Source organism: Phasianus colchicus, chromosome 8, assembly GCF_987193195.1.
Source record: "Phasianus colchicus chromosome 8, bPhaCol1.hap1.1, whole genome shotgun sequence".
In the NCBI taxonomy this organism is placed as follows: domain Eukaryota; kingdom Metazoa; phylum Chordata; class Aves; order Galliformes; family Phasianidae; genus Phasianus; species Phasianus colchicus.
The window spans coordinates 17,916,596-18,056,290 of NC_143443.1; the positions used below are offsets into that span (position 1 = coordinate 17,916,596).

At 43.2% G+C, this 139,695-nt stretch overlaps 8 protein-coding genes, 2 long non-coding RNA genes and 1 pseudogene across 17 annotated transcripts; 6 read left to right on the forward strand and 5 right to left on the reverse strand.

Annotated features, from left to right (window-relative positions):
• The first annotated feature begins 4,957 nt into the window (after positions 1–4,957).
• PKD2L1 (polycystin 2 like 1, transient receptor potential cation channel) lies at positions 4,958–24,594 on the forward strand. 2 transcript variants are annotated; one of them, XM_090145140.1, is made up of 16 exons: positions 4,958–5,565; positions 7,213–8,763; positions 10,908–11,021; positions 12,339–12,466; positions 13,564–13,820; positions 14,616–14,840; positions 15,172–15,400; positions 15,733–15,903; positions 16,552–16,733; positions 18,686–18,806; positions 19,200–19,298; positions 20,046–20,167; positions 20,492–20,609; positions 20,884–21,020; positions 21,727–21,874; positions 22,301–24,594. In XM_090145140.1, the coding sequence occupies exons 2-16, from the start codon at positions 8,466–8,468 to the stop codon at positions 22,499–22,501; spliced, it is 2,550 nt and encodes an 849-aa protein (XP_090001266.1). In that variant the 5' UTR covers positions 4,958–5,565; positions 7,213–8,465; the 3' UTR covers positions 22,502–24,594. The 2 variants fall into 2 exon arrangements, with proteins under 2 accessions (XP_090001266.1, XP_090001267.1); XM_090145141.1 differs by lacking the exon at positions 7,213–8,763 and having other exon boundaries at positions 4,959–5,565.
• Positions 24,595–31,347: 6,753 nt separating this feature from the next.
• On the forward strand, positions 31,348–49,743 carry ABCG2 (ATP binding cassette subfamily G member 2 (JR blood group)). 4 transcript variants are annotated; one of them, XM_031602074.2, is made up of 16 exons: positions 31,348–31,872; positions 35,233–35,519; positions 36,089–36,148; positions 37,367–37,481; positions 39,542–39,694; positions 40,387–40,544; positions 41,440–41,591; positions 41,878–41,994; positions 42,820–43,085; positions 43,622–43,704; positions 44,050–44,139; positions 45,494–45,618; positions 45,953–46,107; positions 46,448–46,537; positions 47,121–47,230; positions 48,156–49,743. In XM_031602074.2, exons 2-16 carry the CDS (start codon positions 35,236–35,238, stop codon positions 48,301–48,303), a joined length of 2,106 nt encoding a protein of 701 aa, XP_031457934.1. In that variant the 5' UTR covers positions 31,348–31,872; positions 35,233–35,235; the 3' UTR covers positions 48,304–49,743. The 4 variants fall into 4 exon arrangements, with proteins under 4 accessions (XP_031457934.1, XP_031457936.1, XP_031457933.1 ...); XM_031602076.2 differs by having other exon boundaries at positions 35,236–35,519; XM_031602073.2 differs by lacking the exon at positions 31,348–31,872 and adding an exon at positions 32,069–32,437.
• Positions 49,744–49,762: 19 nt separating this feature from the next.
• On the forward strand, positions 49,763–116,708 carry BLOC1S2 (biogenesis of lysosomal organelles complex 1 subunit 2). Of its 3 annotated transcripts, XR_016468789.1 has the most exons (8): positions 49,763–49,922; positions 50,649–50,765; positions 51,863–51,982; positions 52,832–52,936; positions 53,512–53,655; positions 57,270–57,342; positions 61,461–61,654; positions 116,251–116,708. XR_016468789.1 is itself a non-coding variant. In XM_090145145.1 (5 exons), exons 1-5 carry the CDS (start codon positions 49,871–49,873, stop codon positions 53,541–53,543), a joined length of 426 nt encoding a protein of 141 aa, XP_090001271.1. In that variant the 5' UTR covers positions 49,763–49,870; the 3' UTR covers positions 53,544–54,055. The 3 variants fall into 3 exon arrangements, 1 of the variants encoding a protein (XP_090001271.1); XR_016468790.1 differs by lacking the exons at positions 61,461–61,654; positions 116,251–116,708 and having other exon boundaries at positions 57,270–58,600; XM_090145145.1 differs by lacking the exons at positions 57,270–57,342; positions 61,461–61,654; positions 116,251–116,708 and having other exon boundaries at positions 53,512–54,055.
• LOC116234456 (cytochrome P450 2H2) lies at positions 61,691–69,453 on the reverse strand. Its single transcript, XM_090145144.1, has 9 exons — positions 69,222–69,453; positions 67,612–67,774; positions 66,667–66,816; positions 65,873–66,033; positions 65,277–65,453; positions 64,710–64,845; positions 64,264–64,451; positions 62,578–62,719; positions 61,691–62,081 (listed from the first exon to the last, which is right to left on the reverse strand). Exons 1-9 carry the CDS (start codon positions 69,396–69,398, stop codon positions 61,900–61,902), a joined length of 1,476 nt encoding a protein of 491 aa, XP_090001270.1. The 5' UTR covers positions 69,399–69,453; the 3' UTR covers positions 61,691–61,899.
• LOC149917044 (cytochrome P450 2H1) lies at positions 74,084–80,604 on the reverse strand. Its single transcript, XM_090145143.1, has 9 exons — positions 80,352–80,604; positions 79,534–79,696; positions 78,583–78,732; positions 77,633–77,793; positions 77,167–77,343; positions 76,600–76,735; positions 76,154–76,341; positions 75,471–75,612; positions 74,084–74,975 (listed from the first exon to the last, which is right to left on the reverse strand). Exons 1-9 carry the CDS (start codon positions 80,526–80,528, stop codon positions 74,794–74,796), a joined length of 1,476 nt encoding a protein of 491 aa, XP_090001269.1. The 5' UTR covers positions 80,529–80,604; the 3' UTR covers positions 74,084–74,793.
• On the reverse strand, positions 85,199–91,716 carry LOC149917045 (cytochrome P450 2H1). Its single transcript, XM_090145137.1, has 9 exons — positions 91,464–91,716; positions 90,648–90,810; positions 89,697–89,846; positions 88,747–88,907; positions 88,281–88,457; positions 87,714–87,849; positions 87,268–87,455; positions 86,585–86,726; positions 85,199–86,089 (listed from the first exon to the last, which is right to left on the reverse strand). The coding sequence occupies exons 1-9, from the start codon at positions 91,638–91,640 to the stop codon at positions 85,908–85,910; spliced, it is 1,476 nt and encodes a 491-aa protein (XP_090001263.1). The 5' UTR covers positions 91,641–91,716; the 3' UTR covers positions 85,199–85,907.
• On the reverse strand, positions 95,964–102,838 carry LOC149917046 (cytochrome P450 2H1). The gene is made up of 9 exons (XM_090145138.1): positions 102,586–102,838; positions 101,770–101,932; positions 100,819–100,968; positions 99,869–100,029; positions 99,403–99,579; positions 98,836–98,971; positions 98,390–98,577; positions 97,707–97,848; positions 95,964–97,208 (listed from the first exon to the last, which is right to left on the reverse strand). The coding sequence occupies exons 1-9, from the start codon at positions 102,760–102,762 to the stop codon at positions 97,027–97,029; spliced, it is 1,476 nt and encodes a 491-aa protein (XP_090001264.1). The 5' UTR covers positions 102,763–102,838; the 3' UTR covers positions 95,964–97,026.
• LOC149917047 (uncharacterized) lies at positions 106,058–107,145 on the forward strand. The gene is made up of 2 exons (XR_016468788.1): positions 106,058–106,175; positions 106,866–107,145. It is a non-coding gene; the product is annotated as an uncharacterized LOC149917047 (long non-coding RNA).
• LOC149917048 (cytochrome P450 2H1-like) lies at positions 107,087–113,356 on the reverse strand. Its single transcript, XM_090145139.1, has 9 exons — positions 113,099–113,356; positions 112,281–112,443; positions 111,944–112,093; positions 110,994–111,154; positions 110,525–110,701; positions 109,958–110,093; positions 109,512–109,699; positions 108,829–108,970; positions 107,087–108,330 (listed from the first exon to the last, which is right to left on the reverse strand). Exons 1-9 carry the CDS (start codon positions 113,273–113,275, stop codon positions 108,149–108,151), a joined length of 1,476 nt encoding a protein of 491 aa, XP_090001265.1. The 5' UTR covers positions 113,276–113,356; the 3' UTR covers positions 107,087–108,148.
• A 10,413-nt stretch (positions 116,709–127,121) lies between the features above and the next one.
• LOC116238173 (uncharacterized) lies at positions 127,122–135,216 on the forward strand. Of its 2 annotated transcripts, none has more exons than XR_016468791.1 (11): positions 127,122–127,194; positions 127,267–127,307; positions 127,635–127,779; positions 129,247–129,344; positions 130,644–130,757; positions 130,830–130,904; positions 131,013–131,175; positions 131,317–131,429; positions 131,516–131,614; positions 132,744–132,807; positions 133,796–135,216. It is a non-coding gene; the product is annotated as an uncharacterized LOC116238173 (long non-coding RNA). The 2 variants fall into 2 exon arrangements; XR_016468792.1 differs by having other exon boundaries at positions 127,737–127,779.
• On the forward strand, positions 129,479–130,615 carry LOC149917049 (uncharacterized; annotated as a pseudogene).
• Positions 135,217–139,695: the final 4,479 nt, after the last annotated feature.

A 139,695-nucleotide genomic window follows, 5' to 3' on the forward strand; every position in this document is an offset into this window, starting at 1 on the left:
TTCTCTGCTTCTCAACAGATTTGACTTCTGGGCACAGTTACATGTTGCAGAGAAATGAGCCCAACGGCCCTGGGCTACAGAATGAGTTGGGACAAGACTTAGCTTAGGCTGCAGCATGAACTCCTACCTGAAAGACAAGGTGGTGGCAGCTGCAGGTCTGCCAGGACCATCATTTCCAGGAACTCAGAACTAGGGATCAGATCCCAGCTCTGTGGGCCGCTACCCTCATTTAATGTGGCTTTCTCCCTGTGCATTCTCTTTTGGAATCATGCACTCTTCCTAAGCCAGGAGAGATGGCAAATGAGTTTCCTTTCTGACATGGAAAGCAAAGACTCTTGTGTATTTACCTGGCCTCAGCTTAGCTATATAGGATGGATATATAGCTTGGATTTTGGGGAATCTATCAATGTGTTTACCAGAAGTGAGATTTAAGTTTACAGGGACTGGCATTACCTTGCTTGCTTGCTTACTTCTTCTGAGGTTTACTGCTCCACAAATTCAGTGGATCCCACAGATCCCTGGAAATCCCCTGCCCCATCCTCTCCCTTAAGACATGGCTGCACTCAAGATATGTTACTTGGGCTCTTTAGCTAACAGCTACTCCTAGGGAGTTCCCAGAAGAGCAGCAGCGGCCACTGTCCCAGCTGCTTTTCCACAATAGCCTTGGGAAGGATTGGGGCTGAAAGAAGCTTCCTTTGCCACCCTCCTCTGACTCAGTGGGGGGTGTATGATTAGAAGGAGGGGACGAGATCTCAGAAATCACCAGCGTCTGATTGCCAGGGTCAGAAGGGAAAGCAGGTGTAATTCAGGTGACGGACCATGCCTCTGAGCCGTGAGCAGAATGGTTGAGTTCACTGCCACTGGCGCAGAAATCTTATCAGCACTGAGAATTAGGCTGAAAATAGCTGGTGATAGTGATAGGGTGCTTATCTCTGCACTTTGCCCCATCCCATCTCTTCCAACTCGCTTTAGCGCCAGACCCCCTGCCCATCCTCCCGTCCTCTTACCCCAAACAGGCTTTGCTCCCAGCCCTGGGGCTGCCAGCAGCAAGAACCCAGCCTGTATTGTCTAAACAGGGCTATACAATAGACAGCATTGTTGACACTGGATTTTTGCCCTCATTAAAGATGACCTCACAGCCCACCCCTTGGGCACTTCAGCCAGCCCCTTTGGACTGTGAGGCTGTCTTTTGAACTTGGGTAAATAAATTGGGAGGGGAGGGGAAGAAAGGGATGGAGAGCAGAGGAACACTGAAGTCATTGTGTTGCCACCCTCTCTTCAGCACTGGTGCTCTCTGGTGTCTTTCTACCCACACTGGACATGGCAGGCCAGGTGCCAAGGAGCCAGCATGCCTCACTATCCCAGCCTTCATTCACTGGGCAGGACCCTCTGTGGTCCTGCACCCTTCTTTCTGTGTTTCTGCACCCTCCTTTCTGCAAGTTGCAACTTGTCCTGGTCACTTCAGCCACCCTTTCTCCTCCAGTTCTCCTGTGCCTTTCCTGCCCACACCTCCTGCACCTTCTCTTTAGGCTGTGACCATCCTCAAGCATCTCCTGCTGCTGGCACTGTGAAAGTGTTTAGTGAGCACCTGGGGAAATTGCCACCTACAAGTGGCAGATCTTCTGACCCAGCTTAGGTGGCATGGGCTACACTATCTCCTGCTCCACAATCTTTCTGGAGATAGACTTGTGGTAGGGGAAGCGGACATACCTTTGTATGGTGAAACTGATGGGGCTGCCCTGAAAACACGTACATGATGCTGGTACAAAGAGAATCATAGAATCATAGAACCCTTAGAGTTGGAAAGGACCTTTTAAAAGTCATGAGTCCAGTTCCCCTGTAATGAATAGGGACATGCATAGCTAGATTTGGTTGCCTAGGGCCTGATCCAGCCTTGCCTTTAATGGATCCAGGAATATGGTATCAACCACATCTCTGGGCAACCTGTTCCAGTGCCTTACCACCCTCACTGCAAAAGTGAAAGAAGAAAGGATAGAGGGAGAATCTGCTGGATCCTCATCTCATCCTTTCCCACACTACACTTGCCAGTGGCACACAAAGGAAAACCCCGAAGATGGGGTGTGCCTCTCCCTGTCTGCCATCCCCAACTGTGCCTACATCTATGCTTCAGTCTCCTTTAAAGTGAATGCTTTCTTTCCTCCTGGGCAATGGGACTAGAGCAGAGAACTGCCTTTGTGTTCCTTCAGTGACAAGCCCTGATATTTCTCCTGTGTCTCTTCATTTATCCCAGTGAACCGCTATGTCTTGTGAGCAGGAATAGGAGAGAGTTACTGGCTTCACACAAACTCTTTGGAATGCTGCATTTTCTCAGTGAGTTTTATTACTTAGAGCTGCGTTCTCTGAGCTATTTACACACATACTGCATCCTGGCTAGAAGAGGAATAATGGTTTATTGCAGAAAATGTTCACTACCTCAGTTTAATACTTCTCCTTTCCCTATCCAGAGGATGAGGGCTAAAGTGTCCTTTAGTCCATTATAACACTGTAACTGGGCCACCAACCTTGGGTTAACCCAACACTAACAAGCCATGACGTGACCTCACAGGTATTGCCAGGATGAGGGAAGTGTATTGATTCATGTTACATTATCTTCGTCCAACTCTTGTTTGCTACCAACTCTTTGGTAAAGCAAGCCAGATAGGAGGCATCATTTCTCACAGACAAACAGCTGAGGACTGTTATTTCAAGTTACAAAGTCCTCAGCTGCTCCAGCATGTCAGCACCAACCAGACCTCGTGGCTGGGGTGCAACTGGCCTTAATAAGCCTCAGCTACTCCCTATACCAAAGCTTAATATTCTAAGCAAGGAGAGTACAGTTGGATCTGCCACAGCAACCCCAAAGTCACACTCAGTCAGCACGGGCAGGGGGCTTCTCTAATCTTTTTTCTTTTTGTTTTGATTTTTTTTTCTGTCTATAAGATGAGGGTGGTACTTGTGCTGTTTGTCCAAATTCATACACAACTAAAAATCCCTCACAATTCCCATCTGAGCAGAATGCCTCCCACCACCACCACCTGTGAGGGGCTGCAGCAGTGTGCAGCACTGGCCCAAGAAAGGGCATTTGTAGTTCTGAAGGAGAGAGATGCTACCAGCTGTTATTTTTCTGTTGGGAATGTTTTTAAGTTTGCTGCTGGGAATGAAGCCCTTACCTGCCCACCTGGTTTTGCTGCCTTTCCAGGTCTTTGAAGAACCTGTCTGCCCTGTCCTCCTTTATAGAAAGGAGCTGGAAACTCACTTGTCTCCTTCCACATCCATTTCCTCTCTTAAGGGAAGGACTGCAGACCTCTGGGATCGTGTTAGGTGGGTAAAATGACCTACGTTAACTGTGTATTTGTATTTTGAGTGTTAATAGGGGGAGAGATCTGTCTCAAGTGTAAATTAAATCCTTGACAACACTTCAGAGACTCTGCAGCCCACTGTCTACTCTCAGTTATTTCTGATGACCTTTATAAAGCTTGCTCATCATCTCTTAAACCTTGTGATGGTGTCAAGATAGAAGTCCTCTTCAATCTACAAAGGCTTCTTACAAAGCCTGAACCTCCAGGCACTGGAGAGCTGCAGTGGATGATTGCCCACCACGTGCATTCACACATTTGCACAGTGTGCATTTGGCACATTCTGAAAGGTATGCCTTTTACTTCCTTCATGCTGTGTTGGAGGTGGTCACGTTTCCAGAGAATTCAGTCATAATCTTCTAGAAGAACCCGTGTGGATCCAGAAATTAATTCAGCTTTCTCTGGCTGATGACAGGCCTTTTTATCCACGAGTAAGGTAAAGGAAAGTAGCAGAATTGCTATCTTCACTATTAATTTTGATGTAGTTACACAGCATTGCCATGGCTGTTCTTTCACTTCTAGCTTTACCTAGATAAGTATAGTTTGCAGAGGTTTTGGGAAAACATACTGACAGCACACAGTTGAAGGGCTGCTGGAATGGTGCTAGGATCCATACCAGTAGTAGGGCTGCTGTGGTAGGCTGATGATAAACATGATGGCAGAAAGATCAAGCTTCCTACTTCTGTGGTCTGTACTAAACCAGCAAGAGTCAGAAACATATTAGAAGTCATCCTGCTTAGGTACACAAGGATGTCCCAACTTCTGAAATATCCTTGGACCCCTCCACAGGGACCCCAGGATCCCAGCTAACTTGTCTGGGTACTGAGGTAGAGTGAGCCTGGAAAGTGCTGGAACACAGGTAATAAATAGGTGGCTGATGTGCAAACACACAATGTTGCCAGTGACTGGTAGGGCTCAGGCTCCTCTTTCACCACCTCTTTCTCAATCTGTCACGAGTGGGTTCAGCCAGGTGATTGGCTCCTCCCTGAATATTAAACACATGTAGCATCTAAGCCTAACACTGATGCTAACCTCTGGCTTATTTTAAAAGCCACTTGAGCCCGTCTTACCTTGTTTTTCTATCTATAAAATGGGATCCTTATGTATTGTTCGGAATGATACGATCAGGAATTAAGAGAAACACAAAGTCCTGTACAACATGGGACCATGCAGGTTGAGTTAATGCAATTGCTCTGTGCACAAATGATCTTAATCTAAAAAATGCTTTGGTTAGAGCAACTGCTTGGACAGAGGTAGAAAGGTGGTGAATCATTTCCAGCTCTTGAGAAATGTATTCTTCTGCTCTCTAGCCAGGACCTGGCCAGCCCTATCAGCCTGAGAATCATAGGAGCAAGCTTAGGATATGCTAGGAGGGGACTAAGTGGTTCTTTAGTGCCCAGAGTCCCTCCATCAGTTTCTGAAAGTGTCAAGACTCCTCATTCTGCATTTCTTCTCTGGAGATTGTTGCTGGATCTCAGGAGGTTCCCTGGCCTTGGGTGCAGGGATTCACCTTTTCCCCTCATGCTGCTGGAATTATTATAGCCATTTTTTCACCCTTGGGGACTGTCTGTCTCTCCTATTCAGCATGTAGGTGCTAATGTGAATTTCAGCTAGGGACTACGGGAAAAAAACAGCATGAAAATGTCAGTAGGTGGCATCTGAAAGAAGAAGGTGGATAATCTCTAGATAATCCTGAAGCAGTTGCAGAGATACTCAAGGTTTTGCACTGGAGATCCCTGATCTGAGTGCATCTTATCTCTAAAGCTTGCTCTGGGCATGACAGGAGCAGACAGAGATGGGTTACTCTAGCCAGGTGTGAGTTACATGATACCTAACTAGTGCTGAGGATGTTAATTTGAACTACTCATCCAATTTTACCCCTTGGTCCCATCCACCATATTGCAGCACACAGATGACATACAAGAATCAGTAACCTGCAAGAAAACCTTTCCCAGGTGGAACAAGTTGCAGTCATTTACAAATTGCACATCCCAAACACCTGCACTGATCTTCAGAGAGGATTGATAGCAGTCATTCGCTGGTTCTTACGCTGTTAGCAGGTGTTTCTGTAGCTCTGTCCAAGCAGCGACAGGACGGGTCTTTGTGGGGCTGTGCCGATTCTGCCTGTCTTTTCTTTATTAATCGAGGGGACCGAGTATGTGGCGATTGAACGGGTTTGGCAGAGGATAAAACTAAGCTGGCTGGGAAGGTGAGTGCTGGTGGGATTGACCTGATGTGAGCCGGTCTGGGAAGTCAATAGAAGAGGTGGCCTGCAGTCACTTGGAGTGCCACCTCAGCCCATAGCCTGGGACAGCGGGCACAAGGCAGCACCCCGAATGCCACGTTACCAAGCTGATGTTATGTTTTAGTCCTGCTCGCTCGTACAGCCTCGTGGGTTGGGGCGCATGGGGCTCCCTCCTGTGACGGAGCGCGGCTGCCCCCCTCTGGCTGCTTTTTCCCCTACTAAATTCTTACCGCAATATACTTCTAGAATACAGCGAAAATGAAATCAAACGTACCGCCTTGTTCCTTTTGGGTGTGTTTTACTGTGATTAACTCCTTCCCAGTGCACTGAATGTAACAAGGCGTTTAAGTGCAGAACGTTCCTGTCCGCTTTGCCTAATGAGAGCAATCAAATAAGGTTCCTCTTATTGATCAAAACCGTGTTGCAGTAGGGGACAACACTGAGAAGGAAGTGCCTCGGACCCCAGTGAGGCACAAAAGCCAGATTCCATTTCAGCCTTCACCCTCCAGCTTCACTCCCGAAAACAGGTGTGAAGCTCTTGCAGCTATAGAGATGCATAACACCTGTGCTGGTATTTAAATACTAGAAAACATTTTTATTTGAATAACTTGTTTACTATCTTGGATATTCACTACATAGCAGGTTTTGTTTTGTTTTGTTTCCTTTATGGAAAGGGCATGCCATAAAACTAAGGAACCATTTAATTGTGTTGTTATACATATTTCCAACTCTAAGGATTCTGTATTTAGTGCTCTTTTCTCTGCCTTTTGTTCAAATTGTTTGTAAAGGATTTTAATTTTGACACTGTACAGGAAATCAGATATTCCTTTCTGAGGCCCTTCTACCTGAGTTCACTCTCATGTATTTGCCACAGGATGTGATTACTACAAATAGATGACAGAATTAGCTGTGGCTTATACTTCTTTTATAAAGCAGTTAACATATCAATCATGACAGAAAATAACTTTAAGTGAGAACTGGAAGGAAACTACTGCCAGTTTTATTTAGTGCTTTCAGAAATTTATGTTAAACTGTAAAGCACTGTTGCTGCCCCCTGACAAGTTTCCAGAGTAGGAGAACTGGCTCTTAGAAACAAGCCAGCAGACATGCTTGATGCAGCAAGCCCGTGGATTGCAGGAATTGGCTGGCTTAGCCAAATTCTGTCACCTCTAGCAAGAAAAGCTGCTATGGGGCCTGGTGTGATGGTTCAGATGGAGCATGAGAGCCTTATGTCAGGCATCAGAAAGTAATGGCCCATCAGTGTTTCATACTATGCAAATAAATCAGAACATTTTCAAGTTCTCTTGAAGAAATGTTCTTCTTGCAGAAAGGTAAGAGGGAGGAGATTTCTCTGCAGTAAGTGCAATGATTCCATATTGATGTCTTTGGTTGCCTATTGCTGGTTGTGAGCTGTTCTGCTGACAGTCTACCTGCTTGGGGAACATCTGTGTGCAGTGAATGAGTGCTCAGTTCAGGAAGCAGTCTGACCTGCATTGTTTCATAAAGAATTTATTGACAGGAGAAGTTCTGGGGCTGATTTTTGTCTTACCATATCGTGCTGTATCCACTGTGATGGTGGTTTCTGGGTTTAGAAATAAACCTGCCTTCTAGAGTGTTTCTTCTAGGCCCACTGAAAAACTGACTTCATCACAGAAAAGGATTGGAGAAAAGAAATTCTGTTTGCTGGCTTTCACAAGAATGGATGGTTGGTGAATAAATGAATACATATGAGGTAAGGGCAGAAAGGTGCTATCAGAAAAATGCTGGATGCCATCATCTAGTAGGTGAGAAAAGGGGATGTCTGCATTCAGCTGGCCTGGCAATGTCACCTGCATGAATGTGACAGCCAAGGGAAAATATACCTGCTTGTACCTTTGAGCCCTGCGGCCCTACAGCTACAAACCTGGGTAGTCAGGAAAAGCACCTCCCCATGGAGAACTGCTTGCAAAAGTCTTGAGAAGGGACCAGACTATATGTTCCTTTACCATCTTACTGCAGCACCTGTGAGATGTGGGACTACTTATTGCTGCTACCTGGTGGGTAAACACCATCACCCCCTTGCTCTTGTGCTTTGCAGTTTTGTTGTGATTTGTGGTTTGCAGCAGAGCAAGCAGGCACTGCAGGGCTTGTGGGAGTTCTGCAAAAGTTGAAGAACTCAGCTCCTGGCTTGCAAAGCAAACACTGGAACTTTACTCTCACTTTCTGCTCCTGCCTGTAGTAATGACTTAGCAAGGAGGAAGCTGTGACCGGGATCGCTTTAAGGCCAAACCCAGCTTCTCGCTGAGAGCCCGGTTTCCAGAGCTGCTAACCCTCCGAGCCAGGGCTGCCGGCGCCACCTGGTGACAAGCTCTTTATTCTTCGACCCTTCCCTAGAAGTTCAGACCTTCCTCCGGAGCAGAGGGTCTGTCTGACTGTGCCCACCGTGTGTCCGCTCCGGTGGCCTTCTCTCGGGCACCCGCTGTGGTTCCCGGTCGGAGCCCGTCTGTGCTGCAGGTGGCCCGAGGGGTCCGATTGAATCCCAGCTACCCCCTCCTCCCTGCGGCTTTGGCACTGTCTCCTGGCAGCCTCCTGTTGCCACAGCCCCACTAGGGTCTGTCGCCTTGGTTAGGAGCAGGGCCGTGTCACTGTAGGGCTGACGGTGGTTCTTATGGTGGTTGGTGCCACCCTCCCATACGTGTCACCAGCTGAGCTGGTATAAAACAGAGGGTGCGTGCTCTCTGTGGGATGCTGGTCATGTACCCTCTCTGAGGCAGCCGTGCTGTTTGGCATTGACTGATTCCCTCTCTGCTAGCTCACAGCTCCAGCTGGGGCAGGCTACCTCCACAGCTCCAGCTGATAAGCACTTCTGCTGCCAGTGAATAGCCATGAGTTCTTCTCACCTAAGCAACAGAGCTGAGAGCCGCTTTCGATCCCCAGAGGAGCATGAACTGGAGGCTGTGGGGAAGAAAGCCTGGGATAATCCTGCCTACAGTGGCTCCCCCTCTACCTCCTTGAAGATTCGAGCCATCTACAACCCCAAATCAATTCTGGAGAATCCCTATGAGAGCTTTGAAGAGGCGAGGGATCCGGTGCCATACCAGGAGGAACAGAACAGAATTTCCCAGGAGGGGAAGACAAGTCCTTTCCTCAAGTGCTGCTTCTACATCTTCAGAGGCATCCGAGGTAAAGCTCTGACATCTCAGTAGTTCAGATCTACTAGCGCTTGGGAAAAGCAATGATACTTGGGAGGGAAGTGTGGGGTTGCAGAAGGTAGGAGCTGCATAATACCTGTATAGAGCAGGAATGTGCTCAGTATAGACTGGTTTTACTCCAGGCATCATCTTTAGTTGACCTGGAATGAGCATCCACATGTGAATGCCAGTTGTCCTTACATCTAGCATTGTTAATTGACAAAGAAGCCAGAGCAGAGGTGTATAGAGATCTCTGGTTTACCAAGGAGCAATGCTGGCTGGGATTGGTAGGTAAAGAAAAAGAAAAAATAAATCCATACTTCATCAGTAAAATCCAGTTTTTGAAACTGGGGAGTGCAAATGAAAATACAGATCAGGACACAACAGCATTCCCTTCTTTTATAGTAGTTGCAGCAGTGTTTCCCATCAGCAAGGGTGGTAAACAGTAGGGTTGTAGGATAGACCAGAGCTGGGCAGGTGAGGTCCAAAGGTCAGGACAGGAAGCAGAAAAGGCTCAACTGGTCTCACAGGGATATCTCTATTCTCAACACGTGGATACTAGGAGTTCCCTGCCTCATGTGGGGGGCTGTGGGGGAGAAGAAGAAAAAACCCTGAAATATTATGGTATAGTCATATCTAGAGATAAAGGGGGTAATTTAAGTGACCTGAACAGATTGTCCTTATCAACAAGCCCCTCACACTCAAAGTTCTTGCCCTCTAAATTCCTTTGGTTGCACTGCTCGCATCTTCTTGTCTTTCATTGTTTATTACACACAAAAAAAAAAAAAGAGAATAAGACTGAAATCATCAGGAGTCCAATGATTACAGTGACCTTTAGGTCAGCTACTCGAGAAGGGCACTTTCTTTATACTGTCTCAGTCTTATTGTTGTCGCTTTTGGTAATGTGTCTGCCCTGTTGTTTCCTGCAGTTTTGTTTTATTTTGTTTTTCTTTCTATTATGGAAGTTCTCATAGACCACATGCTACTCTCTTGCAGTAGAATAAATCCACACCTTCTGTAGGTGCTCATTTCTACTGCTCGGCTTGGTGTGGCTAGAGCAGTCTGTCCCAGAGTGAGCGCGGATGCTGGGACAGTCATTTTGACATCTGAAAGTACAAAAAAGTTCTCTACTTTGTTGAGATGCCAAAGAGCTATCAACAGGATGGAGGTGAATGTTCACAGGCCACTGCAGCACTTTTGCTTGCGCCAGAGCAAAGAGCCTGACTCCTTCCTTTGCCAGGGATGACTTCAGATGTGCTGCCTTTGATCCTGGCTTGCAGGAAGATGGTTGTTGTGCCCCACTGGGGATGAGTATCAGGGCTGAGCTCTCTAGGAGGTGCTGAAAACACAGAGTCTGTGGGTATTATTGACACAGATTCCATCACTAGGCTTTCAAGTGGAAGTTATTCTGCCTTTTAACTGGAAAGGAAAGTTTCTGAAATTACAATGTAAAGCCATTACAGCAAGAACAGCAAAGTCATTAATGGTGTTCGGCGGTTCATCAAAACCAAGATATTGAAGCTTCTTTAAAAGGAAGTGTTTCTGTCTTTTTGATCAATCCTAACGACATCTAATGAGTTCCTTTCACTGTGTGAAGAAATCAGAACATTAACTGGTATAAATTGGCATATTTTATTGAAGTCAGCAGAGTTCCATTGATGGACATCCTGAAGACAATTTAGCTCTATATTTTATGCTGAAAATATTGAGTTGGGCTATTTGATTGAGTCTTATAGCATACCAAATATCTGTGAGTTTGTGAGCAAGCAAGGGACAGATATTTTGAGCTTGGCAGTTCATTATACACTAAAAAGAGCTAATAACTGTAAAGCTAACGTCAGATGCAGTTCAGTATAGAAGTCCTTACTAGAAGGTAAGATGTTGGCACACGCGTGACTGGGATGAAATTACATCAGTCCTAGAGAACTTATGAGAAAGACTGAATTTCTGCAAAAAGTAAGCTGAAAAACAGGCAGGAAAAGATTGGTCCTTGCTGAATTCAGACAGGAAGCTGGAGGGATTTAGCAAAACAAAAAACAAACAGAAAAGGAAATGTCATTCTTTAGAAATAGAGCTCCTCACTTAGCCTTTGAGAATGGCCATCAAACTCTCCATTTCTTTCTTTACATCCCAAAGGTCTGTGGGGCACTACGCTAACTGAGAACACAGCTGAAAACAGAGAACTTTATGTGAAGACGACTCTGCGAGAGCTCCTAGTCTACATTGTGTTCTTGGTGGACATCTGTCTGCGTAAGTAACTACTGTATGTCACTGGGGTGCAACACATGGGGAAGAATGTGAGGCTTTATTAGTAGACTTCCTCATCCTGCTGTGCATGTTAAATTTATTGTACATACACTCACTGCAGCATGTGAGTGTGGCGTTAACCCACAGAATTGCTGCTGCACACACAAGTGAAAAAGCTGAAAATTGCTCTAAACTTGTTAAACCTGCTAGGCTTAAGTAGTGTTTCCAAAGCTGCGCTATCAGTTCCAGCTGTTGACATCACAGTCTGGGAAGAATAGGTGCAAAGTTTTTGTTTTACAGAAAACATTCAAGCATAAGACAGCAGCACCAGAAACTTCTTGGGATCAGAGACACAGGGTTCTGAGAGATATTCCTATCTGAGACTGGTAGGGTTGCTGAAGCGATAGTGCAGATGGCAGCTCATGTTCTTGGGTGGATTTAATGCAGCACTGTACTGAATGCTAATGGTCTTTGTGTGGTTAGAACAATGTCTGTCTGGTTTTTTGGGAAGCTTCATTCGTTATCGCAAATTAGCAGCTGAGGCATGGAGCAGTGGAAAGGATTATATTTCATGGACCCTATGGCAGGAGAGATAAACAGACAGTGCCAATCTGAGGTACTATCACACTGACCCAGGGAGATAGTGCTTCCTAAAGAACTAGGATGTGCACACAGACGTACATATGGTTGCACACTGATTCATCTAGAAGCGTTGGATGCTGAACGTCAGCTGCTTTATTTGTATGGCACCCTTTCAATAGTTGGACATGTTCTTAGTGATCATCATGATGAATGCTCTTCCACAGGGAGGAGTCCTGGAGAGTTGAAACAACGTGTTCAGGGACGTTTTGAGGTTTTTTAGTATGTGAAAACTTACATAGAGCTTTCCACTCAGGAACATGGATAGTTTCTATATACCTTCATAAATTTAGATCAAAACTGAGTGCATTCAAAGTACATCTCAAGAGCAATGTTCTGAGAAAGATTTCTCTGAGTTTTTCTTTGAGGGAGGAAAGATAATGTTATCCAGGAGAATAAGTTATATCATCCCATGGTCTTCTCTGGCCTTTAAAGACCTAAAATCTGTCAGTCTGATGGTTTAAATTCTAGAGCATGCAGCAAATGAAGCTGTAGATCCTTAAGCAAGAAGAAAGTTATGTGACTAGCGTTTCCAAGGTCTCATCACTTGCATCTTGCTCAGCTTACTTACAGTAGAATAAGCTGCACAGAAAGTGAACGTGTGTGTGTCTCTCTCTCTCTATTTATATGGCTCCAAGATTTAGGTGTAAGGGAGGGCCCTCCTCTTTTCTCTTCTTCTAGTGACATATGGTATGACAAGTTCCAATGCCTATTACTACACAAAAGTGATGTCTGAGCTATTCCTGCAGACCTCTTCAGACAACCGTGTCTCCTTCCAGTCCATTGGCAGCATGGCTGACTTCTGGGTGGTGAGTACACTCGTGGCCTGGCATGGTGAGCCAAGGAAATATGGGATATTCAGTTCCCCCCAAATGTGCTGCTTAATGCTTTCAGCAAAACATTTTAGTGCTTGCTAGCTGTTAATAATAGTTTGTCATATGCATGCAAAATATCCACAGGCTTAAAATATATTATACTCCTCTTAGCCAGAATATTGGCCAGTCTGAGTGTTACCTGTATCAATTAGAGTCCAGAACTTATCAGCTAAACAAGCAGGACATAACAAAAAGAAATTGCTATACTTGTTGTACAAGTGGGGAGTTCAGACCCAGACAGTCCAAGTGATTTATTCCAGGCTTTCTCATGTTGGAAGTGGCTTTGAATCCTACAGTCTAATGTCTTCATGTTTGTCTCTTAGCAATAATCTCATTTCCATTTTTATGAGTAACTGTGGGAACAGCATGCTTAACCTGCCTGTAATTTATGCCTGGGCTTGTCTGACCTGTAGATTTTTATGAAGAAGCTGGATTAAAACTTGCACTAACTTTTATGGAAGAAAATAAAGTTGGAAAAAAATGTTTGGAATCTAGTGTGTTTTTATCAAAGAACTGGAGAAGGAATAATATTGGGCCACCGTGAATGTTACTGAGATATTGCAACCACTTATCTCTGACAGTCAGCCAGAAATTCATTGTCAGCTATCATTGTCTTTCTCTGATGTATTAAAATAGGACAATGAACTGTGACACTGTTGCTTCCCCCCAGCATTTCCAGGGAGCTGGTCCACCCTGTCTTTGTAATTCACACCTTATGCCAAGGTAGTTCCTCAAAACTTGTGTTCACCGAAGAGGAAGAGACAAAAAGACTTGCAGAGCCCTTGTCTCTTCATTAGTACAAGGTGCAGAAAGCATGTTACAAACCTGTGAGGAGCTAACAAAGCACCCTGCTGCTCAGTGTCCCTCTTCTGTCCTGCAATTCCACCCAGCCCTGCACGTTGCTCCCTTCCTTAGCATATATCCAACATAAGTTCTACTACTTCCCACCTTGGGGAGTAGAGCGGCATGGGTCAGGTCTTATCATCTCAAGTCCAGGCTGAGAAAATTCCTCTCTTCTCCCTCTCATGCAGTATGCACAAGGTCCTCTTCTGGATAATCTTTACTGGACAAAGTGGTACAACAACGAGTCCCTAGCAGCGCACAGCTCTCAGTCATACATCTATTATGAGAATCTGTTACTGGGTGTCCCACGCATGCGACAGCTGAAGGTAAAGAACAATTCCTGTGTGGTTCATGATGACTTCAAACAGGAGATCTCGGGCTGCTATGATGTATACTCAGAAGACAAAGAGGAAAAAGTCTCCTTTGGACTCACCAATGGAACAGCGTGAGTACATCTTCTGTTCAGGATTAAAAAGTCTATGATTTCTATTTTTATTTTTTATTGACTCAAATTATTCCCTTCTGTTTAAAATAAGATCTGCTGAATGCTGGAGTTTCCCTTGCAGTTAAAGGCAAAGAATTAGGTAGACATTTTGTCTGTTTTTAAGAGAGTGTGCATCTTCCATCTTGAAAACGTTTTTTCCGATATTTTCTCAGCTTTTTTTTTTTTTAAGAGATATCCAAATCACTTTCTTAATATCCAGCCCTTCTAATTTCTACATTGAAATGGAAGGTAGCACATAAAACCACCCTTGCACTTAGTGTTTTTTTTTCCCTTACTGTGATTCATGCAGTTCAGTGTAGATTTTCCTCTGTATTGCTGTGGAGCAGCTGCAGTTTAATAACTCCTTACTCACAGCTTGAGAAGCTGTGAAAGAGAAACTATTGTTCATAAAGTTGTGGAAGCATGCTCTAAGCAGAGGGCTGTGTGCCACATGGTAGAAGGCAATATAGCAGATCCTGAGAGTAACCTCCTCCAAACAAATAAGGTAGCATAGTCAATGAACCTGCAGAAATATCACTCCATAGTATGATAAGTTGTGTTCTGTCACTACTGAAAGTCACTAGATCAGTAATCTATTGACAGTGAAGGACTGATGTAGGCTTAGCTCTGGAATAGGAGTTAAGTGCTAACTATTTGATTAACTGCTCTATATTTTGAAGAAATGGTTTCATTTCTCCTGGCTGCAAGGTTGTATCCCAGGCTGTGGGTGGTAAGGGATGTCTTTGTCTGTTGCAGGTGGAGGTACCATTCTGAGGAAGAGCTGGGTGGCTCATCTCACTGGGGAAGACTAACCAGTTACAGTGGGGGAGGATACTATATAGACCTCAAGTTGACCAGAGAAGAGAGTGCTGAAGCCCTGCAAGTCTTGAAGGAGAAATTATGGTTGGATCGGGGGACACGAGTTGTCTTCATTGATTTCTCGGTGTATAACGCAAATATCAATCTGTTCTGTGTTCTGAGGTAGGCTGAGTCCCACTGGAAATTCTACTGCCTCTTGCTTTTTTCTTGATGCTGTAGTGTCTTAAAATGCAAAAATAACCTTGCCCATGACTGGTTGTAGGACTGAATGGCATCAGTAGATGCTGTGTGGATTAGACTTGGTCTTCCTGACACTACTAGTCACCCTTCTTGGCCTTTCATTCTTTCCTATCACGAGTAGTGAAGCATCAGAAAAAAGAATGCATAAACACACACAACTCTTTCACACATGGTGTGGTGGATATCTCATTCTCAAGTTTGATGCCTCTATTTCCCCTTTTGTAATTATCAGTGTTTTCTTTTCCCCTTGAAGGTTAGTGGTGGAGTTTCCAGCCACTGGTGGTGCCATTCCCTCCTGGCAAATCCGGACAGTCAAGCTTATACGATATGTCAGTGCATGGGATTTTTTCATTGTTGCCTGTGAAATTGTTTTCTGTGTCTTCATCTTTTACTATGTGGTGGAGGAGATTTTGGAGCTGCGTATCCACAGGCTTCAGTACTTTACCAGCATATGGAACATCTTGGATGTGGTTGTCATTCTGGTGAGGATGCTTGCACGCTTTTTTTGTTTGGTGGAGGGGTACGAGAGACAGAACTAATGAAAAAAAGGAGAAACTCATCTAGACAAGAGCTGACATATATTTTGCTCTTATAGAAAAATGGACCAGCAAAATAGACAAATGTTCTTCTCTCAGGTATTAGAAGAAAATTCTTAATCATGCTCTATGGACTGTGAAGTAAGGGTGTAAGGTAATCCAGTGCATTAGAGTCTTGTTTACATCCTCACGAGTAGACTTCAGTTATGAATTGTGATACTAAGGAATTCTGTGGCGTGTTAACTTCTCTAGTTACTGTAGATCCTTCATTTTTACAGCTCTCCATTGTTGCTATTGGATTTCACATCTTTCGTACCATAGAGGTGAACAGACTGTTGGGGGAGCTGCTGAAACATCCTGAAACCTACGCGGACTTTGAGTTCCTAGCATTCTGGCAGACTCAGTACAATAATATGAATGCAGTCAACTTATTCTTTGCCTGGATCAAGGTATTGTAAGGGAACTGCCAGGGCTTCAGACTCAGTCCTCTTCCTCTAGATAGCTTGGGGATTAATTCTTCCATCTGAGTGAATGAGGCTAACAGTTATAATACAGGGAATTATTTCTCTAAGTGATAAAAGCTCAATTTCATAGTTAATCCAGACAGCTTTTCACCTTACGTTCTGAGTCCAGTTAGGTAGAGATAGCTTCCAAGCTCATTTCCCTGTTTGTGTAAAAGACTTTTTTTTTTAAATGCTGAATACAGTACAATCTTGTCCATCATGTACTGTTTACACTATCACTGCCCAACAACTGGAGGTGACTTGTCTGTTGATAGGCATCCCACATGTCAACTAAAGCATCTTGGGTGTGATGAAAGGCTATGCTGTACTTAGGGATCCTCACTATCATCAAGATGTTTATCCTTATAGCAGTTCCTCTTCATATTTTCATTTGCTGCAGGGAGGAAATTCCTATGTTTATGACCTCATAGGAAAGTGGTAGCATGTCTGGGGCAAACATCCTGAACTCTAGGCCACTATTCCCTCAGCCCTGGCTGTCTCCTTGGTGCTTTAGTAAGCCTATACATGAAGGAGAGAGACTGACTTTGCTGATGGTTTGACCTAACTTTGTCCCTATTTTTTTTTTTCTTGCAGATATTCAAGTATATTAGCTTTAATAAAACAATGACTCAGCTGTCCTCCACGTTGGCACGTTGTGCCAAGGACATCCTGGGCTTTGCCATTATGTTCTTTATTGTCTTCTTTGCTTATGCCCAGTTGGGTTACCTTCTTTTTGGGACACAAGTGGAAAACTTCAGTACCTTTGTTAAATGCATGTAAGTGTATTGGCCATAACTAAGTTTTCATTGTTGCGAGCTGTTGTCTAAAGAATCTTAACTGCTTTCCAACCTATTCCCAATTGCAAATTTGACTGTCAGTTGGACACCTGTTATCTCTCAGTACTAAAGCCACAATGTCTAAAAAGTGGCTCATAGTCCCACATTTGTAACGTCCTCGTGGACAAAGGAGCACAGTGAGAAAATTGAAGGTAGCAGATTTGATTGTCCTAGTGTTTATCAGCAGGGATGTGAGCAGCCCATGCTTTGAGACTCTTTGCAGCCTTTTGATTCAATAGAAATTCCAGCCTGACAGTTTAGTGAGCAGTTTTGTTTGTCTGTAATATAGACATCTTTCACTTGATAATGGTATTTTTAGGTGCAGCAACAGCACTTGGCATGCAGCGTTACTTACAGTAATTCTGCAGAAAAGCACCATAGCTCAGCTGATAGTGAACAGTGTAGTTACTGCTCTCCTCATAAATCTGTCATCTTCTGATCTCCTGTGGGGCCACTGAGGTAACAGAATGGTGCTGTCTGCTGCTGAGACCTTAACAGATTTCTGGTTTTATACAACAGCAGGTAGCTTTTGGTCTACTTATGTTCAACTTCTCTGTAATTTTGGTGGTAGGAACTAAATTCCTCAAAATAGGTGTTTTGAGGTAAGCCCAATGTTATTTCTCTAATAAAGAAGAGGTCCAGATAGAAGCTCTGGTGCTTTGAAATGTTGTGGCTTCCAAATAGAGCCACTGATCACATCATTTCAGAGTCTGCACAACAGCTGCTTGAGAACTTTCTCATTTTTCCTCAGATGGTGTGTTTTAATGTAAAGGAAGATTCGGTAAGAATATCATTTCTTGCTTCAGGGCTTCAGAAGGAAAGATTGGAAGTAATGCATTAGTCAGTATGATAGCTTTAAGCACTGAAACAGGAAAAAGTCAGAAACTACTCATGTTTAATAATTTGTTTGATATAAAACAATGTTAGAAATATTCTATTTATTAAATATGATAGAGTAACTGATATTTGGTAACTGTCTTTAAAATACATAATATTTTATGTAGTTTATATCTGATTTTAATATCATGGTATATCTGCTTCAAAATAACAGGTCTTTCTGAAAGTTGGTAGTCCTAATATGTTTATTTTAACACATTCAGTATAATGTTTCCTAAGTCAAATAGTAGTCTAAAGAAGATGAAGTAGACATTTTTCAAAGTAAAAGAAATAAAAAGATATTTATTACCAGAGGGAAACATTTCAACATTACTGAATGGGAACAAATTAAATCAAAGAAGAGGAAGCAATACTATATTCCTCTCTCTTAGACCTGAAAAACATTCCCAACTCTCTCAAATAGACCAAAAGAATCCAAAATGGAGCTTTGGACTCCTCAGACAGGCTGCAAGATCTCAGGATTCTTTTCCTTTCACACCACCTGTGTGTCTCTTTCTTTCTGCATTCCTCCCGGCTATGCCTCTCCCCCCCCCCCCCCCCCCCATTTTTTCTTCCTAATTGCAGTATGTCTGTCTGCATGTGTCTATTTACCAGGGTTGTTTCAGCAGTCAGTTTCCAGAGAAGCCTCATGGATTGTGTCAGGACATCTTAGATGGGGGATGAACAATGAGTAGATGAGCACCTGCAGAAGAGACTGTCAATGAAGCAGGTTAAGAATGCTGGTCTTGGACAATCCTTCAGCTCACGTGCACTCTAGGGCAATATGTGGGAGTTATATGGTTTAGCAGTGGTTTTCAGCCTATGCTCGTAGACCTCTGGCATCCAGGTTCCGTTTTCAGGGAGACTATAAGAAACGGTCCCCCTCTCAGGGTCTTGGACCCTGCTTTGGACCATCTTGGCTGCAGACAAGTTTAGAGTTCTTCTCAGGACTGTCTTTAGGAGGTAAGGTAAACGTATATGCTTATGTATGACCTTGTGTTCTTCCTCTCCTCCAGCTTCACCCAATTTCGGATCATTCTTGGTGACTTTGACTACAATTCCATTGACAATGCCAACAGGATCCTTGGGCCTGTTTATTTTGTCACCTACGTGTTCTTTGTTTTCTTTGTGCTCCTGGTAAGCAAGAAAGGCCTCCTTGCCTCTGTTTGACAGCAGTGTTTGAAGAGATCCCTCAATTCCCCCTCTCTGACTTCCTAAGTAATGGATGCAGAGGGATGTTCATTAAATTAAATACTATCAAGAATGTGAATGTAGCTTAAGATACTGTAGGAGAGACTACCAGAGATGGTGTCTGAGCTGAGAACAAATGTACCTTAGGCCACTGCTTTAGCTATCAGCTTTCCTTCCTAGTCCTTCGCTTTGTCTAAGCTATGCCCCATGTGAGAACAGCTACTTGTTTAATTGAGCTCTTCATAGTTACGTTGGTATCTTGCTGCCTCACCTGCTGGGGTGGGTGAAGTGTCTCAGGCTAATTCAACTCTTTTTTTTTTTTTTTTCCTATTTCTCTAGAACATGTTTCTGGCCATCATCAATGATACCTACTCAGAAGTCAAGGAGGAACTTTCAAGCCAGAAAGATGAGCTGCAGCTCTCGGACATCTTGAAGCAGGTGATAAATAGCAAAAACTGTGTTACTTTCTAGCCAAATCCTGAAACGTTTTCTTGGAGTTCCTGACTTGTGTTGAATTTACTATAGAAAAAAATGGTTGCCAGCTCCAGATCCATGTTACTGATATGCAGAACAACAACAGGAGTGATAGTTCCCTTCAAAGATAGATCAAGTTCCCAGATTCTTAGGCAATGGGAGGATGAGAAAGCGAGAGTACAACTTTTCTTCCCTAGACAAAATATATATATATATATATATATATATATACACACACAAAGCTCCTTCAGTCCTTTATACAGTGCTCTTTGATCAATAGCAAGTGAAATGACAAGTTTTACTTTGCTGATCTTAGCACTTTACAGTAGTGTGAATCTGGTGGGTTACATCTGGATTTCCCATGGACAAATTCCAGAAATGGTCCTGGAAGTTCTTTATTGTCTATGCTGTAGGACCAGTATTCTGCAAAGAATGATATTTGAGACAACGTCTTAAGCAGTTTATGACTGGGGCCTTAGGTAAAGTGAGGCTTGGGAGGAGAAAAGCAGATGGCAAGCTTTTTCATGGAGGTAGTGTGTTGGTGCTGCTTTAAAGTGATTACTCTAGTTTATAAATGAGTCTGTAGCATTGTATCTGTGCTTCTTTTAAAACTGAGAATCTTTTATTAATCAGCATCTGTTCACCCATATTGCATTGTACACCCTTTCTTATTTTTCACTGTTCTGAATTCATTTACACCTTTGTTAACAGAGCTACAACCGGACGCTTATGAGGTTGAAGCTGAAAAAGGAACGGATTTCTGATGTGCAGAAAGCACTGCAGAATGGAACAAAAGAACTGGGCTTTGAGGACTTCAAGAACAGCTTGAAGGAGTGAGTGAGTCAGCTTGTGGAATGTCTGTTTATCCCTTTCTCTCAGTCACACTTGTAATTTAAACTCTGTGATGTTCAAGGCCTGGAGAGCAATTAAGTCAGATTATGGCAATAAAAGATGCACAAAAAAGATTTATCACAGTTTCTCACATGTTTAATCTCATAACCTAAATGGAGTTGTGTTGCTGTCATCCTCAAAAGTGGAATATTTAAGTTCTTCGTTGGCAGGAGGCAGCAGTACATTCATTTCAAAAGGGGTGCTCCTGTGCTGTTAGGGCTCATGTGATCTGGTGCCTTGAGCTTTACCTTTTTGTTCTTCTACAGACTGGGCCATGCAGACCATGAGATCACAGCAGCCTTCTCCAGGTTTGACAAAGATGGCAACCACATCCTTGATGAAGAAGAACAACAGCAGATGAAGCATGACCTAGAGGCAAAAAGGGTAAACAACAACAACAACAACAACAACAAAAAACCAAACAAACCAAAACAGGCAAGGAATGAAGCTCTGCTCATCAGTAGAGATCACTCCAGAATGGCCTCAGGAGTCTTTGGATTTGTGATTAAAAAAAATAAGCAGGCAGAGGACAGCTCCAACTCTGTCTGAATAGCAGCTGAGTACATGACCTACTTGTGAATCTGTGTGTTATATTAACAGTGAATCTGACACAGAATTAATATCCAACTTCTCAACAGTTTCTTTATCTGTCTTCCAGGTTGCTCTGAATACAGAGATTGAAAATTTAGGGAAATCCTATGGTGGCAACAACTTGGATGAGAATCTGTCCTACATGGAAGCAAAGAATAACCATGCCAATAAGGCCAGCTGGGTCTCCAAAGAAGAGTTCCAAGTGTATGTTGGTGCTGGCAGTAGTTTAATCTCTCTATAAACAAAGGTCTGATTCCTGCTGTTTTTCTCCCTGATGTAACTGTTTGCACTGGTGTTGAGCAGTTGCAGTAAGATCTGGTCCCTTTTTCACACACGTGAATGAGCAGGTCAGGAAAGAATCAGGTCATTTCTTGTAATGTGTTTTGCTCATTTCTGTAAAAAAAAAAAAAAAAAAAAAAAAAAAAAAAAAAATCAGACTGAGAAATATTGCTTTCTGCCTCTTGAATAACCTCTGCAGGTATCAGATGGCCACAGGCAATACGCTGTCATGTTCTGTATCAGGAGTTAGCCTGGAAAACTTGGCTAGGGACAGTTGATACCTTTACAAGAGGTTCTGGGCAATAAATATCCTTGGTTTATAGCCTAACTGTCCGTCATCCTCCAGGTTTGAGAATAACACATGGCTGTTTCTTCCTTAAGAATAGTATGGGATACATACCGCAGAGAATCAGGAGGGCAATATTAAAAGAGAGACAGATGCAATATTAATAATGGGATTGCGTTGTGGCTCGACTATGGAGGGAATTCTGTGTTCATTGAGTATGAATCAACATCTCTGATGTGGAGTATTCATTCCTGTTTGAGATCTAGCCTATTGTCCTTGAGATAACTCTTGCAAATCCTAGTGTTCATAACAACAAAAAAGTTGCAAATGCCCTGTCTTCCTCAGACTCCTGCAACGTGTGCTGCATCTGGAACAGTCCATACACAGCATTGGCTCCAAGATTGATGCAGTGGTAAGCAAACTAGAAGTGCTGGAGAGAAACAAGCTGAAAACGAAGGATTTGATGGGCAAGCCACTGGATAACGGTAGGAAGGTTGGTAGCCCTCCAGCATACATTTGAACTAGCTTCAGGGTTGGTGACCTGCTGCGTGAATGGACCTATTAGCACCTTTTCTTCTCACATCCCCATTGATGCAAGACAAAAGTTGGTGGGGTCATTATCTTGCATGGTCTAATCATTTCTGTTCAAGAGCAGTGGCACAGGATTCCTGTCAACATTCTTGTAAAGGGCAGAAAGGGATGGTGCTCTTTTCATCTGTTCATTGCTTGAATCTATGTTCATCAAAGCATTGCAACAGTGTATTGGATCGTTAACAGATTGATGGACTTGTACTAGTTTCTAGAAGAATGTGGAAAATATTATTTAAACATCCCGGACACCTTGTCTCTCCCCTGAAGTGTTGCTTGACTTCTTGTTGTGTTTCTAACAATGCAGGTCACTCTTTATTCTGGTTAACAGGAGGAAGAACCCAGTCAGGAAGAACTGCTCTCCCAGAGCCTGGACCAGCTGGGGAAAGAAGCAGCAGAAGACTGGGGAGTGGAATATGTACAGGGAAATAACCCAAGTTGCATCTCTTCTCAGAATGGGATCTGCCCAATCTTGCTCAGATCAAGTGTACCAGGGTCTCAGGCACCCAAGAACATCCAGTCACAGTTGTGATGAGCGCTTCTAGCAAACAGTCCAGTGTTCCCAGTCTGGCTTCTACAGTACTATGTCACTGTCAGTTGTTTTTCCCACTGTTAGAATAGTCAGAACAGCTGAACGCAGGCACCACTGTTGCCAGAGACTGGTGATGTGAAAAACTGGTGCCGCTCATTTCCAGTGTAGTGATGCACAGACCTAGAACTTCTGGCCCCTGTGTCTCTGGACTAGTTAGAAATTTGGAACCAGGTATTGCATTAGGTTTCTGTCTCTGAACAAGACAACTCAGAGTGCTTCTACCTATATTTTCCCAAGATGTAAAGGCCTCAGAGCTCTGGAAGTACTTGGATCCAGAATGGGAAACTGCAAGTCGTTCCCCACAAGCACATGCCTGCTTTCTCAATTGTGAGGAAAAGTTGAGGTAATCATGTTAACAAAGCAGAATATAATCATTAGTGTGAGACAGAAAGGAGAAAATAGTTGCAGTTGCATCTACATGGTTACCACTAACTTTGTTCTGTTGTAATTTGCATCCAGAACATTTTGGTAACCCTCTTTGGTTACCAAAGATTCAGATGTTGGAAAAAATAGGGTATAAATGCCTCAGTCGAGATAATTAAAATGAGAGTTTACTCCCAGTGTATTAGGAGGAGATCTGAAACTGAAGAAGCAGCTGTTAGTGATATTCTGAGGTCTGAATGTCAGGGAACAGATTTCTTACACTGGATCAGCCCTGCCCTGGATAGGCCAGGCTCTAGAGTGGTCACAGCTATACGGTAGTGTTGACAAACTGAAGAAGAGGGTCATTCAGTTGCAAGATCCCAGCAGGAGCTGTGAGCCCCTGTCACGCAGCCCACAGGGAGCTTAGATTTCAGCTAGGATCTGCAGGTTCTTGCATCTTGGTTTCCCATCAGCTGCTTCTGCTGCTGGGGACAAGACTTCTCTGTGAGATACTGCCATGGTTCTTGACTCAAAGTTTTATTGAATTCAGAATTGAGCATAAGCTCTTTGCCTTCAGCTTTTCCAGCTGAACTCAGAACAATGATGTTGCTTATTTCCCTCTACTCACAGCACTGAAACCATTATCTTACGTAGGAGAAAATGGCTTATGTCAGGGACCTGGGAACTTAAATTAAAATTTTCATAAACAAAAAATCCACATGCTAAATTATAATCCAGAAAAGAAACTATGCACTTCTAGCAGACTTGAATTGCACGTGCACCCATTACCAGTGTGAGAACTGAAGCATGTTATGGACTGCAGGTGAAAATGTTTAATGCTCTGCATGTCAAGAAGTACATAAGCTCTTCTGTTAAATCACTTGGAAAGACCCTGTTTGAGATCCTGGCTCATTAGCAGACCGTTGTTACTGAGGCTTAGCTGCAAAAACAAAATTACAGACCTCTCTTTTGAAATCTGTGGAGGGAAGAGATGATGGAAAATGTGTTGCTGGCTGAGGCTCAGCTCCTGACAACAACTGCTGTGGGGTAAACAGGATCCTGACACAAGGTGCTGCCCAAAGCAGGAATGTAAGGCCTTGCTTTATAAAGCCTTAGATCTCACACAAGCAGAGCGCTACTTCATTCTGTCCAGTGGAAAAGGTGGCACAAGCTCTTTGTTGGCACTGTTCCAGTCCCCATCCTGTGCTTTGCCTGCTGCAGCAGGGATGCTTCAGGCACTGCAGAGCAGGACATAGCCCTGCTGTCACTGGCCAGACAGAGGCTAGCTCCTGGTGGGCATCCTTTCTGCACAGAGACACCCTGCATCTGGGAAGGCAGGAGGGGCAAAAGGACGGTGATGCAGCAGCTGGGCTCAGAACCACACAGTAGGAAAATCAGCCACAGGCAGGTCACAGGTAACACAGGCTGCTATTTAGGGCAGTAGGCTACTAGAGGAGCAAAGTGGTCACATTGCATGGCTGAGTTTGTTCATGCCAGAACCCTGGGAAGCCATCTTTCCCCTCTGAAGGGTAAGCATAGAGCCTCCACACTCTGAGTAGATCTTTTGCCCAGCTCTAGCTGGGAGCAGATAAGAAACACAGGCTGCAGTGGTTTCCTGGGTTTCAGCTAGTGCTCCTTCCCCTCTCACCTGGTGTTTTCTCAGAAAGACCACCCCCTATGCCACATGCTGTGATTTCAGTTGTGCCAGTATCACCAAGTGTGAAACAACTTCTGTCACCAGTAATGCCTATGCTGCATTGTCTTCTCTCTTGCTTGTACCTCTGCATGTAACTGCCTTGTCTGTGCTGTGACGTGCTATAAATACGTCATTGTAAACAATGTGGCCTAGAGTTAGCAAGGCAATTACTTGTCTCCAGCAATTGCTTGTGTGTAATACTCAATTGTGTGTTCAAGCTCGTTGAGAACATAAATACACTGAACAGTAAGTTTATGCAAGTGCTATTTTCAAATGGATGTTGTAAGGCCTCCTGGCAGCCACTGGTGTTATTTAGATAATTCGTGTCTCATGGGGGAAGTAAAGTGCTTTTTCCTCAACAGTGGGAGCAGAGCTGTACTTTGTTTGCTTAGGATACTGGCTGAAATGTCTGACAGGAAGCCCCTGACTTAAAGAAAATTGCTGCGTGCTGGGGTGGTTAAAGAGCTCACTGAGACAGCTGGGAGACAAAGCAGTGTCACAGCCATACTGCCAAAGTACTTGTGGGGTGTGGGGAGCCTCACGGCCTTGGAGGAGAGGCAGGGCACGGGTGTCTGAAACTGGTTGTGGGTCACCTGCCAGAGGCAGCCCAATCCAGCATGGGTTGTGAGCATGAAAATCTCCTGAAATGTCTTCTCAGTGTATCCCTCAGGATGCATTTGTCTCACCAGTGAACAGGTCTGACCTGCCACATTTAAATCCCCCAAACCTGACAAATACAGCCAAACTTTTGGAGACACTTTATGATGCGTGTTCAGTGTTCCAGCAGATGTCAGCTAGCACCTCTACCAGCCCCTCACACCTGAGAACTGTCCTTTGCTGTTCTCACAGGAGGTCGGTAGCAAGCACCTTTTATTTTACTAAGGACAAACTCAGAAAAAATACTTTTTCTATGGCAAAAAGAAGCAGAACACAAAGTTTCCGACACTCTATGATGCTAGATATTCTCACACACATATCTGTAACAAACTCTGCCCTTCTCAGGCTGGTTATGCTTGTTTATCCTCTCTACAACTTTTATACGGGATTAGCTTGGGCTTTGCTCCTTTTTTTAACAAGGATTTTTCACAAAGTAAGTTTTTCACAAATGAGAAGACTCTGAATAAGAGCTAGTGTCAGCCACACTGCTGATTTCTTGACCTTCTGCCTCTTCTACAAGCAGTTAGTAGTGGGAGTTGATAAATCAATAGTACTCAGTCATACGGTTTATTAGAAACTAGGGAAAAGGGAAGTGAGAAGCTGTCATTGTGTGATAAGCCAGCTGATAACAAACCCAGATAAACGCTGCCACATGTAAAAGCAAGAAGCCCTGTACTGGGAGAACGTTCCGCAGAGGAGGAATTTCAGTGGATTCAAAGGCTCAATCTCCCCAAGTTTGGACACAAAGGGGTTTGTTAAAAGAAACATGGCAGATTTTTCAGTGGACTTTTGCAGGACAAAGTGCCTGAGGAATTGACCAGGCTGGTGGCCTGGGTTCAGAGGTGGGAAATGCCAAGTGTACCACCGGCCAGGCATATGTACGCAGAGTGCAGCAGCAGGCAGCTGCAGGGTGCCAGCCCATGGGTGTGGTGAGAGCAGGCCGCACCCTGCTTTGCAAGAAGCAATGCCAATGTCACGCTGATAACACAATGTGGTGTCTGGTGACAAGCCTCTGACCTCAGCTCATGCTTCAGAGCCCAGCTTCATGAGGACACGCTGCAGCAAATCACCAGGAGAGCCTGAGTGCCTGGCATCATGACAGGGCCCTACAGTGCAGGACATCCCCCAGCAGCTCTGCCTGGCGCTGCATCCTGACCACTGCCATCCCCTAGGGACAGCAGTCCTACTCAGCTGACATGCGCACTTCTGCATGCCCAAGAGGCCCAGCAGCCTGAGAAACAGCTTGGCAGAGCAACCAGCAAGGCTGAGGAGCCTGAGGCCAACCGGGTTGTGCCCAGATGAGCTGTTAAATTCAGCCCCGAGGAAAGGGCTGAGAAACTATTCCAAATGATCGTTTCTGCTGGCTGTCATTATTTTCAGGCTCCCCTCTTGTGAACAGGCACCAGAAACAGCAGCAAATGTTTTCTTTCAGAGACAGAGAAACTACACATGTGTGTGAACATGTATTGCTCTAATGCGTCAAGCCAATTCAGCTGTTCAGACATGTCTAGAGTTCTTCAAACAAAGCAATATTTGGAATTGTACACAAAGATTTTTGGAGACAAAAGGGCAGAGCTTTTCCTTAGATACCTATGGAATAGACAATTGTTACATAAATGGGATTTGGCATTCTTTCTGAATCCTTGCAAGAATACAAAGGTTTTATCAAAAAGCCACAAAAGGAGATGTCCTGTACCCAGAAGAGGCCATTTCACCAGCCTATGTTCTCCATCATAGCAGGTCAGAGTGCCACAACACGAGAATGACATAAAACTATCAGAGAGCCCAAAGGAGGGCTATGAAGATGAGGAAGGGTCTGGAGGGCAAAGTATGTGGGGAGTGGCTGAAGTCCCTTGGTCTATTCAGCTCAGAGCAGAGGAGACTGAGGGGAGCCCTTGCGGTGGCTGCAGCTCCTCATGAAGGGGGCAGAGGGGATCTCTGATGACAGCAACAAGGCCTGAGGGGACATATGGAACTGGGTCAGGGGAGGGTCAGGTGGGTGTTATGAAAAGGTTCTTTACTGAGAGAATGCTTGGGCACTGGAACAGGTTCCCTAGGTCAGTGGTTATAACACTGAGCTTGCTAAAGTTCAAGCAGCATCTGGACACTGCTCTCAGTCATGTGCTCTGATTTTTGTGTGGTCCACTGTGGAGCCAGGAGTAGAACTCAATGATCCATATGGGTCCCTTCCAACTCTATTATATGATTCTATGTGAGTCACTAAAATTTACGGATTGTTATTTATCTCCCAGTTTGAGTGCCTGGAAAAGCCCTTATGTGTCTGGATGTCCTTGCTGAGCTGTTAAATTCAGCACCATAGACACCTATGACTCCTCCTCATGTTCCACACCGAAACTCTAATTTACTCTCTATTCAGACCAATCTTAGATTTCCTATTATGATTATTTACTTTCCCTGCCTCTCTCAAATTGCCATCTCCTGCCCTAGGGCACACAGCTGTCAGTGGTAGCTCTGGGCTCCCTCTGTCCCTTTTGCATTCATTAGTCAACCCTCTTACATAGCAATTTCCAAAGTAGGAAAGAAAATCAGGTCTGGAGATGAGAACGGCACTATCAAAAACACCATGAGATGTGCTGGCAAAGACAAATACCAGGCAGTGTCCCTTCTGAATGAAATAAGTATTGACGTTAATATGGGACATAGTAGGACATGACAGTCAGACCAGCTGTAATCTCTGAGTCTTTGCTCTCTGCCTTTTCTGCCATCTAATATGGTGCGATGTCCTGTGTCGGAAGGATGTGATGCAGTAGTTCTCTGTCATACACCATGCTTGGACATCTAGGAAAATGCAGAAGAAGGCAGAAGTTAGGAATCTACCAGAGCTAGTTTCTTCTCTCTCCTGCTCCAGCATACAGGCTGTTTACTATCACGTTGTTATCATAACCTGCTGTTTTGTAAGGTCCTCTGGGGACACTGTGCCTACGGGCGTACAGCACCTACTGAATCTGTTCAGTGTGGCGGCAGCAAATGCTAGTGTCTCAAACCCTGTGTATTTTTAAATATTAAGCAGTTTTTTTTGGGATGGGTAGTGGGGCAGCCTGGACTTTGCTCCTGAGGAAGGACTTGAAATGCCTATGTAACATTGTGTGTGTCAACATTAATGCAGGGACAAAGTTGACCTCTGGAAATCTGAGGTTGGACAGATAAAACACACTGTAGTCCTGTTAACCTCCTGTGGACTCTGAAGCACTCAAATGGGAAGCAGAACTACTGAGAGGCCACGCTTGACCTACAGGTGGCAATGAAACTGACTGCCCCAGGACTTATGCTGAATTTGAGAGAAGTGTGCACCTCTGCTTAGTGCCACTTTGCCTCCTGGTTGCAGGCTGCAGTCCCTGGCCTTGTCCTAAAAGTGTAAGAGCATGGGGCAGTCGTAACTGGCATCTCTCCATATTTGCATCGTTAGAGAGGACATGGGGCTTCCATCCTCAGCAGGGTCCCAAAGCTTACCAACCTAATAGCTGCTATACAGCTTATCTAAGAGGTATCCCTGGTCTAGGTTGCTATTTCTACCCTTCTCATGAGGCCTTACCATTTCTGCTCTCTCTACCTGTCTTATATCCCTCTCATCATTTTTCTAGAATGGAAGGGAAAAAAGGGCCTTTCCACATTTGCACTGTATATCTTATGCTTACCCTTTGTTCTCTGTAGCCTCGCTAACAGCAGCAAGTTGGAGCTGTAAATATCTGAGCACACCTATGATGTTAACTTTTTAACTTCTAAAGGAGTGGAATGGTTATTTAGATCCCCTAGATACTTGCAGACTTCAGATATTTTATCTCTGTCTATCTGCTTTACGCAGATAACACACACAGTTCTAGTGGTCCTATTGTTTAGCCAATCTTTCTGTCGATCATCATATATGAATGCAGCACACTAGTTAAGTATTAATTTCCTTTCCTCCTAGATTTGCTTGAATCTTCTCTTATCTTTAACCAGCTAAGATTTAGTGCTACTATGTATTCAGATAATGGACTAAATGATTAACAAAACTTGACAAAGTCAGATTTTTTCTATGCGATCTTCACGCCTTTCAAAAGCCAACTTCTCAAGGTGAGCAGCACTTTAACTAATTAGGGGAGGCCAGTCAGCACCAGCTTTGACACAATTTGCTCTCAGGGTGGAAAAGACAAGCTGAAAAGTTTTTCTGTGCCTAAGGTGACGGAATTGAAGATGCAGCCAATTCAGCACATCTGTATGCATCTGTACAGAGTGTTTTTTAAAATGGTTTATTGGCATCTCCTTTTGGAAAAGAAAAGCTAGGAAGTGCTCCTCACTCACATGCACAATGACTAATGTTGCCGTCTCTATTGTTTTCAAAGCTGCTTTTGCATGGTGAGCTTCAGGATCTGCTTCTTGCTTAATTCAGTAGAGAACAAAATAATAATGAGCATGCAGTTCCTCCTGCACGTGTTTCTCATCCACTCTCGTTGGCTCAAGTCCCTGAAATGTTTTATGAGCTTTATGAAATTTGACATTAGGCAGGATTAAAACAACCTGGATCCTCGGGGCAAGGAAAACAGCATCCTAAGGAAAGTAATGGAGAAACAGAGCTGAAAAAATTCTGACTGGTGATTCAGCTAGACAAAGCCATGTCTGTGTTGACTGGGTGGTGGCAAGACCTGACCCAAGTGGAAAGCTGGACTCCAGGGAACCCCCAGCACCCCCTGCAAACTGATGTTTTTGCAATCCTGTGACTCAGGTTGCAAAAAGGAGAGAAGAGGCCAGAACCTTCAGAAGATAGAGGAACTCATGGTACTTAGTAACTTCTCCACTTTGTGTGCTTGGGATATGCAAGATGTCTAGCATGTCCAGATTCTGTAAGAAAGGAGTAGTATTCAAATTAGCCTTAACTGAGAATGATTTGGAGCTGTTGGAATGAGTCCAGAGAAGGGCCACAAAGATGATCAGAGGGCTGGAGCACCTCTCATGAAGAAAGGTTGAGGGACTTGTTTAGCTTGGAGAAGGCTCTGGGGAGATCTCGTTGTGGCCTTCCAGTAGCTGAGGGGAGCTTACAAACAGGAGGAGGATCGACTTTTTACATGGTTTAATAGTGATAGGACAAGGGGAATGGCTTTTAACTAGAAGAGGGGAGATTTAGATTAGATGTTAGGAAGAAATTCTTTATTCAGAGGATGTTGAGGCCCTAGTACTGGTATGACAGAAAAATGTAGTGTTTGACATGGGGCTCTCCTTAGGCGTGCTGTGAGTGTCTCATGCCACAGCCCTGGCCATTGGTTTTTGCTCCTGTACAGGCAGAAATCTGCCTCAGCAACAGTATGATTTAAATCAACTATGTCAGTAAAATGATACGTTGGAAAACACTTCCTTCCTATTTCTTTGCTGCTGCTAACTTCATTTGCAATTTTCCTTATGTGGTCAGAAGTAAGAGGGCAGCGGTGGCACATCATGTGCCCAGAGCAAGAAAGAGCACTTGCCCTTCTTCCCAGACTTACCAGCTGGGAAGGAGATGAATTCTGAAGATCAAAAGCCCAGAAGCCCAGAGGAAGTCCAAAAGATTGTTGCTTCAGGAATGGGATGGGGAAAGGCCAGGGCCTCCATCTGGATGTTTAAGTTGTCAGATCTGGTTCCTTCCCATCCCTTGGGTCTCCATTTCTATTCTGTCAGGGTGTGTACAGGCACCAAGTGGAGAAGCAAGTTCCTGATCAGAGCAACTCATTTCTGCTTCCAAGCACACTGTTTTTTCATTGTCCCAGGCACATGATGAGGGGCTGCCACTGCAGCACAGTGTAGGCTCCATGGTGTTTAGGACTGAAATACACTTGGACATAGAGAAATGTGCATGCCTGGTGAAGAAATAGGGCAAAAGTTTTCCACGTAGGCAAATTTTCCTCGAAGGAGGAACTTAAAATGCAAAGAAAACAAACTCAAGTCCACTTCTGCCCCACAGTGTGGCTGAAAATAACATCCTTATTTAGCATGCCTGCATTGTGAGCGTACCCATGGCCCTTGTCACACCTCTTTCAGTACCCTTTGCCACACCTGTTTCAGTATCCTCACAAACCTTCCTGGCTCTTGACTCCTGCCAGCAGCTGCACAAGGTACAGGTATCAGTTCTGCCCACTGCATTGGCATGTCTGGGGGCAGGCAGGTATCAGGATGGGGACAGGAGAACCTTTGAAATTTTTATTGCTGGTATTTATTATGTAGCCGTAGACATGCTTCTGCTTATCTGAGCTTTGGACTCATCTAGCAAGAGCAGTTGTTAGGAAAATGCAATGCTGTGCAAGCGCTGCAGAGTGCAGTCAGGTCGGAGGTAATTAATACAGTAAGTGACTTGACAGCGCTGATATAAGTTATCTTTATCAACCATAAAAGCAGGGCCTTTCCTGCACTCACTCTAACACAGAGGCAGGGGAGGGCGAGCTCGTTCATAATGAGACAATAGTGCTTGGGAACTGGCGGCTGCGGAGAAACAGAGACAGCAAACCAGCGGAAATCCGACCTCCGACCGCCTCGCTTTCACACGGAGCGCGAACACGAAAGGCGGCCGCGGACAGCGGCGACCCGGGCCGGGCTGCGGGACCGCCGAGGAGCACACAGCCTCGGAGAGGTGAGGCCGGCCGGGTGGCACTCTCGGAGAACGGCACCGCCGGGCCGGTCCCCGCCCCAGCTGACGGGATGCCACCATACAGAAGGCGGCAGGGAAGGCAGGGGAAAGAGCGGGGGCTGCCACCCACCCAGCGGGGGGGGGAGGTCGCGGGGAGACGCCGCAGCCCCGACGGCCGTTTGGGTGGCTGCGGCAGAAAGCGAAGCGTTTACCCTACCCCCACCCCTCCGTCTCCTCCTCCCCCGGGGAAGGTGCAATACTACCCGGCGCAGCCCGCAACGTCCCCGCGCTCGGGGGCTCCGCCGCTCTCCCGCCCCGGCTCCCCCCGTTCCCGGCCCCCACGGCCCGGCCCAACGGCACCGCCCCGGGGGTCGCGCAGCCGCGGCAGAATGGGCCGAGCTGAGCTCAGAGCTCCCGCGTTTCGGCGGGATTGTGTGACAGCGTCGGGCAGTTCCGCCGCCGCCGCTTTATATAACCCCGCCGTCCGCACCCGCTTATAAAACGCAGCCGAGGCAGCACCGCAGCTCCAGCCTCGTGTCCGCCGCACGGAGCGCCGCGGGGTCCGGAGGTAACGGCGCGGGCTGTCTCCCGCCGGGGCTCCGTGCTGAGCGGGGCTCTGAGCGGGGCGGCACCGAATCGCGGGGTGGTGCTGGGGATGGGGTGGCCGCGGACGGGGTGTGGCTGCCAGAGCCCACCTGTAGTCTCTGTTTTTCCACCCTTCTTTCAGCCTTCTTTTGTCCTTGCCTGTAGCCGCTCCGTGGTTTAGCTTGTCAGTGCTTATCAGTAACTTTGCAAAAGCACATATAAAAGGGTTTATGGCGTTGTAAACAGAAAGCCTGGCTCACTGGAGCAGATGTGAGGTTTACGAGACAGTCAGATGTTCAAAGGTCTAACTGGGTCTTTGCCCTTGATGTCATGGTCTGTCCTATCTCTTTTTCCCAATGTGTTGTGCAACCTTTCTCATACATAAGCTGCCTTGTGCTGATGTAACCAGCAGCTCCTTCATACTTCCCACAAGCATGGTTTTCCCAGGAATGACTAGCCTCCAAGTATGGGATTGCATCCAAGTTAAATAACCCTTCCATCTATTCCTCCCCCCTCTCTGCCTTCCCGCTGCTTTTCATTTACTTAAACAGGAATGAAAACCTCCGCAACTTCTTGAGTTTACGCAGAATTGAGGATGGCAGGAGGCGGTCTGGTCCAGCCTCCCTTGCTCAGGCAGGGCCACATGATACTCAGGACCATGTCCAAATGGCTTACAATGGCAGGGAAAGGCAGTTTGGGGTCCTACTGTCTGCTTGTCTGTCTTTCTGTTTTGTTGTGTTTTTTTTTTTTGTTTGTTTATTTGTTTGTTTTTTTAATCTGGATTTTAGATCTCTGGTTTCTTACAAGGATGACCATCTCACTTTCTGAGAAATGTTCCATTTGTGCAGTGCTTGGTCCTACTGGTTATCATGCTGTCATTCCTTGGAGGGAAAAAGCGTAGAAATAGAGAAAGGATCATCTGTGGGTGCAGATGATGGAAGGGAAGGTGTCACTGGTGGGATACATCTGCCTTCTCACAAAGCCCGGCTAATCAGCAATGGGAGTTTTTGTGCAATGTTAGTTTTTTCTCCTTGCTCTTCATTAGCTTGGTGACAGCCTTGGCTTTCCACAAAATCACTAGCGTTGTAAGTTTTCCAAGAAACACCTTTGTGCTGGCAGCTAAAAGAGAAGTAAATGATTAGGTTGCTCTGTGGTAGTGTGAACTGTTGTGCTCAGTTTCTGGAAAGGGTATGTAGTGTTTCCTCTTCCTTGCTGTGGCTGCCTGGAAAGGGAACAGCAAGGTTTTTGACTGTGAAGACACCTGGCTGAAAGGCAGGGTGTGAACTACAGAACTTAGAGGCTGCAGGGTTTTCAAGTTCTTCTCGTCAACAGCTTTAAACTTTTGTAAACAAGCAATGGGACTTACACTCATCTCCGCAGAGAAGGACCTGGAGGTCCTGGTGGACAACAGGTTGGCCGTGAGGCAGCAATGTGCCCCTGTAGCAAAGAAGGCCAATGATATCAGGGGTGAGCGTGGCCAGCAGGTCGAGGGAGGTGATCCTCCTCTTTGACTCTGCTCTGGTGAGGCCACATATAGAATACTGTGTCCAGTTCTGGGCTACCCGCTTCAAAAAGACAGGGATCTCCTAGAAGAAGTCCAGTGGAGGGCCACAAAGATAATAAAGGGCCTCAAGCATCTCCTATATGAGGGGAAAGGCTGTGTATCCTGGATCTGTTCAGCCTGGGAAAAAGAAGACTGAGGGGGGATCTGATTAATGTTTATAAGTATCTGAAGGAAGATGGGAGCCAAATGGATGAGGCCAGGCTCCTCTTGGTGTTGTGAAGTGATGGGACAAAGAGTAATGGCCTAAAACTTGAACAAGGAAAGTTCTGCACTAACATGCAAAAGAACTTCTTAACAGTAAGAGTAATGGAGCAGTGGAACCAGGTTGCCCAGAGAGGTTGTGGAGTCTCCTAATATGGAGATATTCAAGACCTGTAGTCTGGACGCCCACCTGTGTGAGCTGCTTTAGGAGAGGGGCTGGAGTCCATCTCTTGAGGTCCCTGCCAACCTCTGCAGTTCTGTGTGATTATGTGCTTGGTCTCAGCCAACAGAAGGAGAAGCAGCCCCTTGACAAAAGAGCTCTGTTGCCCAGACACTACTAATAGAGTCACTGCTAAGTGCCTGTTAATGGTTATATTGATTTTGATATGCTACTTATTATACAGGGGCCGATGGATGGAGAGGCAGGGAGAGCAGTTCCTTCCCTTTGCTGTTTGCATGTTCTCCCTTCCACGTGCTCCATCCAAAGCTACAGAAGCAGCTTATCTGCTTGAGTCAGGATGGTTTGTACATTTCCCTGTGGTTGCAAACAAATACCATATTTGATTTTCTGCAGTATACATTTGTACTTTGCTTTTCACTGTATGGTGTATGAAGGTGAGTAAGCATGTTCTATATGATGGAAGAGAGCTTCAGTCTCTTTAGGTTAAGAGTAGCAGTGCGCATTTGGAGTGCCCTCTGGGTTAAGCAAGACAGTGATCATCACAGATGGTCTTTTTTTTCTCATTAAATGCTCTTTGAGCTAATGTCTCTTCTTCAAGAACATCCACGCCTTGTTCCTAAAGGTTGTGTGTATTGCTCTAAATGTTCCTATGCCTTTGGGGACTTCTGGATGTCTTCCAGCACTGATGTCCATCCCTTCAGAAACTTGGCACATGTAAGGATTGGAATGGTGTACATAAACTTTTCCAGGACACTTTCTGCAGATCTTGTCTTGTCTCAAATCTTGTCTCACTTGTCTTCTTCCTTGTGTGTTTTTGCCTTCTTTGTTTCAGTAGATGGGAACTGCTCAAAACAACAGCCACCTCAGAAACCCTCATGCAGTTGAGTTTGACCTGTGTAACAAGGATATGATGGCGGACACATCTGATCATAGTGTCATTTCTGTTGGAGAAGAGGAAGGAGAAGAAAGTTTCCAACGATGTCTTCCAACACGAGATTCCCTCCGATCCCCTCGAGGCTCCGTTGTGAGTTTCCATAACATCCAGTACTCCGTTAAGCAGTCCACTGGATTCCTATGTGGACGGAAGACTGTGGAAAAGAAGATCCTTCATAATGTTTAGTAAGTTCTTGCTTAACCAAAGTGCCAAGGGGTGGAAATTAATCTGCTGCTGTAAATTGGTGATGTCATTGTCACCTTCCAGATCCAGCTGAACTGGTAGAGAAAAGACTGCCCTCCTGCCAGTCTGCAGTTCATGTGAGCACTTGCTAACATGCTTTAGGCATAAAAGCTGGGATATAACTGGAGCAGTGTTGGTCATTGATGTAAGAAAATTAGGACCAAACCTGTGTGAACACTTCTGCTTGAAGATCTGAGGATTTCCTTAACTATGGTCTGAGCTGTGGTGAGAGGTGTGTGAGTAACAGAGAGCCATTGTTTCTTCTTTTCCAGACCCAAATCAGCAAGAAGACAACTCCTGTATTTTGTAGATGACTTTTTATGCACAGCTCTAATTCTGTTCTTACGGTAGTTTGGGATGAGAAAGGAAAAATGCTTTCTGATTCCAGATTTAGAAGATTATTAAAAATCTTGAAGTTTTCATTTCAACAGTATTTTGTTCACACCTTACCTCTACTATGAGCCACCTGTGAACATTCTTCCATTTGGAAATAACTCTTTCCTTCTTCCAGTGGCATTATGAAGCCAGGCTTGAATGCTATCCTGGGGCCAACAGGGAGTGGCAAATCTTCGTGAGTACTTCCTTTTGCTCTTCAAATATCCAATCAGCTGTTCAGAGGGGATGTGGGACTGTTAGGGTTGGGAAAGGATATCAGGGATCCTCAGACTTCTGTGCCTGTGAGAAATCTGGTGATGCAGTTTGACCTCACGTCCTGTCCCTCTGATGTCAGCTTTGCTGGAGTTCTTGTCCTGCATTTGTGCCACACCCTCCCAAATTGTGCTCTGTGTTATTGTAGTCACCTTTGATGGTGGCCTGAGTTAGGATACTGGGGGAACAGGAGTGACTTAAGCTCAGGTGTAGGCTCTGCTCCAGACCTGTCATGGTGTGGGGGTGGGAGCAAACTCTCAGGCGTAGGAGGGAAGCTGTCACCCGTGAAGCTGCTGCAGCGAGACTTCCTCAGAGATGCAGACCGCTCTGATGGCTGCCAGAAGTAGGGTGTAATGTCAGTCTGTAGGATACCTGCTGTAGATCATCCATCACCCAGTCTAGATGTGGCCTGGTGGTAGGAGTGCATGTCCTTGGAATCTTTGGATGAAAGCCTTTGCAGGCTATTCCCAGTCTGTAATGATGCTGTTTTCTCTCTTGTGTAACCATAGTAAAAGAGTGCTGCGTCACTCTTCCATTGAAAAGGTCAGGGACAGGCGAATATGGCCAGGGTTCACACAGGTGTGTCTTTGTTATGATCCTTGATCTTCCCCTCTAGGAAACTGCCAGGATGTTTCCAAGAACTAGGCTCCATCAGGGCAGTGTTCATTGAGCTAGCAGACAGTCTGGCCTCTAATTTGCAGTAAGGAGAATCCAGACATATGTTTAAAAAAAAAAAAACCCTACTTTATAAAATTAATCTTTACTCCAGTCTTATTTATACCCATTTGGATTAATTTCCTTGAGATCAAAGTAGTTTCTTCTGTGCTCCACTGGCTGGAGAGCAGACTGCAGCTGCTTGGCAGGGTGCTTTTGTGTGCGTGTCTGTGGTTAGCTGTTAATACGAAACCCAAGCTAATGTCTTCAGGGGGTTCCAGCCGTGAGGGTCTGAGTACTTCAGAATTGCTGTGGCATACCTGGCACATGAGAATCCTGCAGAAGGCCCCAGAGCAGAGAGATGCCCCTTTGAGAGCCCCGTGTTTGGAATGCAGCAGCTGTAACTGCAGTGCTGACTTGTGGTACTGGCTCAGTTGAGATAGAGCAGTTGTCATGGCAAAACCTAATGCCTGGTGTTTGTCTGAAGTCTGCTAGATGTGCTGGCTGCCAGAAAGGACCCAGCAGGCCTGTCTGGAGAAGTGCTCATAGATGGCATCCCACAACCTCCAAACTTCAAGTGCATCTCAGGATATGTTGTGCAGGTGAGTATCTGCCTTCAGCGGAGGCTGGGAGCCCTTGGGAGGGATAGCATAGTGTAGGCTTTGGTGGAAAGGCTTTGAAAAATGTCCTCAGTGAGAAGAGAGGAGTGATTTCAATGGCAAGAGCTCATCGCTGCTTCATGAGTGAGGAATGGTATCTTCTCTGGTGAGCAGGTAGGGCTGTGGTGGGACAGGAGCAGCTTTTCAAGAAGAAAGGCAGGGCTCTGTCACATAAGATGAGCGAAGCATGAGCTATTAGTTTAGATAATATTTAACGGTCCCTACAGACTTAATTTGGTAACAGATGTTAGTGTTTTCCTGTGATTTGAAAGGCAGAGGGTCAAACTGCTTGCTCCAAGTAAAGCATGAAGGTGTCGGTCCTCCTAAAGCCGCATGGGTGCCCAAGCCACTGTGCTTGTTTTCTCGGGCTCTGCTCTGAAGTTCCAGCAAAGATTTTAAAAATAAAAATTAAGTTTAAAAAAAGAGGTTGCGTGCTAGGAAGCTCTCAACACCTTAAATCTCTTACAAAATTCTAAAGCAGCTCTAGTTGGCAGAAGTAACTTCAAGCTCTTAGATAATAATTCTAGGAAGTAAGTAGATTCTTGCTGTTCTTCCTCTGATTCTGGCTGGCTGAGGCAGAGCTTTGTTCCACGCAGACAGGAAAAGCCAGCTGAATCTGTGGAAGTGGGTGGGGGCCTGGACCAATAATAGACCTTCAAAGCCCTGGAGGAGCTGAGGATGGGATTCTTGGCAGCTGTATGAACTGCCAAATGTGAAAACCATTCAGACTTCTGACTGCAGGAAGATAGGAAATAGACAGTCTTTCTGAAAGCTGCCAGCTGAGGGGCTTTTGAGCAGATGCATAAGACTGATGCTGAGTCTTCATCCCATAGGGGAAAGATCCCCCAATCCTCAATGTTTCGTCAGTGGCCAGGAAGTTTCTTGCAAATGACTCCAGTTTGAGACATCTGTCTCTCTGTTGTCAAAAGCAAATAAACCAATGATGGGCAACTAGGCAAGACATTAAATGGCTGCTCTCCCCTCCCACCCCTGTGTGCTGTTCCTTAAATAACGATGATAACAATCATCTTGATAAAGATGACCCAGAGTGTCAAAACACACCTGAAGGCATAAATGGATACATCCATTTTATGCAGATGATCATATAGACCTGATTTAGACCTGCTAAATCATGTGTTACAAAACTGTTGATAATCTCTCCACTCCTGCCTTGCAAATGAGGATGTAATTTCACAGAATTAACAGACATGTTTCTTAGCTGCTGTAAAGTACTGCCTCCCTTCTACCACTCTGTGGTGGAATGAAGAATTGACTCAAATACCAAAGCAGAGGTAATGGAGAGGCATAGAGCTGTCGATGGAACTAGCATCAGTTCTGTTGATAGTTGTTCCAGGTTGGTGTAGGCACGTGTTTGTCATCTGGGTAGATCTGTTTCATAGTCAAAATGCACGTGACTGCTGAAGCTTTGTTGGACTGAGGAATAAGGTCTTGTGCTTAGGAGGAATGGATATTTGAAACATGGAAAAAAAAATGTGGGGCATCTTGGTGCAATAGTTTTGATTTTCTGAGGACCAAGGAGGAAGCTGGGAAGAACTCGATGGAAGCTGGGCTCAGCAGTTGCTTGTGACCACAGCAAGTTGCAGCTTGTAAGTGAGAACTGAGCAGACTCGGGTGACTACTTGAATGTCTCCCACCTGATTGCTGAGCACTATCAATGAAAACAGCTCCCTGCTCTGCCTTCCTATGCCTTGTAAGGAAAGTGCAAAGTTATGCACTTTGCAGTGTGATCTCTTGAGCCCAAAAACATGCTGAGGTGGTGCTGGGCACAAGCTGGGAGCCTGTAGAACTGTGTTTTCCATCTGACTGCAACAGATGACCCTGAATTTTGTGTCCTGTACATTTTGAAACAGGGGTTATGACTTAGTCCAGTTTTCCTGGTGGTCCAGAAACAGCTTATCCAGTAACTACCACTACAGGGACTCTGGTGCCCAGTCAGGTAGCTGAGAACAAGGCTTTCACCTATCTATTGATACTGCTTTCAGGACGATGTTGTCATGGGCACAATGACAGTGAGGGAGAACCTGCACTTCTCTGCTGCCCTGCGGCTCCCCAGCTCCATCAGCTTTCAAGAGAAGGAAGAACGAGTCACACAGATAATTGGCGAGCTGGGATTAAGCAAAGTGGCTGATGCTAAGGTGAGCAGAGAGAATACTCATCTTAGAAATCATACTACTTCTGGAAACTAAGCTGCTCGACTCTGTGCAGCACGGAGTATGTAGTGCAGCTGCACTCAGCTAAGCAGGAACCACTCAAGACCATACTGCACACATGAAATGAGTCCAGTGGTATGTATATTTGTTGTTAAAAGAGGAAGATTTGGGACCATGTCCAATGTGTTTTATAAGCAGAGGGAAAACAGTTGCCTAAACATAGCACTTTGGAAATCTACTTGATAACTTCCTGGCTTTGTAAGACGAGATGAGGGAATTGTTTCTGCAGTACTGACAGCTGTGGGGGATGGGAAGCTGGGATGTGATGGAGAAGTTCTGTGCAGAACTTATTTCTCCTAGCTGCATTTCTACTCTTAGTTTACTTGCCTCACTTGGGCAGCATGTGACCCATGAAGGTCATCCCTGGATACCTAAGTTACCTTTGCTCTGGCCTTGTTATGATTCTTGTCACTGTCATCCTTGTTTCTAATGTCAGAGTTGCTAAGCACCTCTGAAACTGAGGCTATCTGCTTACTGCTCCCCAGTCCCTCACAGTGCTCTTTGAAGCCAGCCCATCATCTGCTTTGGCCCTGTGATGGAACTGTTGAAGGGCTGCTTTTCACAGGTGTCCTGAACACCATAAGACATCTTTACAAATGCCTGACTTCTGCTTGTAGGTGGGAACCGAACTGATCCGTGGAGTGTCTGGAGGGGAACGGAAAAGAACCAACATCGGAATGGAGCTCATCACAGAGCCACCAGTGCTTTTTCTGGATGAGCCAACAACAGGCCTTGATGCCAGCACAGCCAATGCTGTCCTCATCCTCTTGAAGAAGTAAGAGTCAGTTCTTCAGGGCTCTGCTGGAATTTCTGTGTTTATTATATAAAAAACTAATGCTGAGTTATGCTATGACTGAGTAGTTACAATTTTTTTTAAGCAGTTATCCTACTAGACTTGTAAGTGGTAGGAGACTCTTTATCTGGGTCTTGTCCAAAGCTTTTTGAAGATGATGGGAATCTTTTGACAGCAAGCGTTGGATTGAAGCCCAAAAAGCAGCTGTAGCTTGGACAACTTCCTTTTGCCACAGAGAGGGGTGGGTTGTGAGGTCAAACCTTGAAATCGTAATCTCACATAATGAGAATGAATTCCTAACACTTCTTCTGGATTTCTGGCATGTTTGATTTTCCTGAGGGAACGTTTTACTTTGCTGTTTGTGGATAGAGAGTCTTAATCAGCAGGGATACTTCTTGAGCGTCAGCGCTTAAAGCACTTGGAAGTGCATCTGACAGACCTGAGAGAAAACTAGTTTTGACTTTTGTAGAGAGTAAGTCGTCAGCAGAAAAGTTAAGAGAAGTTGTAACTGGCCAGACTTCCCTAGCCTGCTGTGTAAAACTTTGCAATGCCACTGAATGCAGTAGGATGTCTTCTGTTAGTCAAGTTGAAGCTTGCTACAGAAAAAAAATTAAGGACAGTTTAAAAATAGCTGTGGGCTTAACCTTTGCTAGCCACAGACAACATCATACTCCGTCTACCTGGATGGCAGCAACAGTCTCTTGAAATGATGCTTGAAGGTCTTGCAGGCACTATCTGACACAGTGAGGGAGAAGAGGGAACTAGAGTTTTATTGGGCCTTACTTGGATTTGGGTACTTATTTTTTGCTTCAGCTAATATGACCACTCTGAAATGCAAAGTGTGATGTATTTGAGAGAATTTTTGTTCCTATTTCAGGCTCTCTAGAAGAGGCCGAACCATCATATTTTCCATCCATCAGCCCCGCTATTCCATATTCAAGCTGTTTGACAGTCTGACATTACTAGCCTTGGGTAAAGTGCTGTACCACGGTCCTGCAAAACAGGCCCTGGAGTATTTTAGTTCTATTGGTAAGTCTTCTGTGCTCTGAGCAAAGGTAACCAGCTACTGAGTTTGAACTGTGAGTGGGTTCTCATCCCAGTGCTGGATCAAGCTCTTGTGCTGTTTTGTCACTATGATATTAGAGGTTGTACATAAATGATCTGAACAGTATTAGGATAGAATAGGGAAAAAAAAAATAATAAAAGGAATGTGGAGTGAATTTCCAGTCTAGTCTAGATGCAGTCATAGGAGCTGTACAGTACAAGTATGTTGTGTGGGTTTTTTAAATTTATTCTTCCTTTTTTTTTTTTCGAGGATATGAATGTGAACCATTCAACAACCCAGCTGACTTCTTCCTTGATATTATAAATGGTGATTCAACTGCTGTGGCAGCAAGCAAGGAAGATCACAAATCTGCAGACACAGGAAAAGGTAAACAGTCAAGGAGAAATTCACCATTGGCTTTTTTAGAAGGGAAGCTACGTGGTGGCGGTGGTAAAGTTTTGCTCTCTGTGTTTGCTCCAATCTGAGAACACTTTATTTTTTTGCTAACATATTTACTTTGCTTTGGGCTTCTTTAAATATCTCAGAATAGCTTTAAAAGAGATTTTTTCTTCTCTCAATAATATGGGATAACAATGATAAATATTAGAAGTCTGTAAAACATGTAGAAAAGACAGAAAAACTAGAATTGCTTATTCCCAAGAGACAGCTGAGTGAAGACATGTTTCAGTCACATAAGGAACTTCTGCAGAGAAGAGGGTAGATAGGCATGGGAATAATGAATTGTTGTGGCAGCAAGAAATACTAGAACTAGATATGAGAATAAACTCTTCTAGCAATACAGTGACTGAAATGCTGGGAAATATTTTCTGGGAGTACTTTCAGTTTTCTGTGACTAAAGGATTTTAGAGGAGCGTAAAGTGTTTGTAATGGTTCCTTTCAAGGATAGGGAAATGGATCAAAGTAAATCATTGATTTCCCTAAAATTTAGTGAAGGTTTTTAGTGGCTTTTTCTAAGACTGTGGCCATAACTGTGCCACAAAGAACAGGCAGATGATGAGCTAGGTTGGATTAAAACTGCAGTGAAAAGTTTTCATTCCAACTAGCCTCTTCAGCTCAGAGCTAAGGCTTGAATGATGAAAATTCTGTAGCCATTCCTAATTATATTTTCATCCATCCTTTGGAGTGGACCTCTGTTGATGGGCCATATCTGAAGGTAAGCGTGGGGTATAATATTTTGTCTTTCTTACTTAGGAGTGAGCAGTGAAAATGGACAAATAGAAGAGAATGTGTCCATCAGTGTGGTAGATACACTACACCAGAAGTATCTCAACTCCAGCCTGTATGAGAGCACAAAGGAAGCACTGGGGAAAGTGGAGCTTAAACAGGGAAGGAGGAAGAAAGAATCCAAGAAGGGGCATGAGATAACCTATGCAAATGGATTCTTCACCCAGCTGTACTGGGTGTCCAAGCGTTCCCTGAAAAACCTCATTAGGAACCCACAAGCCTCAATTGCACAGGTTCGTAACAATTACTAGAAGCTTCCAACTTTCTCTGTTCTCAATCCCACAATCTGCAGTTTGTAGAGCAGTCTTCTGTTTTCAAAGTCAGCCTGGAGAACAAGAAGGTTATGTGCCACTACCACTCAGGTTATTGTCTTTGAAAGAGAATTTCCATTCTAGTTCAGTAGAAGGAGTACTGCACTGAATATTAGGGATTCAGTGGGGAAAATGCTCCATTATCTGGCTCACATGGGCAGCTTCCATAGTAACCTTCCTTTTGTGGCTCACTTGACATTTCAAGCTGGGTAGTTCGTAGTGTGCTTCTGCTAGCTTTTACTTAGCCAAAGAAGGTCAGAGGAAGGAAAAAAGGGAAAAGGATAAACTGGGAAGACGTGATGGAAGATTTATAACAGTGATTGTCTCATAGAGGTCAATTTGAGATGGATGTGAATCTTAAACCCTGTGTATACCCTAATGACTATCTGGTGATTTGTACCTATTTATCCATCTAAAGGACATTTTTTTTTTTTCCCCCATCTTCTTTTCACTTCTAGATTGCAGTGACTATAATTCTAGCCTTGGTTGTGGGGGCCATTTTTTTTGGAGTAAAATTGGATGAAAGTGGCATTCAGAATCGGTAAGTTCAGAAACCCACACCTTGCTTATTTCCTTGTCTCTAGGAGACAGGTTTTGGCCACAGAGAAGGCTTTGGGCTCTGCTTGGACCACAGAGGAGAGGGTTGGGTTCACCAGCTTGAATGCACTGTAGAATGGAATTGCCAAGGTTCCTGGAGGGACCACAATTCTATCGAGCTTGCACATATGCATGAAGGAGATGTGCAGGGAATGACAAAGGAATAAACCTTTACAGATAAAATCTACAGTTGCACAGTTAAATATCACTATTCTGTGGGTAGATGCAGAGACCTGCTGATTTGGTGTTGGCTGTTTCTTCACTTCTGGACTGCTGCTTTTCTTTCTAGGGTTGGATCCTTGTTTTTTGTCACCACAAACCAGTGTTTTTCCAGCGTCTCTGCAATTGAGCTGTTCATCAGAGATAAAAAACTATTTGTGTAAGTAGTGATGCTCTTAGACCCCCTCCTGCCCTGCAATGGGGGGAAGGAGAGATCTTACAGGCTAAGCAAAAAGATTTCTGCTTGACAGAACTTGAGATTTCATTTCTTCTTCCAATATCAGAATTTAATAGAAATGCTAAATGAGTCTGCAAAACAAATAACTGAAATGCTAAGAGGTGATGGAAGGAGGGGAAAAGTAAAATGCTTTTATTTACTTGCTGTATCACAGTTTTCTGAAAAGTGTCTTGTCCATTTTTGGTAACAGCTGTTTTTGAAGTCTGTGTGTGAATCCTGCAGACTGTGCACCCTGCCACTCCTTTTGCTGGAACAGCAAAAAGCAGTGTTTTGCAATGATCCCAGAGTGATAAGACTCTACAAAGATGATGGGAGAGTTCTTGGAAAATCTTCACAAAGGATGATCGGAAGAAAAGCTAGTTGGCTTATAAGAGCTCTTAAAAAATCAATAGCATCCATGTATATGCACACATCTATATTAAATACATTATGTATGTGTGTGTATGCAAATAAGCATGTATAAATAAATGAGTACATATACATGTATGTCAGAAATGTAGTTTGGAATAGCCTCCAGCTCATGGCCTAAGAGAGCAAGAGACATATCCTGTGCAGTAAAGAGGAAACTGGAGAGTTGTGCCTGGAAAATGAGTGTTGTGTTTCTCCGAGGTGCTAGTTTTGATGTGTGTACATCTGCCTCTAGCTTGCTCATGCTTGGCATTTTTCCTAAAGGCTGCTCAGAAATGAATCTCACCCATACTGACTTTTTTTTGCCATTCTGTTCTGCTTATTGACTGTGTCAGTGGGGATTTTGACACCTTACCACTTACAGAATCTTTTCATGAGCTCCGATAAGCAGCAAAGCAATCATAGAGACATTTAATTTAATTGCTCTGTGAACTGGAGATGAGTTGATGTCCTTAAGGTGTTTTTCCATTCTTGGCAGCCATTCTTTCTTGGAAACAGTTGTATGAGTTAGCTTTGGATGAACTGTTTCTCTAGTTAATAAATCTAATACTTTCCCCTACAATTGTGTTCAGGTTTGTTCTTAAACTGAGCTTTTTTCCAATGTTATTTAGCTGTCACATAACTTTCCACGCATTTCACTCATAGTGCTCCCACTATCACTACATGGCTTGTGAGTTGGATCAGCCTTTGCTTTGTGTGGGAGTGGAAAGTGATAGTACAGAGAAAATAATCAACTTTGCACGTAGAGGAGTCAGTGGTAGGAAAAAAAAAAAAGCAACTGAATCAGGATAAACCAGACACACTTATTGAGCTTGCTTCTCAGATAAGCTCTAAACCTGTGCAACTCCCCTCCTTCCTGTCCTCACAGCCATCAGTACACCAGTGGATATTATCGTGTGTCTGCCTACTTCCTGGCCTTGATGTTAGGAGATCTACTGCCCATGAGAACTGCTCCAGCCATCATATTCTCATGCATCACTTACTGGATGATTGGTAATGAATTGATGCTTTCGTTGAACCTGCCATCTGTCAATACATTTGATATCTGACTTTGCCAGAGTTTAATTCCTCTATCTATAAATTGAAACAGACTAAACCTTCAACTTCCGAGGAGTTGGTAGCAGAGGTACCAGCAATCTTAAGACAGGACCTGCTTGTCCGTGCCTTTCGGTAATGCTCTCTGGGACCTTTCAAGCATTCACAGCTGCTGCCAACTCCAAACTAAATCTTTTTTCTTGCTTTCTGTGTCTTTTGTGTGAGTACAGTGGTACATCTTTGGGACTTGTGATGTGGCTTCTTATTGGACATTTTTCTTTCTGCTTGACAGGATTTCAAGCTATAGCAGGCAGATTCTTCTTCTTCATGCTGGCCCTGGTAATGGTGTCTTACACTGCTACAGCCATGTCTCTGGCTATCAGTGCTGGGATGGAAGTGGTTGCTGTGGCCAATCTGCTCATCACTATTTGTTTTGTCCTGATGCTTGTAAGTACAGCTTGTAAAGGTGTGTGCTGCTCTGGTGGAGGAAACAGCCTTCAGAGCACAGATGGCTTTAGGATCCATACTGAGAGGACTGTCTCATGTACTGAGCCAGCCCTATGCATGCTGAGAATCCACAGTCCAGTAGCTCATCAGCCTGTGCCTGAAATTTTGTTGTTGCTGTAGTCAAAGACTTGCCTCTGCTTGTAATCATAGGCATAATACTATGAAGAGAGAGAGATTTATCTATCACAGTGTGCCTATATATCAACTATAATATCTGTGCAGGAATGGCATTGTTTGTAGTAAACTGAGTTGTGATTTATAGTCTCTTGCTTTCTTTCAGATCTTTTCTGGCCTCCTTGTAAACCTCCCTTCTGTAATGGGCTGGCTTAATTGGCTCAAGTACTTCAGCATCCCTCGATATGGCCTTACTGTGAGTAGAATGTAGCACTAGTCTCCTGTAGGTAAAGTAATTGCAGTGCTGTGTCTTAGAGAAGTTTGGGCATCACTGAGGTGTTTTATCAGTTGCTGAATGTGGAAGTGCTCCTTAAGACTGCAGTTAGCCCAGGGCACCAGTGCAAAGGAACCATTCGCTTCTTGCCTTCACTGACTGTTCCACCTGCTTCAGTGTGCTGGTGCTGGGTTGTCTGCATGCAGACATGCCTTCTGAAAGTGCAGATGGACTCAGATAAAAGTGGATAAATGGGGGCATGTAGCTGGCAAGACAGAAATCCATGGCTACATCACTGAATTACAAGTCTGAAGCCACAGATTCAGACACCAAACCATCCTGCGTGTTGAACTTGGAGCAGATCCTCAGAAAGGTAGTAGTTAAGAACTTCAAAATAAGGGCTGGGAACTATTTTTTTTTTTTGAGTCACTCCGTTCAAGTCTAAAAGGTACATATGATTCCAAGACTGATGATACATGTCTTCTATTCATCAGTTTCCTTCAAGTTGTTTCAGCTTTAGCACACCAAATCACTATCTGAAAAATCTGACACCTTCTTCCCCTAGGCTCTTCAAGTGAATGAGTTTAGAGATCTCTACTTCTGTGGTGACAAATCAAATATTACAGTGTCTGTGGGAAATGCAAGCACTTGTCCACCAGTTACTTCAGGAGCAAGGTAAGTCTACCTCATGAAGGTTCTCTGAATTGTAATGGCTTGCTTAAGGATTAGCCAGGCTATTTCAGAACTTTATATTACTCACAGGATAACTATTCACAAACCAGTCTCTTCAAGAATTTGTTAAAAATAAATAAATAAATAAATAAAAATGTATTTTAGGATTATGCAGCCATTTACCCCAAATTGAAATAGGGATGAAACTTTTCCTAAAAACAGGCAGATTAGCTAAATTTTGTTGTTGATAACTTGGCTCTGGGTTATCAGTTTTATTAAGCAAATCCCAGAGTTAGTTATCAGTGGAAATACAATGTGTATACAACCAGAGTAGAAGTATGAAACAGTAGATTAGTGATCAGAAACATGCCTATCCTTCAGAGCTTGTTAATATTTACAGACCTAGCAGCAGATACAGCAGAGAGCCAATTTCCTTATTGGAAATGTTCTTGTCTACTAGTGCATTGAGTTGTAGCAGTTCCAGTATTTCATGACATGTGGTAGAGAACTGGTAAATTGATGTTATTGGAAAGAGGAGTGCTAGAAGACTTTCTACAGTTTTTGGACCTCAAGCCCTTACTATGGGCCTCCAGCAGTTGCTGGTGTGAAACTAAATGCTTTTGTACATATCACAGTTTGATGTGGTTCTGAGTCTTAACTTAAACTGCTAGTTATCTGTAAGCAACAATTAGCATGTTATGGGATCATGTGAAGAATTATGAGAACCAGGAAAACATCTGTCCCTTAACCTTTCTTTTTCCCCCATGATAAGTTATTAAGTTAATCTCTTTCTGTCATGTCTGTTTTGCAGTTATGGATAGAGGAATCTTAGTGCAACAGGAAAAGTAACTGCTTGAAGACCTATGGTATCTTGTACAACACAGTAATACTAAATTCTGCCCCTGTGCTTTTTTTTTTTTTTTTGCAGGTGCTCTGGTGAAGATTACTTGATCAGCCAAGGAATCGCACCTACTAACATGGCAATGTGGGAAAATATAGTGGCTCTTTTATGCATGACTGTTATTTTCCTTCTCATTGCCTATCTCAAACTCCGGTTTATGAGAAAGTTCACATAAATTCCTGCATTGCCTTGCTTCACAGCTTCTCAGGTCTTAAAACTACAAAGCTTATTAGAGCCCACTGGATGTGGCCAAAGATTTCAACTGACTTTACTGGACTTAAGATGGGAATCTTGCCCTATTGTTTCTGGAGAATGATCTCCATATGATTGTATGATTTTGTTTGTTAAGAAGAAATGTATTACTGTAAGATTCCATTATTATTATTTTTTTTTCTGGTAAGAGTATATTTCTCATAATTCCTTAGGTACTTATCAAATTCTATATTGTAGAGCTGCTGTGTTGTAAAGGAAATAGGCACAGGGAAACATTTTCCTTTGAAGACATTTATGCTTTGATATGTTGCCCCTTGTGAGTGCCCATCATACCCAAGGAGAGCAAGAGACCATTTGTAGTGTGTTGGAGATGCATTCAGGTTTGAAGTCTGTAAGGAGAATGAGCTCTCAGTGCCAGGCAATAGTGATTATGCTTCTTGTAGTTACTCCATGGAAAGTATGTCAGTGGAGTAGGAGGAAGAAATGTTTTACTCGGAGGGCTGTGAGGCACTGCACAAGCTGCCCAGGGAAGCTGTGGTTGCTCCATCCCTGGAGGCATTCAGGGCCAAGTTGGTTGGGTCCTGGGCAGGCTGAACTGCTGGATGGCAGGGGCTGGAACATTGATGAGATCTAAAGAGCAGTGGTATAAGCCATAGCACCTAAGAGTGAGAAATATGATATTGTTGTAATGTAAAAAAAGAACCTTTTACTACTTAAGAAGCTGTTTGTTTTTTTTTTTTTGAAAACAAAAAAATGTGTGTGTGGCAAATCTTTTTAGCAGACTTCCTGTTTAAACAGCACCATCTCTGTATAGTAGGTCTTAAGGCTGCACTGGAAAAGACACACAGCTCAGCCGTGGTCACTGCAGCAAAGCTTACCGCAGTCAGCACAGCTGTTCGATGCCAGCAGCTTTAGCAAGGAGAGCAGCCTCTCAGTTTCATGCAGACCCTCATCTGCTGAGCCGGGGCAGTGCAAAGCCAGAGCATAACGCCTTTGGCGTGCTCCATCCTTCTCTCCGATTTGATGGGTGGACTGTTCGATGGATGAGGAAACGATTGTGAGATCAGAGGCAGAGAGCTGGTCGGTGGCTCGCTGTGCAGATGAAGGTAGGTGACAAGTGGTGTCCATCAGGGACCGGCGCTCTTCAACATCTTCATAAATGACAAAAGCAGTGGGGCCGGCAGAGGGTGTGAGGTGGTCCCGTCGCTCTGCTTTGGTGACACCCAACCAGGAGCACCGTGCCCAGATGCGGACTCCTCAACACGGGAGAGACGCGGATGTGTGGGAGCGCTTTCTGAGCTCTTATCGCAACCGCCGTGCCCCGCTGTGCGCCGCGGCGCCGCCCGACCCCGCGTGTCCCCGCAGCCGCACAGCGCCCCCTAGCGGTCGAGACCCGGCGGTGCGCGAAGGAGGCGGCGTCACCCTGCTCGCTCGGAGTCGCGCGTGCGCCGCGACGGCGAGGGGGCGGGATCGCGGCCTTGCGCGAGGGCGACGACGGAAGCGGGCGCCGCGGGAGGGGGTCTGTCGCCATGGCGACCGCGGCGGAGGGGCTGCCCGAGGCCGGCGCGCAGCCCGCCAAGCGTAAGGGACCGGGGGGCCGGGGCCGACCTTACTTCTTGGCCGCGCGGCCGCTGGCGGTCTGTCAGACCGCGGCCCGCGCTCGGCCTAGGCAGGGGCAGGCAGGTTGGGCTGGGGGCTGGCTGCGGGCCGTCCGTCTGTCTGTCTGCTGGCTGGAGGCGAGAGTGCAGCCCCACTCCGGGCCTCTGGAAACCGAGAGCCTTTGCCTTCAGGCCGGAGGCGAAGCAGACGCGGCCGTGAGCTGTGCTGGTTCTGCGAGCGGCAGCACGGGGGCCGTTGTGGGAGCGGGTTTCTGTGAGAGAGGCAGTGGTTATCGCCTTCTGTGGCTGGAAATCTGGTTTTCTCCTTGTGAAGCTGGCCTGGGGCAGCTCTCGTGTTTTGAGGCAGTGCCCAGAAATAAAGATCAGCAGCCTTGCGCCCAGAGTCCTTAGAAGCTACGTCCCACGAAGGCCCACCCCCAGGCCCTTCAGGAGGGGCTGAGCTGTGTAAAAGAGCAGTCCGGACGGACGTCTGCCCCTTACACACCTCCTGCAGTGCTTTAAAGTAGCCTTGATGCTCCTTTAAGAAAACAGCCACGGTTTGTTATCCTTTAGTGTAAAGGAGATGATTTGTATGGAAGGTAGGTCAGTATAAAAAAGTAGCCCCAAACAGTGGGTCTTTTTAATTCTTGTGGTCTGTGTCTGTACCTGCTGACTTTCTCTGATCCTGTGATGTCTGTACCCTGATCAGAGGATCCTGCTGTTGAAACAGCAGAGGAAGCTAAGGAACCAGCAGAAGCGGACATCAATGAGCTCTGTAAAGATATGTTCAGCAAAATGGCCACTTACTTAACAGGTGAACTGACAGGTAAGGCATTGCAATGCTGACTTGCAGGTAAATTTCTGTTTCTTTTCATTTTCTCTTAAGAAACTCTGTTGTGTTGTTTGTATAAACTGTATGTTATAATATCTAGCAAAACTGGCAGTTCAAGACTTACATGTTGCTAGACTGCTAACAACGCTGCCATTAGTGATTGGTGACTTAATGAAGTCCCAGATTAGTACAGATATTTTTTCAAATATTCAGTTTATCAGCAACCAGAACGAGTTATTTTTCTGTTCTGTGCAAGCTTGTGCAAATTGTGGGGAGCTGTAGGTGAAGAGGAACAGGAAGAAAAGCAGAACTGAGAGTGGAACATATGTAGTTATTTCACATCTGAGTGAGAGCACAGATCGTACATACGTTTTCCAGCATTCATGCTTTAGAGTAAACTGTGGAAAGTAAACTGAAATGTCAGTTTCTGGAGATTGATACTGCCTTAGATCATTGCACCATGGGAACTTTTTAAAGCTTTTAAAGTTGTTTATCAGTTAAAATTGTAACATTTGGTAACTGTTCTGTTTGTCCTAGGTGCTTCATATGCTCATTTTTAAAGGTCATAGTGTTGTCTGACTGCTTTGGTTCTGTGTCAGGCAAGAACAGTAATTTAGGTTGGAAGGTACCCCTGCAGATCATCCAATCTAAGTTCCTGCTAAAAGCAAGAAAGACTTAGCAGTTAGATCACTGAAGCAAATACCTGTTGAGCTACTTCTTAAGGCTGCTGATATCTCTAATACCAGTATCCTTCCAAATTACTGTGCGTAGAAGATCTGTTATTCCTGTAACATGAATAGGGAGCTGGAAACCTTGTAATTTGTCTTCTGAATATCACTGTATTCTGTCTTGAGATTCTGGATCAGAGTGACTTTGCTGTGATAGGGAAGGATATCTGTGAGACTGAGAAAGTACTGGGATTGCCCAAAGCTCAATCTACATACATATACAGCATTATACTAATACCTGTACTGCCATCTAAACTATTCTTATTGTATTTGGCTGTTGCTTTGAAATCTCTTGTATTCTAGAAAAGTCTGTACCCAGTTCAAACTGCACCAGCATTTAATTAAAATAAACTTGTTTTTAAGCCACCAGTGAAGACTACAAGCTCTTGGAAAACATGAACAAGTTGACGAGCTTGAAGTACCTAGAAATGAAAGATATTGCTATAAACATCAGTAGAAATCTGAAGGATTTAAATCAAAAATGTAAGTAAACCAAATAAGGGAGGAGAATAATTAACTGTGCTCTTGTATGGGAGCTGGAGTATCTAAGATGTTGGTAGTTTACCTTCTGTATGGGAACTGCTCAGTCACGGCCTGAACCTCTGATTAATCACCTGAGGCGAGCAATGAATCAGCCCTGGGAGCACAGGTGAAAGCAATTCACCTGTGCTGCAGGAAGGGGTGGAGCTTGGCTCCACCTCTCCTAGACCCATTTAAGAGCTGACTACCAGTGGGGAAGGATTTCTCTCTCTCTCTTCGGGAGATCCACTCCACTGGTCTTTCCTGAGCGAGCCCACAACACGGGTAAGCATCCTATTTATTCTCTTTGTCTCACTGTGCCTAACTCTCTTGCTTATTTCATTATTATAACATCTTAATATTATTTGATTATATAATATTCCTTTATATATTTTCATTGATTATACACCTTCCAGGGGGTTCTGAAGAAAAAAAAAAAACTTACTAAGAGCTATATGTTGTTAGAAAACACCAATCTTCTGTATTTCATTACAGCTATAGTTTAGTCTACGTAGTCTAAGAGAGCTTATGTACTGTATTACCCCCAGATTTTGAAATAATAAGGATTAAATAATACTACTTCTGATATACATTGTATTGTTATTTGTGTTGAGTCTCACAATGCTCTTAAAGATTTCATCGTATGCTGGAATACGTCTATCAGTACCACTCTCTGATTTTGGAGTGGGAAAAGGAAGGAGCTTTTAAAGTATTTTATCTGAAGAACATAATGAGAAATTGTTTTGAGTGTGAACTGTTTATTGGAATTGAATTAGTAAGAACTGACAACTGTTATTTTTCTGGCTTTTAAAGATGCTGCTCTTCAGCCATATCTGGAACAAATCAACCTAATCGAGGAGCAGGTTGCAGCTCTGGAACAGGCAGCTTATAAATTGGATGCATATTCCAAAAAACTTGGTAACTATTGTCTCTGCTCTTACTACATAGCAGCTTAGTCCCCCGTAAGGAGATTTTAGAAAACAAAGTAAACTCCTGCTTTGTTTAATGTGTCTCAGTGACAGAGTTGCCCATGCAGCATAGTATTGATCACTTTTAAAATAATGAACAGTAGAAGTGTATGCGAAGTAGAAAATGTTGATAAAAGATTAATGTTTGAAATTATAAGGACATAGACTCATATAGGTCTTACTGAACTGTCGCTTATTAATGAGTCTTAGTTTCTTTTTTGCAATGTGGACTGATACAAATATTCAAGACACATATTTAATCCTGCAAATGGAGGGATTTATAAAGTTCCACCAGGTACCTAAGTCCCCTTGACTTATGTTAATGTGAATTGTCTGACCTGAGTATCTAGTTCTTAAAAATCCCATTGTTTTAAATCCCAAATTAGATTTACCCAAGTGCTTTAGGAGAAAGTGGCCCCAAGTGATTAATCTAAATTAAATTGGATTTTAAGATGTATAGCAGAGTACAGAGTTCGAATCTTTTACCTGTCCAGTCCTAAAATACTGTTATTTTTCCTTCTGCAGAAGCCAAGTACAAAAAATTGGAGAAACGATGAAACTACAACTGTCTTTTTAAGTTGGAGTTGGGCTGTGGGTCAGACTGATCTGAGTTGCACAACATCAGTTTTATATGTTGACAAGGATTTGGTAACAGCTAACATAAGACTGGTAACTTTTTTTTTTATCTATTGAATACAGTTGACTGTATTCAGGCCTAAGGCTGAATGGTATTTTCCTCTTCTGTAATGCTTCTGTTGCCTCAGTTCAGCAGTGGAAAGTTGGAACTTGTCCCTAACCCATGTCTTGATACTGGCTATCCCTCCATTAGTCTTATGTTCAACATGAAACATTCTACCAGGGAAAAGCCCTGCATAACCTATAAAGACATTTTCACTTAGTAGCAGCAGGACATAAACCTATTTTTTTCTTTAATTGAGCTCTGTATTGAGAAGATTCCCTGGCCTTTGGAGTTGTGAACATGGTATGGAAACATTTAAGTTTGGTATGCATTTTTATCTGTTTCAATTAGAGAGACTAGTTATTATAAATTTACAATAAAACAACTTGCTACATTTGTCTCTCTGGAATATCACAAATTCCTGTTGGAAAAGACTGTAAGTTGTATTTTTATTTTTCATAGGGTCTGTTAATAAAGACAAACACTTTACAGTTAATGGAGATTGTAGAAAAAAACATGCTTTAAACTCTTGTGTCAAGTATTCCTGCGTTTATATCCTTTTCTGTCCTGACCTCTGGTGAAATTATGATCACTTTAGCATGTACTTAATTAACTTAGTGCATCCTTTCCCTACTTTCCCAAAGAAGTTTCTGTGTTTTTGGTCCTATTCAATTTTTGAAGAGGTATGCCCAGCAAAGAAAACCGGATGAGCAGTACTCCAAATTACTAATTTAACAGAAACCTTTTTACTGAACACCCAGTCAAAGTTCAGGCCTTTTTGCACCTATTGACTCAAACTAGTTGAAGCTGGCTTTTGATTGGGTTTCAGTAGAGGACAGAACAATTACTGATAGAATTCAAACTTCATACTAGCTGTTTGGAAGTATTATTAGTCAGGTGCCAATATGGTAAAGATCACGACTGCCAGTTATTGTATAACTGCTGTATAAATAATTGATTGTCAAGTTTTCCTTAGAGCTATTCAAAAGCAGTAAAGCAAGACCTTTGAGAGCCTTCAGCATCACTTAGAAAGTCCTGGGTTTTAACATGGAAAGTGCTACTCTGCATGACTTTGATGTAGACTCTGAGAAAGGTTTTTTTGAATGAGTATCAATATATTAACAGGATTAAGTCTCCCGAAGATAACCATGTATCTGTGTCTGTGTTGCTTTTGCTCAGTTAGTTTAATAATGAGTTTTCTACCTGTGTAATTAATTAAACATTAGTATTGTTATGAAAGCAACTTCCTCCAGTCCAACAAGAGGATGTAGTGACACACATCTAAAGCCTTCGTGCCTGGAAACTGATATTTGAATGACAGTAGTTTTTTTGGGATCTTTGATGTTCAAAAGTGTAATATATCAACAGCAATAAGATGGTATGGCAGAGTCCTGTTTCCCCAGCGTTTCATGCACCTGTGATTGCACAAGAGGTGAGCATGTTTCAGCCACACTCACCAGTGTTGACAGTACCATCCCTTTTCTTTGCTATTATGGAGGAGGATCACAGATCCATGGCTGCTGATAAGAAATCTATCTTGAGGGTGCTACTCAGATCCTCCGTTCCCTGAACAAACTGGAGTTTTCATTACAACATATTGCATTCACATGTGGGTGGGAACATAATTCCTGATCCCCTGCCAGTCCTCTTATCTGACCCCTATCCATCTCTTAAGAACAGAAAACGTCGTAGTTCATATCAGGTTGGAAGTGGTTCTTGACATGTGGGCATCAGAATCTAGAGCTGAATAGTCATCAGATATCTTAGCAGCATAGGCTCATCTGGGATTTAAACAAGATCATTTCTCTTCCAGCCTAGTTGTTTCTTTGATTTCTTCCCTGGAAAGTGGTGCTGGAGGTACATAGCGAGTGCTAACATAGGGGAATTATTCTCCGCTGCAGAACAGCAGCTGGCCCTGTGCTATGGCAAGATTGAGGGACAGTGTGAAATGGTGGCAGATCTGCATCCCAGTGTTACAGTGTCAATCTGGCTATGTGCTGTGTAGAGCATTGTGATCTTGTCTGTGTGATAAGTCAGATGCATAGCTCTAAGTGCTAGTGACTTGTTCTGTCACTAGTCAACAAGTCAAACAAATTCTTCTTTTGTCAGATAACATGCCAATCAAATACTGGATACAGAATGGAATGTGATACAGATGGTCTCCATACTGTAATGGCAGCGTGCTGGCAATTATGTGCAAGTCAGCTCTGTTATCAGCTGTGTACCATGTTCTCAGACCTTGTGGAGACAAACCAAGTTGGGTACAGAACTGAATACAGGTCAGCCCTGCTGTATTTAAGATGCATTGCAGTCACCATCCCATTTTCCTTAGTACATGCTGTCCACGTTACACTTGAGACACTGAAACTCATAGTGTTCTAAGAATCCTCTGTCACTGGGATCATTATAGCAGCCTTGCTGTGTAACCTCCTGAACAGATCGTGAAGAACTGCACTGCTCTACACACTGTTTTCTATTTATGTCATTCAATGCTCCCTACTATGGCTGCCTTAGACCCAGTGAGGCAGCTGTTTATCTTGATGCCATGGGAAGGCGTGTAATGGAGAATATATTTCAGAGCTACTAGTTTTGCTTTAAAAAAAAAAAAAAAAAGGTGTCATCACCTTTAATGTTTGTTCAATGTATAAAGCTCCCCCCCATGCCACAGTTTCTTCCCTAACACGTGCAATCACAGAATCACAGAATAGTTGAGGTTGGAAGGGATCTCAAAGCCAATTGCTCCAATCCCCTGCTCAAACATGGTCACCTGGAGTGGATCACCTAGGACCATGCAGCATGTGATGTTGCCACTGCCAGCTTTGGATATTATGGCAAGCAAGTTGAAAGTTTTCCTAACACAGAATTTGGATATATATTCTGCCCTGTTTGGGCAGAAGATACTGCACGTAGAGATGGACTTGCTAGCCAAGCAAGAGCACGTTCTCAGGTGCAAAAAGGATAAGGCTTGTCCTCTGGTTGGCAGAGAACTGGAAATTTATGATTAGACAGATTGTCACTGCAGAACACCACTCTGGACTGCACATGTACTAGCTGCAAGCCGTAAGCAGCACCTCTCTGAAAGATACGTCTGAAAGCTGTCACTGTCACAACTAAAACGGGATTAATGCCCTCTAAGAGAGCATCCATGCAGCTGTTATTAGCAGGTACTCTTTCTTTCTCTTCAGGATTAAGGCAGTCAAAGGGACAGAGTGACAGTAGTCAGATAAATATGGTCACCTACCAGTAAAATCTCATTATCTCTACACTTACCTCACCCTGGGGAGTGCTGTCTGCATGGAGCTTCCTAGCCTTCCCCATACCACCTCTTTATTGTTAGGGGCCCAGCATCTGATTTGTCTTTCTAGGGAGGCTGAAGAATAGATTTAAATACACTTCAGTGACAATCATATATGTGTTTTTTTAGAACTGCTGACTTAGCCACGTCTTGTTTTACTCCTGGATGCATTTGGTGGTTGATGTGAGATTCTCTCACACGTACAAACTGACATGCTATTGGAGATTCTGGGAATCTATATGATCAAAGCATAGGAAATTTCAAAGAAAAGTAATACAGCATTTCTCTGCTTCTCTTCCTTTTTGGCAGATTTGCAAGATGGCCACAAGAGGGAGATGTTTCAGCAGAGAAAACTTCCATAAGATAAAGCAGTTAAGAGAAAGTAAGGACCAGCATTGTGTTAAAACTATTGCTTTTCTACTTGAAGAAAAAGCTGTGCTGTTTTAAAATTACAATGGTGAAAAACTCCAGGAACTCTGAAGATGAGAACCCATGTAGCTATATGTTGCACTTAGTGTTTTCAGGTAAAAGAGTTAAGACAGTAAACTGCTCCACAAACTCCTGAGTATTGCACCTGCAGGAGGCAGAGACTGGAGATGCCTCACAAGTGACTTTTCGTTGGGAGAAAATTTTAGAAAATGAGTACCTGAGTGATTTTGTGATGGTGGCATCCCATTTATGCCAGGAGCTGGCAACTGTGTTCTCAGTTTTAAGTAACCATTCTCCTCTCTGTCTGAGGGCTCTCTTTGTGAGTGGTGGAATCCAAATCATGGCAGGTTTGGCAGGTCTTTGAAAAGCAGCACCACAGAAGAGACATGGTGAAATTCCTGTGAACAGAATATTGCTAGCAAAAGGTGTAGTCCAAAAGGTTGCTGCTCAAACATTTTGCCTGGAAAGTCCATGAGATGTCCCAGAGGAAGCACAGGGAGATGGTAAACCTTCCTCTTTTCTATGGCATTTCCTGGTGCAAAGGATAATAAGAAAATAGTAGGTGCTTGAAGGAAGAACATGGAAGATCACAGAATAAAGAGGGTTGACAGATGAGAGCCAAAGGACAAAGTATTTCATTAAAGTGATCTTTGCAACTGCTTTGAAGCTGAAAGCAGTTCTTGACAAGTTGAACTGCAACTGCAAATTGGGGATAAAACTTAGCCTAGCAAATACAGCATATATGGCTCTTTAAGCAGAAATAGAAGAGGTCAGATCTGGAAGAGGATCTGTCAGAATAATACTTTGTGTAGATGTCCAAAAAAATTCAGGATGGGGTCTTTAGTCATTAGTGGAAACTACGTGCTTGATAACTGAAAAATAGCTCTTCTACATTAGATTATACTTTTTAACCTGGAACTCTGATCAAGAGATGTTAAATGTTACCCAACTGGACAGAAGTTATCCAATATTGGCCTGTAGCTAAATATATTATGTGTGCAGTGTTGCACTTGATGGCAAACATACAAGGAAAAACAGCAATAAATAGAGAACAAACATTCTATGAAAGTATGATGAGTTTTTTTAATGAGAGATTTGTTAATGAGTAATGTTTGTCCCTGCTTTCTGATATTACAGTAGAATAAAGTGGAACATTGACAGAGGTCACGACAAATAAAAAAATAAAGCAGTTCATCCAAGTTTGCCAGCAGCTATTGATTTTATATAACCAGTTATGTTTAATCCAGAGGAAGCAGGAGCTATTGCTCGCCTTTGCACTGTTCTTATTTATTTATTTATTTATTTATTAAACCATAGCACGCACAAAGGGAGATTTCCAGGATGCAGCATCAAGCCCTCCTTTGATCCAGCATCCCTGTTTCATGTTGCAGTGGAACCCCTGGGATTCACAACTATTTTCTTTACTGTTTGCATTGTTTGTCTCCTTGTCTCTTTAGTCTACATGAAGGAAGATGTCTGAAATAGGGAAGTTGCCTCCTGAACCATTTGCTTTGTGCTTAATAAGAAACATACTAACTAGACCCAAAGAATAACTTGCCTTGGTCTTCACAAGATGTCAAGGCAGTTTGCAGGATTTGTTGGGTCCAGTGGTGCACATTAAGCAGAGCCTGGTCCAGTGATTAAAAAACTTGGAACTGTATTGTAGTTCTAATAATAAGGGTGTATTTTTTAAGATAAATTATATTTGTCCAGAGATTGATCAGTTGATGATGGCAATGCACTCCCTCTCTGTTGGGTATCTCATCCACAGGTACTCCAGAAAAGCCCTTCTCAGGCATGTTCTGAATCACTGCTGATTTTCTAAACTATGGTTTGGAAAAACAAAAAAAAAGATGCTGTGAGCTACATGGTGCCTTTTTTACTGTGATGATTTCCATCTATAGCTAAATTTTTTAATTCACTAGTCCCAAGCATTTTCCTCTGAGAGTTGTTATGGGTAGGTTTATTTTTCTTTTGGTGATGACCTTATTAGTATTAATAGAAGCTTTAAGAAAACATAGAATAGTGGAGCAGGATAGGCAGTAAGCAAAGGTAGTAAGTAACCTTACTTCAGCTCTTTAGCTGAACTTGTGTCTGTCCTAACCAATTTCTTTATGTCTGTGTGTACCTAAAAGATCAACTTGTGGAATGACTGTGACAGCTTTGCCCACCTGCTCCTAGGCATACATCCCCAAGATGCAGAGCTTTTCTCACACACTGCTTGTGTAAAGGATTACAACTGAAGAAACAAGAGCATTGACAGAGCAAAAAACATCGCCATTCTTTCTTGCTTTGTCTCATTAGAGCTGACAAAATAGAAATGATGGGATGAATAATACTCTATGACTGTGAGGTTGATACATGAATAATCACTTGAATGAGTAGTTCATAAGGACTGCAAAGAAAAGGTAGCCAGCAGGGAGAGGGAGGTGATTGTCCCTCTCTACTCTGCCCTTGCGAGACCCCATCTGGAGTACTGTGTTCAGGTCTGGCGTCCCCAATAGAAGAAAGACAGGGAGCTTTTAGAGAGGGTCCAGAGGATGGCCACAAAGATGATCAGAGGGCTGAAGCACCTCCCCTACAAAGACAGGCTGAGGGAGCTGGGCTTGTTCAGCGTGGAGAAAAGAAGGCTTTTCTCCAGGCTGTGGGGTGACCTCATTGCAGCCTTCCAGTACCTTAAAAGGGAGCCTACAAACAGCAGGGGAGTTAACTTGTTACAGGGTAGGTAAGGGCAGGACAAGGGGAAATTGTTTTAAGTAGAAGGAGGGAAGACTAGGTTGGACATCAGAGGGAAGTTCTTTACCACGAGAGTGGTGAGGTGCTGGAACAGACTGCCTACAGAGGTTGTGGATGCCCTGACCCTGGAAGTGTTCAAAGCCCAGTTGGGGCCCTGGGCAGCGTAGTCTAGTATTAGATAAGGGGGTTGGTGGCCCTGCATGTAGCAGGGGAGTTGGAGCTTGATGATCCTTGAGCTCCCTTCTTACCCAAGTCTTTCTATGATTCTATGACTGTTTCATGGGGAAATATTGGTGATAGGTGGGTGGTTGGACTGGATGACCTTGGAGGTCTTTTTCAATCTTGGGCTGCTTCTTGATTGAAATGTTGTTATGCCACCTCTCTCTTCCAGACACATTTGTGTCTTTCCTTTTGGCATTATCCTTAGTCACAGTTTAGCCTGAAACAACCAGATCATAATCCTAGCAGGTACTCACATACCTTCATTTTTTGTATGTGTTGTATGGATGAGAAACCATGAATTTGAGAAACTGTGCAATCCGTAAATCCTGCATGGTTTGATTTTTCAGTAGAGTTTTAACATGGCATTGTGGTGATATTACAAGTGCTATATTGTTTCGCATAGCAAAGATTCAGCTCTGTTTTCACTGCAATCACAGTAAGCTATATGCTGCAGGGAGCATGATCAGTTTGGGAAATGCCAGACCTGAATCCATAGATCTGTCTGTGCGAGTTCATACGCACCTTTTAAGTGATGTTTTAAAAATTAGTTTAGTGATCTTTACGTACTTCATAAAAGCAATCAGAAGAAGCCATCTGCCATTCAGCTTGTAAATGGCATAATGGAGATCCCAGTATTATTTCACTTTCTTTTGTCACAGTGAGCAGTGCTGTAATCGCAGATTTTGTTCTGGTAGGACTAATAAGGTCAGTCGAGTCTTCTTCCACATTGTTTCTGAGAATGGAGGTTTTCTAGATCATGTCTTAAAGCCATATTCATTTCACATAAACAAGTGAAATAAAACAGTCAGATATGTACCTATTTTGGACAGCATTTGTGTATCTAAGCTTTGTGGAAAAGGGTTTTCCACTGGAACATATCTTTCAGGAATGTCAATTTGGTGCACTACTTCTTTTTAGATTTGCAGTATGAATTTTATTTTCACAGACCTTCACTATAATTACAGAAGAGACAACCCATTTGCTCAGCCATCAGATTAACTCATTCCACACAATGGGTAATGATATGTACTGGGACAAGAATACAGTAGATGGTCATGTTTTCTGACAGAATGAAGTGGTTCCATGTTGCTTTATGATTTCCTTTACAAACAGATCACAAGCATACTGAAAACACAGAGAGAGATGTGCCTGAAGCAGTCTCTATGAAAACCCTACAGGGCAAGCATCTTTTCAATCTGTGCTGAGAGGATCAGGTGATGGACAACAGCAGCACCAGTAGCAGAAGAATTCTTAGAGCCCACACACCCTGACACATCAGGAACTAGACAGGAACCTTAGCTGGTGATGTAAGTGCAAAGGAGAGCCTCTCTCATTCTCTCTCACCTTCCCTATGCAGTCACCTGCTATGATTCTGTTTAGAGCTGGCTATGCTGATTATAAGAGCAGCATGCAATTACTTTTCTTTAAAAGCATACCTTTTCTGTCCCTGAAGAAACTAGCAAATTATCTGTCTCAGTCTCATCAGGATGGGCAATGACGGTCATTCAAGACTGTCATTCTAATTTGAGAGGTGCCAGCTGTCTTCACTTGTCTAACGTGGAATAAATGAGACCTCATAAGATCGGGGAATTTTTGCTGCAGAGGTGACTATGGGAGAAATGTCAACATCCTTGCGATCTACAACAGGCTTCAGAGTAAAGTTCTGCAGGATGGATGTTAAAAATAAGAATATCTCCATCCGGGCCAGACCTTCTCCTGCACAGATGCGTTTTCCTGCAAGGAAAGAATGAGAAAAAAAGGAGATGATGGTAGAATACTTTTGCTTGTAACTTATTTTAACCCCTGTGCCATGAAAATTCCAACTTCTCAGAATGGGCATGCAGCACTGCATCCTTCTGGGGAAGTGAATTGAATTAAACTAAGGTCTCAGCATTCAGAACAGTGTGAGAGTACTGGGTGGGCCAATGCAGTTTGAAAGCTTCTGTTTTTCCTGTTCTATTGCTGTTTTATGGCTAGCTAGGAGGGAGAAGTGGCATGGCTACAAGTCCCACTTCATGCATCTTTTCTTGGAGGATGCATCAGAGGAGCTCTGGCACTTGTTAAGAAAAGGAAGTAAACTGAAAGTGCAGTATATGGGGTAGAGCTGCCCAGAAGTGACCAGTAGATCTCCAGACATCACTGTTCAGACAGTGATGACAGAGCGACTGAAATCTTTGAAGATGTTCTAGGAGAGGATAGTCTGGGTCCTGGCATGGGAAGAGCTCTTTACCTGTAGAAAATGGCATGAAGTAATTACTCTTTCTGAAGGTACCATTTGCATTCAGGAAATGTCCTGGATCAAATTTTTCTGGATTAGGAAATTCCTTGCAGTCTTGCAGGATGGGAGACAGCAAAGGGAATATCATGGTGTCCTGAGTAAGCACAGAGAGAAGAAAGTTAAAGTGGAGACATGCCAAAGTAAAGCCCCGTTGAGCAGTTCCCAGAGCTGAATACATGCAAAGCCCTGCTTTGGTGAATGCTGCTATGTGGTCCTAGTGAGTTTCACTGTTCCACTGTCTGTCAGAATTAATAGTGTTAAAATGTCATGAGAAAAGCTGGTAGAACTGCAAAAATGGTGAGAGGTGCAGACTTGGGGCACATTTAGAAGGCTTAGAGAAACAGTTTTTTCTGAGACCAATGGCATGCATTCATATCTAGAAACTAACTAGCTGCTTTTTTCCATAGTTGCAATTCATTCAGTAATAATTATTTGTATTGCAAGTATAAAGTTGGAAGACTGATACATGAAAAGAAATGTTATTTGCATCTTAGTGTATAATAGCACCTCAGAAGGACTGTTTTGATTCTCTAGAATGATTAGAAGGAATGATTGAGAATAAATTATTGTTTCAGCTTTCTCAGATTCCATCAGTATCACACAGATTGGTAAGAAAGAATCATCACAAAACTTAGCAGAACTCTGGAGCTCTGAACACCTAACTCTGCACATGTAGACGTGTTATGAAAAACCTGATGATGTATAAAACTTCTCAAATTAAATCTTTATTAAATTCACATATAGTAGAATAAAGTTATAAGCACTCTTGGCCTACACAAAGGAGAACAGCTGGAAAGACATTGTTGCTAATAACTGATTCATGCTCATAGACTGGACTGCTCAGGGAGGTGGTGGAGTCACCGACCCTGGAGATATTCATGGAATGTTTAGACGTTGTGTTGAGGGACGCAGTTCAGTGAGAAATATTAGTGATAGGTTCATGATTGGACTGGATGATCTTGTAGGTCTTTTCCAACTTTGGTGATTCTGTGATTCTGTGACTCTATGATCATAGAATCATCGAATGCCTTGGGTTGGAAGGGACCCAAGGATCATCAAGTTCTAACCCCCATGCCACAGGCAGAGCCAGTAAAATCTAGAAATAGTCCTTCTCTACTCCTGTAAAAAGAGAAAACAGCATGTTTTGTCTGACTAGGCAAAGTTTGGCCACATTAAAGCTAGCAGTTTTAAAATAAAGAATGTCTTCCATAAGTATGGCAAAGATGTTCTGTAATGGATTTTAGCAATAAGGTTGCTTAGACAATTTAATCTGGCTTTCAAATAAATGAGAAATTTGATTGTTTACATTTGTGTGAAAAAATTGGAAGCTTGATCTACCTCTTCATACAGAGAATGGAAAAGCTTTTTTTCAAATACAATGGGAGGGATGTAAGAATTAGAATTAAATGTGGAGGTTGATGGTCCTGCCTGTGGCAGGAGGGTTGGAGATTCATGATCCTTGAGGTCCCTTCCAACTCAGGCCATTCTCTGATTCTGTGAAGAATTTCTAGAATCCCCTCCCAAACCAAGTTATTCTGATTCTGTATTGCATTCCAGTGTGTTTGAAACTTAAGTAAAATGTGATTCATTTATCACATCATTGCTTTCAAGAGATGATAGTTCCTCCCAGTAACTAACCTTGGGTATGAAATAGTCTCTGAGCTTGGTGTCCTTGGTCACAGCACGTGGTAGGTTAACTGGAAGGAAATCAATGAATCTCTGGATTTCATGGACCACAGCATCTGTGTATGGCAACTGGCTCCTGTCTGCCATGCAGGGGCTTCGGTCTCGGCCAACCACACGGTCAATCTCCTTGTGAATTTTCTCTGTTTGGGAATAAGTAAATTGAATGGATGTTTCCCAAAGCCTTTCTTCACAGTTGCAGCAAAGCTTGCTTTTCACCCTCCCAAAAGCAGATGAACAAACATACTTGGTACTGATGGCTCTCTCCTGGAAGTAGAGCTCAGACTGATGGACATCTCTGCTATTAGGGACTATTGTCACCAGAGGTAGTGACACAAACTGTCCACTTTGAGCCCATGGCCTATAATATATCTTCAAGTGAATATTCCCTTTCCTCTTACCTTCAATCTCTGGGTATTTCTGGAGAATCAGAAATCCGTATCTCAGTGTGGTGCTGGTTGTCCCTGTTCCCGCAAGGAACAAGTCAAGTGTGGTTCTGGTCAAGGACTCAACAGTGAAATAAGAGTTCCCTTTCTCCTGGAGGAAAATTTGGCAGGATTGTTTGAGTGAGAACGATAAGAAGTTTTTCTACAAAGGACGCCTTGTGCCTATGCCTATGCATGTTTTTAGATTCACCTAATGTCTCTTCAAAAATACACCCTCCCCAGAACATCAGGGATAACAGTTCTTATATGACATTTGAGATCATGTGGGAAGCATATGGAATTACATTGGTGAGGTTGGTTAACAGCTTTCCCAGCTCTGGCTAGTGCTGTGTGCCATTGTTAGCGCTGTGCTTACAAATCTTTCAGAGGAAAACGGAGGGGAGAGAAATGAAGGTGCTATGAAAAGAAATTTCCCTCTGTATTTGCAGAAGCCCAGTGTGCTGCTACAACTGGGAGACGATGTAAGGATTCAAATGGTGGCTTTCCTATCATCCAGAGAGCTCTCACTTACTCTTACATTACCTGTTGCATTTTGTTGATAAAAGCATCAATAAAATCTCGAGGGCAGCTGGGATCGAAAGATTCCTGGTGTGCTCTTACAATTTCAGAAATGAAGTCATCAACTTTATCAATGCTTTTTATTAGTGTTTTGTGAGGCCCAGGCAAATAATCCAGGATGGTTGGGAAGAAATTGTAGAGCTGTGATAATAAAAGGAAGGAAAAGCATATTTTGGTTAAAGTGCTTTCAATGACTTGTTCCCCTAACTCTTACTATGTGAAGGAATAAACTGTTCTGGAAATGTAGGTCTATATTATTCAACTCGATTTTAATGCCTTTTACATCATGGCTTCACTAGACTCAAGGAAAAACGTCATTTAAGGTACTTTTGCAATTTTATCCTTCCTTGGATGTGCAATTGGAAGTACAGGATGTTTAAAAAAAAAAAAAAGAAGAAAAGCAGAATAGGAGTTGGCCATGGAACTGACTTTTTGGCCTTCAAAATTCTTTTCCATGTTTAGGGAAATTCATACCAATGAAGAACGAATAACATGAATAAATGTTCATTTTAAAACCACGATAATACATACATTTATTAATGCAGTGAAACTGCACAAACCTGTGTTCGTATACTGTTCTGGTACTTTTCATTTTCTTCCAGCATCTCTATTAAATCCAGAAATTTCTTGTCCTCATAGTCAAACCGATCCCCAAATACAATAGAACAGATGATGTTGGAAACAGCATGCATTAAAAACACAGTAGGATTGAAAGGTTTCTCTGCAACATAAGAAAAAGTCACACGCTTTCAGTATTTCAGTCATCATCTCCCCCCCTGATACCTACGGGGAAGTTTTGTATCCACTTGATACAGATTTGTGCAGTCCTTTAAGAAGGTAGTGAGAGGCTTAGCCAATTGGTTCTTCTCTACATGTAAATAATTGATATCCTGTCTAAATTGTTTAAGTCCCTGTCCCGGAGATGGAGGTTTTCAGTAGTGCATTACCAATGCAGTGTTATTGACAGAAAAAGAGCAATATTAGGGGGGTATTTTTCTCTCAGATTGGTAGCAGGGATATTTATGTGTGAATCCAGACTGAATTTTCTAGTGCCTCATGGAGAACAGTGGTACTTTGGCATCCTATTGGGTCTATCTGCACTTTTTCCTCCTTGCAGAACATCACACATGAGGGGTGTCTATGGAAAGGAAGCTTAGTGTCCAGAGTATTACCACTCTCAGGGGAGGTTCTTAAAAGAAATAGTAGTTTACATCCTACCAGAAATGCATGTGTAGATTAAAATAGTAGAAACTGAAGCTGTATGCTCAGTTCCTGGGTCAAAGATTTGATGAAGCAGTGGCATTCACTGTCTCGTTGCAGATGTACAAGGTTTCCCAGTAGATACATGTCCTACCATGTGTGTTCCTGATCCTCTCCACCAGAAAACGAGCTTCCTCCTGGATTCGTTCCTCAATGCCCTTCTTCCCCATTCCAAAATCACGCAGGGTGGTGAGGGTAAATCGTCGGATCTGCCTCCAGGTCTCCCCATTGCTGGTAACAATGCCTGTCATAAGAAAGAAAAACAGACTCCATGAGGAAACAGATTTTCACCCCCCGCTAGTCCCCCAGATAGGTGTCTACCACAATTGCTATGTGCCCCAAACCCTGACTTTCCTGCAGTTATGGAGGTGACAGATTGATCAATCTGACCAAGGCACCACTGTTTATTTCCAGAATAAGAGAAATGACTGTGGGCTGTCAATAAAAAGGGACCACTGGCATTAAAGTCAACTTGGCCACAAGCAGATGGCTAAGGCATTCCCAAATGCTCAGTGATGCACCTTCACACATCGTATCATCACTGAATACATTGCAGAAAAAGAATGTACCATGGAATAACCATTTGCCTGGATAAACAGTCTACTGGGAGCTGTTGTGGCGAATGAGCCCAGGGCCTAATATTGAGTATGACCCTTAACTGGGACAGCCTTTATTTGCTTGTCAGTGTTGTATTCTGGAATTTCCAGTTGATGGCACCTGAGCTGTAGGGACGTGGCCAGTATTTTCAGAAATGGAAGAATAACAGTAATATCCTAGAGGCACCTTTTAGCCAGAATTTGAAGGGTGCTGAAAGTAGAAAGGAACTGACTGAAGCCAGCCTAGGACCTTACACAGTTGTCTAGGGCTTCAGCCTGCTGCTAGGTCCAAGGAATGAGTTGGGCTTTTAATACTTTATTCCTAATTTTTATGTGTAAATGTAGTACTTGAAGTCCACCAGTCACTCCTCCACTACCCTCACAGGTGGATTCCTGTGCCAATGACATGGTCAGTTCTGTATGGCAGTGTTACCTGGACGTACCTGTGCCTTTGAAGACTTTCTCAAAAAGTGGCAGATTGCCTCTGCCACTGAAAGCTTCTCCGTTGTCGATTAGGGCTTCTTTCACAACGTCGTAGCCATAGAGCACTACAACTTTTTTGGGTCCTAAATGTATTGTGAAGATAGGGCCATACTTTTTGCTGAACTGTAGGAAGGAAAAACACAAGGAACACCACATCCAAATGTTAATCGTGGAAAAAGAAATTTGCAGCTTCATATGAAGGTTCTTTTCTTTTTTTTTTTTGTTTTTCCTCAGAAAACATTTGCAGATTGTGCACCACAGTGAGAGACAAAAGGTCTCTTCCCTTTTGCATCAATCTCTAGAGCAGTGTAACTTCATCCTGGTGGGAGGCACACCGTCAAACACTGCAGGAGACTGGAGCATGCTTTGGTTCAACAGAACCTCACCTTAGTCAGTGCTAATGGTGTGTGAGATAAGAATGGGAAACACTGACTCAAGCACAATAAACCTACAAGGATTAACTGTGCCAGGCACACACCTCTGAGCATTCCACATGTACTGTGGTTTGAGGAACTGTTTTGCTGTTATTACTTTGCAACATGGGGCAGGTAAACAAAGGCTGAAAAGAAGAAAGAGAAGGAGGTTGTTGGCAATGACACTGGAAAATCTACTATTGCATATTGACCTAGTGAGCAGTGTAGCTGTGTTACTGCCTGGTATCTCATAATTGGGAAAATGCTACACAGCCACGGTGTTTTATATTACTGTTAAAACATGTGCATTTGCTGGGACTGTGTGTCTGCCCAGAACTTCCCAACAGGCCTGCTTTCTCAGTGTGACTGGGAATTGCCCCCACAGGGTCCTCAGGTGGTGAATAAGAGTCCTGCTCAGAGTGTCTGGAAACCAAGTAATTCCTCAGCCCTTTCCCATCCATCTACCACCATCCCATCACAGTACCCTCAGGAACAGGCTCCACAGCCAAACTTACTCCACCTATTCTCTCACAGGCACTACAGCACAGGCTTTTTTTTTTGACAGACGCATGACAGTATACATAGGAGGGAACAGACAACACCATTCACCTTCAAACTCCCTTGTTTGGCCCTTGTACTCACAAATTCCCCTCCCAAGAGATTATACCTACTTGACAAGGAACTGAGGCAAGAAAATAGAGCAAAGTCCTCCATAAATCAGATCTGGGCTCTTTTGCCAGAGCAGTGAAGAGACGGGCACAAAGGGGTTGTGGTGGATATGGTGAAAGCATCAGTACCTTGCCTGGAAATTTACTGCAAATTGCAGCATGGAGTAAGGCCAGTGCAGCCCTCATCATCAGTACTGTTACTTCTATGGTCAGCGTAATACATGAAAAGCAAATGCGTTTCCAGAAGCATTTGTGTTCAAATCTGCCCTGTCCCTGGAGGTGTTCAAGGCCAGATTGGGTGGGTTCCTGGGCAGCCTGTGCTGGTATTAAATGGGGAGGTTGGTGGCCATGCATGTGGCAGGGGAATTGGAGATTCATGATCCTTGAGGTCCCTTCCAACCCAGGCCATTCTGTGATTCTGTGATTCTGACAGCTGGTCAAACAATTAAGATGAGTGGAGACAACACAGGAAAGAAAGAGACATCTTACCTCCTTAAAGCTTTCCATCAAGTCCCATGGGTTCAGCTGAAAAATATTTCCGATTATGGGAATTGGTGTGGGACCAGGAGGCTCCTTCCCTCTTTGTGATGTACTTCTCCATGCAGCAATGAGAAGGCATGAGATGCAGACCAGCAAGAGGACTGTGGGCCATCCCAAGAACTCCATGATGGGCTGAGGAAGGGCTGTCAAGTGTCAGAAGAGTCTGAACTGGGACCTGCAATCCTGAGGATATTTATAAGCTATAGAACAAAAGCATGTGGATTAAAACAGCCACTATCACCTCCCTGTTCCTGCTGAGGCAGCAGATTACATATTAATCTGCTCAAGATTAGAATGAGCAAACTAGGGATGAACTCAATGTTACCTCTGATTTTTTAACACATACATCTTGTGTTCCTTTGAGTAATCATTCATGTGGTACTAATAGTGATCTAATGCTGCCGAATGATCTCAACATGCAGAAATACTAGAACCCATCTGCTGAATGTATGCTTGAACTCTTGCTGTTGTCCTTATGCGTAGGGTGACTTCTGCCAGCTCCTCCAACAGGTGTGTGGAGTGGTGGGAGCTGTGGATGAAATAAGGGCACCTTCACAAGTTTTTTATAGGTATTTCACCTTCACTTCACAAATGGAATAGTAACATTGTTCTAAGGTCAAACATGCAGATTTCCAGGGAAAAAAAACTGCATTTTTCCTGATTTCTTTTATGCAGTCCACAGTGTTCATAGCATTTGCCAGAAGATTTGAAAAGTTATCTACAAAGCACAGAGCCCTGTGGCAGCCTTTGGTCTCTTTCAGTGTGTGATGTTTCAAGAAACTTTCTGAATATCCAGAGAAGATGTGAAGATCCATGAAAGTTAATGGCATTCTGATCAGGGAGTAACAGAAAGAATGGTTTTATTAGTAGCAATTATTTAATAGAACAGAAAAGCATAGTGATCTATTACACTTCCGACTACTTTTCCTCACATATACATAGTAAGTAAACTTGAAACTAGATCCAGTTTCTGAGATTCAAATTCTGAGACAAGACTGTGTGTTTGATGTGCTTTAGAGAGGAAAGAGACATGCATCAGGATTGTGCTGCAGCAGCAGCCCCTGCTCCAACTACTTTTGGGGCAGCCCCTATGTAGAGACACACGAAAGCGAGGGACTGTACTGGAGGCCAATCTGCAAGTTCGCCAGCACGTTTGGAAGGCATTCCTTTGCTTTCTGGCAGGTCAAGCACATAGAAGAGGAAACTGGATATTAAATGGGCCACTACACCACCTAAGAGGCCCAAGAGTACCAAAAAACAAAAACAACCTGTTGTGGTTTAACCCATCAGGCAGCCGAACACCGCACAAATGTTTGCTTCCTTCCCCCGGGTGGCATGAGGGAGGGAACTGGAAAGAATAGGACTTGTGGGCTGAGATCAAAACTATTCACTGAGACAGAAGAGGAAAATGGAAACAGAAGTGCAATGATAACTATATGTACAGGTGCAATGTAATTACTCTCCTCTTGCTGACTAATGTGCAGTAATAATACAACTGCCTGCTGACTGACAGCCATCAGCAATGCAAGGTCTCACTCAAAACTGCACAATGTCAGTGTCTGCCTTACAAGACAAAGACTTTGCCATGACCAGATTTATTAAGATTCCATGAAAATTTCAGTATTCAACAATTTACAAAGCATGCATACTTGTAACATGCTCTGCTGCTAGGACTCAACATAAGATAAAGACCTTGGCATTATTTTTCAGGCGATAGCAGAAATGCCATTTGACCAGCCAGCACAAAAGATTTGGTTAAATATTTGTGTTTGAACTCACAGGACCCAAAACACAACTCAGTTGACTCAGGACCAAGCCAGTGACTTCTGCTGTTCAGTCAATTGGAATGTGTAGCACACTGTTACACCCTGGCTTGATCTTTGAAAATGCAAGGAAGTTAACATAGTATCAGCCTTGCTGTGGCTTGTACAGTGACTCTAGCAGTAAAGCACTGTGTTGTTCCTGTTGATGATCATCTTTGAATAGAGCTTAGCTTTAAATTATAGTCAGCATTAAATGAGAAGAGGCCCTTCCCCGAGCCAGGCAGCAAGTCAGGAATTGGGACCGTAAGTTGACAAGTGTACATGCTTTGCAAACAGTGCATATGTTAAAGAGAAATGTTGATGGACAAGTTCACCAACTGACAATATGAAATCTCAGAAAGGCCCTGTTCAGCTGATTGAAACCAAGCGCACGACACAAATTCTGTCATACAGGAGGCTCAGCGGTTCTACTCCTTTGTGCCACTGAATGTCCCCCATGCTACAACCAAAGATGTCCGGCTCAGACTGTACCTCCTCCATTAAATCTGTTCCAAATTTTCTGTAAGTGATTGTGTTCAGGCCTTGAAGTTTGTCTGCTAGAAGAGGTGCAGAAGGAACTCTTTTCCTCTTTCAGAATTTGCAACAAATCAATGAGTTTAAATTAGAGTCCCAAAAGATTAGAGCTTGAGAAGCCTTCTGATGGAAACTACTTCAGCTTGGCTCAAAGCTGTGCAAGCAGCCATTTTTTTTCTATAGTTAATATAAGATGAATGTATGTGCTTAACTAACATGAGAGGTGGAGATATTGCTATCATGTCTAGGAAGGAAAGCAATGGATACCAAATTTGGTGATAACCATTTGCTGATAGTCAGTGATTTCTGTCTTAATACGCAGAGCCTTTATTAAGGCTAAAATAACCGGAACTTTGAGATGACATCAATAGGGAATTTAAGAAAGCTGTCTCATGCAATGTTATTTAATAGGTCAAACACTAAAAAAGGTGGAAGCCTCCACTCTCTAATGCAGGGCCTTTGTGTTTGTTATCTCAGGTATCTGAGTATGCACTGTCATGGAGAGGTGAAGGCCATATGGCAGTAGGGAGCAGAGGTTCCTGCAACAAACAAGTTATATTTGAAGAAACTAGATAAGTCAAATGCAGACTTCATGGCTAGGTTTTGACAACTTAATCTTCAGATACTTGAATACCCATTCTCAATGTTTACTGCTTAGGATGCTGCTGTATTTCCTACACTGAGGCAAATCCAGATCCAGATCAATCCATGCCAGAGCATTTATTGGTGTATGGGAACTGTTCAATCACAGCCTGAACCTCTGATTGATCACCTGAGGCAAGCACTGAGTCAGGCCTGGGAGCACAGGTGAAATCAATTCAGCTGTGTGACCAGAAGGGTTGGAGCCTGGCTGCACCTCACCTAGACCCCATTTAAGGGCTGACTGCCACTGGGGAAGGGTCTCTTTCTGGAGATTGCTCCCTTGGGAGTTTTCTCTGCCAGCTAGGACATGGGTGAGCTTTTCATTTATTTTTTATTATCTGTTTCCGCGATGGTAATCTTTCTAGTTATACAACCTGTAAAGTATCAGCCTAGCCATGCTGCTCTGCTAATTGTATATTTGTTGATTGTACATTTTATGCTTGGATGGAAATGGTGGTTTTAAGGCAAGTATGTTGTTCTTTTTTTTTGTAAGGAGTTAAACTGTGTTTCTTTCAGATTCTTGACTCTCTTTTGCCTTGCCTTGGATTGCCTGAGGAAGTGTCTACAGCAGTGACTGTGTAGTGCCTTTGCTTTCCTTAAAGCCTCTTTTGTTAGCAGTAGAGTCTACAGTTTTAGTTTTTGCTTCTGCCTCTGTGTTCATTATGCTCAAATGCCCAACTTGGGAGTGTCTCAGTCATGCTGGGATATATCCACCATTTACTGATTTACGTCATATTAATTTATAATGGGGGCTCAGACAAGTGCTGCTGCCCTGCCAGGGGAAACAGCTCAAGTGGCTCTTATTTTTTTTCTTCCTTGAGTGTTTCATAGACAGGAAACTCAGAGACATCTTTAGTGAGCTTGAAACCTGCCGGTTCTGTCCTTCATTAGTGCTTGCCCAACTGACTGACATTTCCATAGATGCTTTCCAGCTCCCTAGAAACTTCTTAAACTTACAGAACATAAGAATGTCTGTGAAATGTATCTGGGAATTAATAGCAACAGGGTAAAGAATGAATTAATCAAGTTTGAAAGCCACTCTTTGTGTTGCTAAGTGACAAGACTTTGTGTCAAGTCTGCCGTGGAAAGTCATGTAGCCCTGCCTCAGTTCTGCAAATAAGTATGCAATTTTCTATGTACTGTCCCACCAGAAGTAAGAGCCTTGGTAACACTGAGTGTGAGCAGGCACAGAAAAAGAACAGTATGGCTGCATGGAGAAATAGACTTTTATTGCCTGTTTTTTTTTTTTTTTAATGTTTTCCAGTTTAGCAGGTGACAGAACATCTGATCCTTAATCTCTCAGGAAGTGCTAATACCACTCTGTGTTCAGTCAGGTGAACTCGGAGGAAATGCAAGCAGCCACTGGTTACAATTGCACTGCTGCTTGTACCAGTGAGCACAGTGAGGCGCAAGGTGAGACTTGCAGGGCACAGCTTTGGTGCTTCTCTGATCTCAGATTCCTGCTCCATATGATGGTGGAGTCTCTGGGAGCTACAGCTGGTGGGTGGTGGTGGTTGTTTTTTGCTGCTTTGCACAGGCTGCCTTCTTCTCTGCTCAGCATGGAGGAAAGTGTCTGGAACAGGCAAGTTGCCTCCCAAGCCTCTTAGCCATGGCAAAGTTGAAGGAAGCACAATGAGGCTTCCCATTTTTTTTTTTTTTCTGACAAGTAGACTTCTAACAGTTGGTCCAGGGTGCAAATATTGATAAGTTAGATAATATTTTCATGTATCTTTTTCATTTGTATTTCTGTCAGTCTGTGATATTTTCTGCTTTGAACTTTTTGCAACACCAAACAAATAACTCACGGTATTTCAAGACCATTAACACAGTGAAAGAAATGAACATTTAGCTGCTTACCTGGCATTAATTAATGCCACTGTGGTGACGTTTCGAGTTCTGTATTATTCCACATAGCGCAGATTCAGCTCTGTCACTGCAATTACAGTAAGCTATACAGAGAATATATACTGCAGAGAATGTGATCAATCTGAGAAAGGCCAGTCCTACACCTATGCATGTCTTTGTTAGCTCATAGAAACTCTTTACCTGAAGTCTGTAAAATTTCTTCAGCGATTTTTCCCGTACTTCATAAAGTAATGGGAAGATTCAAGCTGCCATTCATTTTCTAAAAAGGCATCATGGAGATCCCAGTACTACTTCACTCCCTTTTCACTCAGTGAGCAGTGCTTAACTGCACTTTTAATTCTGATAGGCCCAATAAATACAGTCCAGCCATTTCCCATGTTGTTAGTGAGACAGGAGGTTTTCCAGATTGTGTCTTAAAGCCATAATGCATTTCTTACAAATGAGTGAAAAGAAATAGTCAAGATATGTACATATTTTGGAGAGTGTGTGGGAGTCTAAGCATTGTGGAGAATTGTTTTCTGCTGGAGATGTCCTTCTAGGATCACATAGAAAAGCATAAATCTTCTGTCTGGAAAGAATTTAGGAAATTATCTGAGTGTCTCAGTCTCATCAGGGTGGGCAATGACAGTAATTCAAGAAGAGCTCTAATGTGGGAGGTGCCAGCTGTCTTCACTTGTCTAACGTGGAATAAATGAGACCTCATAAGGTCGGGGCATATTTGCCAGAGAGGTGACTATGGGAGAAATGTCAACATCCTTGCGATCTACAACAGGCTTCAGAGTAAAGTTCTGCAGGATGGATGTTAAAAATAAGAATATCTCCATCCGGGCCAGACCTTCTCCTGCACAGATGCGTTTTCCTGCAAGGAAAGAATGAGGAAAAAAGGAGATGATGGTAGAATACTTTTGCTTGTAACTTATTTTAACCCCTGTGCCATGAAAGTTCCAACTTCTCAGAATGGGCATGCAGCACTGCATCCTTCTGGGGAAGTGAATTGAATTAAACTAAGGTCTCAGCATTCAGAACAGTGTGAGAGTACTGGGTCGGTCAATGCAATTTGAAGGCTTCCATTTTTCCTGTTCTATTGCTGTTTTATGGCTAGCTAGGAGGGAGAAGTGGCATGGCTACATGTCCCATTCATGCATCTTTTCTTGGAGGATGCATCAGAGGAGCTCTGGTACTTGTTAAGAAAAGGAGGTAAACTGAAAGTGCAGTATATGGGGTAGAGCTGCCCAGAAGTGACCAGTAGATCTCCAGACATCACTGTTCAGACAGTGATGACAGAGCGACTGAAATCTCTGAAGATGTTCTAGGAGAGGATAGTCTGGGTCCTGGCATGGGAAGAGCTCTTTACCTGTAGAAAATGGCATGAAGTAATCACTCTTTCTGAAGGTACCATTTGCATTCAGGAAATGTCCTGGATCAAATTTTTCTGGATTAGGAAATTCCTTGCAGTCTTGCAGGATGGGAGACAGCAAAGGGAATATCATGGTGTCCTGAGTAAGCACAGAGAGAAGAAAGTTAAAGTGGAGACATGCCAAAGTAAAGCCCCGTTGAGCAGTTCCCAGAGCTGAATACATGCAAAGCCCTGCTTTGGTGACTGCTGCTATGTGGTCCTAGTGAGTTCCCCTGTCTGTCAAAACTAATAGTGTTAAAATGTCACGAGAAAAGCTGGTAGAACTGCAAAAATGTTGAGAGGTGCAGACTTGGGGCACATTTAGAAGGCTTTGAGAAACTTTTTTCTGAGACCAATGGCATACATTCATATCTAGAAGCTAACTAGCTGCTTTTTTCCATAGTTGCAATTCATTCAGTAATAATTATTTGTATTGCAAATAAAAAGTAGGAAAAGGCTCCTTCGTAAAAGGAAGGCTACAACATTGTACAACTTAATGCATACCATCACCTGAAAAGGACCACTCCCTCTCTGAAATCAAATTATTCTGATTCAGTATTGCATTCCAGTGTGTTTGAAACTTAAGTAAAGCATAATTAATATAGCACAGCAAAAGATTGTGGATGTTCCCGGCAACAGACCTTGGGTATGAAATAGTCTCTGAGCTTGGTGTCCTTGGTCACAGCATGTGGAACGTTAAGAGGAAGGAAATCAATGAATCTCTGGATTTCATGGACCACAGCATCTGTGTATGGCAACTGGCTCCTGTCTGCCATGCAGGGGCTTCGGTCTCGGCCAACCACACGGTCAATCTCCTTGTGAATTTTCTCTGTTTGGGAATAAGTAAATTGAATGGATGTTTCCCAAAGCCTTTCTTCACAGTTGCAGCAAAGCTTGCTTTTCACCCTCCCAAAAGCAGATGAACAAACATACTTGGTACTGATGGCTCTCTCCTGGAAGTAGAGCTAAGACTGATGGACATCTCTGCTATTAGGGACTGTTGTCACCAGAGGTAGTGACACAAACTGTCCACTTTGAGCCCATGGCCTATAATATATCTTCAAGTGAATATTCCCTTTCCTCTTACCTTCAATCTCTGGGTATTTCTGGAGAATCAGAAGTCCGTATCTCAGTGTGGTGCTGGTTGTCCCTGTTCCCGCAAGGAACAAGTCAATTGTGGTTCTGGTCAAGGACTCAACAGTGAAATAAGAGTTCCCTTTCTCCTGGAGGAAAATTTGGCAGGATTGTTTGAGTGAGAACGATAAGAAGTTTTTCTACAAAGGACGCCTTGTGCCTATGCCTATGCATGTTTTTAGATTCACCTAATGTCTCTTCAAAAATACACCCTCCCCAGAACATCAGGGATAACAGTTCTTATATGACATTTGAGATCATGTGGGAAGCATATGGAATTACATTGGTGAGGTTGGTTAACAGCTTTCCCAGCTCTGGCTAGTGCTGTGTGCCATTGTTAGCGCTGTGCTTACAAATCTTTCAGAGGAAAACGGAGGGGAGAGAAATGAAGGTGCTATGAAAAGAAATTTCCCTCTGTATTTGCAGAAGCCCAGTGTGCTGCTACAACTGGGAGACAATGTAAGGATTCAAATGGTGGCTTTCCTATCATCCAGAGAGCTCTCACTTACTCTTACATTACCTGTTGCATTTTGTTGATAAAAGCATCAATAAAATCTCGAGGGCAGCTGGGATCAAAAGATTCCTGGTGTGCTCTTACAATTTCAGTAATGAAGTCATCAACTTTGTCAGTGTTTTCTATTAGCTTACGATGAGGTCCAGGTAAAGAACTTAAGATGGTTGGGAAGAAATTGTAGAGCTGTGATAATAAAAGGAGGGAAATGCCTATTTTAGTTAATGTGCTTGCAATCAATTTTTCCCTTCTCTGTTACTATGAGAAGTAGTTAACTCTCCCTTGCATCATGGTTTCACTATGCTGAAGGAGTAACTTTACTTGAACTGCTTTAGCAATTCTGTTCTGCTTTGGACATACAATAAGGCTTCCATAAAATGAAATAGCATACCAGTGATAAATGAGTAACATGAATGAATATAATTTTAACCTAAACCATTATTACACTTTATTAATGAAATGAAATTGCACAAACCTGTGTTTGTATTTTGTTCTGGTACTTGTTGTTTTCTTCCAGCATCTCAATTAAAGCCAGAAATTTCTCGTCCTCATAGTCAAACCGATCCCCAAATACAATGGAGCAGATGATGTTGGAAACAGCATGGATTATGAATTTACCAGGGTTGAAAGGTTTCTCTGCAACAACAACAAAAGAAGTAACTTGTTTTCAGTACTTTAGTCATCATCTCCTCCCCTTACAGCTTCAAGGAAGTTTTGCATTCACCTGAGACCCAGATTTGTGCAGACCTTTAAGAAGATAATGAGAGGTTTATCCAACTGGTTATTCTCTACTTGTTAATAACTGATTTTCCTCTTTGAATTCTTTAAGTCCATGTTTTGTACTGTTCTTTCTGCAACGCTAATCTGAGTGACTTCCCCTTCATCTGACACATGTCTTGTAGCAGGACAGACTGTGTATTAGAGACTGCCTGGGGAATACCACCAAAACCCAAAGAAACTTCAGATACCTGCGATCAAAGGTAGAGTTTTGACAGCATGGCTACAGAGTATTCTAAGGAAATAACTATGGAAGTGTGAGGAAAAAGTGAGATCCATGAAAGAAGGAAAGTTGAACCTGGAGACTGCAGTAAGGTATATCTCAAGTATGGAAGATAAGAATCATCAAGATGGAAATGTATAAAATCCTGAAGGAAAAAAAGAGAGAACAATTAATGGTAACGTTAAGGATCAGCCTCTTCCATGCAGTTCTGGAGCCAGCCCTTTCCTGCCTTGCTCATGACTCCTTGCCAGCTGTACAGTGAGGCATATACACTGCAGAATCAGTGACATGAAAAGAGCAATACAGATGAGCCTGTTTTCTCAGATCCATAGCAGGGTTTTTTATCTGTGAACCCAGACTGAATTTTCTTACAGTCTCATTGCAGATATACGAGGTTTTCCAGTAGATGTACATCAGCGTCCTACCATGTGTGTTCCTGATCCTCTCCACCAGAAAACGAGCTTCCTCCTGGATTCGTTCCTCAATGCCCTTCTTCCCCATTCCAAAATCACGCAGGGTGGTGAGGGCGAATCTTCGCAGTTGCCTCCAGGTCTCCCCATTGCTGGTAACAATGCCTGTCATAAGAAAGAAAAGCAATGAAGACTCCACGAGGAAGTAAATTTTCTGCCCCCCACCCCCTTCTGGAATAAATATCTACCACAATTGCTATGTGCCCCAAACCCTGACTTTCCTGCAGTTATGGAGGTGACAGATTGATCAATCTGACCAAGGCACCACTGTTTATTTCCAGAATAAGAGAAATGACCGTGGGCTGTCAATAAAAAGGGACCACTGGCATTAAAGTCAACTTGGCCACAAGCAGATGGCTAAGGCATTCCCAAATGCTCAGTGATGCACCTTCACACATCGTATCATCACTGAATACATTGCAGAAAAAGAATGTACCATGGAATAACCATTTGCCTGGATAAACAGTCTACTGGGAGCTGTTGTGGCGAATGAGCCCAGGGCCTAATATTGAGTATGACCCTTAACTGGGACAGCCTTTATTTGCTTGTCGGTGTTGTATTCTGGAATTTCCAGTTGATGGCACCTGAGCTGTAGGGACTTGGCCAGTATTTTCAGAAATGGAAGAATAACAGTAATATCCTAGAGGCACCTTTTAGCCAGAATTTGAAGGGTGCTGAAAGTAGAAAGGAACTGACTGAAGCCAGCCTAGGACCTTACACAGTTGTCTAGGGCTTCAGCCTGCTGCTAGGTCCAAGGAATGAGTTGGGCTTTTAATACTTTATTCCTAATTTTTATGTGTAAATGTAGTACTTGAAGTCCACCAGTCGCTCCTCCACTGCCCTCACAGGTGGATTCCTGTGCCAATGACATGGTCAGTTCTGTATGGCAGTGTTACCTGGACGTACCTGTGCCTTTGAAGAGTTTTTCAATCAGAGGCAGTATTCCTCTGCCACTGAAGGCTTCTCCGTTATCGATTAGGGCTTCTTTCACAACGTCGTAGCCATAGAGCACTACAACCTTTTTGGGTCCTAAATGTATTGTGAAGATAGGGCCATACTTTTTGCTGAGCTGTAGGAAGGAAAAACACAAGGAACAGCACATCCAAATGTTAATCATGTAAAATTAAGTTTGCAGGTCATCACCTGGTGAATAAGATCTCTGGAAAGCTATTCATTCCTTAGCACTTTCCCATCCATCTACCACTATCCCATCATAGTACCCTCAGGAACAGGCTCCACAGCCAAACTTACTCCACCTATTCTCTCACAGGCACTGCAGCACAGGCTTTTTTTTTTTTTTTTTTTTTTTTTTTTTTTACAGATGTATGATAATATCCATGGGAGGGAACAGATGGCACCATTCCCCTTCAAATTCCCTTGTTTGGCCCTACCCAAGAGATTATACCTACTTGCCAGGGAACTGAGGCAAGAAAATAGAGCAAGGTCCACCACAAATCAGGGCTGGGCTCTTTTGCCAGAGCAATGAAGAGATGGGCACAAAGGGGTTGCGGTGGATATGGTGAAAGCATTAGTATCTTGTCTAGAAATCTACTGTATACTGACTGCAGTGCTGGCGTGAGGCCAGCGCAGGTCTCAACATCAGTATAGTTATTGCAATAAGCAGCATAATACATCAAAAGCAAACATGCAGAAGCTGTGAATTAAGCTGAGGCTGGGCTGGGCTTTGCTGTACAGGAAACACAGGAAAGAAAGAGACATCTTACCTCCTTGAAGCTTCCCATCAAGTTCCATGGGTTCAGCTGAAAAACGTTTCCAATTATGGGAATTGGTGTGGGACCAGGAGGCTCCTTCCCTCTTCGTGATGTACTTCTCCATGCAGCAATGAGAAGGCATGAGATGCAGACCAGCAAGAGGACTGTGGGCCATCCCAAGAACTCCATGGTGGGCTGAGGAAGGGCTGTCAAGTGTCAGAAGAGTCTGAACTGGGACCTGCAAACCTGTGGTTATTTATAAGCTCTAGAACAAAAGCATGTGGATTAAATCAGCCACTATCACCTCCCTGTTCCTGCTGAGGCAGCAGATTACATATTAATCTGCTCAAGATTAGAATGAGCAAACTAGGGATGAACTCATTGTTTACTCTGACTTTTTTACACGTACAGCTTGTGTTCCTTTGGGTAATCATTCATGTGGTACTAATAGTGATCTAATGCTCCAAATGATCTCAAAATGCAGAAATACTAGAACCCATCTGCTGAATGTATGCTTGAACTCTTGCTGTTGTCCTTATGCGTAGGGTGACTTCTGCCAACCCCTCCAACAGGTGTGCGCAGTGAAGTAGCTGTGAATGTGAAAAGGGAATCATTGCAATTCTTTCTTAGGTATTTCTCCTTCACTTCCAGAATGATATAATGACATTGTTCTGAGGCCAAGCATGCAGATTTTTGAGAAGTTAACTGCATTTGTCACGATCTATTTTAGGCACTCTATACTGTCCTTAGCATTTGCATGAGGATTTCACAAGTTATCCAAAAAGGACAGAGCTCTGTAGTTCCTGTTGTCTTCTTCAAAGCGTGATGTTTCAAGAAACTTCCCAAAGATGTGAAGATCCATGAAAGTTAATGGCATTCTGATCAGGGAATGACAGAATTAATGGTTTTATTAGTAGCAATTATTTAATAGAACAGAAAAGCATAGTGATCTATTACACTTCCAACTACTTTTCCTCACATATACATAGTAAGTAAACTTGAAACTAGATCCAGTTTCTGAGATTCAAATTCTGAGACAAGACTGTGTGTTTGATGTGCTTTAGAGAGGAAAGAGACATGCATCAGGACTGTGCTGCAGCAGCAGCCCCTGCTCCAACTACTTTTGGGGCAGCCCCTATGTAGAGACACACAAAAGCGAGGGACTGTACTGGAGGCCAATCTGCAAGTTCGCCAGCACGTTTGGAAGGCATTCCTTTGCTTTCTGGCAGGTCAAGCACATAGAAGAGGAAACTGGATATTAAATGGGCCACTACACCACCTAAGAGGCCCAAGAGTACCAAAAAACAAAAACAACCTGTTGTGGTTTAACCCATCAGGCAGCCGAACACCGCACAAATGTTTGCTTCCTTCCCCCGGGTGGGATGAGGGAGGGAACTGGAAAGAATAGGACTTGTGGGCTGAGATCAAAACTATTCACTGAGACAGAAGAGGAAAATGGAAACAGAAGTGCAATGATAACTATATGTACAGGTGCAATGTAATTACTCTCCTCTTGCTGACTAATGTGCAGTAATAATACAACTGCCTGCTGACTGACAGCCATCAGCAATGCAAGGTCTCACTCAAAACTGCACAATGTCAGTGTCTGCCTTACAAGACAAAGACTTTGCCATGACCAGATTTATTAAGATTCCATGAAAATTTCAGTATTCAACAATTTACAAAGCATGCATACTTGTAACATGCTCTGCTGCTAGGACTCAACATAAGATAAAGACCTTGGCATTATTTTTCAGGCGATAGCAGAAATGCCATTTGACCAGCCAGCACAAAAGATTTGGTTAAATATTTGTGTTTGAACTCACAGGACCCAAAACACAACTCAGTTGACTCAGGACCAAGCCAGTGACTTCTGCTGTTCAGTCAATTGGAATGTGTAGCACACTGTTACACCCTGGCTTGATCTTTGAAAATGCAAGGAAGTTAACATAGTATCAGCCTTGCTGTGGCTTGTACAGTGACTCTAGCAGTAAAGCACTGTGTTGTTCCTGTTGATGATCATCTTTGAATAGAGCTTAGCTTTAAATTATAGTCAGCATTAAATGAGAAGAGGCCCTTCCCCGAGCCAGGCAGCAAGTCAGGAATTGGGACCGTAAGTTGACAAGTGTCCATGCTTTGCAAACAGTGCATATGTTAAAGAGAAATGTTGATGGACAAGTTCACCAACTGACAATATGAAATCTCAGAAAGGCCCTGTTCAGCTGATTGAAAACAAGCGCATGACACAAATTCTGTCATACAGGAGGCTCAGCGGTTCTACTCCTTTGTGCCACTGAATGTCCCCCATGCTACAAGCAAAGATGTCCGGCTCAGACTGTACCTCCTCCATTAAATCTGTTCCAAATTTTCTGTAAGTGATTGTGTTCAGGCCTTGAAGTTTGTCTGCTAGAAGAGGCGCAGAAGGAACTCTTTTCCTCTTTCAGAATTTGCAACAAATCAATGAGTTTAAATTAGAGTCCCAAAAGATTAGAGCTTGAGAAGCCTTCTGATGGAAACTACTTCAGCTTGGCTCAAAGCTGTGCAAGCAGCCATTTTTTTTTTATAGTTAATATAAGATGAATGTATGTGCTTAACTAACATGAGAGGTGGAGATATTGCTATCATGTCTAGGAAGGAAAGCAATGGATACCAAATTTGGTGATAACCATTTGCTGATAGTCAGTGATTTCTGTCTTAATACGCAGAGCCTTTATTAAGGCTAAAATAACCGGAACTTTGAGATGACATCAATAGGGAATTTAAGAAAGCTGTCTCATGCAATGTTATTTAATAGGTCAAACACTAAAAAAGGTGGAAGCCTCCATCCTCTAATGCAGGGCCTTCGTGTTTGTTATCTCAGGTATCTGAGTATGCACTGTCATGGAGAGGTGAAGGCCATATGGCAGTAGGGAGCAGAGGTTCCTGCAACAAACAAGTTATATTTGAAGAAACTAGATAAGTCAAATGCAGACTTCATGGCTAGGTTTTGACAACTTAATCTTCAGATACTTGAATACCCATTCTCAATGTTTACTGCTTAGGATGCTGCTGTATTTCCTACACTGAGGCAAATCCAGATCCAGATCAATCCATGCCAGAGCATTTATTGGTGTATGGGAACTGTTCAATCACAGCCTGAACCTCTGATTGATCACCTGAGGCAAGCACTGAGTCAGGCCTGGGAGCACAGGTGAAATCAATTCAGCTGTGTGACCAGAAGGGTTGGAGCCTGGCTGCACCTCACCTAGACCCCATTTAAGGGCTGACTGCCACTGGGGAAGGGTCTCTTTCTGGAGATTGCTCCCTTGGGAGTTTTCTCTGCCAGCTAGGACATGGGTGAGCTTTTCATTTATTTTTTATTATCTGTTTCCGCGATGGTAATCTTTCTAGTTATACAACCTGTAAAGTATCAGCCTAGCCATGCTGCTCTGCTAATTGTATATTTGTTGATTGTACATTTTATGCTTGGATGGAAATGGTGGTTTTAAGGCAAGTATGTTGTTCTTTTTTTTTGTAAGGAGTTAAACTGTGTTTCTTTCAGATTCTTGACTCTCTTTTGCCTTGCCTTGGATTGCCTGAGGAAGTGTCTACAGCAGTGACTGTGTAGTGCCTTTGCTTTCCTTAAAGCCTCTTTTGTTAGCAGTAGAGTCTACAGTTTTAGTTTTTGCTTCTGCCTCTGTGTTCATTATGCTCAAATGCCCAACTTGGGAGTGTCTCAGTCATGCTGGGATATATCCACCATTTACTGATTTACGTCATATTAATTTATAATGGGGGCTCAGACAAGTGCTGCTGCCCTGCCAGGGGAAACAGCTCAAGTGGCTCTTATTTTTTTTCTTCCTTGAGTGTTTCATAGACAGGAAACTCAGAGACATCTTTAGTGAGCTTGAAACCTGCCGGTTCTGTCCTTCATTAGTGCTTGCCCAACTGACTGACATTTCCATAGATGCTTTCCAGCTCCCTAGAAACTTCTTAAACTTACAGAACATAAGAATGTCTGTGAAATGTATCTGGGAATTAATAGCAACAGGGTAAAGAATGAATTAATCAAGTTTGAAAGCCACTCTTTGTGTTGCTAAGTGACAAGACTTTGTGTCAAGTCTGCCGTGGAAAGTCATGTAGCCCTGCCTCAGTTCTGCAAATAAGTATGCAATTTTCTATGTACTGTCCCACCAGAAGTAAGAGCCTTGGTAACACTGAGTGTGAGCAGGCACAGAAAAAGAACAGTATGGCTGCATGGAGAAATAGACTTTTATTGCCTGTTTTTTTTTTTTTTTAATGTTTTCCAGTTTAGCAGGTGACAGAACATCTGATCCTTAATCTCTCAGGAAGTGCTAATACCACTCTGTGTTCAGTCAGGTGAACTCGGAGGAAATGCAAGCAGCCACTGGTTACAATTGCACTGCTGCTTGTACCAGTGAGCACAGTGAGGCGCAAGGTGAGACTTGCAGGGCACAGCTTTGGTGCTTCTCTGATCTCAGATTCCTGCTCCATATGATGGTGGAGTCTCTGGGAGCTACAGCTGGTGGGTGGTGGTGGTTGTTTTTTGCTGCTTTGCACAGGCTGCCTTCTTCTCTGCTCAGCATGGAGGAAAGTGTCTGGAACAGGCAAGTTGCCTCCCAAGCCTCTTAGCCATGGCAAAGTTGAAGGAAGCACAATGAGGCTTCCCATTTTTTTTTTTTTTCTGACAAGTAGACTTCTAACAGTTGGTCCAGGGTGCAAATATTGATAAGTTAGATAATATTTTCATGTATCTTTTTCATTTGTATTTCTGTCAGTCTGTGATATTTTCTGCTTTGAACTTTTTGCAACACCAAACAAATAACTCACGGTATTTCAAGACCATTAACACAGTGAAAGAAATGAACATTTAGCTGCTTACCTGGCATTAATTAATGCCACTGTGGTGACGTTTCGAGTTCTGTATTATTCCACATAGCGCAGATTCAGCTCTGTCACTGCAATTACAGTAAGCTATACAGAGAATATATACTGCAGAGAATGTGATCAATCTGAGAAAGGCCAGTCCTACACCTATGCATGTCTTTGTTAGCTCATAGAAACTCTTTACCTGAAGTCTGTAAAATTTCTTCAGCGATTTTTCCCGTACTTCATAAAGTAATGGGAAGATTCAAGCTGCCATTCATTTTCTAAAAAGGCATCATGGAGATCCCAGTACTACTTCACTCCCTTTTCACTCAGTGAGCAGTGCTTAACTGCACTTTTAATTCTGATAGGCCCAATAAATACAGTCCAGCCATTTCCCATGTTGTTAGTGAGACAGGAGGTTTTCCAGATTGTGTCTTAAAGCCATAATGCATTTCTTACAAATGAGTGAAAAGAAATAGTCAAGATATGTACATATTTTGGAGAGTGTGTGGGAGTCTAAGCATTGTGGAGAATTGTTTTCTGCTGGAGATGTCCTTCTAGGATCACATAGAAAAGCATAAATCTTCTGTCTGGAAAGAATTTAGGAAATTATCTGAGTGTCTCAGTCTCATCAGGGTGGGCAATGACAGTAATTCAAGAAGAGCTCTAATGTGGGAGGTGCCAGCTGTCTTCACTTGTCTAACGTGGAATAAATGAGACCTCATAAGGTCGGGGCATATTTGCCAGAGAGGTGACTATGGGAGAAATGTCAACATCCTTGCGATCTACAACAGGCTTCAGAGTAAAGTTCTGCAGGATGGATGTTAAAAATAAGAATATCTCCATCCGGGCCAGACCTTCTCCTGCACAGATGCGTTTTCCTGCAAGGAAAGAATGAGGAAAAAAGGAGATGATGGTAGAATACTTTTGCTTGTAACTTATTTTAACCCCTGTGCCATGAAAGTTCCAACTTCTCAGAATGGGCATGCAGCACTGCATCCTTCTGGGGAAGTGAATTGAATTAAACTAAGGTCTCAGCATTCAGAACAGTGTGAGAGTACTGGGTCGGTCAATGCAATTTGAAGGCTTCCATTTTTCCTGTTCTATTGCTGTTTTATGGCTAGCTAGGAGGGAGAAGTGGCATGGCTACATGTCCCATTCATGCATCTTTTCTTGGAGGATGCATCAGAGGAGCTCTGGTACTTGTTAAGAAAAGGAGGTAAACTGAAAGTGCAGTATATGGGGTAGAGCTGCCCAGAAGTGACCAGTAGATCTCCAGACATCACTGTTCAGACAGTGATGACAGAGCGACTGAAATCTCTGAAGATGTTCTAGGAGAGGATAGTCTGGGTCCTGGCATGGGAAGAGCTCTTTACCTGTAGAAAATGGCATGAAGTAATCACTCTTTCTGAAGGTACCATTTGCATTCAGGAAATGTCCTGGATCAAATTTTTCTGGATTAGGAAATTCCTTGCAGTCTTGCAGGATGGGAGACAGCAAAGGGAATATCATGGTGTCCTGAGTAAGCACAGAGAGAAGAAAGTTAAAGTGGAGACATGCCAAAGTAAAGCCCCGTTGAGCAGTTCCCAGAGCTGAATACATGCAAAGCCCTGCTTTGGTGACTGCTGCTATGTGGTCCTAGTGAGTTCCCCTGTCTGTCAAAACTAATAGTGTTAAAATGTCACGAGAAAAGCTGGTAGAACTGCAAAAATGTTGAGAGGTGCAGACTTGGGGCACATTTAGAAGGCTTTGAGAAACTTTTTTCTGAGACCAATGGCATACATTCATATCTAGAAGCTAACTAGCTGCTTTTTTCCATAGTTGCAATTCATTCAGTAATAATTATTTGTATTGCAAATAAAAAGTAGGAAAAGGCTCCTTCGTAAAAGGAAGGCTACAACATTGTACAACTTAATGCATACCATCACCTGAAAAGGACCACTCCCTCTCTGAAATCAAATTATTCTGATTCAGTATTGCATTCCAGTGTGTTTGAAACTTAAGTAAAGCATAATTAATATAGCACAGCAAAAGATTGTGGATGTTCCCGGCAACAGACCTTGGGTATGAAATAGTCTCTGAGCTTGGTGTCCTTGGTCACAGCATGTGGAACGTTAAGAGGAAGGAAATCAATGAATCTCTGGATTTCATGGACCACAGCATCTGTGTATGGCAACTGGCTCCTGTCTGCCATGCAGGGGCTTCGGTCTCGGCCAACCACACGGTCAATCTCCTTGTGAATTTTCTCTGTTTGGGAATAAGTAAATTGAATGGATGTTTCCCAAAGCCTTTCTTCACAGTTGCAGCAAAGCTTGCTTTTCACCCTCCCAAAAGCAGATGAACAAACATACTTGGTACTGATGGCTCTCTCCTGGAAGTAGAGCTAAGACTGATGGACATCTCTGCTATTAGGGACTGTTGTCACCAGAGGTAGTGACACAAACTGTCCACTTTGAGCCCATGGCCTATAATATATCTTCAAGTGAATATTCCCTTTCCTCTTACCTTCAATCTCTGGGTATTTCTGGAGAATCAGAAGTCCGTATCTCAGTGTGGTGCTGGTTGTCCCTGTTCCCGCAAGGAACAAGTCAATTGTGGTTCTGGTCAAGGACTCAACAGTGAAATAAGAGTTCCCTTTCTCCTGGAGGAAAATTTGGCAGGATTGTTTGAGTGAGAACGATAAGAAGTTTTTCTACAAAGGACGCCTTGTGCCTATGCCTATGCATGTTTTTAGATTCACCTAATGTCTCTTCAAAAATACACCCTCCCCAGAACATCAGGGATAACAGTTCTTATATGACATTTGAGATCATGTGGGAAGCATATGGAATTACATTGGTGAGGTTGGTTAACAGCTTTCCCAGCTCTGGCTAGTGCTGTGTGCCATTGTTAGCGCTGTGCTTACAAATCTTTCAGAGGAAAACGGAGGGGAGAGAAATGAAGGTGCTATGAAAAGAAATTTCCCTCTGTATTTGCAGAAGCCCAGTGTGCTGCTACAACTGGGAGACAATGTAAGGATTCAAATGGTGGCTTTCCTATCATCCAGAGAGCTCTCACTTACTCTTACATTACCTGTTGCATTTTGTTGATAAAAGCATCAATAAAATCTCGAGGGCAGCTGGGATCAAAAGATTCCTGGTGTGCTCTTACAATTTCAGTAATGAAGTCATCAACTTTGTCAGTGTTTTCTATTAGCTTACGATGAGGTCCAGGTAAAGAACTTAAGATGGTTGGGAAGAAATTGTAGAGCTGTGATAATAAAAGGAGGGAAATGCCTATTTTAGTTAATGTGCTTGCAATCAATTTTTCCCTTCTCTGTTACTATGAGAAGTAGTTAACTCTCCCTTGCATCATGGTTTCACTATGCTGAAGGAGTAACTTTACTTGAACTGCTTTAGCAATTCTGTTCTGCTTTGGACATACAATAAGGCTTCCATAAAATGAAATAGCATACCAGTGATAAATGAGTAACATGAATGAATATAATTTTAACCTAAACCATTATTACACTTTATTAATGAAATGAAATTGCACAAACCTGTGTTTGTATTTTGTTCTGGTACTTGTTGTTTTCTTCCAGCATCTCAATTAAAGCCAGAAATTTCTCGTCCTCATAGTCAAACCGATCCCCAAATACAATGGAGCAGATGATGTTGGAAACAGCATGGATTATGAATTTACCAGGGTTGAAAGGTTTCTCTGCAACAACAACAAAAGAAGTAACTTGTTTTCAGTACTTTAGTCATCATCTCCTCCCCTTACAGCTTCAAGGAAGTTTTGCATTCACCTGAGACCCAGATTTGTGCAGACCTTTAAGAAGATAATGAGAGGTTTATCCAACTGGTTATTCTCTACTTGTTAATAACTGATTTTCCTCTTTGAATTCTTTAAGTCCATGTTTTGTACTGTTCTTTCTGCAACGCTAATCTGAGTGACTTCCCCTTCATCTGACACATGTCTTGTAGCAGGACAGACTGTGTATTAGAGACTGCCTGGGGAATACCACCAAAACCCAAAGAAACTTCAGATACCTGCGATCAAAGGTAGAGTTTTGACAGCATGGCTACAGAGTATTCTAAGGAAATAACTATGGAAGTGTGAGGAAAAAGTGAGATCCATGAAAGAAGGAAAGTTGAACCTGGAGACTGCAGTAAGGTATATCTCAAGTATGGAAGATAAGAATCATCAAGATGGAAATGTATAAAATCCTGAAGGAAAAAAAGAGAGAACAATTAATGGTAACGTTAAGGATCAGCCTCTTCCATGCAGTTCTGGAGCCAGCCCTTTCCTGCCTTGCTCATGACTCCTTGCCAGCTGTACAGTGAGGCATATACACTGCAGAATCAGTGACATGAAAAGAGCAATACAGATGAGCCTGTTTTCTCAGATCCATAGCAGGGTTTTTTATCTGTGAACCCAGACTGAATTTTCTTACAGTCTCATTGCAGATATACGAGGTTTTCCAGTAGATGTACATCAGCGTCCTACCATGTGTGTTCCTGATCCTCTCCACCAGAAAACGAGCTTCCTCCTGGATTCGTTCCTCAATGCCCTTCTTCCCCATTCCAAAATCACGCAGGGTGGTGAGGGCGAATCTTCGCAGTTGCCTCCAGGTCTCCCCATTGCTGGTAACAATGCCTGTCATAAGAAAGAAAAGCAATGAAGACTCCACGAGGAAGTAAATTTTCTGCCCCCCACCCCCTTCTGGAATAAATATCTACCACAATTGCTATGTGCCCCAAACCCTGACTTTCCTGCAGTTATGGAGGTGACAGATTGATCAATCTGACCAAGGCACCACTGTTTATTTCCAGAATAAGAGAAATGACCGTGGGCTGTCAATAAAAAGGGACCACTGGCATTAAAGTCAACTTGGCCACAAGCAGATGGCTAAGGCATTCCCAAATGCTCAGTGATGCACCTTCACACATCGTATCATCACTGAATACATTGCAGAAAAAGAATGTACCATGGAATAACCATTTGCCTGGATAAACAGTCTACTGGGAGCTGTTGTGGCGAATGAGCCCAGGGCCTAATATTGAGTATGACCCTTAACTGGGACAGCCTTTATTTGCTTGTCGGTGTTGTATTCTGGAATTTCCAGTTGATGGCACCTGAGCTGTAGGGACTTGGCCAGTATTTTCAGAAATGGAAGAATAACAGTAATATCCTAGAGGCACCTTTTAGCCAGAATTTGAAGGGTGCTGAAAGTAGAAAGGAACTGACTGAAGCCAGCCTAGGACCTTACACAGTTGTCTAGGGCTTCAGCCTGCTGCTAGGTCCAAGGAATGAGTTGGGCTTTTAATACTTTATTCCTAATTTTTATGTGTAAATGTAGTACTTGAAGTCCACCAGTCGCTCCTCCACTGCCCTCACAGGTGGATTCCTGTGCCAATGACATGGTCAGTTCTGTATGGCAGTGTTACCTGGACGTACCTGTGCCTTTGAAGAGTTTTTCAATCAGAGGCAGTATTCCTCTGCCACTGAAGGCTTCTCCGTTATCGATTAGGGCTTCTTTCACAACGTCGTAGCCATAGAGCACTACAACCTTTTTGGGTCCTAAATGTATTGTGAAGATAGGGCCATACTTTTTGCTGAGCTGTAGGAAGGAAAAACACAAGGAACAGCACATCCAAATGTTAATCATGTAAAATTAAGTTTGCAGGTCATCACCTGGTGAATAAGATCTCTGGAAAGCTATTCATTCCTTAGCACTTTCCCATCCATCTACCACTATCCCATCATAGTACCCTCAGGAACAGGCTCCACAGCCAAACTTACTCCACCTATTCTCTCACAGGCACTGCAGCACAGGCTTTTTTTTTTTTTTTTTTTTTTTTTTTTTACAGATGTATGATAATATCCATGGGAGGGAACAGATGGCACCATTCCCCTTCAAATTCCCTTGTTTGGCCCTACCCAAGAGATTATACCTACTTGCCAGGGAACTGAGGCAAGAAAATAGAGCAAGGTCCACCACAAATCAGGGCTGGGCTCTTTTGCCAGAGCAATGAAGAGATGGGCACAAAGGGGTTGCGGTGGATATGGTGAAAGCATTAGTATCTTGTCTAGAAATCTACTGTATACTGACTGCAGTGCTGGCGTGAGGCCAGCGCAGGTCTCAACATCAGTATAGTTATTGCAATAAGCAGCATAATACATCAAAAGCAAACATGCAGAAGCTGTGAATTAAGCTGAGGCTGGGCTGGGCTTTGCTGTACAGGAAACACAGGAAAGAAAGAGACATCTTACCTCCTTGAAGCTTCCCATCAAGTTCCATGGGTTCAGCTGAAAAACGTTTCCAATTATGGGAATTGGTGTGGGACCAGGAGGCTCCTTCCCTCTTCGTGATGTACTTCTCCATGCAGCAATGAGAAGGCATGAGATGCAGACCAGCAAGAGGACTGTGGGCCATCCCAAGAACTCCATGGTGGGCTGAGGAAGGGCTGTCAAGTGTCAGAAGAGTCTGAACTGGGACCTGCAAACCTGTGGTTATTTATAAGCTCTAGAACAAAAGCATGTGGATTAAATCAGCCACTATCACCTCCCTGTTCCTGCTGAGGCAGCAGATTACATATTAATCTGCTCAAGATTAGAATGAGCAAACTAGGGATGAACTCATTGTTTACTCTGACTTTTTTACACGTACAGCTTGTGTTCCTTTGGGTAATCATTCATGTGGTACTAATAGTGATCTAATGCTCCAAATGATCTCAAAATGCAGAAATACTAGAACCCATCTGCTGAATGTATGCTTGAACTCTTGCTGTTGTCCTTATGCGTAGGGTGACTTCTGCCAACCCCTCCAACAGGTGTGCGCAGTGAAGTAGCTGTGAATGTGAAAAGGGAATCATTGCAATTCTTTCTTAGGTATTTCTCCTTCACTTCCAGAATGATATAATGACATTGTTCTGAGGCCAAGCATGCAGATTTTTGAGAAGTTAACTGCATTTGTCACGATCTATTTTAGGCACTCTATACTGTCCTTAGCATTTGCATGAGGATTTCACAAGTTATCCAAAAAGGACAGAGCTCTGTAGTTCCTGTTGTCTTCTTCAAAGCGTGATGTTTCAAGAAACTTCCCAAAGATGTGAAGATCCATGAAAGTTAATGGCATTCTGATCAGGGAATGACAGAATTAATGGTTTTATTAGTAGCAATTATTTAATAGAACAGAAAAGCATAGTGATCTATTACACTTCCAACTACTTTTCCTCACATATACATAGTAAGTAAACTTGAAACTAGATCCAGTTTCTGAGATTCAAATTCTGAGACAAGACTGTGTGTTTGATGTGCTTTAGAGAGGAAAGAGACATGCATCAGGACTGTGCTGCAGCAGCAGCCCCTGCTCCAACTACTTTTGGGGCAGCCCCTATGTAGAGACACACAAAAGCGAGGGACTGTACTGGAGGCCAATCTGCAAGTTCGCCAGCACGTTTGGAAGGCATTCCTTTGCTTTCTGGCAGGTCAAGCACATAGAAGAGGAAACTGGATATTAAATGGGCCACTACACCACCTAAGAGGCCCAAGAGTACCAAAAAACAAAAACAACCTGTTGTGGTTTAACCCATCAGGCAGCCGAACACCGCACAAATGTTTGCTTCCTTCCCCCGGGTGGGATGAGGGAGGGAACTGGAAAGAATAGGACTTGTGGGCTGAGATCAAAACTATTCACTGAGACAGAAGAGGAAAATGGAAACAGAAGTGCAATGATAACTATATGTACAGGTGCAATGTAATTACTCTCCTCTTGCTGACTAATGTGCAGTAATAATACAACTGCCTGCTGACTGACAGCCATCAGCAATGCAAGGTCTCACTCAAAACTGCACAATGTCAGTGTCTGCCTTACAAGACAAAGACTTTGCCATGACCAGATTTATTAAGATTCCATGAAAATTTCAGTATTCAACAATTTACAAAGCATGCATACTTGTAACATGCTCTGCTGCTAGGACTCAACATAAGATAAAGACCTTGGCATTATTTTTCAGGCGATAGCAGAAATGCCATTTGACCAGCCAGCACAAAAGATTTGGTTAAATATTTGTGTTTGAACTCACAGGACCCAAAACACAACTCAGTTGACTCAGGACCAAGCCAGTGACTTCTGCTGTTCAGTCAATTGGAATGTGTAGCACACTGTTACACCCTGGCTTGATCTTTGAAAATGCAAGGAAGTTAACATAGTATCAGCCTTGCTGTGGCTTGTACAGTGACTCTAGCAGTAAAGCACTGTGTTGTTCCTGTTGATGATCATCTTTGAATAGAGCTTAGCTTTAAATTATAGTCAGCATTAAATGAGAAGAGGCCCTTCCCCGAGCCAGGCAGCAAGTCAGGAATTGGGACCGTAAGTTGACAAGTGTCCATGCTTTGCAAACAGTGCATATGTTAAAGAGAAATGTTGATGGACAAGTTCACCAACTGACAATATGAAATCTCAGAAAGGCCCTGTTCAGCTGATTGAAAACAAGCGCATGACACAAATTCTGTCATACAGGAGGCTCAGCGGTTCTACTCCTTTGTGCCACTGAATGTCCCCCATGCTACAAGCAAAGATGTCCGGCTCAGACTGTACCTCCTCCATTAAATCTGTTCCAAATTTTCTGTAAGTGATTGTGTTCAGGCCTTGAAGTTTGTCTGCTAGAAGAGGCGCAGAAGGAACTCTTTTCCTCTTTCAGAATTTGCAACAAATCAATGAGTTTAAATTAGAGTCCCAAAAGATTAGAGCTTGAGAAGCCTTCTGATGGAAACTACTTCAGCTTGGCTCAAAGCTGTGCAAGCAGCCATTTTTTTTTTATAGTTAATATAAGATGAATGTATGTGCTTAACTAACATGAGAGGTGGAGATATTGCTATCATGTCTAGGAAGGAAAGCAATGGATACCAAATTTGGTGATAACCATTTGCTGATAGTCAGTGATTTCTGTCTTAATACGCAGAGCCTTTATTAAGGCTAAAATAACCGGAACTTTGAGATGACATCAATAGGGAATTTAAGAAAGCTGTCTCATGCAATGTTATTTAATAGGTCAAACACTAAAAAAGGTGGAAGCCTCCATCCTCTAATGCAGGGCCTTCGTGTTTGTTATCTCAGGTATCTGAGTATGCACTGTCATGGAGAGGTGAAGGCCATATGGCAGTAGGGAGCAGAGGTTCCTGCAACAAACAAGTTATATTTGAAGAAACTAGATAAGTCAAATGCAGACTTCATGGCTAGGTTTTGACAACTTAATCTTCAGATACTTGAATACCCATTCTCAATGTTTACTGCTTAGGATGCTGCTGTATTTCCTACACTGAGGCAAATCCAGATCCAGATCAATCCATGCCAGAGCATTTATTGGTGTATGGGAACTGTTCAATCACAGCCTGAACCTCTGATTGATCACCTGAGGCAAGCACTGAGTCAGGCCTGGGAGCATAGGTGAAATCAATTCAGCTGTGTGACCAGAAGGGTTGGAGCCTGGCTGCACCTCACCTAGACCCCATTTAAGGGCTGACTGCCACTGGGGAAGGATCTCTTTCTGGAGATTGCTCCCTTGGGAGTTTTTTCTGCCAGCTAGGACATGGGTGAGCTTTTAATTTATTTTTTTATTATCTGTTTCCACAATGGTAATCTTTCTAGTTATACAACCTGTAAAGTATCAGCCTAGCCATGCTGCTCTGCTAATTGTATATTTGTTGATTGTACATTTTACACTTGGATGGAAATGGTGGTTTTAAGGCAAGTATGTTGTTCTTTTTTTTTGTAAGGAGTTAAACTGTGTTTCTTTCAGATTCTTGACTCTCTTTTGCCTTGCCTTGGATTGCCTGAGGAAGTGTCTACAGCAGTGACTGTGTAGTGCCTTTGCTTTCCTTAAAGCCTCTTTTGTTAGCAGTAGAGTCTACAGTTTTAGTTTTTGCTTCTGCCTCTGTGTTCATTATGCTCAAATGCCCAACTTGGGAGTGTCTCAGTCATGCTGGGATATATCCACCATTTACTGATTTACGTCATATTAATTTATAATGGGGGCTCAGACAAGTGCTGCTGCCCTGCCAGGGGAAACAGCTCAAGTGGCTCTTATTTTTTTCTTCCTTGAGTGTTTCATAGACAGGAAACTCAGAGACAGCTTTAGTGAGCTTGAAACCTGCCGGTTCTGTCCTTCATTAGTGCTTGCCCAACTGACTGACATTTCCATAGATGCTTTCCAGCTCCCTAGAAACTTCTTAAACTTACAGAACATAAGAATGTCTGTGAAATGTATCTGGGAATTAATAGCAACAGGGTAAAGAATGAATTAATCAAGTTTGAAAGCCACTCTTTGTGTTGCTAAGTGACAAGACTTTGTGTCAAGTCTGCCATGGAAAGTCATGTAGCCCTGCCTCAGTTCTGCAAATAAGTATGCAATTTTCTATGTACTGTCCCACCAGAAGTAAGAGCCTTGATAACACTGAGTGTGAGCAGGCACAGAAAAAGAACAGTATGGCTGCATGGAGAAATAGACTTTTATTGCCTGTTTTTTTTTTTTTTTTATATGTTTTCCAGTTTAGCAGGTGACAGAACATCTGATCCTTAATCTCTCAGGAAGTGCTAATACCACTCTGTGTTCAGTCAGGTGAACTCGGAGGAAATACAAGCAGCCATTGGTTACAATTGCACTGCTGCTTGTACCAGTGAGCACAGTGAGGCGCAAGGTGAGACTTGCAGGGCACAGCTTTGGTGCTTCTCTGATCTCAGATTCCTGCTCCATATGATGGTGGAGTCTCTGGGAGCTACAGCTGGTGGGTGGTGGTGGTGGTTGTTTTTTGCTGCTTTGCACAGGCTGCCTTCTTCTCTGCTCAGCATGGAGGAAAGTGTCTGGAACAGGCAAGTTGCCTCCCAAGCCTCTTAGCCATGGCAAAGTTGAAGGAAGCACAATGAGGCTTCCCATTTTTTTTTTTTTTTTCTGACAAGTAGACTTCTAACAGTTGGTCCAGGGTGCAAATATTGATAAGTTAGATAATATTTTCATGTATCTTTTTCATTTGTATTTCTGTCAGTCTGTGATATTTTCTGCTTTGAACTTTTTGCAACACCAAACAAATAACTCGCGGTATTTCAAGACCATTAACACAGTGAAAGAAATGAACATTTAGCTGCTTACCTGGCATTAATTAATGCCACTGTGGTGACGTTTCGAGTTCTGTATTATTCCACATAGCGCAGATTCAGCTCTGTCACTGCAATTACAGTAAGCTATACAGAGAATATATACTGCAGAGAATGTGATCAATCTGAGAAAGGCCAGTCCTACACCTATACATGTCTTTGTTAGCTCATAGAAACTCTTTACCTGAAGTCTGTAAAATTTCTTCAGCGATTTTTCCCGTACTTCATAAAGTAATGGGAAGATTCAAGCTGCCATTCATTTTCTAAAAAGGCATCATGGAGATCCCAGTACTACTTCACTCCCTTTTCACTCAGTGAGCAGTGCTTAACTGCACTTTTAATTCTGATAGGCCCAATAAATACAGTCCAGCCATTTCCCATGTTGTTAGTGAGACAGGAGGTTTTCCAGATTGTGTCTTAAAGCCATAATGCATTTCTTACAAATGAGTGAAAAGAAATAGTCAAGATATGTACATATTTTGGAGAGTGTGTGGGAGTCTAAGCATTGTGGAGAATTGTTTTCTGCTGGAGATGTCCTTCTAGGATCACATAGAAAAGCATAAATCTTCTGTCTGGAAAGAATTTAGGAAATTATCTGAGTGTCTCAGTCTCACCAGGGTGGGCAATGACAGTAATTCAAGAAGAGCTCTAATGTGGGAGGTGCCAGCTGTCTTCACTTGTCTAACGTGGAATAAATGAGACCTCATAAGGTCGGGGCATATTTGCCAGAGAGGTGACTATGGGAGAAATGTCAACATCCTTGCGATCTACAACAGGCTTCAGAGTAAAGTTCTGCAGGATGGATGTTAAAAATAAGAATATCTCCATCCGGGCCAGACCTTCTCCTGCACAGATGCGTTTTCCTGCAAGGAAAGAATGAGAAAAAAAGGAGATGATGATGGTAGAATACTTTTGCTTGTAACTTATTTTAACCCCTGTGCCATGAAAGTTCCAACTTCTCAGAATGGGCATGCAGCACTGCATCCTTCTGGGGAAGTGAATTGAATTAAACTAAGGTCTCAGCATTCAGAACAGTGTGAGAGTACTGGGTCGGTCAATGCAATTTGAAGGCTTCCATTTTTCCTGTTCTATTGCTGTTTTATGGCTAGCTAGGAGGGAGAAGTGGCATGGCTACATGTCCCATTCATGCATCTTTTCTTGGAGGATGCATCAGAGGAGCTCTGGTACTTGTTAAGAAAAGGAGGTAAACTGAAAGTGCAGTATATGGGGTAGAGCTGCCCAGAAGTGACCAGTAGATCTCCAGACATCACTGTTCAGACAGTGATGACAGAGCGACTGAAATCTCTGAAGATGTTCTAGGAGAGGATAGTCTGGGTCCTGGCATGGGAAGAGCTCTTTACCTGTAGAAAATGGCATGAAGTAATCACTCTTTCTGAAGGTACCATTTGCATTCAGGAAATGTCCTGGATCAAATTTTTCTGGATTAGGAAATTCCTTGCAGTCTTGCAGGATGGGAGACAGCAAAGGGAATATCATGGTGTCCTGAGTAAGCACAGAGAGAAGAAAGTTAAAGTGGAGACATGCCAAAGTAAAGCCCCGTTGAGCAGTTCCCAGAGCTGAATACATGCAAAGCCCTGCTTTGGTGACTGCTGCTATGTGGTCCTAGTGAGTTCCCCTGTCTGTCAAAACTAATAGTGTTAAAATGTCACGAGAAAAGCTGGTAGAACTGCAAAAATGTTGAGAGGTGCAGACTTGGGGCACATTTAGAAGGCTTTGAGAAACTTTTTTCTGAGACCAATGGCATACATTCATATCTAGAAGCTAACTAGCTGCTTTTTTCCATAGTTGCAATTCATTCAGTAATAATTATTTGTATTGCAAATAAAAAGTAGGAAAAGGCTCCTTCGTAAAAGGAAGGCTACAACATTGTACAACTTAATGCATACCATCACCTGAAAAGGACCACTCCCTCTCTGAAATCAAATTATTCTGATTCAGTATTGCATTCCAGTGTGTTTGAAACTTAAGTAAAGCATAATTAATATAGCACAGCAAAAGATTGTGGATGTTCCCGGCAACAGACCTTGGGTATGAAATAGTCTCTGAGCTTGGTGTCCTTGGTCACAGCATGTGGAACGTTAAGAGGAAGGAAATCAATGAATCTCTGGATTTCATGGACCACAGCATCTGTGTATGGCAACTGGCTCCTGTCTGCCATGCAGGGGCTTCGGTCTCGGCCAACCACACGGTCAATCTCCTTGTGAATTTTCTCTGTTTGGGAATAAGTAAATTGAATGGATGTTTCCCAAAGCCTTTCTTCACAGTTGCAGCAAAGCTTGCTTTTCACCCTCCCAAAAGCAGATGAACAAACATACTTGGTACTGATGGCTCTCTCCTGGAAGTAGAGCTAAGACTGATGGACATCTCTGCTATTAGGGACTGTTGTCACCAGAGGTAGTGACACAAACTGTCCACTTTGAGCCCATGGCCTATAATATATCTTCAAGTGAATATTCCCTTTCCTCTTACCTTCAATCTCTGGGTATTTCTGGAGAATCAGAAGTCCGTATCTCAGTGTGGTGCTGGTTGTCCCTGTTCCCGCAAGGAACAAGTCAATTGTGGTTCTGGTCAAGGACTCAACAGTGAAATAAGAGTTCCCTTTCTCCTGGAGGAAAATTTGGCAGGATTGTTTGAGTGAGAACGATAAGAAGTTTTTCTACAAAGGACGCCTTGTGCCTATGCCTATGCATGTTTTTAGATTCACCTAATGTCTCTTCAAAAATACACCCTCCCCAGAACATCAGGGATAACAGTTCTTATATGACATTTGAGATCATGTGGGAAGCATATGGAATTACATTGGTGAGGTTGGTTAACAGCTTTCCCAGCTCTGGCTAGTGCTGTGTGCCATTGTTAGCGCTGTGCTTACAAATCTTTCAGAGGAAAACGGAGGGGAGAGAAATGAAGGTGCTATGAAAAGAAATTTCCCTCTGTATTTGCAGAAGCCCAGTGTGCTGCTACAACTGGGAGACAATGTAAGGATTCAAATGGTGGCTTTCCTATCATCCAGAGAGCTCTCACTTACTCTTACATTACCTGTTGCATTTTGTTGATAAAAGCATCAATAAAATCTCGAGGGCAGCTGGGATCAAAAGATTCCTGGTGTGCTCTTACAATTTCAGTAATGAAGTCATCAACTTTGTCAGTGTTTTCTATTAGCTTACGATGAGGTCCAGGTAAAGAACTTAAGATGGTTGGGAAGAAATTGTAGAGCTGTGATAATAAAAGGAGGGAAATGCCTATTTTAGTTAATGTGCTTGCAATCAATTTTTCCCTTCTCTGTTACTATGAGAAGTAGTTAACTCTCCCTTGCATCATGGTTTCACTATGCTGAAGGAGTAACTTTACTTGAACTGCTGTAGCAATTCTGTTCTGCTTTGGACATACAATAAGGCTTCCATAAAATGAAATAGCATACCAGTGATAAATGAGTAACATGAATGAATATAATTTTAACCTAAACCATTATTACACTTTATTAATGAAATGAAATTGCACAAACCTGTGTTTGTATTTTGTTCTGGTACTTGTTGTTTTCTTCCAGCATCTCAATTAAAGCCAGAAATTTCTCGTCCTCATAGTCAAACCGATCCCCAAATACAATGGAGCAGATGATGTTGGAAACAGCATGGATTATGAATTTACCAGGGTTGAAAGGTTTCTCTGCAACAACAACAAAAGAAGTAACTTGTTTTCAGTACTTTAGTCATCATCTCCTCCCCTTACAGCTTCAAGGAAGTTTTGCATTCACCTGAGACCCAGATTTGTGCAGACCTTTAAGAAGATAATGAGAGGTTTATCCAACTGGTTATTCTCTACTTGTTAATAACTGATTTTCCTCTTTGAATTCTTTAAGTCCATGTTTTGTACTGTTCTTTCTGCAACGCTAATCTGAGTGACTTCCCCTTCATCTGACACATGTCTTGTAGCAGGACAGACTGTGTATTAGAGACTGCCTGGGGAATACCACCAAAACCCAAAGAAACTTCAGATACCTGCGATCAAAGGTAGAGTTTTGACAGCATGGCTACAGAGTATTCTAAGGAAATAACTATGGAAGTGTGAGGAAAAAGTGAGATCCATGAAAGAAGGAAAGTTGAACCTGGAGACTGCAGTAAGGTATATCTCAAGTATGGAAGATAAGAATCATCAAGATGGAAATGTATAAAATCCTGAAGGAAAAAAAGAGAGAACAATTAATGGTAACGTTAAGGATCAGCCTCTTCCATGCAGTTCTGGAGCCAGCCCTTTCCTGCCTTGCTCATGACTCCTTGCCAGCTGTACAGTGAGGCATATACACTGCAGAATCAGTGACATGAAAAGAGCAATACAGATGAGCCTGTTTTCTCAGATCCATAGCAGGGTTTTTTATCTGTGAACCCAGACTGAATTTTCTTACAGTCTCATTGCAGATATACGAGGTTTTCCAGTAGATGTACATCAGCGTCCTACCATGTGTGTTCCTGATCCTCTCCACCAGAAAACGAGCTTCCTCCTGGATTCGTTCCTCAATGCCCTTCTTCCCCATTCCAAAATCACGCAGGGTGGTGAGGGCGAATCTTCGCAGTTGCCTCCAGGTCTCCCCATTGCTGGTAACAATGCCTGTCATAAGAAAGAAAAGCAATGAAGACTCCACGAGGAAGTAAATTTTCTGCCCCCCACCCCCTTCTGGAATAAATATCTACCACAATTGCTATGTGCCCCAAACCCTGACTTTCCTGCAGTTATGGAGGTGACAGATTGATCAATCTGACCAAGGCACCACTGTTTATTTCCAGAATAAGAGAAATGACCGTGGGCTGTCAATAAAAAGGGACCACTGGCATTAAAGTCAACTTGGCCACAAGCAGATGGCTAAGGCATTCCCAAATGCTCAGTGATGCACCTTCACACATCGTATCATCACTGAATACATTGCAGAAAAAGAATGTACCATGGAATAACCATTTGCCTGGATAAACAGTCTACTGGGAGCTGTTGTGGCGAATGAGCCCAGGGCCTAATATTGAGTATGACCCTTAACTGGGACAGCCTTTATTTGCTTGTCGGTGTTGTATTCTGGAATTTCCAGTTGATGGCACCTGAGCTGTAGGGACTTGGCCAGTATTTTCAGAAATGGAAGAATAACAGTAATATCCTAGAGGCACCTTTTAGCCAGAATTTGAAGGGTGCTGAAAGTAGAAAGGAACTGACTGAAGCCAGCCTAGGACCTTACACAGTTGTCTAGGGCTTCAGCCTGCTGCTAGGTCCAAGGAATGAGTTGGGCTTTTAATACTTTATTCCTAATTTTTATGTGTAAATGTAGTACTTGAAGTCCACCAGTCGCTCCTCCACTGCCCTCACAGGTGGATTCCTGTGCCAATGACATGGTCAGTTCTGTATGGCAGTGTTACCTGGACGTACCTGTGCCTTTGAAGAGTTTTTCAATCAGAGGCAGTATTCCTCTGCCACTGAAGGCTTCTCCGTTATCGATTAGGGCTTCTTTCACAACGTCGTAGCCATAGAGCACTACAACCTTTTTGGGTCCTAAATGTATTGTGAAGATAGGGCCATACTTTTTGCTGAGCTGTAGGAAGGAAAAACACAAGGAACAGCACATCCAAATGTTAATCATGTAAAATTAAGTTTGCAGGTCATCACCTGGTGAATAAGATCTCTGGAAAGCTATTCATTCCTTAGCACTTTCCCATCCATCTACCACTATCCCATCATAGTACCCTCAGGAACAGGCTCCACAGCCAAACTTACTCCACCTATTCTCTCACAGGCACTGCAGCACAGGCTTTTTTTTTTTTTTTTTTTTTTTTTTTTTACAGATGTATGATAATATCCATGGGAGGGAACAGATGGCACCATTCCCCTTCAAATTCCCTTGTTTGGCCCTACCCAAGAGATTATACCTACTTGCCAGGGAACTGAGGCAAGAAAATAGAGCAAGGTCCACCACAAATCAGGGCTGGGCTCTTTTGCCAGAGCAATGAAGAGATGGGCACAAAGGGGTTGCGGTGGATATGGTGAAAGCATTAGTATCTTGTCTAGAAATCTACTGTATACTGACTGCAGTGCTGGCGTGAGGCCAGCGCAGGTCTCAACATCAGTATAGTTATTGCAATAAGCAGCATAATACATCAAAAGCAAACATGCAGAAGCTGTGAATTAAGCTGAGGCTGGGCTGGGCTTTGCTGTACAGGAAACACAGGAAAGAAAGAGACATCTTACCTCCTTGAAGCTTCCCATCAAGTTCCATGGGTTCAGCTGAAAAACGTTTCCAATTATGGGAATTGGTGTGGGACCAGGAGGCTCCTTCCCTCTTCGTGATGTACTTCTCCATGCAGCAATGAGAAGGCATGAGATGCAGACCAGCAAGAGGACTGTGGGCCATCCCAAGAACTCCATGGTGGGCTGAGGAAGGGCTGTCAAGTGTCAGAAGAGTCTGAACTGGGACCTGCAAACCTGTGGTTATTTATAAGCTCTAGAACAAAAGCATGTGGATTAAATCAGCCACTATCACCTCCCTGTTCCTGCTGAGGCAGCAGATTACATATTAATCTGCTCAAGATTAGAATGAGCAAACTAGGGATGAACTCATTGTTTACTCTGACTTTTTTACACGTACAGCTTGTGTTCCTTTGGGTAATCATTCATGTGGTACTAATAGTGATCTAATGCTCCAAATGATCTCAAAATGCAGAAATACTAGAACCCATCTGCTGAATGTATGCTTGAACTCTTGCTGTTGTCCTTATGCGTAGGGTGACTTCTGCCAACCCCTCCAACAGGTGTGCGCAGTGAAGTAGCTGTGAATGTGAAAAGGGAATCATTGCAATTCTTTCTTAGGTATTTCTCCTTCACTTCCAGAATGATATAATGACATTGTTCTGAGGCCAAGCATGCAGATTTTTGAGAAGTTAACTGCATTTGTCACGATCTATTTTAGGCACTCTATACTGTCCTTAGCATTTGCATGAGGATTTCACAAGTTATCCAAAAAGGACAGAGCTCTGTAGTTCCTGTTGTCTTCTTCAAAGCGTGATGTTTCAAGAAACTTCCCAAAGATGTGAAGATCCATGAAAGTTAATGGCATTCTGATCAGGGAATGACAGAATTAATGGTTTTATTAGTAGCAATTATTTAATAGAACAGAAAAGCATAGTGATCTATTACACTTCCAACTACTTTTCCTCACATATACATAGTAAGTAAACTTGAAACTAGATCCAGTTTCTGAGATTCAAATTCTGAGACAAGACTGTGTGTTTGATGTGCTTTAGAGAGGAAAGAGACATGCATCAGGACTGTGCTGCAGCAGCAGCCCCTGCTCCAACTACTTTTGGGGCAGCCCCTATGTAGAGACACACAAAAGCGAGGGACTGTACTGGAGGCCAATCTGCAAGTTCGCCAGCACGTTTGGAAGGCATTCCTTTGCTTTCTGGCAGGTCAAGCACATAGAAGAGGAAACTGGATATTAAATGGGCCACTACACCACCTAAGAGGCCCAAGAGTACCAAAAAACAAAAACAACCTGTTGTGGTTTAACCCATCAGGCAGCCGAACACCGCACAAATGTTTGCTTCCTTCCCCCGGGTGGGATGAGGGAGGGAACTGGAAAGAATAGGACTTGTGGGCTGAGATCAAAACTATTCACTGAGACAGAAGAGGAAAATGGAAACAGAAGTGCAATGATAACTATATGTACAGGTGCAATGTAATTACTCTCCTCTTGCTGACTAATGTGCAGTAATAATACAACTGCCTGCTGACTGACAGCCATCAGCAATGCAAGGTCTCACTCAAAACTGCACAATGTCAGTGTCTGCCTTACAAGACAAAGACTTTGCCATGACCAGATTTATTAAGATTCCATGAAAATTTCAGTATTCAACAATTTACAAAGCATGCATACTTGTAACATGCTCTGCTGCTAGGACTCAACATAAGATAAAGACCTTGGCATTATTTTTCAGGCGATAGCAGAAATGCCATTTGACCAGCCAGCACAAAAGATTTGGTTAAATATTTGTGTTTGAACTCACAGGACCCAAAACACAACTCAGTTGACTCAGGACCAAGCCAGTGACTTCTGCTGTTCAGTCAATTGGAATGTGTAGCACACTGTTACACCCTGGCTTGATCTTTGAAAATGCAAGGAAGTTAACATAGTATCAGCCTTGCTGTGGCTTGTACAGTGACTCTAGCAGTAAAGCACTGTGTTGTTCCTGTTGATGATCATCTTTGAATAGAGCTTAGCTTTAAATTATAGTCAGCATTAAATGAGAAGAGGCCCTTCCCCGAGCCAGGCAGCAAGTCAGGAATTGGGACCGTAAGTTGACAAGTGTCCATGCTTTGCAAACAGTGCATATGTTAAAGAGAAATGTTGATGGACAAGTTCACCAACTGACAATATGAAATCTCAGAAAGGCCCTGTTCAGCTGATTGAAAACAAGCGCATGACACAAATTCTGTCATACAGGAGGCTCAGCGGTTCTACTCCTTTGTGCCACTGAATGTCCCCCATGCTACAAGCAAAGATGTCCGGCTCAGACTGTACCTCCTCCATTAAATCTGTTCCAAATTTTCTGTAAGTGATTGTGTTCAGGCCTTGAAGTTTGTCTGCTAGAAGAGGCGCAGAAGGAACTCTTTTCCTCTTTCAGAATTTGCAACAAATCAATGAGTTTAAATTAGAGTCCCAAAAGATTAGAGCTTGAGAAGCCTTCTGATGGAAACTACTTCAGCTTGGCTCAAAGCTGTGCAAGCAGCCATTTTTTTTTTATAGTTAATATAAGATGAATGTATGTGCTTAACTAACATGAGAGGTGGAGATATTGCTATCATGTCTAGGAAGGAAAGCAATGGATACCAAATTTGGTGATAACCATTTGCTGATAGTCAGTGATTTCTGTCTTAATACGCAGAGCCTTTATTAAGGCTAAAATAACCGGAACTTTGAGATGACATCAATAGGGAATTTAAGAAAGCTGTCTCATGCAATGTTATTTAATAGGTCAAACACTAAAAAAGGTGGAAGCCTCCATCCTCTAATGCAGGGCCTTCGTGTTTGTTATCTCAGGTATCTGAGTATGCACTGTCATGGAGAGGTGAAGGCCATATGGCAGTAGGGAGCAGAGGTTCCTGCAACAAACAAGTTATATTTGAAGAAACTAGATAAGTCAAATGCAGACTTCATGGCTAGGTTTTGACAACTTAATCTTCAGATACTTGAATACCCATTCTCAATGTTTACTGCTTAGGATGCTGCTGTATTTCCTACACTGAGGCAAATCCAGATCCAGATCAATCCATGCCAGAGCATTTATTGGTGTATGGGAACTGTTCAATCACAGCCTGAACCTCTGATTGATCACCTGAGGCAAGCACTGAGTCAGGCCTGGGAGCATAGGTGAAATCAATTCAGCTGTGTGACCAGAAGGGTTGGAGCCTGGCTGCACCTCACCTAGACCCCATTTAAGGGCTGACTGCCACTGGGGAAGGATCTCTTTCTGGAGATTGCTCCCTTGGGAGTTTTTTCTGCCAGCTAGGACATGGGTGAGCTTTTAATTTATTTTTTTATTATCTGTTTCCACAATGGTAATCTTTCTAGTTATACAACCTGTAAAGTATCAGCCTAGCCATGCTGCTCTGCTAATTGTATATTTGTTGATTGTACATTTTACACTTGGATGGAAATGGTGGTTTTAAGGCAAGTATGTTGTTCTTTTTTTTTGTAAGGAGTTAAACTGTGTTTCTTTCAGATTCTTGACTCTCTTTTGCCTTGCCTTGGATTGCCTGAGGAAGTGCCTACAGCAGTGACTGTGTAGTGCCTTTGCTTTCCTTAAAGCCTCTTTTGTTAGCAGTAGAGTCTACAGTTTTAGTTTTTGCTTCTGCCTCTGTGTTCATTATGCTCAAATGCCCAACTTGGGAGTGTCTCAGTCATGCTGGGATATATCCACCATTTACTGATTTACGTCATATTAATTTATAATGGGGGCTCAGACAAGTGCTGCTGCCCTGCCAGGGGAAACAGCTCAAGTGGCTCTTATTTTTTTCTTCCTTGAGTGTTTCATAGACAGGAAACTCAGAGACAGCTTTAGTGAGCTTGAAACCTGCCGGTTCTGTCCTTCATTAGTGCTTGCCCAACTGACTGACATTTCCATAGATGCTTTCCAGCTCCCTAGAAACTTCTTAAACTTACAGAACATAAGAATGTCTGTGAAATGTATCTGGGAATTAATAGCAACAGGGTAAAGAATGAATTAATCAAGTTTGAAAGCCACTCTTTGTGTTGCTAAGTGACAAGACTTTGTGTCAAGTCTGCCATGGAAAGTCATGTAGCCCTGCCTCAGTTCTGCAAATAAGTATGCAATTTTCTATGTACTGTCCCACCAGAAGTAAGAGCCTTGATAACACTGAGTGTGAGCAGGCACAGAAAAAGAACAGTATGGCTGCATGGAGAAATAGACTTTTATTGCCTGTTTTTTTTTTTTTTTTTATATGTTTTCCAGTTTAGCAGGTGACAGAACATCTGATCCTTAATCTCTCAGGAAGTGCTAATACCACTCTGTGTTCAGTCAGGTGAACTCGGAGGAAATACAAGCAGCCATTGGTTACAATTGCACTGCTGCTTGTACCAGTGAGCACAGTGAGGCGCAAGGTGAGACTTGCAGGGCACAGCTTTGGTGCTTCTCTGATCTCAGATTCCTGCTCCATATGATGGTGGAGTCTCTGGGAGCTACAGCTGGTGGGTGGTGGTGGTGGTTGTTTTTTGCTGCTTTGCACAGGCTGCCTTCTTCTCTGCTCAGCATGGAGGAAAGTGTCTGGAACAGGCAAGTTGCCTCCCAAGCCTCTTAGCCATGGCAAAGTTGAAGGAAGCACAATGAGGCTTCCCATTTTTTTTTTTTTTTCTGACAAGTAGACTTCTAACAGTTGGTCCAGGGTGCAAATATTGATAAGTTAGATAATATTTTCATGTATCTTTTTCATTTGTATTTCTGTCAGTCTGTGATATTTTCTGCTTTGAACTTTTTGCAACACCAAACAAATAACTCGCGGTATTTCAAGACCATTAACACAGTGAAAGAAATGAACATTTAGCTGCTTACCTGGCATTAATTAATGCCACTGTGGTGACGTTTCGAGTTCTGTATTATTCCACATAGCGCAGATTCAGCTCTGTCACTGCAATTACAGTAAGCTATACAGAGAATATATACTGCAGAGAATGTGATCAATCTGAGAAAGGCCAGTCCTACACCTATACATGTCTTTGTTAGCTCATAGAAACTCTTTACCTGAAGTCTGTAAAATTTCTTCAGCGATTTTTCCCGTACTTCATAAAGTAATGGGAAGATTCAAGCTGCCATTCATTTTCTAAAAAGGCATCATGGAGATCCCAGTACTACTTCACTCCCTTTTCACTCAGTGAGCAGTGCTTAACTGCACTTTTAATTCTGATAGGCCCAATAAATACAGTCCAGCCATTTCCCATGTTGTTAGTGAGACAGGAGGTTTTCCAGATTGTGTCTTAAAGCCATAATGCATTTCTTACAAATGAGTGAAAAGAAATAGTCAAGATATGTACATATTTTGGAGAGTGTGTGGGAGTCTAAGCATTGTGGAGAATTGTTTTCTGCTGGAGATGTCCTTCTAGGATCACATAGAAAAGCATAAATCTTCTGTCTGGAAAGAATTTAGGAAATTATCTGAGTGTCTCAGTCTCACCAGGGTGGGCAATGACAGTAATTCAAGAAGAGCTCTAATGTGGGAGGTGCCAGCTGTCTTCACTTGTCTAACGTGGAATAAATGAGACCTCATAAGGTCGGGGCATATTTGCCAGAGAGGTGACTATGGGAGAAATGTCAACATCCTTGCGATCTACAACAGGCTTCAGAGTAAAGTTCTGCAGGATGGATGTTAAAAATAAGAATATCTCCATCCGGGCCAGACCTTCTCCTGCACAGATGCGTTTTCCTGCAAGGAAAGAATGAGAAAAAAAGGAGATGATGATGGTAGAATACTTTTGCTTGTAACTTATTTTAACCCCTGTGCCATGAAAGTTCCAACTTCTCAGAATGGGCATGCAGCACTGCATCCTTCTGGGGAAGTGAATTGAATTAAACTAAGGTCTCAGCATTCAGAACAGTGTGAGAGTACTGGGTCGGTCAATGCAATTTGAAGGCTTCCATTTTTCCTGTTCTATTGCTGTTTTATGGCTAGCTAGGAGGGAGAAGTGGCATGGCTACATGTCCCATTCATGCATCTTTTCTTGGAGGATGCATCAGAGGAGCTCTGGTACTTGTTAAGAAAAGGAGGTAAACTGAAAGTGCAGTATATGGGGTAGAGCTGCCCAGAAGTGACCAGTAGATCTCCAGACATCACTGTTCAGACAGTGATGACAGAGCGACTGAAATCTCTGAAGATGTTCTAGGAGAGGATAGTCTGGGTCCTGGCATGGGAAGAGCTCTTTACCTGTAGAAAATGGCATGAAGTAATCACTCTTTCTGAAGGTACCATTTGCATTCAGGAAATGTCCTGGATCAAATTTTTCTGGATTAGGAAATTCCTTGCAGTCTTGCAGGATGGGAGACAGCAAAGGGAATATCATGGTGTCCTGAGTAAGCACAGAGAGAAGAAAGTTAAAGTGGAGACATGCCAAAGTAAAGCCCCGTTGAGCAGTTCCCAGAGCTGAATACATGCAAAGCCCTGCTTTGGTGACTGCTGCTATGTGGTCCTAGTGAGTTCCCCTGTCTGTCAAAACTAATAGTGTTAAAATGTCACGAGAAAAGCTGGTAGAACTGCAAAAATGGTGAGAGGTGCAGACTTGGGGCACATTTAGAAGGCTTTGAGAAACTTTTTTCTGAGACCAATGGCATACATTCATATCTAGAAGCTAACTAGCTGCTTTTTTCCATAGTTGCAATTCATTCAGTAATAATTATTTGTATTGCAAATAAAAAGTAGGAAAAGGCTCCTTCGTAAAAGGAAGGCTACAACATTGTACAACTTAATGCATACCATCACCTGAAAAGGACCACTCCCTCTCTGAAATCAAATTATTCTGATTCAGTATTGCATTCCAGTGTGTTTGAAACTTAAGTAAAGCATAATTAATATAGCACAGCAAAAGATTGTGGATGTTCCCGGCAACAGACCTTGGGTATGAAATAGTCTCTGAGCTTGGTGTCCTTGGTCACAGCATGTGGAACGTTAAGAGGAAGGAAATCAATGAATCTCTGGATTTCATGGACCACAGCATCTGTGTATGGCAACTGGCTCCTGTCTGCCATGCAGGGGCTTCGGTCTCGGCCAACCACACGGTCAATCTCCTTGTGAATTTTCTCTGTTTGGGAATAAGTAAATTGAATGGATGTTTCCCAAAGCCTTTCTTCACAGTTGCAGCAAAGCTTGCTTTTCACCCTCCCAAAAGCAGATGAACAAACATACTTGGTACTGATGGCTCTCTCCTGGAAGTAGAGCTAAGACTGATGGACATCTCTGCTATTAGGGACTGTTGTCACCAGAGGTAGTGACACAAACTGTCCACTTTGAGCCCATGGCCTATAATATATCTTCAAGTGAATATTCCCTTTCCTCTTACCTTCAATCTCTGGGTATCTCTGGAGAATCAGAAGTCCGTATCTCAGTGTGGTGCTGGTTGTCCCTGTTCCCGCAAGGAACAAGTCAAGTGTGGTTCTGGTCAAGGACTCAACAGTGAAATAAGAGTTCCCTTTCTCCTGGAGGAAAATTTGGCAGGATTGTTTGAGTGAGAACGATAAGAAGTTTTTCTACAAAGGACGCCTTGTGCCTATGCCTATGTATGTTTTTAGATTCACCTAATGTCTCTTCAAAAATACACCCTCCCCAGAACATCAGGGATAACAGTTCTTATATGACATTTGAGATCATGTGGGAAGCATATGGAATTACATTGGTGAGGTTGGTTAACAGCTTTCCCAGCTCTGGCTAGTGCTGTGTGCCATTGTTAGCGCTGTGCTTACAAATCTTTCAGAGGAAAACGGAGGGGAGAGAAATGAAGGTGCTATGAAAAGAAATTTCCCTCTGTATTTGCAGAAGCCCAGTGTGCTGCTACAACTGGGAGACGATGTAAGGATTCAAATGGTGGCTTTCCTATCATCCAGAGAGCTCTCACTTACTCTTACATTACCTGTTGCATTTTGTTGATAAAAGCATCAATAAAATCTCGAGGGCAGCTGGGATCAAAAGATTCCTGGTGTGCTCTTACAATTTCAGTAATGAAGTCATCAACTTTGTCAGTGTTTTCTATTAGCTTACGATGAGGTCCAGGTAAAGAACTTAAGATGGTTGGGAAGAAATTGTAGAGCTGTGATAATAAAAGGAGGGAAATGCCTATTTTAGTTAATGTGCTTGCAATCAATTTTTCCCTTCTCTGTTACTATGAGAAGTAGTTAACTCTCCCTTGCATCATGGTTTCACTATGCTGAAGGAGTAACTTTACTTGAACTGCTGTAGCAATTCTGTTCTGCTTTGGACATACAATAAGGCTTCCATAAAATGAAATAGCATACCAGTGATAAATGAGTAACATGAATGAATATAATTTTAACAACCTAAACCATTATTACACTTTATTAATGAAATGAAATTGCACAAACCTGTGTTTGTATTTTGTTCTGGTACTTGTTGTTTTCTTCCAGCATCTCAATTAAAGCCAGAAATTTCTCGTCCTCATAGTCAAACCGATCCCCAAATACAATGGAGCAGATGATGTTGGAAACAGCATGGATTATGAACTTACCAGGGTTGAAAGGTTTCTCTGCAACAACAACAAAAGAAGTAACTTGTTTTCAGTACTTTAGTCATCATCTCCTCCCCTTATAGCTTCAAGGAAGTTTTGCATTCACCTGAGACCCAGATTTGTGCAGACCTTTAAGAAGATAATGAGAGGTTTATCCAACTGGTTATTCTCTACTTGTTAATAACTGATTTTCCTCTTTGAATTCTTTAAGTCCATGTTTTGTACTGTTCTTTCTGCAACGCTAATCTGAGTGACTTCCCCTTCATCTGACACATGCCTTGTAGCAGGACAGACTGTGTATTAGAGACTGCCTGGGGAATGCCACCAAAACCCAAAGAAACTTCAGATACCTGTGATCAAAAGTAGAGTTTTGACAGCATGGCTACAGAGTATTCTAAGGAAATAACTATGGAAGTGTGAGGAAAAAGTGAGATCCATGAAAGAAGGAAAGTTGAACCTGGAGACTGCAGTAAGGTATATCTCAAGTATGGAAGATAAGAATCATCAAGATGGAAATGTATAAAATCCTGAAGGAAAAAAAGAGAGAACAATTAATGGTAACGTTAAGGATCAGCCTCTTCCATGCAGTTCTGGAGCCAGCCCTTCCCTGCCTTGCTCATGACTCCTTGCCAGCTGTACAGTGAGGCATATACACTGCAGAATCAGTGATATGAAAAGAGCAATACAGACGAGCCTGTTTTCTCAGATCCATAGCAGGGTTTTTTATCTGTGAACCCAGACTGAATTTTCTTACAGTCTCATTGCAGATATACGAGGTTTTCCAGTAGATGTACATCAGCGTCCTACCATGTGTGTTCCTGATCCTCTCCACCAGAAAACGAGCTTCCTCCTGGATTCGTTCCTCAATGCCCTTCTTCCCCATTCCAAAATCACGCAGGGTGGTGAGGGCAAATCTTCGCAGTTGCCTCCAGGTCTCCCCATTGCTGGTAACAATGCCTGTCATAAGAAAGAAAAACAATGAAGACTCCACGAGGAAGTAAATTTTCTCCCCCCCACCCGCTTCTGGAATAAATATCTACCACAATTACTTGAAGTCCACCAGTCACTCCTCCACTACCCTCACAGGTGGATTCCTGTGCCAATGACATGGTCAGTTCTGTATGGCAGTGTTACCTGGACGTACCTGTGCCTTTGAAGAGTTTTTCAATCAGAGGCAGTATTCCTCTGCCACTGAAGGCTTCTCCGTTGTCGATTAGGGCTTCTTTCACAACGTCGTAGCCATAGAGCACTACAACCTTTTTGGGTCCTAAATGTATTGTGAAGATAGGGCCATACTTTTTGCTGAGCTGTAGGAAGGAAAAACACAAGGAACACCACATCCAAATGTTAATCATGTAAAATTAAGTTTGCAGGTCATCACCTGGTGAATAAGATCTCTGGAAAGCTATTCATTCCTTAGCACTTTCCCATCCATCTACCACTATCCCATCATAGTACCCTCAGGAACAGGCTCCACAGCCAAACTTACTCCACCTATTCTCTCACAGGCAGTGCAGCACAGGCTTTTTTTTTTTTTTTTTTTTTTTTTAACAGATGTATGATAATATCCATGGGAGGGAACAGATGGCACCATTCCCCTTCAAATTCCCTTGTTTGGCCCTACCCAAGAGATTATACCTACTTGCCAGGGAGCTGAGACAAGAAAATAGAGCAAGGTCCACCACAAATCAGGGCTGGGCTCTTTTGCCAGAGCAATGAAGAGATGGGCACAAAGGGGTTGCGGTGGATATGGTGAAAGCATTAGTATCTTGTCTAGAAATCTACTGTATACTGACTGCAGTGCTGGCGTGAGGCCAGCGCAGGTCTCAACATCAGTATAGTTATTGCAATAGGCAGCATAATACATCAAAAGCAAACATGCAGAAGCTGTGAATTAAGCTGAGGCTGGGCTGGGCTGGGCTTTGCTGTACAGGAAACACAGGAAAGAAAGAGACATCTTACCTCCTTGAAGCTTCCCATCAAGTTCCATGGGTTCAGCTGAAAAACGTTTCCAATTATGGGAATTGGTGTGGGACCAGGAGGCTCCTTCCCTCTTCGTGATGTACTTCTCCATGCAGCAATGAGAAGGCATGAGATGCAGACCAGCAAGAGGACTGTGGGCCATCCCAAGAACTCCATGGTAGGCTGAGGAAGGGCTGTCAAGTGTCAGAAGAGTCTGAACTGGGACCTGCAAACCTGTGGTTATTTATAAGCTGTAGAACAAAAGCATGTGGATTAAAACAGCCACTATCACCTCCCTGTTCCTGCTGAGGCAGCAGATTACATATTAATCTGCTCAAGATTAGAATGAGCAAACTAGGGATGAACTCATTGTTTACTCTGACTTTTTTACACGTACAGCTTGTGTTCCTTTGGGTAATCATTCATGTGGTACTAATAGTGATCTAATGCTGCCGAATGATCTCAAAATGCAGAAATACTAGAACCCATCTGCTGAATGTATGCTTGAACTCTTGCTGTTGTCCTTATGCGTAGGGTGACTCCTGCCAACCCCTCCAACAGGTGTGCGCAGTGAAGTAGCTGTGAATGTGAAAAGGGAATCATTGCAATTCTTTCTTAGGTATTTCTCCTTCACTTCCAGAATGATATAATGACATTGTTCTGAGGCCAAGCATGCAGATTTTTGAGAAGTTAACTGCATTTGTCACGATCTATTTTAGGCACTCTATACTGTCCTTAGCATTTGCATGAGGATTTCACAAGTTATCCAAAAAGGACAGAGCTCTGTAGTTCCTGTTGTCTTCTTCAAAGCGTGATGTTTCAAGAAACTTCCCAAAGATGTGAAGATCCATGAAAGTTAATGGCATTCTGATCAGGGAATGACAGAATTAATGGTTTTATTAATAATTATTAGTTAATATAACTGAATAACTTACATGAAATGCTACACTTCCCACTCTTCTTCCTCAATTTTCATGGTTTTTTTTTTTCAGTAAATCTTCAGGATCCAGCTTTCAAAATCTTGTCCAACAAAGGAAACTATTCAGATACAAACATTTACAACTTCAGAATATATTCATCCAAGCATAACATGGGAAATGTGATGGACTTCACAGGAATGAAGATCATTTTTTTCACAGATTAACAATTCCATACATACCACAAAAAACTTGAAAAAAGATCCAGTTTCTGAGATTCAAATGCTGAGACACAACTGTGTATTTGATGTGCTTTAGTGAGGAAAGAGACATGCATCAGGATTGTGTTGCAGCAGCTCCTGCTCTGACTACTTTTGTGGCAGTCCCCTTTTGTGGCAGCAGGGACACACAAAAGCAAGAGACTGTACTGAAGGTGAATCTACAAGTTTGCCAGCACCTCTGGAAAGCATTCCTTTGCTTTCTGGCAGATCAAGCTCAGGAAAGAGAAAACTATGCCAACTTTTTTGCTCGTTATTTTTTCCTCTGCTGCAGGCTGGATATTAAGGGGTCTATGTACTAAGTAGGAGGCCCAAGAAAATACAAAAAGCCAAGCATCATTTAACCTATCAGGTAGCTGAACAGCACACAGATGTTTGCTCCCTCCCCCCAGGTGGGATGAGGGAGAGGACTGGAAACTGAATAGGACTTGTGGGTTGAGATCAAAACTATTTACCAAGACAGAAGAGGAAAATGGAAACTATATGTAGGCACAGTGCAATTACTTTTCACCTGCTGATCGATGTGCAGTGATAATAGAACTGCCTGCCAACCCACAGTTGTCAGCAACGCAAGATCTCCGCTGAATTAAGGAAAATAAGTTAGGTTAAAAGTTATGTGCCTTCATGGGGTACTGTATCAGCAGCTACAGATCTGACCTTTCTAAGGCAGGTTTTAGCTGCCAATAATAGATGCTTTTCTGCAGACTTAGACAATTAGTACAGACAGCGAGTCTCCTGTTTCTCCAAATAACACTGTTAGCTATCCCATCTCTGCAGTGCAAGGTAGCAGGCTCAGACAGTGAAGCCATATATTAATGAAGAAGCAGCATATTGGTGGACAGAGTTGTAGCCAATAAGACAACAAGCTAGAGCTGTCAGCATCCTCCAACTTGACCTGGGTCAGAGAGTACACAGCTAAGAGACATCCTTCATCAGAAAAGACCACCAGACAACCACTGAGAGATACCACGCATGTGTAAAAGATCTAAGAATCGGGGTGGGGAAAAATGCCAGTCATTCTGGGGACTCACTGTAATAACCCAACCTTTTCTTAGACATCTAATGCATATGTAAGCAGCTTGTTCTTTAAGTATGTGCTTTTCTTGCCATCTGGTATACAGGCTCGGAGGGAATACCCCCCCCTTCATCCAGCATGAGTGCACAGCACTGAGTAAACATGCCTGCTTTATGGTTACTCTGGTTATAGTGTTTGATTCCACATGTCACCACCAACCAACAGCCAGCATTGCCTGAGCAACAGCTGCCCTCTAGACAACTTCCCACAGCTTTATGCCCATCTCATGGTGTCAGAAAATGCTAAAACAGCAACTGGCATCATTTATACAGGGAAAGGGACACAGTTCTTTACAAATCATGAGCTGCAGAGCACTGTTAGCCAGGATGTAGATACTAAGTTTATGTGTTCAAAAGTAATCAGGCAAAGTCATGTCAGAAAAATCCATTGAGGGTGCTCAAAAATGCCCAGGAATCTCTGGATGCTGGAGAGCAATCAAAAAGCAATTCCTCCGTGGCTGCATTGCTGCTACCTTTGGGACCTCATTTTCAGCCAGTGTTAGACAGGATCCTGATCTGACTTGACTGTTGTCATGATGTTGTGCACCCATCCTCAGGCTCCCGTGTCCGTACATTAAAATGTATTACTTAATTGAACGTTCTCATTTTGCAGATTAGCCTGTGAAATGCATCATGTCTATTTTGCTGTGAATTACATCTCTGCTGTTAAAATCTTATCATTTTCAGGCAGGATTCTTTTTAGTTCCTTGCAGAAAATCACACTGTCAACTTCTGTCTTACAATACAAAGGCTTTGCCATCACCAGAGGTAATAAGATTCAACGATACATTCAGCATTCAACAATTTACAAAACATGCCTACTTGTAACATGCTGTGCTGGTAGGACTCAAGATAAGTAACAAACCTCATCATTATTTTTCAGGTGACTTCAGAAATGCCATTTGACCAGCCAGCACATAAGGTTTCTGAACTCACAGGACCCAAAGCACAACTCAATTGACTCAGGACCAAGCCAGTGACGTGACTTGTGCTCTTCAATCATTTAGAACATATAACAGATTGCTACGTCCTTGCTTGTCTCTGAAAGGGCAAGGAAGCCTTATCACCTGTTGTGTGATCTGTACAGTGACCTCAGCAGTAAATCACTCTGTTGTTCCTGTTGCTGATCATCTTTGAACAAAATTTAGCTCTAAATTATAGTCAGCATGAAATGAGAAGAGGCCCTTCTCCAAGCCAGGCAGCAAGTCAGGAACTGGGACAGAGAGCTGTCAAGTGTGCATGGTTTGAAAACAGTGCATATCAATAAGAAAGATGTTGATGGACAAATTCAGCAATGGACAAAATAAAATCTCAGAGAAGCTCAGCAATCATTAAGTAGCAAAACCTTCTGTTACACTTTCAGATATCAGTTAACTACTACAATATAGAAAACAGATGAAATATCACGCATTTAAATCATGAAGAAAAAAAGTAACTGTTATGAACACTAGGTACTATAATAAGTGCCTTCAGTACATTTTCAGTCCTGTCAGAGACAGACATTGCAGAGGGAGTTGTGAAGACAAGAGAGGAAACCAGGGAAACTATATAGCACTAAAAAGTGATGCCATCAAATTGCATAGCCTGTACAGGACGGTTGTAGCAGGAAGGCTGTCCTGTACTGTGCTGACATCATCTTCCCATCAATTGTTAGAAAGCTGGGATATTACAATCTCTTCACAAGTAGCCCACAGTGTGATACAATGCAGATGTCTATAGAAGATCACAGTACCAGCAATTATCCTCATCCGCCTAAACTTCTGTACGAGATCCCTTAGATGGATTTACATAGTTTCTACTTCTTTGGAAATCTTCAGTTTTTGATTGGAGGATACTGCAGAAACCACAGGGATTTTCACTTCATTTTTTTCAGGTGTTTGTATCCATCAGATGGGATTTATCCTAACCATGACAAAATAGAGCAAATACAGTAAAAGCGCAAATCACATTTCCCAACTTTAAATAGTAGGCATGAAAACGGAGAATAACTTGAGAAAGAAGGACTGTGGAAAGAACTGGAAGGAAAAGAAAGAAGCGTGTTTAATATAGAACCCATCAAAGAAAAGTGCAGAGAGCTCAGAGTGGTGTAGAGTGGTGTGGAGTGGCAAGAGACCTTTCTTTCTTTGCAGAAGGTAAGCAGTGAGTAAACAGCGGGATCACTGGGTACAAAGACAGAGACATAGGTGTCAGGGAGCTCGATTAGCTCCCTTGGCTGATGACCCCAAGTCATTTCCTAAGGGGTTATGCCAACTGCATGGTGATAGAGGGAAATGGAGAACTTGGGAGCGAAAGCATGAGTTTTCTGCAAATTGTGGTGGGACTGTTACGAAATGCTCTGACTGGGACTGGCCAGCTGTCACAGCCCGATAGTGCATGACCTGCATCCCATGAGGGACAAGAACTTGCATGAACTCACTGGATTAGGAGATGGACAAACAAGGATCTTCTGGTGAGACACTAGCAGCAGTGGCTTGGAAGGTAAGAAAAAATATGAATTTATGAATGAATCAAAGCCAGTGTTCACACAGTTAAAGCAAGCATGTTTCATGCTGAAGTGAGATTTATAATTATATTTCAGTTTCATTTAATTCCTTACACTGATTGACCTGTTCTCTTCTGTGGCAGCTATCATAATTTGGGTCTTGATTCTCTCACTCTACCCCAAAGCTACAGGATACAACAAGCTCTTTCAGTTCCTCACCACTCTGTTTCATGCAAGACGCCACTGGGTAAATGACCGCAAGAAAAAGACACTTCTGTTGCAGTTCTCACCTCCTCTAAGAGGGAATGGTGGCTCAGCTCCTTCTCTAGACATCATCATTAACCATACATATCATCCCTTTTGGAAGTGGTTATGTCAAACATGTGCTCTCTCAAATGTGATGGGAGTCCTACGTGCTTTGGCTAAAGCTCATGTGGAATAGTAGAAGAGAAGGAATCTGCTATGATTTATTTTCCACACTCGAGAGCTGTGAAAAACATGGCTTTTCTACAAAAAATTGTCAATAACAATTACATAACAATAGCAATAACAACAAAATCTGGTTATGTGCTGCTGCCTTACAAATTTCAGATGAGTCTCCATGTAGCTAGTGCTAAGGCAAAAATTACAGAGTGATCTGCAGTGGCACAGTACACCGTCTCCGGTTAGTTTTCAATAGCTCAAATAATCCAACAAAACAAGATATAAACAAGAAGCTAACCAGTCATATGGTACAGCCTTTCTGATATTTCACAAGGACTTGGCAAGAAAGATATTTGATTTGTCAGTTCAGATGAGTTAGTTAAAGGTTTCTTAATGAACTCAGTTCATCCAGGCATTGGCCGAGAGGATCCAACAACAAAAATTCTGCGTAGCTTTTGCTGAAAAGCAAGCTGAAATTCCATGACCTTTTTCATTGTACCTTTTGGTGCAAAGTACATTGAAACCTCAGACTTTTAAGGAAGAACTCTGATTGCTTATTTCATCCAAGTGTGCTTCACAGCAGCTGCAAGTTAAGTGAAGGTTAAGAAAAGTAGCATCACCACCCTTGTTTTACATCATAAAGTGTTTTTCTAAGTCTGCATCAAATTTCCCCAAGCCCTAGTCTCGATACCTTAACTAAATTCATCCGTATGCCATTGTGGTTTATGCCATAATTGACCCACCTGCACTGTACTGCTGGAAGGCAAGGCTATACAAGGGTCAAGGAGGTACTTCTGAGGTGTTCCTGCAATGAAAGAAAATAAAGCTTGGTTGATTAATAATAAAGAGTAATTGGGAGTAAAGAACAAACTTACTTAAATGAGATAAAGCAAGCATATAAAGAAATACAGTTTTCTGGGTCATTTTATAGCCACAGTATATGAATTTAAAATGGATTTTAAATTGCTTGCTTTAGCCAGTTTTTTTTTTTTTCCATTTCAGTTTCGACTGATATATACAGGAATTTTTCAACTACTGGTGCCCTGGATGTTTAGTCTTCATTTAATTCAATGCTCACCCTATCTGTGCATAGGTAATAATTTGATACACTGTTTACAGCTGTGCCAGATTAAGTAAATTTATAGTTTAAAAAAAAAAAAAAAAAAGGAACAAAGAAAACAAACTCCTTTCCTTTCCTTGTGTGCTTCTTCTCTTGCTTCTTTCCATTTATTTCCAAATTTTAGTTCCAAAGGAAAAGTTCAAAACCAAATTGGCATGAAGTGACTATATCAGTCAGAACTTAACCATTCTGTTCTCATTTCATTTTGCCATCTGGCAGCAGAACAGCACTGCTGGAAGTCAGCTCTAAGGAGAGGTAGACCAAGTCACACACACAGAGCCAATGGTCCACATCAGAAAAAAATCGCTGAAAGAAACCTGCCAGAGTATTTTCCTTTTAGTTTCCTAAAGATTCCAAACACATTGCCCACCTAAACCAAAACTGTAAATAAGAAGCCCCAGTGACAGGTGTCAATACACAAGGACAATACAACATTTTTACCCTCTTAAGGGAAACAAACACTTCCAACAGTCTGCAGACCTACAGAGTTCTAAGGTGCTCTGCAGTCTCTTTCCTCCCAGAACACCTCGTGTACCTCACTGGTAGCACAGTGTTGTATTACCACCCAGCCACGTGCCACGCGATCACATCCATAGAGAAGAGCCACAAAGCCACATCTGCCATATCTGAGCCCATAGCACTGCCATATGCACACCATGTATGGCAGTGGTACTAAAATTAGGGTAAATCTGTGTGATGTTCATTTAGAGCTGGTGGTAAATACTGTAGACACCTTACCAGAGAAACTGCATGAAGATTTTGGTATCTGGTGCCCACTGAAGCTAGATGCTTGCACAAATACTGTAACACCTAACAGCCAGAAACTCTTTCTGTCTCACATGCTGCTGCTAAAACAAGCAGTTCAGACAGACAGTCAAATCTTTCAGATCTTTTCGAGTGCTGCCATCTTACATCAAACAGCCTTTTGCCTTTCATCATGCCACAAGCAGCCAGAAGTGTACTCCATCCACAGCCACGGGTGTCATGGTTTTGGCTGGTAATAGCATATGGATGTTATAGTTGTTGCTGAGCAGTGCTTACACAGAACATGTTGGTATACAGTGTGGGAGGTCTTTAATTCACCTTACAACAGAGCTGAGAGGAAGGAAGTGAAAGAACTGTAGCTCCAGCAGAAGTTAATCTGTGGGGTTTTTTGTTTGTTTGTTTGTTTTCCTATTCTCATCCAAATCCAGTAAGTTTTGGAAAGCAAACAAACAAACACTGTTTGTTATCACAGTGGTGTTTCAGTAAACAAAACCACTCAGCTTTATTTCAAAGTCCGTGTACTCTAACATCAAAACTGTGATAATTTTTTTTTTAATTAATTTATTTTTTAAATTAAATTATTGCTTAGCAAAAGCGAAGTCCTTGCAGCATGATCAAAGAGGTAGTTTATGGAGTTGGCAGGCTACTGCCTGCCACTAATGCATTCTCCTTGCCAGAGAACTAGTTTGGAACAGTGTTTGGAAACAATATCATCATTAACCAGCTCACTGAAAGGCTACCAATATTAACCAATGTTCACGATTACTATGTTATTCTGAAAGATGAACAACTGGTGCTCCACTAGTCTGTTCGTTTCTGAGCAAAACAGGAGGTGGCAAAAGGGAGCCCGCCCCATTACTTTTCTGTCCCACGAGGGACTGTGGGGATAGGCAGCTCCGTGTGTTATGAGATCCCATTGCCCTCTACTGGCTGTTCTGGCCATGCTGGGGTTTGCAGGTGTCCAACTTTGTGCTTTTCCCATGTTTGTTTTTTTCGTTCCAGCTAATGCCATTAGCACCATACAATCCAGTCTCCTTGCCAGGGGATGGACTCTTCTTTATTCCTCTTTTTGTCTGAAATTCATTGACCATCTCCCCCCATCTGTCTTGCCTGGAGAAATAAACAGCATCCCCTTCTGGACACATGGGAGATCAGGAAGGTCCAATGTGTCAGCAGTGCACTGCTGGAGATCGGGGTCAGACTCTGCAACCACACTGTAAATGTGGCTGCAGGAGTCCTCGTCTGAGGCATCGCTTTTGTAGTAGACAGTCGTAGTCCTCTGTGTCAGTGCTATTGGACACTGCTGCAAGCATGGTGGCCTCTGAGTTCCTCGGAGAGAGGAGAGAAAAAGTGACACCTGCATTCTGCTGCTGGGGTGACCTGGCTGGCCCTGCACCTTCAGAAAGGAACATCTCTACTGGAGATGTTCCTGTACTGGCTAAGTCGGGTTTGTCCAATGAAAGTTAGAATCTTCCCTCTCTGCAGCAACTGCAGGTTAAGGAGGCAGGCACCTGTTTTTCTATATTTCTTTACATTATTTGTACATAGACTAAAAAAGAAGCAATATAAACTTATTAGGAAGCAGAGGGCATATCTCCATGCCTTGGGGAATTTGGTGAAGGCAAATGCAGCAAAAGGAGTGGTTTCAAAATAACACCTCTGGCAGTAAAGTATTAACATTATTATACTGATGGTGCATGAACAACTCCCCTTCTGCTCTTCTTCCTCCCATCAGGAATTTGGAACAGATTTTGGGCAGATAACTTCAGAATCCTTAATCCAAGGATTTATCCTGGGATTGTTCAGTCTGGAAAAGAGGAGGCTCAGGAGAGACCTTATCGCTCTCTACAGCTACGTGAAAGGAAGTTGTAATGAGGTGGAGGTCAGCCTCTTCTCTGAGGTGAATAGTGATAGGATGAGAGGTAATGGCGTAACGTTGCTCCAGGGAGATTCAGGTTGGATATTAGGAAAAAAATCTTCTCAGAAAGTGATAATGCATTGGAACAGGCAGCTAAGGAAGGCGGTGACGTCACTGTCCCTGAAGGTGTTCAGAAACATGTAGATGTGGCACTGAGGGGTGTGGTTTAGTGGGCATGGTGGTGATGGGCTGATGGACTAGATGATATTTGAGGTCTTTTCCAACCTTAATGATTCTACGATTTTATGATTCTAAAATTTACATGTAGGCTCTAGAGATGTGCAGATTGGTCAGCACAGACCTACCGCCACCCTGGGCCCACTCCAAGATCTATACCAAAGTATCTGAAAGTAAGGCTTAACAATTGCTGCTCTCCACCTCCAACACTGAATCTTGTGAGACAAGACAGCAGTGCCTGAGGGACCAAAAGCCTGCACTACTATAAGCAGTCAACCGAACAGTCAACATGGTAATGCACAGCTCTGTGCTGGCCCATTTATCCTTGTTCCATCATGTATGGTGCAAAAGAGTTTTGATCAGACACAAAGGACTTCTCTAGATGGTTCTAACACACCTACCCAGGCAGTTCTTGTTGAAGTACAGGAGGATATTTGCATAAAAGTGTCTCCCCTTTACTCCTAGTCTTCTTCTCCCATATAGATTAGATCTTTATCAAAACAACTATTCCAGCTAAAACATTACTGTTGGATGTTCTTGAGGCTAGAGCTTTCCCTTGGTAGAAGCAGCCCTTGTGAATATTACTAATTATTCATCAGTGAAATTGAACATCCAGTTACAAGGCTGAGGGAAAAAAAAAAAAAAAAAAAAAGGTTCAAGTTTCAAGTGAATATTATTACCTGACTGCTTGTTTTTCCTGTGTGATCACTACAAGTATGGCAGAAAATGCTGGTCTCCTGGCGGGGTTGTAATTCCAACAGGATTTCATGCGCTCACTCAATCTGGAGAGCTTTGGAAAGCTGAAATCTCTTGACACCATGAATTTTAGAATCTGTTCTCATTTATCCAGACAGCAAAAACAATGTTGTGTTTGCTTTCTGAAAACTGGTGCCTGGATGGACAGTTTGGCCCCACCACGATCATGCTGGCAATAAAGAGAACAGCTTGCACTGCATTGCATAATAATTGCATAACAAAGAGTAATTTTTATGTGTTAATTGAAATTAGTAGGAATAAATAACTCCTCAAGAAGAGATTTTATGTAGCTGTTGGGTAAATCCTTTAGCGATGTGCTTGAGTTTATGCTGCAGCCTTTTATTACTGATTTATAATCAATTTCTTCCCTCTGCAGATGGAATCTATTTCCAAAAAACTTTGCAGGAATTTAACAGCATTGAGATCTGTACTCAGCCACCACACTCGGCCAACAGGTTGAACCGTCATTATGGTGAAAAAAGGGGTGAGGGTGCCAACAAACCAATGGACATAGAGCCACAGTACCATCAGATAGGTCTCCTGCCCAGAGCACTGGGCTAAATGCATGAGCAAGGAAGTAGGAAGGTTCCCATGAAGCCTGAGTACAGATCTCATATAGTGAAATGTAGAGGAAGAGAAGAAAAGATTATATGTAAAATACAGCTTTATGACAAAGAAGGGAATCTCATGACTGGCATTACGGGGCCTACACTACGTGCATGGTGGAACATTTTTCAGACTAACTATTTACTGAATTATGAAGAAAATAATGAGCTATTGACAGATGGCAACATCTGCACTAGGGATGAGAGAGGTTTTTCTTTTCACACATGAAAAAGAAGAAACAGAGAATGGGTCTAACCATCCCTAGCAATGCTTGAGTTACAAAGAGGCTGAATTGCCTCTCAAAATTCCCCTACCATCCTTACTTCCTTGCTGTTCAATAAGTGGAAAGGTTTCAGTGGCTTGAACATGTGTAGGTAGCTCAAATGTGCCACTAAAGCTTCCCACATCACAATCCCAAAACTAAAGACACGTGATGCTCTGGAATAGAACCCATAATTTCTCACCTCTGGGGCAGCCCTATGGAAGAAGTGAACAGGTTGTTCACCCAATTTGTTTATGTATATTATACAACTGGGAGGCAAGGCAATGCAGAGTTGTCCATGGTTTTCACTGTGGATCCAGAGATGTGAGTTCACACTTTGCATTAGTAGCTATGGTTAAGTAGCTAAGTAAGAGAAGAGGATTTGAATGAAAAATTTGAATGGATGTATTATGGAATATTTGGCTAAGGCACTGAAGAGAAATGGGGCACAAGGTACAGCAGTATTCTATATATATATATATTCAGATTCCTGAGAATATTCAATTTTTTTCCACATTTTCTGCTGAGCAAAAGGCAACAAGATAGTTTCTCTGCAGAGAACTACGCTCTGCTGTTAGGACAGGTACAGCGTAGAAAATGGAAGACACATCTTTTAAAGAAAACATCATTTTCACCATTTTCCATGTAAGAACAAGCTGGTGCTATAGCTGTGGGTAGATGGGTCAGAGTTTGTAGTGGGAAAATGGATAGAAAAAAGAGGGGAAATAAAACATAACAATACTTACCATTTGGCCAAGTCAGCTGGCATAGCTTTGTACACATAAGGCTCAAAGAGGTTCTCTTCTGTCCCTGGATAGGGCAGATAGATCATGCTTCCACAGCGACCAACTTTTGCCATCATCTTTCAAAAGACAAAGGAGAGTGGGACAATTTAAGTTCACAGCATTTATCCCCTCTTTAGGACGAGCAGAAAGTATTCAGTTACAACAGTGAGGGAATTGCTAGACAATTCATCTGTATTCCATCAATAGCAGTTGGCACCAATGCTTCTTGGTTCAAGGATGAATAATAATGCATTTACCTGGCCATGGCATTTGTCTAAATTAACCTTTCAGAAGTTAAGATAATCAATATAAGCTTTTTATACAGTGTATCTCACAGGAAAGAGCTGAGCATCTCCAGAAAATAATTAGGCACCTCTGTCTTGGAAACTTGCTTTGGCTTATGACAAATCTTTGTCTGGGGTGACCTTTTTCATTGTATTAGCATTTTATTAAGAAAACAGGCTACAAGAAAACAAACCATCTGTGACTATAGTGCTGTGCTCCTTAACATCCCTCTCAGTGTACTTTCCTGCTGATTTGCTGAGAGCTCATTTTGGGCAAGGGTCTACGTGGGTGGAATTGAATTGTGTTTAAAGGCAGCAGTGGGCCAAAGGGAGGCAGGAAAAGAAGTTAGGGAATAATCGGATATAAAACAGAAACAGTAGCAAACACAAATACGTCTGGGTAACTGACCAGACCCAATGTAAATGTAACTGCACTGCAGGTCGCAATGTATGACCCTCCTAGAATGAAGATATGTCATGGCAGAAGCACCTGCTCCAGACAAGTGAGAACTTTGTTGTCATCCATGCCAAGATGTGCAGCAGCTTCTACTAGGGAGTGCAGATTGTCATGGAGAGGCTTGGAGATCTGCAAAAGGGTGACATGAGAAAATGAAGAAATATCAAAGGGCAAATACTTGCTAACAAGTTATCGCAAAGCCAAGCTCTGCTGCTCTGCAAGTTCCTCCCAGGAGCTTCCTACCCCCAAGGAGTGACTGGCAAGATGCTGCATTTTGCCCCAGGTACAAATGGTTTGCCCACTTTGCACTCAGACGCGCTGTGCAGGCTTGGCAGAGTCTGCAGTCCTGCAAGCAGGGACAACAGAGCTGAGTCAGGAAGATGCATTCAGTGAGGCACAATGGGAATGCTATCTCACCCTTAACTGACAGGATTTCCCTAATCACACCCTAAGCACACCCTCCCAGATTCCACAAGCAGTAGTACAGCCACCACATCTAGTCCTGTAGCAGCGCTTCACCACGCTTCCACCTTGCAAATGCCTGGGAAGCCACAAAGAGGGACAAAGTCTGACTCAGAGCTTGCAATCCTTTTCCTAAAAAACAGTCCCTCAGTGTACTTCTTCATTCATTTCCATGCAGCTCGTTCAGTCCCTGCTGTGGCTAAATGCACTGTCAAACACTTTTTACGATCCCTCAGTGAATGTTAGCAGCTCTACACAGCTGCTCAGCTCCTGAAAATGCACAGAAGTGTACCACATAGCCATTGCCATGAAATGCTTCACATGGCTACAACTACACAGTGATTTTCCCACTGATGGCAGGAGTGCAAAGCATCAGCAAGTCTGCAAACGTAACAGTCTCATTCCTCAGTCTGCCTAGAGGAACTGAATGGGATCTCAGGTCAAGAGGTGACAAACCCTGGCACCAGGTAATGTGTCAAGAAAATCCCTGTATGGAGAAAGTACTCTTTGCTCCGCCACACTGCAGAACTTCTCTTGACTCAGAAGAATTGCTTTAGATTAAAATGGGAATGAATAAGAGTAGAATTATCCGGTAATGTTTTCATCATCTGCAGAAAGACCTCGTCATGGTATGATCATGGATTGACCTTCCACGATCATACTGGCCAGTTGAAGCCCTGGGAAAGGACAGGCTATAGTCTAGTTCTCAGGTGACTGTGAAAGTCAGATAATTAGAGAGAAACAAATGTACTGATAACAGACTGAAAGACACTCTGTTGTGAAGCTCCACCTTCATCTCCCTTGCTTACAGAAAAAGCAAAAAGCACACAGATAACTAGTATCTCCCTATTACTGCTGTGAATAGCCCTCACTAAAATCTCCATCTCTGTTTTCAGAGAGAAGAAAAATGACCTTTAATCTGCTTACTTTACAGAGACACTCTAACATATTATGGATATTCATTATTTAACTTATTAATGAATCCCACAATGAGGTGAGAAGGAGAAGCGCGTAACAAAGTGTAATTTAAAGTGTCATTTAAGTCTCTAGTTCAGATCTAGAGCCCACATGCCTAACTGTCAGAGCCCCGGACCGGCCCTAACGAGGCCGGCTGCGCTAACGAGGCAGCGACTTCCAGGTGCCGCGGGGCCGCGCACAGCTGCGCCTCGTCGGGAGCCCCGGGCGGGACCCGCCCCAAAGCCTCCCAAAGCCTCTTAAACTCCGCCGGAGGCTGCCGGGAGCCACGGGCGGCTTCCTGCGGCTCTTCGTTGGGGACGGAGCGGGCTCTGTTTCTTATGACCGGTCCTAGCGCTGCCGGAGCTGAGAAGCGGTACGAGGGTCTGCTTTTAAAATAGAGCCTTGGGATTCTCTTTAATGTTCTTGTTGTGTCGTTTTGTTTCAGGCTGCTGTGAGACCTCTCGCGATAAGGATCAGCCCAAACCGGTGAGCGGTTCTGGTAGTAAGGGGGTCGTGGAGGCGGCGGGGTTCGGGAGCCGTGAGGGTCTCTTGGGCCGGAGCAGGAGGCTGCCGGGCTGTCGGACCCCGCTCTTCCCGGGGCCGGCATAGGGCTGCCGCCGGGCTTCCCTGACTGTTTGCAGCCGATGTAGCGTCGTTGCCCGGCTCCCATCGCGTTTTCGGAGGGGGCTGCCGCTTAGATCCCCGAGTCCTAGCACAGCCCCGGGGTGCTTTCAGCACCCCCTTCCCCACCTTTTTGTTCCGTTGTTGTGTTTTTTTTTTAAGTGGTTCAGTTCTTCCAACCCTCATCGGTAGGAGCGAGTGGAATGAGGCTGTATTCCTGCAGCCTCGGTGCTGCTAGGAGTAAGAAGCAACGCAAAGGATGCTGCTGGACCAGAAGTTTTCTCCTATTCTCAGGCTGAGTAACGGCTGTAGCAGAGCCTCTCGTCAGCCCAAACCGGTAAGCTCGTGGAAGCGGTGAGTGTTTGGGAGTCACTTGTTAAAATCTCCGTTCTTGCGGCTTATATAGGGCTGCTGCTCGGCTACTTTTGTGTCGCTGGGATCGGCACGGCGCTGCTTCTGGGCTCCCGCGTGGCTTTTTAGAAGGGCCGGCACAGAGTTGCTGCCCAACAGCCTGAGAACGAGTATGACCCCGGGTGGCCTCAGCCCCCGAGGAGGGTTTTGGGGGTGCTTCAGCTCCTACTGCTTTTGTTAGTTCTTTCCCACTGGGATAACTAATTAAATAAGAACAGTTGATTGTTACCAATGCTGATAGGGGAAACTATCAGCAAGGGTGTTGCAATGCACACAGATCACTTATTCAGGTGCAAGGAAGATGGGACCATATTTTTTTTTCCTCTTTTTCCCCTTCTTCATGTGTAACTATGGGAGCACAATTTCATTCCCATTGTGGAGACCTGGTGGGGCAGCTTGCACAACTTGAATGCTGTTGTGGATGGCTCTGTTCTTTTTAGGAAAGGCACTCTGGCAAGGTGGTGGAGTCTCTCTTCCAATTGAGAGAACAGGAATGTATTGAGCTCTGCCTAGGGATGTAGGAAGAACTAGTGGAGTGCTTGCATGTGAGGCTCAAGAGGCAGGTAAATGTGGGTAACATCACTGGGGGTGTTGGTTACAGACCAGGATGAGGAAGTTGATAGACCTTCTGCACACAGCTGAAAGTAGCCTCACAGCTGTGGGCATTAGTTCTCATGGTAGATTTCGTTAGAGGTGGGTTGTGTCTTTTTGCAGTGGATATTTCCAATATTTCACTGGTAAATGATAGGGAGATTAATGCTAGTTCTCCAGATAGTTACTTTCCTCCAGGAGAAAACCTGGAGGATGTGAGAGCACAAAAAGACAAATTAGAACCTGGTGACCCTTCTCTGCTCTCTGATAGAAACTGGGCATGCCATATAAAGGGAGTAAAGGTGGGAGGAGGTGAGAGTGAAGTATTGAGGAGGTCCCCTATTCTGCCACTGAGCTGGCCAAATTAAAGAAAGACTTTAGTCATGCCTGTGGGAAATCGGATGCAGAGTGTGTTTGGGAAGTGCCACTACTGGGGAGAAGAGATCCCACTGATTGAAAAGCAATCGGAGGGTTACTGAGGACCTGGAATATTTTTCCCTGCTGGCAACCACTGTACCCTGTGGTCCCTTACTCAAAGAACTGCTTATTGGGAGATTACTCCCTGGGACAACTGATGTTGATTTGACTTGCTGCACACTGGTCCTGTCCCTTTAACCCTCAAAAAGCCTCTTAATGAACATAGCTGGAAGGTTCAAGATGATCAGGGGAAAAAGTACACTCGCCTTTTAACTATTGTTCACTTGGAGCAGGAAAGTTGTTGATTTTTTTTTTTCTTCTCCAGTTATGCTTTCTCTAATCTTGGTTCCTTGGGAACCAGGAAGTTCTCTCTCTTGTTTTCCAGGTATACTGATCGTCTTGCTGTGCCTCACGTGTTCCCTGTTCACCCTGCTCCTTTCTCTGAGATCCCTGTGGTATCACTAATGTCACTGTTTCAGACAGGTACCTTCTTCAGAGTAATATTTGTATTTGCTTATGTTGACCCTGTCACATTCACTGGCTGGTCGTGGTCCTGTGCCCGTACTGGGTGTGTGGGACTGAATTCTAATTCTAACAGAGGCTTAACCTTTTCAACCATGGTTAAGCACAGTGATGAAGTATGTTCAGGAAAATCAATGGGGCTGGGATAGTACTGGCCAACTCCTGATACTCTGGGGATATGCAGGACAAAGAATAAAAGTAGGATGTCAGATGAATGAGTGATCTATGTGCATTGCAACACCCTTGCTGATAGTTTTCCCCTATCAGCATTGCTAACAATCAGCTGTTCTTATTTAATTAGTTATCTCAGTGGGAAAGAACTAATATAAGAGACCTCCAGTTAATTGTAGATTGCACTTGTCATAAATCAAATAATGTCTTCCTAGCTCTTGTAGAAGATAAAGGAAATGCTTTACCCACTGAAATCTGAAAGGTGATTTGGGACAGTGCAAACAAACTTGGAAGAGAATTTCAGTCTTGGTGGCATCTAGTTAATTTTGCTTATGATCCTGCTAAAACAATGCAGCGTCTGTTGTAACACAAGCAATGCTTTGGTACAGCCATGTACCCAATCACTGTGCAAGGACTGAATCACTGGGGTTTTGCCCTATTCATTACAACACAGAGTTTGGGCTCAATAAAATGGAGACAAATTTTTGGGGGGTTTGTGTGCTGTATGGAAACAACAAAGATTTACTTGTGAGAGTAATACCATCAAGACTTGAGACACTTGTCTCGATCCTGAGCAAAATATTTGCCATTTTTAGAGGTATCCCAATGAGACCCCTGAAATAGTGCTCATCTATATTGGAAAAGGATGTGTGTGTATGAGAACCTCTTATAATTTTATTTTCATAGATAGTATTACTGTAGATATATGCAATCATTCAAGTGTGTGTTTGTAACTTTACTAATATTATGAGATGTGACTCTAATTATTCAGTTCCAGTTATGTCCTATCAGTTGCTGTGGTGCAATTATACATCAATCTAAGATTTGCCACCTGCCCCAATTGGAATGAATTTATCTCTGGTAAAGAAGAAATTATTGCAATGTGACAATCTGTACTGACAATGCATCCAAGATAGTGGACAAAAATTTGATTACTATTTATCATGATACAGAAGAGATGCATCATGTCCTGGAAAGGGTGAAGAACACCACTCCTTGGATGGTCACCAACAGGAGTTTTTAATTCTGTGCTTCACCCAGTTGTTGTGATATTATTAATCCTAATGTTGATATGTTTATTGCTTGCAGGGACAAATGAGGAACTCATGGATGAACTCAAAGGGAAGAAGGAAGAGGTGGCGTGAGGAAGGCTAAGGCCCTCTCATCACCTTTAGGAGGGAGATCAAGGCTAACAGGAAAAAGGTTAGAGAATGTGTGGGCCTCTGCCTTACAAGGTGGAGGCCCCAGTAATGGAGGATGCATTTCTGCTTTCAGTTGCTGCTGCTGAGACTGCTCCTTGGGAACCCTGGAGGAAAGATGACTTCATGATTGTGGAAGAGCTGATCAAAGGTAGCTTTGGCAGAATGGATGCCAGCAAATGCCTGTGTGTGCTGAGGGAGCTGGCAGAGGTGACTGCCAAGTGGCTCTCTATCACACTTCCTCTGCTCTTTCCTACAGGAGGGGTGCATGAAGACTGGAGAATAGCTGATGTCACTGCAGGCTTCAGAAAGGGTGAGAAGGCTGGCATCACCTCTGTTCCTGGAAAGATGTTGTATCAACTTGTTCCAGATATTATCTCTAGGTGACGGGAAGAGAAGAAACTTCTAAGGAGCATTGCAAGGTGAGTTCACTGAGGGGAAATTGTGCTGGGTCAAATGGTGGCATGGGAGCAATGTTCATGGACTTGAACAGCATTTCTCTGAGAGGGCTGGAGCCTGTTCCAGTTGTGTTAAGATGATGTGCATCTGTGGTCTTATTGCAGGATGAGGGCTGGCTGGAATACATGACTGGTTTTGCCAGTGGTGAGAGATAAGGATCCATGGGTGTGGAGTCTCCTGCTGATTCAGGATTGGAGGATCCCAGTGGTGGAGTAAGGTGAGCTGTATCTTTTGTATTTCTTATCTTTGCTGGTCCTGGGATGGTGTTTGTGGTTTGGACTGGGTGATGTGCTTTCCTTACAGGCCTGAAGATGTGTGGCAGGTCCTGCCTTGGAGGAATGAAGTGAGAGCAGCCCCTGTCCTGGTTGAGGGGTGTTATCTGGTGAAGGAGTGTATTGGGAGGTAGTGTCTTGTGGCAAGTTGGTTTGCTTGTCTTTTTTGCTTTGGAGGTGGCTTTGAGGTCATTGGTAGTGAGCAGCCAAAAACACAGCCTGCCCAAGTGGGGTGGCTGTGTTTTTGGCTGCTGGTGTGGGGCTGTTTGCTGGGGTTTGCACTATCTCAGAGAGATTATTTTTTTTGGGTGGGAGGGTGGGTTGGTCAGTCTCGGAAATTTTTTGACTGGGGTGGGGTAGCTGGGGGGGAGGGTGGGAGAGAGCCCTGGAGAGCCCCCTCTTGGTGGGGGGCTCCCCGGGGGGGGGTGGGAGAGCCCCCTCTTGGTGGGGGGCTCCCCGGGGGGGGGTGGGAGAGCCCCCTCTTGGTGGGGGGCTCCCCGGGGGGGGTGGGAGAGCCCCCTCTTGGTGGGGGGCTCCCCGGGGGGGGTGGGAGAGCCCCCTCTTGGTGGGGGGCTCCCCGGGGGGGGTGGGAGAGCCCCCTCTTGGTGGGGGGCTCCCCGGGGGGGGTGGGAGAGCCCCCTCTTGGTGGGGGGCTCCCCGGGGGGGGGTGGGAGAGCCCCCTCTTGGTGGGGGGCTCCCCGGGGGGGGGTGGGAGAGCCCCCTCTTGGTGGGGGGCTCCCCGGGGGGGGGTGGGAGAGCCCCCTCTTGGTGGGGGGCTCCCCGGGGGGGGGTGGGAGAGCCCCCTCTTGGTGGGGGGCTCCCCGGGGGGGGGTGGGAGAGCCCCCTCTTGGTGGGGGGCTCCCCGGGGGGGGGTGGGAGAGCCCCCTCTTGGTGGGGGGCTCCCCGGGGGGGGGTGGGAGAGCCCCCTCTTGGTGGGGGGCTCCCCGGGGGGGGGTGGGAGAGCCCCCTCTTGGTGGGGGGCTCCCCGGGGGGGGGTGGGAGAGCCCCCTCTTGGTGGGGGGCTCCCCGGGGGGGGGTGGGAGAGCCCCCTCTTGGTGGGGGGCTCCCCGGGGGGGGGTGGGAGAGCCCCCTCTTGGTGGGGGGCTCCCCGGGGGGGGGTGGTAGGGGGCCCTACTCCTGGTGAAGGGGTCTCTTCCCTTGGTGCTGGGCTGGCTCCTATGTGGTGATGGCTGCTTTGTGGTAGTGCTCCTGGGCTGGAAAGAGGAAGCTTATTTCTGAGCTAAAGTAAACTCTCTTAGAGTCAACTGTTACTGAAGAAGTTGCTTGTTCTGTGCTGTAATTGACTGCGCCCTGGAGGTTTGGGTAAGTGGCTGGAGGTGACACTTACCTGTGGTGTGTGGGAGTAAACCAGCTATAGCATACACAGCATGTATACAATATCAATAGCCTAAGTAGACTGAGGCTGTCAGGAAGGAGGGAAGCCACTGCTCTGCTCTCTGAGACTTTTGCAAGCTATTCTTGGAGAAAAAATTCTTTTCTCTTAAAAAAAAAAATAAATGGGAAATGCTTATTAAATCCCCTTGTGAAAGGTCTCAGTTCTATGTTTATCCACACAATATACTTCTATTTTTATAATGTGTAATATTTAAGAGCATGCCTCAGAAAATGTGCTGAATTGAGTTGGTGGGCAGGCAACTTGAAACTTAGAAATTTGTAGCTCTTTAACAGTGGAAAAACTGTCTCCTGTTTGAAAGGTATCTTTCACTTTTATCTTGCTGGAGCAAAGCTGCATAGGGGAACTTCTACATTTAACTCTATTCTCCTTTCAAGGCATTCCCCCAAAATACTGGTAACAGTTTGCTTCTACCAGGTGGGACTACCAGGTGGAAAGTGGGTGATAGGATCTTATAGAAGAAGCTTGTGACAGCTTTTTGTAAAGCCAGTTTCTATTGCAGGTAGAAAGGCTGTGTTATGTGTGGGAATTGGAATGCCTAAGAATATCTCCATTAAAATGAAAAGGCTAGTAAGCTAAAGCTTTCTGTGGTGAAGTGGATACCTGTCTGTCTCCAACTTAAAGCAAAAAATCCTTACTTACCACAGACAAAGGATGCACCTGCTATTTCTGTGCTTGGGCTTATTCCCTGGCTGATGCCATTAGCTGAATATCTTGAGGGATGAGGAAGGGGAGAAAAATGACCCCTTTTGCAGTTGATTTAGCATTGCATGTTCTGCTTTAAAAAAAAAGGCATGTCAATAACATGTTTGTAAATCATCTACTTCAATGGTCCAATACCTCAGACTTGCTTTACTCACCATGTGAAATCACTGAGTATGTTTCTGATGTTTGCAGCTGGATTCCTGCATGGCTGTCTTTCTTGAATGTGGTAGAACTTCCCCAGATTTGAAGATGGGTGTGCTATCCTGAGAGGAGTGGCATTAACTGTCTTGCAACAAACTTCTGGCCTCCTTTTCCAAGATGAGTCTGCTGAGAATTGTCTGGTTTCTGGCTAGGTAACTCAGGAGCATGCATCTCAGTGAAACCATTTGCACTGAATCTCAGTGAGCGAGTTCCTGGAAGCCTTCCTCCCAAACTGAGACTGAACTCCAGCTAAAATGACAGTAATATGTTGTACTCTGCTTTTGTCTTTACCAAAAGACATGGAACTTCACTAGGGTGGTGTCTTTGTGTTAATTGTTTGCATGTGGTATATTAGATCTTTATGTGGGAGTTTGCAGTTATTAACTTTGCTTTTAATTAATGATCCAGTTCTCCTGTTGTATTTTAACCACAGCCCAGATGTGCAGGATAGAAAATGCAGCAACTTACTGATGATACTACTCTCTGCCTGACTTCAACAGCATCTCAGCATGTTATTAGGTTGACTATTCATGCAAACAGGTATCACTAGGAGCAACGGGCTAGTTGCCTGCAGGTAACAGGCTATAGCTCTTTTCCAGAGGGTTGTCTAAAATGTATATTAGTGAGATGAGAGGAAAAGTTTAACAAATACACAAATTCAGTGAAATGTCTGTTGTGTGCAAAGTAAGAATGCAGCCTAGGTTGGAAGGGACCTATGACTTGTAGCTGTGTGTGAGCTTTTAATATATCTCCAAAAGCTGTGTCCAAATGCTTCTCCAAGTCCATCAGCCTGGGCCTGTGACTGCTGCCCTGTGGAGTTTGTTCTGGTACCTAACCACCCTCTTGGTGAAGGAACTTGTCATGTTTTTCAGTGTGGCTTAATATACATCCAAGTTCCCTGCCCTGGCCAGTTGCAGAAAAACTGAAGAGAACTTGCCCTGAAATGGGGCTCTGTGGACTCTGACTCTCACAAGGAAGGGCTATTTCCTGACATGGCTTGGTTTTTGGTCCTGCTTTCCTGACAAGGATTTTTCATACCTATTCAAATGGATGATTTGTACCTTGAACTAGACTGGAGGGGAAGACATCTTGCTTTTGTAACCCAGACTTTCTCTTAAGCAGGAGGATGTCACTGGAACACACAGGAACAGCTTAAAAACAGAAGATTGATTCAGTAACTGTTCTATCTGCCTTGATTGAAGTTGATGATGCATCTCCAGTAGTGGAATGTAAAAAGAATGGTTTTCAGTCAGTATAAAGTGTATAGCTAGAAGTAAAGATTTTTCACTCTCTGAAGTTGGGTCATTTCACTATTCACATTTTCTGTCTGGTGCCAGGATGAGTGTGTGCTTTCTATCATTAATAACCTGAATGGCTGGACAAGAAGTACCATTTGCAGCAATAAAGCCTAAAAGCAGCTAAAAACACCCTTTCATTGATTCATATTGTATTTCTTAGGGGAGCACAGTCAGAACAGAGCTTCCACCATGTACAAGTCATAATGTATCTTTCCTTTAAAACAACAGTATGAACTCCCTTTAAATGTCTCTTTAGCTGGAGGCCTGGGCTGCACAAGTGTGTTCTTCCATCAGGGTTGGGATGAAAGCTCTTGCTTTTTTTTTATGACATCATAAATAAAAGCCCTAATCCTTAATTCACATGAGCATTTGACCATGAGCAGTTCCCAAAATCTGACCTTTGTTCTTTCACTGTTTGTATTGAATACTGATCCCTAGTTGCATAGCCCAGGAGGAAGCTCTAACCTTTACCCACTTCTACCCTCTCCTGCAGAAATTATGGCTGTAGTTATTTCCTTTCTGCAACAATATGGGTTACTGTGCTGAGAAGATAAATCCCTTTCCCTAAACCTACATGCTTGATGACAAACTATGGGGACTTCTTTCTAAGAAGAAAGAAATAAAAATAAACCATACAGGGATAAGAGGAGGTGTTTTAAACTTGATGTGATTTAGCTGTTCTCAGGGGTTCATAAATTCTTATGTACTTGACACAACAAAAAACATAGAAGCAGGAAAACTAAGGAAAGGGGAAGGTTTCAGATATCATTTTGCAAATCTTATTGCTTACAGCATGAGCTCTTTAGACATGCTGGCCGTGGAGAAGTCAGGCAGAATCATTTATCCTTCTAAATATATTTCCTTAGACATAAGACCCCACAAACTTCACAAGCCTAGCAAAAGCACACAAGAACAGGTCCAACAAACTCCAAGGAAGAAAAGTGAGCTTACCTGTTGGTACTGCCAGTGAAGAGAACTGTGGAGATTGTTGGGCTGATGCCCTTTTATTTTGTTTTTAATAATTGTCAGCTAAAGTAGGATGATCAAACAAAAGTACAGCTGTAAAGTCATCCTCTGACTCACTGAACCCTCTTCTCCATTACTTATGCTGAGATAAGAGGCCAAATCTGAGGTTTTACTTAGAAAAGCCACAAGAATAATTTGCTCAGTTCCAAGACAGAACAATTATCTAGCTCTTAGAAGAAATTTAATTGCCATCCTCAAGAAATAACTGGCTTCCAATCCATTTGATTTCCAGATGTAAGTTTGCAATGGCAATTTTTTTCCCCTCCACTTCAGAGTATTTCACTTACTTACATTTCTAAGAAAACAATTATTTAGAAAATACCCTTTTTGGCAACTGAAATCATTGACTTCACATTATGTTCTCTGCTCAAAGAAGCCTTAGTTCTATTTACCCTACAGAAGGTGCACAGAATTAAGAAGGCCCACCTGCATAAGCAGTCAAGAATTTCAGTAGCTTTGAGAAAGGTGAATTTGCCTTTAAGAGTTTTCAGGGATCACAGGACTAAGCTTGTTCTCCCTTTCCATGGGATTTGCTTAGAGTTGGACCGACCTCCACCCACAACATTGAATTTTACAGAGAGAGTGGTGAGGTACTGGAACAGGCTGCCCAGAGAGGTTGTGGATGCCCCATCCCTGGAGGTGTTCAAGGCCAGTTTGGATGGGGCCCTGGGCAGTTTGGTCTAGCATTAGGTGGGATGGTTGGTGGCCCTGTGTGTGGCAGGGGGGTTGGAGATTCATGATCCTTGAGGTCCCTTCCAACCCCGGCAATTCTGTGATTCTGTGATTGTGAATAAAACTCTGTGCTCAGGTCAGCGTTTAACAATGTCATTGTGCTATCCCACCCTACCAGAACTCTTTACACAGGGAAACAATTGCTGCGTTCTTCAAGCAGCATTTATTGCCTCACAGAAGGGAAAGTATTTAGAGTCCCTCTCTCTCCACAGAGGGACCAGGTAACACCACGCTTCTCTGTCAAGACTTAATGGGGAATGAAACAGGTTCACTTTAAGTTACCTACCTCTGAGCAATTGCTTCTAAGCAGCATATAGAACCCCAAAGACAATAAACAACAAAGAAGAACCCTCCCGTAGCAAGCAAGTTCCAATATTAAAAGCCCTGTCATTATTAAATCCTCAGAAAACAAGATCTATCACTCTCCTTGGTTCTTTTTCCCCCACTGCACCAAGAGGGAATAACGCCAGCCAAGCAGCATTATTTCTGACAAGTTCTGTTTCTGCAACATTCACAGCTTTCAGTTAACTCAGACAGAGGAGGCCAATTATGAAATTACTGCATAAAATAGAGTACAGCACTCCATGTGCAAAAGATATATGTGTGTGTGTGTGTGTGTGTGTGTGTGTGTGTGTGTGTGTGTGTATTCTCAAATGCCAAGTTAGAAAGGAGTGTAAGAGGAGCTCTTTAAGCTCTTACTCAGCCATTCTGACAGCGTAAGAGTTCTCCAGCCCCCAGAAGTTCAGATGAAACTGAACTCTGCAGAGGATTTAAAACAAACAAAAAACCCAGGAAGGGATTTCTACAGGTACACTGCTCAGAAGAGAAAGGGTGAGGAAAGCGTACTCGCTCTTGTAAGCGAGAAAAGGCAATGACAGACATAGGGAAGGCTGAGATGCTCAGTGTTCTTCAATTCAATCTTTTCTGGTGGTCAGACTTTTCGTATCTCTCGTGTCCCTAAACCCCTACGCTTCCAGGCACAGGCTAGGAAATCAAAATCCCTCACACTGTAAGAGAAAAGTGAGTCTGAGACCACCTGATGAGGCTAAACGTGTACAAGTCTATGGGGCCTGATAACAGGCATCCCAGGCTCAGGGCCTTGCTAGATATGAGCACAGACCAGGAGAAGAGCTTCACTGAGGTCAGCCCTGAGGAGAAAAACTTGATGGTTCCAGTGGACTAGAAGCTTAATGTGAGCCAACAGCGCATGCTTATAGCCTAGAAAATCAAGGGTATCCTGGGCTGCATCAAGAGAGGGAGGGCCATCAGGAAGAGGGAGGCGATCGTCCCGCTCTACTCCGCCCTCATGAGGGTCTATCTGGAGCCCTGTGCCTGGACCCTCAGCACGAGAGAGAATGTGGAGCTCATAGAGTGGGCTTTCTTTCCAGAGAAAGGCCACAAAGATGAGCAGAGAACCGCAGCACCCATCCTATCAAGAAAATTTGAGGGAATAGGGTTTGCTTATCTCAGAGAAGAAAGTGCCTCATTATGGCTTCTAGCACTTGAAGGGAGCTTATGAACAGGAGGGGGACTGACTTCTTACATGGTCTGTGAAACACTGTAATGGGATGGAAAGTACAGCAGTAACAGCAGGGTAGCAAAGCCCTCAGCTGCAGCAAATGAGAACAAGCCCAAACACAGCAGCCGCAGATACAAAAAAAAAAAAAAAAAAAAAAAACACAAACTACTTACCTTCAGAAGAACTTCAGACAGCAGGAATTAGTAGCAAGACATCCACACTTCCCCCTGCCAACCCTTAAATGAAGTCTGGGAAGGGGTGGGTCTTGGCTCCACCTCTCCTGGTCATTCAGCTGCATTGTATGCACCTGAGCTTCTCTGGATTGGCCCTGCCTTCCCACCAGGTGCTCGATCACCTGTTCAAGCTGTGATTTGGCATTCCCATTACAACCTGATAGTGACAGGACAAGGCAGAATGACTTTAAATTAGAAGAGGGGAGATTTAGGTTAGGTGTTAGGAGGCAGGAAATTTTACTTGAGGTATTGAGACACTGGCACAGGATGCCCGGTGAAGTTGTGATCATCTCATCTCCAGAGGCATTCAAGACCAGGTTGGATAGGGCTCTGGGCAACCCAATCAAGTGGGTGACAGCCTGGCCCATGACACAGGTGTTCGAGCTCGATCATCTTTAGGGTCTGATCCATTCTGTGATTGAAATGGATCAACCGAGACCAAGCCAATCGTTGCTGTTGTTTGGTTGTTCTTCTTTTCTTTTCTTTTCTTTTCTTTTCTTTTCTTTTCTTTTCTTTTCTTTTCTTTTCTTTTTTTTCTTTTTTTTCTTTTTTTTCTTTTTTTTCTTTTTTTTCTTTTTTTTCTTTTTCTTTTTCTTTTTCTTTTTCTTTTTCTTTTTCTTTTCTTTTCCACTGCATAGAGATACAACATCATAAGCCATTCCTAAGTTCAGAGCAGAGCACTGATGTAGATTTTGATCAGGTTTTCTTTTGATGAAATTTTATTCAGGTTTGCAAAAATATTCATTATACAAGCGATGTATCTGGCGATTTTCCACTTCCCAGCTAGGCAAAGTGTTCAAGTTAGTCAATGATCACATTGCTGGACTCATATACATTTCATTATCTTTACCTAGCTAGTATTCTAACAAGTAATAAAATACCGACCAGAAACTCCCCTTGAAATACAACAGCACACTTGGTAGAAGGACTATATAAGTAAGTGCTAAAATAAATAAATAAAGCTGCACAAAACAAACTTACAAAATAAATCACCTTCTCTATCGCCAAGGTAAGCCTAGATAGGGTATGTAATATCACATAGCTTGCGTCACCAATTGACAACAGAAACTTACTAGTTACCGT

Coding starts and splice junctions, on each gene's coding strand:
- PKD2L1 (XM_090145140.1), top strand. CDS start 8,466: ATGAGTTCTTCTCACCTAAGCAACAGAGCTGAGAGCCGCTTTCGATCC. Junction 12,467..13,563: donor GCATGGCTGACTTCTGGGTG/GTGAGTACACTC, acceptor CCTCTCATGCAG/TATGCACAAGGTCCTCTTCT. Junction 16,734..18,685: donor AGTACCTTTGTTAAATGCAT/GTAAGTGTATTG, acceptor CCTCTCCTCCAG/CTTCACCCAATTTCGGATCA.
- ABCG2 (XM_031602074.2), top strand. CDS start 35,236: ATGGGAACTGCTCAAAACAACAGCCACCTCAGAAACCCTCATGCAGTT. Junction 41,995..42,819: donor ATCTGCAGACACAGGAAAAG/GTAAACAGTCAA, acceptor TTTCTTACTTAG/GAGTGAGCAGTGAAAATGGA. Junction 44,140..45,493: donor AGAGATAAAAAACTATTTGT/GTAAGTAGTGAT, acceptor CTGTCCTCACAG/CCATCAGTACACCAGTGGAT.
- BLOC1S2 (XM_090145145.1), top strand. CDS start 49,871: ATGGCGACCGCGGCGGAGGGGCTGCCCGAGGCCGGCGCGCAGCCCGCC. Junction 50,766..51,862: donor CTTAACAGGTGAACTGACAG/GTAAGGCATTGC, acceptor CTTGTTTTTAAG/CCACCAGTGAAGACTACAAG. Junction 51,983..52,831: donor GAAGGATTTAAATCAAAAAT/GTAAGTAAACCA, acceptor TGGCTTTTAAAG/ATGCTGCTCTTCAGCCATAT.
- LOC116234456 (XM_090145144.1), bottom strand. CDS start 69,398: ATGGAGTTCTTGGGATGGCCCACAGTCCTCTTGCTGGTCTGCATCTCA. Junction 64,452..64,709: donor GAAATACCCAGAGATTGAAG/GTAAGAGGAAAG, acceptor ATTCCCAAACAG/AGAAAATTCACAAGGAGATT. Junction 62,720..64,263: donor GAGACTATTTCATACCCAAG/GTTAGTTACTGG, acceptor GTGCTTACTCAG/GACACCATGATATTCCCTTT.
- LOC149917044 (XM_090145143.1), bottom strand. CDS start 80,528: ATGGAGTTCTTGGGATGGCCCACAGTCCTCTTGCTGGTCTGCATCTCA. Junction 78,733..79,533: donor AAAACTCTTCAAAGGCACAG/GTACGTCCAGGT, acceptor TTCTTATGACAG/GCATTGTTACCAGCAATGGG. Junction 76,736..77,166: donor TTATCAACAAAATGCAACAG/GTAATGTAAGAG, acceptor ATTTTCCTCCAG/GAGAAAGGGAACTCTTATTT.
- LOC149917045 (XM_090145137.1), bottom strand. CDS start 91,640: ATGGAGTTCTTGGGATGGCCCACAGTCCTCTTGCTGGTCTGCATCTCA. Junction 90,811..91,463: donor TGATGGGAAGCTTCAAGGAG/GTAAGATGTCTC, acceptor TCCTTCCTACAG/CTCAGCAAAAAGTATGGCCC. Junction 89,847..90,647: donor AAAACTCTTCAAAGGCACAG/GTACGTCCAGGT, acceptor TTCTTATGACAG/GCATTGTTACCAGCAATGGG.
- LOC149917046 (XM_090145138.1), bottom strand. CDS start 102,762: ATGGAGTTCTTGGGATGGCCCACAGTCCTCTTGCTGGTCTGCATCTCA. Junction 99,580..99,868: donor AGAACAAAATACAAACACAG/GTTTGTGCAATT, acceptor TTATTATCACAG/CTCTACAATTTCTTCCCAAC. Junction 98,578..98,835: donor GAAATACCCAGAGATTGAAG/GTAAGAGGAAAG, acceptor ATTCCCAAACAG/AGAAAATTCACAAGGAGATT.
- LOC149917048 (XM_090145139.1), bottom strand. CDS start 113,275: ATGGAGTTCTTGGGATGGCCCACAGTCCTCTTGCTGGTCTGCATCTCA. Junction 112,444..113,098: donor TGATGGGAAGCTTCAAGGAG/GTAAGATGTCTC, acceptor TCCTTCCTACAG/CTCAGCAAAAAGTATGGCCC. Junction 108,971..109,511: donor GAGACTATTTCATACCCAAG/GTCTGTTGCCGG, acceptor GTGCTTACTCAG/GACACCATGATATTCCCTTT.